The following is a 144,179-nucleotide window of genomic DNA, read 5'->3' on the forward strand; positions in this document are numbered from 1 at the left end:
GCTGCCTGTTTCCTTCATCTCTCTCTATTCTTGTTTGTAGTCCCTTCATCATTAGTTCCCACAGGACTATCAATAGAGTATTTGTCTGACACAGACTGTCTCACTGCTATAAATTCTCCACAGCCCATTGAATAGAGACTTTTTAATTAGGCTTTAGAATCTTTCCATTAGCTGAAAGACATCGAGAATTCAGGTCTCACTTCTGAAAAGCGAGAGATATGATAGAGAGGGGAGCTGCTTGATTTACTGCAGCATTAACAGTATCCTCCCTATATTTATGGGCATGAATCATTTGTTGTTTTGCTGCCGTGGACAGAAATGTGTCCATAGTACTTTATTGTGGACAATGTACTTTATTGTGCTACAAATGAGAGATTTATACAGCAATCCAATGTGAGAGCTCTCCTGGGATACTACATTGTCTGTGTGGCATAGACAGAAAATGTGGACAAAGTCATTTATCATCAACATTTGATTTCTCTCCTATTGGCGCCAAAATGCCCATGTATTGTCACCATTGAAGGGCATTTCTGGTATTAGCTCTCACTTTACCACACAGATCTGAGATAGGGCCTTATATAAAAGAGGAAAAGGTTGAGCTAGCACCACCTGCTAGGCAAGTGTGAGAGAGCAAAGCTGTGCTGCCTTCAGCCCTAGACACCAGCCTTCATGGTCACAACAAGAAAGCAAGCAGAATAGAATAGAATAGAATAGGATAGGATAGGATAGGATAGGATAGGATAGGATAGGATAGGATAGGATAGGATAGGATAGGATAGGATAGGATAGGATGGAATAGACCAGGTTGGAAGAGACCTTCAAGATCATCATGTCCAACCCTATCATCCAACACCACCTAATCAACTAAACCATGGCACCAAGACCTTATCAAGTCTCCTCTTGAACACCTCCAGTGATGGTGACTCCACCACCTCCCCGGGCAGCCCATTCCAATGGGCAATCTCTCTCTCTGTGTAAAACTTCCTCCTAACCTCCAGCCTAAACCTCCCCTGGTGCAGCCTGAGACTGTGTGCTCTTGTTCTGGTACTGGCTGCCTAGGAGAAGAGACCAACCTCTGCCTGTCTACAATCTCCCTTCAGGTAGTTGTAGAAGGTCACCCCTGAGTCTCCTCTTCTCCAGGCTAAGCAACCCCAGCTCCCTCAGCCTCTCCTCATAGGGCTTGTGTTCCAAACCCCTCACCAACTTTGTTTCCCTTCTCTGGACTCATTCCAGCAAGTCAACCTCCTTCCTAAACTGAGGAGCCCAGAGCTGTTTTCTGTTAACATTCTGTAAGTATTTTCTGCTAGTATTCTCCCAGCTGCTGGGTATTCCAGACTCAGAGAATCCATGAACCAGGTGTGATAGTTCTGGATTTTTTAAAGCCCAGATGGATTTTCCCTTCCAGGAATGGTTGCAAATGGCTTTTTCATTGAGCTGAGAGAGAGAGAGATCTCTTTCTTGTCATCTGTCCTGTCCCAAAACACCTTGTGGTAGTTTCAGGCTGCGCCTAGAAAAATTTCCACAGAAAGTAGTGGAATGCAAATAAACTGCTATTGGAGGTAAAAAGGAAAATAATGATAAGTTCTAAATAATCCCATTGGAGAGATAGCAAACATGATGTTAGATCTGGAAATGAACTTCCTCTCTTTTTGGCTTCCTCGCTCTGGCGGATACCTACTCATGCTTCTGCTGGCTTTGCTGACCTTGGATGTGTTCTTGTTGTGGTTAAGTAACTGATAGCAAGTCTCTGCTCTTTCTCTTGTCGGGTGTACGGGAGGAGGGAAGGGAGCAGGGAGCGGGAAACTATTTGTAGCTCTCTGGTTTGTCCAGGGCGGTTCTTGTGTGTTATAAATTGTCAATACATGTAAATATTGTATATTTTGTACATATTCATTGCATTTCCTTCCTAGATTGTAGTTTTGCTTGTAAATACGGCTTAATTTGCTTTCCAACAGAGCTGATCTGCCAGTTTCGTGCTGGGGGGGGTAATTTCAACCCACCACACACCTTCAGATCAAGAGCTGTCATGGTGGTGTTTTACCAATGCTGATTTTGCAGGCATTAAGTTTCTATTTCAATCTACTCATCCTGAACAAATCTTCATCTTGAAAAAAAGCCCAGGCAACTCAAACAAGCAATGTTTTAATCCTGCTGTGTACATCTGATCTAATTCTTGCACCTCAGCTCTAGTCTGGTGTGTTGCTTCATCGTTTGGCAGGTTACACTGGGTAAGCAGGCTGCAGCAAGGGCATCCTCAGCTGCCATTTCATCTGCATTGGCATCCTTCATCCCACCTGCCCCTGTACACTGCACTGGTTAGGCCACACCTCGAGTCCTGTGTCCAGTTCTGGGCCCCTCAGTTTAGGAAGGAGGTTGACTTGCTGGAACGAGTCCAGAGAAGGGCAACAAAGTTGGTGAGGGGCTTGGAACACAAGCCTATGAGGAGAGGCTGAGGGAGCTGGGGTTGCTTAGCCTGGAGAAGAGGAGACTCAGGGGTGACCTTATTGCTCTCTACAACTATCGTAAGGTAGGTTGTAGACAGGCGGATGTTGGTCTCTTCTCCCAGGCAGCCAGTACCAGAACAAGAGGACACAGTCTCAGGCTGCACCAGGGGAGGTTTAGGTTGGATGTTAGGAAGAGGTTCTATACAGAGAGAGTGATTGCCCATTGGAATGGGCTGCCCAGGGAGGTGGTGGAATCACCATCACTGGAGGTGTTCAGGAGGAGACTTGACAGGGTGCTTGGTGCCACGGTTTAGTTGTTTAGGTGGGTTGGATTGGTTGATAGGTTGGACACGATGATCTTGAAGGTCTCTTCCAACCTATTCTATTCTATTCTATTCTATTCTATTCTATTCTATTCTATTCTATTCTATTCTATTCTATTCTATTCTATTCTCTTCCAGGATGCCTGCCTAGGCCTGAGCTAAGGACCTTTGTTGATTCCACAATGCTCTCATCTGTGGTAGCACATAAAAAACACAGTAAAGCAAAGTGTTCTTATCTGGAATTTGCAGTTTCGACAGGAGGATATTTCTTCCCCCCTTTTTTTTTCTTTTCTGATTCTTGCCAAAACTTTACAGTTAACTTTATGCACTCACTCTCTTTAAAATCCTTAAAAGGAAGATGTCACAGGAATTTTGTAACTGACCTTATTTCTTTAGAAATTTCTACTCTTTTTTTTTTTCTTTTTGCTTTCTTATCTTCTTCTTTCTTTCTTTTCTTTTTCATTGTTTTGTTAACTCCTTTGAAGCCTTTAACAGTTTTCACCTGAAATAGCTCTCCCATTAATCCTCATATACTCTTGCTAACATTAGAGCTTAACATTTCTTCCTCTATTTTTAACTACATTTAATTGGTACAGAAGAAACGCTTCCTGACCACTACTTCCTCCTCTCACTGTCATCAATAAGAAGAGCAATAACTGACATTTGCTAGCAGCAGCAATTGTCTGGACTCCACTCTGCAACCACTCTAGGCAATTTTTGCTAGCAGCTCAGCATAATCAGTCCAGGTCACTTCCTGCCCTCTCACTTATTTTACAGACCTTGCCACACTGTACCTCCCTCTGAGCCTTCCCCAGTCCTCACCCTTGGTTGGAGACAGCAGCTTAGGCAGTAGCTTTTTGCTACTTGCCTTTGAAATGGCTAGGGACAAAACTGTGAAATGCCCTTTTCCTCCCACATGGTGCCTTAAGCTCACTTATTTCCTAGGTTACCTGCTTCTCCTATTTCAGGATTTTCTCATTTGTATTTGTCTCTGTAGCAGTACCAGAGGCAACCTTACAGCCCTTTGTCTGCATTACCTGGCTTTCAAAGTTTTGATCACCTCACCGTGCCTATAGCAGCAAATGTGAACGATGGAATTTTTTTGCCAGTCATCATGGGAAGGAATTGACCCCCAACCCCCTTCATCTTTCACAAGCACAGCTAAGTCTGAGTCTTCTGGTAATCACAACCAATCCATGGGTCTGAGTGTGCTTTGGGATTTGGTGAGTTTCAGAAGTATCTGTGAAACTCCCCCTGTCTCAGTGTCTGCCATCCTCCAAACAGACATTTTTACCAGGTTCAGTATTAAAACCAAACTAGATTATCTTGGGTTTGAGCTCAGATTTTTCACTTGTGATTATTATTCACTTGTGATTATTAAACTTTATTGTGGCTGTCAATGGCTCCATGTCCCAGTGGAGGCCGGTGACAAGCAGAGTCCCTCAGGGATCAGTCCTGGGACCAGTCTTGTGGGTGCCATGGACAGTGGCATTGAGTGCACCCTCAGCAAGTTTGCTGATGACACCAAGCTGTGTGGTGCAGCAGACATGCTGGAGGGAAGGGATCCATCCAGAGGGACCTTGACAGGCTGGAGAGGTGGGCACAAGCCAACCTCATGAAGTTCAATAAGAGCAAGTGCAGGGTCCTGCATCTGGGTGGAGGCAATCCCAGGCACAAATCCAGGCTGGGCAGTGACTGGCTGGAAAGCAGCCCTGAGGAGAGAGACTTGGGGGTGCTGGTGGACAAAAAGCTCAACAGGAGCTCTCAGTGTGCACTTGCAGCCCGCAAAGCCAATCAGATCCTGGGCTGCATCAGGAGAAGTGTGGCCAGCAGGTCGAGGGAGGTGATTCTCCCCCTCTGCTCAGCCCTGGTGAGACCCCACCTGGAGTACTGTGTCCAGTTCTGGAGCCCCTATTACAAGAGGGATGTGGAGGTGCTGGAACATGTCCAGAGAAGGGCCACGAGGATGATCAGAGGGCTGGAGCACCTCTCCTGTGAGGACAGACTGAAGGAGTTGGGGCTGTTCAGTCTGGAGAAGAGAAGGCTCTGAGGTGACCTCATTGTGGCCTTCCAGTATCTGAAGGGGGCTACAGGAAGGCTGGGGAGGGACTTCTCAGGATCTCAGGTAGTGATAGGACTAGGGGGGATGGAATGAAGCTGGAGGTGGGGAGATTCAGGCTGGATGTGAGGAGGAGGTTCTTCAGCATGACAGTGGTGAAACCCTGGAATGTGTTGTCCAGGGAGGTGGTCAAGGCCCCGTTCCTGGAGGTGTTTAAGCCCAGGCTGGATGAGGCTCTGTCCAGCCTGATGTAGTGTGGGGTGTCCCTGCCCATGGCAGGGGGGTTGGAACTAGATGATCCTTGTGGTCCCTTCCAACCCTGAATGAAACTATGAAACTATGAAACTACTAAATTCAGGAGAGTTTGAAATGATAGTCCTAAAAGAAAAGAGGATGCAAATCAAAAGATGCAATGATTAAACCATAGGATTGGCCAGAATAAGCTTAATTTAGTTCCCCATGTCATGCATAGCCAGTTACAGGTACCTACAGAAAAACTTGAAGGAGTAGAGAGAATACAGTCATATGTCATCTTCTAATTGACACCCCTCAGCTCACCGTGTCCATAGAATCACAGAATCCTCAGGGTTGGAATGGATCTTTAAAGATTATCTAGTCCCACCCCACCCTGCAGTGAGCAGGGACATCTTTAACTAAATCAGGTTTCTCAGAGCCCCTTCCAGCTTGGCCTTCAATATTTCCAGAGGTGGGATACCCACCACCCCTCTGGATAACCTGTGATGGTGTTTCACTACTCTTATTGTAAACAAATTCTTCCTTGTATCACTGTAGATCTTCCCTCCTTTGGATTAGAACCGTTACCACTACTCAGATGTTTGTCCCCACCTTTCTTACTGGCCTCCATTAAGTACTGGAAGGCTATTATAAGGCCTTCCTGGAGCCTTCTCTTCTCCATGCTGAATGACACCAACCCTCTTAGTCTATCCTCCTAGGAGGGGTGTTCCAACTCTGAACATTTCTATGGCCCTGCTTTGGAGCTGGCAATGTGCACTTGCAGCCCAGGAGGTCAAACACATCCTGGGCAACATCAAGAGAAGTGTGACCAGTAGGACAATGGAAGTGATTCTCCCTCTCTACTCCACTCTCTTGAGACCCCACCTGGAGTATTGCATTCAGTTCTGGTGCCCTCAGTACAAGAAAGATATTGAACTGTTGAAACAGGTCCAGAGAAGGGCCATAGAGATGATCAGAGGGCTGGAGCACCTCTCTTATGGGGACAGGATGTGAGAGTTGGAGCTGTTCAGCCTGGAGAAGAGAAGGCTCAGGGGAGACCTTGCGGCAGCACTGCAGTATCTGAAAATGGGACTACAAGAAAGTTAGGGAGGGACTTTTTACAAGAGCTTGTAGTGATAGGATGAGAGGGAATGGATTTAAGTCTTTACAGTTAGGGTGGTAAGATGTTGTAACAGGTTGCCCAGGGAGGTTGTAGATGTCCTCTCCCTGGATGTGTTCAAGGCCTGGTTGGGTAAGGCTTTGAGCAACCTGATCTAGTGGCAGGTGTCCCTGCCTAGAGAGAGGGGGTTGGAACTAGATGATCTTTAAGATCCCTTCCAGCCCAAACCATTCTATGATTCTGTGATCTCCATCTGGACATCAAGCCATTGACCACTACCCTCTGCAGGTGACCATCCATCCAAATCATTATCCACCAATGTTCACCCATGAAATCCACGTGCCTCCAACTTAGAAGGATGTTGTAGGCAATTGTGGTTTATTGAAAGTGTTGTGTTGGATGTATTCTGAGAAATTATGAGTCCAGTCAGCCACATGCAGTGATGCTTCCTCAGATGACTCTTTCAACCCCCAGTGGAGATCTTAGACATTGCCTTAGATGAACAGTTCAGGGATTTAGTAGCCCCAACGATTTTTCTTCAGTTAATTAATCCCATTGCTTTAAAGACCTCTGTGAAGTTTCAGCATCTACAACCAGGTCCTGCAGGAGGAAGATCCACATCTGATCTGCGTCTTACCCAAATGTTTGGTGAAGAACTTCCTTCACATATTTCCAACCTGTGACTCAGACTTTTATAGTAGATGAGAAAATGAGCCCTGCTTCTGGCGATTTGTATGGAGCTCAAAGCCTGGGCCTAGTGTATGTGGTCAGTTCTGATGTGGATGCTGCCCCACACTGCTGTCCCCACCATGGGACCTTTGGCAGACTGGAGGTTGAGCACACATGATGAAAAAGTGCAGGCAGTGTGGTTTTACAAGATGCCATAACAATGTGAATCTGTGTGATTCTCTGTCCCTTGCATAACTGTTAACCTGCTATTTGCTTTTCTGCTGGTTGCTAAGCACTGAACTGATGTTTTCATAAAACTGTCTGTTATCCTCCATATGCTTGTGCCACACTTCCATCGTGCTCATGCATACCCAAGTGATCCTAATCAGCTCAGGACCCATCACTTTATCTGAGAAAGGGAGGATTGCTTCACTTCAGGTGTGCATCACTTCGTATTTATGGACATTAAGCATCAGCTGCCATTTCACTCTGCAGTCACTCCTTCTTGAAGCCATCTGAGCAACTGGCTCCTGTCTTTACTACCACAGAATTATTGTGTCATAAACAAATTGTACTCTCTCGCTTCCTCTTCCAAGGGACTTTTGAGCCTGTAAAGCTGCAAAGGGCCCAGCAGAACACTGTGCAGAAGCCTCCTGCTGACCTCTCCCACAAGGAAAACCATCCACTGGCTCCTGCCCTCTGCTTGTTACGCTGTTTTATGTCCAGGAGAAAATTTCCCCATCTGCTCTGTGACAACTTTATTTCTAAGATCTTCACACTTCTCAAAATCTCTTTCTGTGGCTCAATGTGCCCCTGAGCCAGAGGGCTTTTCTCAGCACCTCTTCACCTCTTTTTAACTTGGGGCAACCACAAAGTGAAGCAGATATGGAAGCAGCAGGGATGGCAGTCATATCAAAGTTGTTTGCCACTTTGTGCTCAGCCCTTTTCCTAATAACTACTGAAACTCAGTGTTCCTTTTTGACACTTTGTTCAGCTGGCATAGCCACAGTGATGCAAAACTCTGTGAGTGACAATAGGTAATTTGCAGCCCATCTTTGTGTTTGTATAATTATGTTCCTTTTCCTCTGTGCCCTTTACTTTGTGCTTACCCACTCTTCCTTTCACTTGCCGTTTATCACCCAGTCGGTCTTGTAATATATTTCTGCAGCTGTTCAGTTACCTCCACTTTTGGAAAATATGAAAAATAATTCTGAATCATCAGCATATTAATTGCCTCATTATTCACCAAGCTTTCCTGGTTGTTTATGAGTACATCGAACAACAGCGATCCTCTCCTCTGCCTTGTCATTGCTGACCTTTGTCCCTTACCTTAAAAGAAATTATTTGTTCACCTCGCCATGATTTTACTTTCCTGCAATCAGGTTACTGGGGTTTGATTTTTTTCCCCCCATTTTCTTTATTTGGTTTTGAAAAAAATCATAGTATCATAGTATCAGTCAGGGTTGGAAGGGACCACAAGGATCATCTAGTTCCAACCCCCCTGCCATGGCAGGGACACCCCACACTCCATCAGCCTGGCCAGAGCCTCATCCAGCCTGGTCTTAAACACCTCCAGGAACGGGGGCCCCAACCACCTCCCTGGACAACCCATTCCAGGGCTTCACCACTCTCATGGGGAAGAACTTCCTCCTCACATCCAGCCTGAATCTCCCCACCTCCAACTTCATTCCATTCCCCCTAGTCCTATCACTACCTGAGATCCTGAGAAGTCCCTCCCCAGCCTTCCTGTAGCCCCCTTCAGATATTGGAAGGCCACAATTAGGTCACCTCAGAGCCTTCTCTTCTCCAGACTGAACAGCCCCAACTCCTTCAGTCTGTCCTCATAGGAGAGATGCTCCAGCCCTCAGATCATCCTCGTGGCCCTTCTCTGGACATGTTCCAGCACCTCCACATCCCTCTTGTAATAGGGGCTCCAGAACTGGAGGCAGTACTCCAGGTGGGGTCTCACCAGAGCTGAGCAGAGGGGGAGGATCACCTCCCTCGACCTGCTGGCCACACTTCTCCTGATGCAGCCCAGGATCTGATTGGCTTTGCGGGCTGCAAATGCACACTGAGAGCTCCTGTTGAGCTTCTTGTCCACCAGCACCCCCAAGTCTCTCTCCTCAGGGCTGCTTTCCAGCTAGTCCCTGCCCAAAAATGCCTTTTTTCTTTTTTCTTCTAGTAACTTCTAGTAGCTTCCTTTACTCTGTCATTTAATCATTCTGGGTCTATATGTGTGCCTCAGCACATCCTTTTCAATTTTCTCTTTGATGGTAAATATTTACTCTGAGTCTTTCATATTATGTCTTTAAATAGCAGCCTGCTGTTTGAGAACATTTCACCCATTTTACTCTTCCTTCAAGTTCCATTTAGTAAGTTCCCTTGGTTTGTCTGTTTCCCTTTTTAGAAGATCAGGACTTTTTATTCCTTGGAGCATGGTAAACTGGAACGCTTCGCAATCACTCTCATAAAGAGACTTTTTAGTGGCCATCTCTTGAACCAGATCTGTGTTTCTCAGGCCCATTAAAAAAATTCTTCCCTCTCCAGAGCATGGAAAAACTGATGTGATCTAGAAAAGAAAGAAAATTAATCTTCCCCTGCCTTGCTGGTTACAACCAGTGTGTCTTTTTCTCCACAGGCTTGTCCCCATGAGTGATAAGCTTTTTGTGGTGTTGCTTTGGTATTCACAAGAAGGAAAAGGGGAAAAAAAGGAAAAGGAAAAGGAAAAGGAAAAGGAAAAGGAAAAGGAAAAGGAAAAGGAAAAGGAAAAGGAAAAGGAAAAGGAAAAGGAAAAGGAAAAGGAAAAGGAAAAGGAAAAGGAAAAGGAAAAGGAAAAGGAAAAGGAAAAGGAAAAGGGAGGAGAGGAGAGGTTTGGAGAGGAGAGGTTCGGAGAGGAGAGGAGAGGAGAGGTTCGGAGAGGAGAGGAGAGGTTCGGAGAGGAGAGGAGAGGAGAGGTTCGGAGAGGAGAGGTTCGGAGAGGAGAGGAGAGGTTCGGAGAGGAGAGGTTCGGAGAGGAGAGGAGAGGAGAGGAGAGGAGAGGAGAGGAGAGGAGAGGAGAGGAGAGGAGAGGAGAGGTTCGGAGAGGAGAGGAGAGGTTCGGAGAGGAGAGGAGAGGTTCGGAGAGGAGAGGAGAGGAGAGGAGAGGAGAGGAAAGGAGAGGAGAGGAGAGGAGAGGAGAGGAGAGGAGAGAAAAGAGGAGAGAAGAGAAGAGCCAAATGCTGGCAGTGCAGCTACCATGGACTGCTTGGAGAAGCCAGAAGAATTAGGAAAAGTAATAGGATGCACTTCTAAATTGGCACTGAGCTTTCCAGTCACAACTGAATGTTTTTTTCAGTGTATTGGGTGTTGACACTCAAGCTTTTAGATCACTCAGCTCTGATATATATATATTTGATAACTCCAGGTACCTTTTTTATTTCACTTTCTGCAAGGGTGTTTCCACAGACGTGACAAAAGCCTCCCTCCTAGCCATGGTTTCTAGAATAGACAATTCCCCTGAAAGAGTTTGTACTCGCTGGTTACAGCTGGTTTTTAACACCTACATTTGTAGATCTCAGGTAGGTTGTTTGTTGAAGCAGTTGATCTCAATAGTTACTTTGAACTTCTGTTTCCAGAATGAAGATGTAGGGTTTCCTCTGTTTATTTTTTGAAACCACAGTGTTCTTTAGTGGTTAGGCAGATAACATTCAGATCTGAGGGGGGGGGGGTGGGGGTGGGGTGTGTGTGCTAACTCATCTAGTTAAAATATGTGGGAGGCTAACAGCTCTTTCCCTCATTTACACCAGAAATGACAGAGCTGGCTCACTGCTCACAAGCATGGATCCACACATCTCATACAACAGGTTGTCAGAGACCTGGCAGGGTTGTGGGTTTGACTTTTGGGGTGTTGTTTGGTTGGTTTGGGGTTTTTGTTAGTTTGTTTCATTTGTCCTGTTTTGCTTGTTTGTTGTTGGGGTTTTGTTTTGTTTTATTCATTTATGGTTCAGAGCTTCTTTCTGTAGTTACTTCTCAAGAGCTGTTCAGTTTTTGGTCCCAACAAAGATGAGTTTAACGTATTGGGGAGACAAGAAATTCCTGCTGCACTACCCTAAATCCAAGCTTGTGCCTACATGAGGCTCACAGAGTGCTTGTCTATATTCTGTTTCTCCTGCCTCAGTGCCCTCCCCTGTTTTCCCAAGTGACACATACCTGTCCCTGTTCTGATTGCTGAGGCTTCTATGTAACAGGTTTGTCTGTAGCATGGCTTGCAAAAGTAATGCAACTGGAGCACTGCAAAACATGCACAGTTTCAGGATTGAGAGCCTCATGTACTATAGTTAGTTCCAGCTGGGTTTTCCCAGATGTGACACTTTGAAACTTCCTTGTGGAGCACTGCTTAGCTGATTCCTTCAGAAATGAGGGCCATGCTGAAAGAAAACCAGAAAGCCAGACCCAGTCCATGCTCAACAAGGGTGACCCAAGTGAGTGGCACAGGTCATACTGCTCTGCACAGACACCTCCAAGCTGCAGCACAGCTTCTGCCTGCTCGGTGGTAAACAAAGTTTATGAGCATGTTTTACAACAGACCTATATCTAAAAATAAGATGGTTAGACATCTCCCACACACACTCAAATTATTGACCTTTAATCCCCTGTAAGCTTAAAACACAGTGGATTGCCTATGTGGGTTAGAGAATAGCTCCTGCTAGGGAAGCCCAATACGAACCTGAGACCATGATGCTGGTTATGGGTGCTGAGCTGCAAATCTTACTGGGAACATCTTCCTGGTATTTTTTGCTTTGGTTCAAATGCACACACCTGCACAATCCCATAACTCTTCCTGGCCTCTTGAAATTGCCATTCCCAGATGTGTTTGGCACAGAAATAAGGGAGTGCAGGTTTGGAACAGCAGGAAACATTAGGAACTGACTGCAGCATTGTTTAGAGATTCTGTCACAAGTTTTTCAGCCTCCAGGTAACTTTAATTCACACCAGAGATTGGAGAGGATTGGAATATTTTGCCCAGGGAGGTAGCTGAGACCCCACCCCTGGAGATATTCAAGGTGAGACTCGACAAGGCTCCAGGCAATCTGATCTAGTTGAGGATGCCCCTGCTGACTGCAGAGGGAGTTGGATTAGATGACCATTGGAAGTCCCTTCCAACCCAAACCAATCTATGAGTCTATGATTTCTGCCACCAGCCCAGTATCCCTGATGCATGAAGAAATCCTCAGCTCCAAACCCAGCCCCCCAATTTATTTATCTTTACTTCATTTTCTCTGGGTTTTAACAGGAGCAGCAAGGAAGCTCATTGCTGTACCATGCCTTACAAGGATGAGTGGCACATGGCACATGGAAAACACAAGGAACTGTAGGAGAGCAGCTGGAAGAGACCAACATCCCTAATTCCAGCCACATCATCTCATCCAGAGGATTATGCTGTGATGAACATCCCCATGTCAGAAGCCCAGACCCGGCCCACAGTTGCAGCAGCTGCTCACTGTACAGGTGTCCTGCATATGCACATGCACAGACAACTTGTGTTGGTGCCACACACAAACTGCCCATATAATTTGTCATGGTATAACAGCTCAACAACATGGTCCTATGGGCCCCATGGGAAGTACAGCCTGAAAAATATGCCCTTTGAATGTTGTAGTACTGCAGACCATAACCTGAGGGAGAGCAGGCACCTGAGCATCTGGTTCCCAACACCAACCCTTGTGTAACTCCAAAAGTGATGGAGGAGGAGAGATAAAGCAGGGCACCAGCAGCTGTCATGAAGCAAGGCAAACAGTAAGCCTAATAAGGAATGAGACTACCACTTGCTGACATGGTTTCCAGAAACACTCTTGTGAAAAACAATGCTACAGTGAATGACCAGCATGGAGTGAGGTTCACCTAAGTGGTGTTGCCAGACTGTGCCTGCCACCAAGTCTCTCCTTCCTTTTGTGGACCACTCACACAGGTGGAAGGAGCAAAACTGCTGAAGACTCCTCCTTCCTCCACCTCTGATTATTCCTTATTTTTGTTATGGTTTATGATTATGCTATGGAGCACTCAAAACTCAGGGTTGATTTTCTGGCCTCACAGGCAACAATGTTGGCCCAATGACAGATTTTTCAGGACAACACTCATACTAACAGCTATCACGAAAGGAAATTACCTTTAGGACACAAGAAAAATTCCTTTAGGATCAAAAACTAAGCTGTGCTGTTGGTTGGTAGTTCTTTGGTTTTAAGTCCAAAGAAAAAAATGCCCACGTCCTTTGCACGCTCTGCAGTATCAGAATAAAAAGTTGTAGGCTGTTGGAGATCTGTACCAGCCAGCTGTGGTGATTTCTTGATTTCCTTGCTGGGAAGCATATGAGAGCCCCATGGTTCAGCTAAAAGCTCCATGAGACTAGAGGAGAGTGGTGAGGGAGGACACGGAGACTAGAGAGGAGGAAGGAGCCCCCTGAGCCCCTTCTGGCCACGGGCATTCACAGAGCCTGTGCACCCTCCAACAAGTTACCAAAAGGTCTACGTAGGAGCTGGCCTCAGGGAAGGAAACACATGTACAGGGAAGCCCCAGATAATGTTCAAGGCTTTGCTATATAAACATACTAAAGACCTTAAAGTAATCCGCTGGCAGAAAACAAGAAGCTTATTACTTTCAGTGTTTGTTTTAAAGATGCCAATCAAACGTTCTTTCCGCAGCAAAAGCTCAGTGGTAGATTTGCCTTTGTGCATACTGTTGGGATCAGGCCCAAGAGGTGACAGCCAACAGATAAGGACTTAATTAATGTCCAGCAAGAAGCAGGAGGGACAAAAGTTATCAGCGGTTTCACTTGACTCATGCGATGGGCTGATAATCTACCAAGAACTCCATGGAGGTCAGGAAGCAACACAGTTCTCTTGCTGGGATGACTGCTTTGCTCTTCTGTATGGGCAATATTTCAGTCAGTCTCAGCCTCTGCACCATGAGAAGAAAGCTGCTGGAAAAATGATGAATGACTTCACTGAAACAGGCATCACAATGAACCTTTGGGAGCACTGTTGATGTTGCTCCTATAGGAGAAAAATTGGGTGTTCCAGTTTGAAGCCTGATGTTTTCTCCTGGTGTTGGAGGTACAAGGCATGATACAAACTGCTGAGTGATGGAACACAATCCTCTTCTTCCTGCAGCTTGGTTTCTTCTGATATGAAGGATACACAAAGTGTCTGCCTTACAAGTCATGACTTTCAATGAGGTGTGCCATCAATGTATTAAACAGGGCTGGACATAAAGTCCACAAAGTATTAGACAATCTAAACAGTGGGGAAATGAGCTCTAGTATTTTTTCCCTTGTAGACCAAAATCCTTCCCACAGGGCTAAAAATACTTTTCAACAAATAAAATTAGCTTCAAAACACAACTATGGAAGTTAAAAGTTTTTTGCTTTGAACATTGTCAAGGAAAGAGACACAAACCAAACAAATATGTGATCATCAAAGGCATGAAGACACAATTCTTTCAAAGATCACAAAAATGCATTGAATCTCAATTTGGTGATGAACAGGAAGAATTCCTTGTGGTTTTCCAGTGGAAAAAGGGATGCTGCAGAGAATCACAGGGGCTGTGTCCCACCCTGCCCACTCTGCAGGTACCTGCTTTGGAGAGGGTGCAGATGGCCTCCCCATCCTGATGCCTGTCCCCCTCCCTTAACCACTGCTCTGCTTCTGCCCAAGTGTTGGGAGGTAGCTAGAAGAAATGTTACAGCAAATGGTAGAAAAGCATCTAAAAGGGAGAATGAAGCCTGACAAGGCAGCCCAAGTCCCATCATCCTGAAACATCACAGAGGCTGCCTTAGAGGCCACCTTTGAAACTAGGACATGAGCAATTAAGAAATTAACAAGTCAAACATGGTGCTTGGGAAGATTTTCTTTGTCAGATCATGCGCCCATGGTGTTGGATGGGTTGCAAAGCAATATGCCATGCCTGGGACCACACAGAAGGGATGGGGCATCCCCTGCATGGCACAGGACCCACAGGCACAGGACCAGTTGAGAGGAAGTCTGCTCCAGCTGTCTGACCTTCCTCCTTGTGAAGGACAGTAACTCCAAAATATCATCTGGGGTACTTGGGTCTGGTGAGCATAGCGGCTGTGGGTCAGGCTGAGATCATATATAAACTCTCCTTTCCTGTCTTGAGTCTCTTGCTGCTGTTGTCTTTATTGATTTATAAATTTTGGGGTTATTTGGTTTTGTTTTGTTTTTCCCTGATCTTACTTTCTTCTCCTATTCCAAAAAAAGTGCAAATTGTCTTCTGTGTGCAAGCAAACAGCACCCCAGCCAGGCTCAGTATTTTGCAGTCACACCTTCCACTTCTCTGCTTACGTATTTCTTAGGTGCACAGTTTGCCCTGTGGTCGCCTGAAGCGTGGAGGTATCACACCTCCAGCCCTTCTGCCTTCTCTGTTTCAGAGTAAGCATAAGATTTCTGGCTTAAGGCCAAGGAAAAATTGAGGTAAAAAAAAATATACACTTGGCTAAGAAATGTAGGTACATATTTGTCACTGGTGGCAACCATTTAAAGCTGTCCAGGAGGCTGAAATATTCTAATGGCAAAGAAATCAGCTGGAGCTGCCAGAGGCACCCAGTGGCATTCATTTACTGGATTGTTGGATCACGTAATAGAGAGGCACCTATAGGTATGTAACAGATACGTGATCAATACCTCTCGTGAGCCCAGAAATTATCTCATGGATATTGAAATATGTGTGGTGACATTTTCTAATTAAACAAAAGAAAACCCAACCTCTGGGTGAAGCCTGGGATGGAACAATGTTATCAGAGCTCACCAGGCAAACACAAGGAGCATATAAAGCAACCTGCTCCAAGAGAAAGCGGCACCTCTCCTCTACCTGCCTTCCAAGAGCAATGGATCCCAAAGTGATCTGTGTGCTCTCTGTCATCCTCGTCGTAGCTCTCAGTACCCTGGCAGAGGGGGTAGCTGCACCATGTAAGTACATTCATCTACAATTGCCTTCACAGATATGCATGTGGGCCTGATCCTGCTGACTGCAACCGCAGCAAGGTGACATATCAGACCACCAGTGTCTTGCTCCGGTATTATTAACAACGCTGGATTCTGCTGATTAATTTTTCAGCAAAATCTATGGCAAATTAAAAAAGACTGCAGGTGAAGTCTTGTGTTAGTGGAGTAATCTGGAACTTGCTGCAAAGGCAGAGGAACAGCCACGTACAGGAGGTTGCTAGAACAGGACTAGGACTGGAAGAGGAGTTAGCTTTGTCTAAATAATCTTCTAACATTTATTTTGTGCTATTTTGCCTCATGAATACAAAGGAATCCATCTACCTCCTCAATACAAGACAGGTCATTTAGACAATTTAACAAGTTGCCCAGGGAGATGGTAGAAGCCTCATCTCTGGGGGATTTTAAGGCCAGGCTGGATGGGGCTCCGAGCAACCTGATCTAGCGTGAGGTGTCCCTGCCCATGGCAGAGATGATCCTTGAAGTCCCTTCCAACCCTAATGAGTCTATGATTCTAGCAGCTAACTCAATGAACATATGCGAACATATATGATATGAACATCTCCAGAACTTCCTGGCTGTGGATGACTGTGCAGTAGACTTAAAATGTTAAAAGTATAGCTGCAACTATTTGCACATACTCCTTTGTTTTTATAGTCACCTAGTGAGAATGAAAACATTTTGTGTCTTTACACCTGTCCAAATATTCACTGGACCCTTAACTCTTTGCACTCGAAGTGGGCAAAACAACCAATTAGTATTTGCATGACATTTGAAGTTCTGGGGGTTTTGCCATTTGATATGGTCTATTTGAAGTCCACAGACCCCACCCTGCTGGGCTATCTTGGCCATGGGAGAGGGCACAGATTCCCAAGGGGTGGAATACAACCCTTACTGAAATCTATGGACATTTAAAAGTAGCTTTTAAACCATCCAAGTCTTAGCAAGCAACAAAAAGTACACTTGTAAAGATGGGCAAAGCCTAGGAAAAGATTGTGGTTCCCAGTGGACATCTGATAAATGCATTAGTGCACAAACTGACACCCAGTAACTTGCTACTTCTTCCCTGAACAGCAAGATGCCAGTGTAAGGTAGCTGCCCTGGAGCGGAACAACTGCGGCTACCCAGGAATCACAGCAGCAGAGTGCAAGACAATTGGGTGCTGCTTCAACGACTCAGTCCCTAACATGCCCTGGTGCTTTAAGCCTAAAGCAAAGAAAGGTAACATCTCTGCTGATTTACCTACTACTTGATTATAAAAAATGTGTGTAACAGAGAGCAGCTCTGCTTTTCCTTTTATGCCAACAAAGCAAGCACAAATCTCTATTAGGGGACCACTGGCAGTTAAATGCAACGCCAAACTTTGCTTACCCCTCAGTCTTCTATCTCATCCTGGTCACACAAGATATTTCCTCTTCCTTCAGTCTTCTAGCTATCAAATAACCCATTCTGATCACTTAGGAAACGTTTCACTGCCAGTGCTCATCAGCAGAGCAAGGGATCCTCAGCAACTTAAATGGGTTTTCCATGCAGCACAAGGTGACTTTTCACACTGCCTGTCAAAGAAACCAGAAAATCCTGAGTGGGTGAGCTCATCTGCAGTTGTGTGACATCTGTACAAAAGGCAACAGACGTGCTGTACTTTCTAGGATTTTTGTTCTTTTCTCCAGCCTGTTTTAATACTTGCTGCTTCCTCCCCCAGCGTAACTCCACTTGGTGACTCTTATTTTCCCTCCCATTTTTGTTAACAGTTTTCGTTCGATGAGGTATTCAAAATACCCCAGGGGAAATTCTGTTCTCCATTAGAATCTTCCTTCTAAAGCTCCTAAACTTCTGCTTCCAGTTTTTGCCTTTGTTTTGTCAGGGAGGGCAAGAGCTCTTCTCCCAGTCCTTCATGGACTGGCTGTGCAGTGTATGCAACTCTGAACATAAGCTATATTTGCTGGGCTGCCTGCATGGCTCATTCTGAAGAGAACTTCAGAGCAACCTCAGCAGTTACACAGGTGAAATGGAAGGAAGTGAGGGTGAAAAGGCAGTGTTTCCCAATAAGTAAACTTGATGTGAATCAAGATTGGTCAACAGGACACAAAATTGTTGGAGGGAAAAAAAATATTTTCCTTTTGAACATTTCATGAGCATCTTGAAAATTAAGTGGCAGCACCTTACAGTGTCATTTTCATAGCATGACTTTTCTGAGCAGAACTATTTCAGGAAAGGATTCAAGCCAGGTGGTATAACCTCTTTGCATGTGTTTGTAGTTTAAATTGCCAGGATGAGCTGCAATTTCCTCCTCAGTGACCTACCTCCTTTCTATAACTCTGCATAGGAGGCTGGGTTTCCTCTCCCTGCATTAGCCAGGCTGCTGTGGGGCTAATATTGAGCCATAGCCTGGTTTGAGCCCAGTGTCTGTGCTAATATAAAAGGAGACAGAGAATCACAGAATGGTAGGAGTTGGTAGGACCCTCTGGAGATCATGTAGTCCAACCCCTGCTGCCAGAACAAGTTCACCTAGGACAGGTCACACAGGAACCTGTCCATGCCTCAGGTCACTGCCTACCAGACACTTCTGGGAGCAAATTTTTCCCCCCTCTGGCCTCTGAGGCACAGCAGCAGTTCCTCATCTCTTAGTTTTGCCTAACAAGGCATGGCAAAGATTTGGCTGAACTTGCCTCTTGAAATGGGTACGAAGAGGGTCATCTTGAAGGTCTCTTCCAACCTGGTCTGGTCTATTCTATTCTATTTAGGTCTGCTCAGTGTCCTCACCTTCATGGTCTGTGTTTTGTTTGTGTATTATGCTAGCAGGCAACTGGAGCATAAAGTAACACAGCCTACTCCTTTCTCTCGGTTTGCTTTCTGCAGTTAGGAAATTCTGTCCCACTGATGTTCGCGGCAGGAGGAACTGCGGCTTCCCCGGCATCACGGCTAAGCAGTGTGAGAAGAAGGGTTGCTGCTTCAACTCTCATCCCGCCGGGGTCCCCTGGTGCTTCTACCACCGTGTGGTGGAGGAAGGTAACATCCTGCACAAGACATCGTTCCTGCCCTCCCCCTCCCCCTGAACGAGCCACGGCTCCTGAAGGAGTCCTTGCTACACCTGGGTGTGCTGTGCCAGTGAGGTGGGAGATCACACTCGAGAAATTGGGTGGAATGAGGTCTTCCTGGTGCGGGTACAGAGCTTCCTCATCCAGGCTGTGAGCTGGGAAAAGGTGGCTAAACCCTAAAAAGCCCAACTTCTTGCCCAGAGGGGTGGGTGTTGTCAGGGATCTGTGAGCAATGTGGCTGCAAAGATGGTTGGAGTCCAGGTATGAGCTCAAGCCCTCAGCTACTGCAATGGCAAGGAGCACTGTCCACTTACCACAGGAGACAAAAGGTTTTGCTTCAGAAAAGTGGAATGAAACAGAAATTTCTGATCTCTTACTTTTGGGGTTTTTTGTCAGTTATGATTGACCTTTCAGCATATCTAATGTAGATAACCAATAGTCTTAGGCAACTCCAACCCACTCCACTGTCACTTTTCACACTAGTAACAATTTGCCACTATTTGGTTTTACTGATCTTACTTCTAGTTAGGAAACACACATACAGATTGGGGTGGGGTGAAAGCAATTGCCAAGAAATTGCCTTTTTAATGCCCTGTACCTAGGCAAAATTCTTTCTAGCATGTTGTGTAATTCATGGAGAAAACATGTTCCTTAATCTGCTTCTCCTCTCTACCTTCCCAGCTTGTTAAAGGAGAAACTTCCATCAAGGGCCTTGCAATCTTTGGACCCTCTCCAACATGAAATCACAGCTGAAGGTCTCAACTCAGACTTTATAGTTTGCAACATTTGTATGACCTGATTTTGAGGTCACTTTTACCTCGAATTGACTCATTTCTGATGAAAGGTTACCTGCTGCTTTTGTTCTTTCAGTAGGCTAGTACCGTGCAGGGTTTCAGTGTAATAAAAGAACTAAGATACAATTAATGAGTTCTCTGCTCTCTTTACTTTAAAGCTGTGGATTTCTCTGTTTCCCAGGAAATTCTGCATCTTAGCAACCCACTGATGAGAGATCAGTTGCTAACACTCCTGAAGGAAGACAGCACTCTGCTTTTTGTGTTATTTACGCTTCACACTCGCAAGTGACTGCTTGCAGTTGTTAACTGATGTCTGGCTTCACATTACCCACTTGTCCCTCTGGATACTGACAATATTCAGTTTTCTGTAGCTCTATATATAGGGCTTGGGATTCTGTTTTGGTTTGGTTTGGGTTTTTCTGTTGAGACGCAGAGAAAGGCATTTTTGTTAGCTGACCATCAAGTCTCACTCAGACAGCTCCTGCTCTCTGCATCCCCATGTCTCTGGTGCTGCCAATACCTTCTGCTTGCTACCAACAGGACATGAAGCAGCTCAGGAAGGCAGGTGCCCCCTTGGTACCATACCCAACCCAGCACAGGCCCCAGCTGCTGAAGCAACATGCAGCTGAATCACTGTGCACTCTCATTGTAAACCAGCATCCCCACAAGCAAATCTCACAGGTCGTGCTCAGGAAACAACTCTGCAACGCTGAAAGCAAGAAACAGGTCCCCCTGGCCCTGACCTGTGCTTAAAGTAGAGCCTGCTGTGTTTTTCCAGACATGGGAGAAGCACCTGGTTGCCAGTGAGTGTAGCTGCTTTCTCCTGGATACCTTTAATGCCTGGCACAGTAGCTGGAATGGTTCCCTGCTTCAGCTGAGTGACAGCACAGTAAAAAGCTTCTAACAGCGCTGTTGGGAACAAAATGGGAAACACGAGTCTGCCACAGCAGCAAACTGAGGACTTAACAGCAAAAAGCAGTTGTGCAGGGTTGTGCTGCAGGGGGAGAGATTATGGTGGAGACACATGGCTCCTTAGAGATTTATCCAAGTACACTTTTGTTGTAAGTTTACCCAAGGCAGTAAAAATTAGTCATTCACATAACCTCATTATCTTATGCTTACAATAGATTTAATAATATGATTTGTATACAGTAGGATACTGGCTGTAACATGAGCAATAACCTGACAAGTCTACTGAAAGTCTTTGAAGGTCTTTGCTGAGGAATGTTCGGCGCTGTGGTCCACCTGACTTTGGAAGGCCTAAGCACAGCATGCTCACAATAACACTGCACTGCAAAATCTGCTGCAACAGCTATGTGCACTCACTAATAACAGAGCCTTCACAGGAGTCTCACTGGGGGAAAGAATGAAAATGCAGACAAACTGAAAAGGGCCACCCTCATCAGTGCTGTGGGAAATCTCCTTCAGGGACTGGAATTAGGCTGGCAGACAGTGCTCTTCCAGTGCAGAGCTCTCACTGAGACACACATACTCACCTTGCCTTCTGCAGAGGCATGTGCTGACCTGAGCAACACAAGAGTGTAAGGGGGCATGCAGGCATTTCAGAGGAATTGGTTCAAATGTGTAAGTGTGGGTACTACTCTCATCTCATCCTAGCACAGCTCTGCTTGGGTTCTGCCAGTGAGGCAGCTGCAGGTGAGTGAATGCCTTATTTTTACTGCCTTGGATAAACTCACTCATCACAAAAGTGTACTTGGAGAAATCTTTAAGGAGCCATGGGTCTCCACCATTGCCTCTCTCCCTGCAGCACAACCCTGCACAAACACTTTTTGCTGCTAAGTCCTGCTGAGCATTCCCTGCCACAGCATACCAGGGCTGTTTTTCACTTTACAAGGAAAGTAATGGACAGAAATTTTAGCTAAACAGGGTGTGTGTGTGGGGGGGGGGGGAATGTTCTGGGTACTGTAGTGTCCTCTTCTGCAAAAACCAACTGAGAAACATCCTGGCAAGGCACAGCAGAGGAAACTGGAAACTTTTTGAGACCCTCTGATGAAATGGTCTGTATGTTGGATGTTGGTGTGGAGAAAAACACAGGTTCAGGAAAGTCACACTGACAGCAGCCTAGCTGCAAAGGGATGAAGTGTGAAGAGTTAAACTTGCTCACTTGCAGTGTCTGGGGATAATGTTCCCTGCAAAACCAATTAGCTGCTGTATAATGACCAGCAAACCATTCCTATGTTATGTTGTCAAGGTACTGGGTCATGCAGTTGCTCCAGACATTTGCAGTTTTAAATCAGAGTTAGTTGCTCATAGCACAAAGAATTATGACCTAAGGATCTGTCATTATGACTAAGTCCTAAGGGATGACCTCTCCTACAAGGGCAGGTGGGTCTGTTCAGCCTGGAGAAGAGAAGGCTCCAGGGACACCTTATATCAGTCTTCCAGTACCTGAAGGAAGTCTACAGAAAAGCTGGAGAGGGCCTATTTATAAAGGCCTGTGGTGACAGGACAAGGGCAATGGTTTTAAACTAGAGCAGGGTTAATTTAGGTTGGACTTTAGGAAGAAGTTCTTTACTACAAGGGTTGTGAGACACTGAAGAGGTTGCCCAGAGAAGCTGAGGGCACTGTATCCCTGGAACTGTTTAAGACAAAGCTGATTGAGGCTTTGAGCAATGTGGTCTAGCAGGAGATGACCCTGCCCATGGCAGGGATGTTGGAACTAGATGATCTATAAGGTCCCTTCTAACTCAAGCCATTCTATGATGGCTCTTCTGTGAATTTACATTAAGTAAATGCTTGAGGTCTTTCTATCTAAACTATCATTCACACTCAATCAAATGAAAGCCACAGCCACTGAGGGTTTGAAAATGGCAGACAGACTCAAGGTAGAGGAAAGTGAAGTCTCTAAACAGGAGTGTGCAGGCCTGCAGAGAGGATGGCTATCTTCTCCTCCTCACCTTCCAAATCTCATTGCAGCCTTCCCTCACCCAAACCAGTCACCATGGGCCTCATTCACAGCCCTCAGAGAGAAAAAGACATGTCTTGGCTCACAATCGTTTGGCTAGTTGGAATGTCCCCAGCAGCACAAATGAATTGCCCAGAAAGGTCTTCTTTCTACCTAGATCCAAAACAGTTTCTAGACAAGAAGCTCTCTGTATCTGCTCTCCTTGTTGAGTTTTACCATCTGCGCTTTTTGATGCTAGAGAGAGCAACTCAAGGGACAGGAGTGAGAGAGATAGGGAACACCACAGCACTAGAACAGACTTCTGACTGAAAGGCAACAGAGGCATGCTGGCTACTGGCAACTGATTGCATTTTGAAGCTCACAGGATGGCCAGAAGATAGGTACAGGTAGATATGTGAAGTTCCTTCATTAATTTTGCACCAACAGATTGCAGATCTTACTAGTTAACATGATTCAAATAGCTTCACATTACTAGGCGATGTAAAGTCGGTCCTTTTCTGTCCTTTCTTATTTGTTTGGGGTTTGTTTTGTGTTGTTTTGTTTGTATGTAGCTCTATCCAGCACTATGAAGAGAAATTACAACAGAAACTTTGAAACTGTTTTTAGTGTTTCAAGCTGTCTAATTTATTAATCTGAATAATGGAAAGAAATCCAAGTACGCTCACAACACCTTGAGACTGATGGGTGGCCACACTGGGTCGTTTCAGATGTTCAGCCATCCCTCTGCCTGTCAGTGACCCAAAGGGTTGTCTATATGCAGGATAAGCATAGAATGAGGCTTCTCTTCTAATGTGAATCAGTTGTAACAAGCAAATGTGAGAAGCCAAAATGAGGACTTAAATCTTTGCATCTCTGCGGCTGTGTTTGTCCACCCACATTGCTGTAAAGAGAGCACTGAACAAGTAAACAGAGTTCTGAGTATTTCTAGGGGGGAACAAAATGTAGGTCAGCTACATGATTTTCATCAGCAAAGCTGCTACTGTAATGGGAATCAATTCTCTGTGACACAAAGCAATTGTGCTGATGAGGCTGTTACACTATTATAGTGAATGACATTTTAAATCACTAATGCCTAGTAGTCCCTCAACTGTAATCATGACAGCTGTGTGCAACCAATGCTTCAACTTCTAATAAAGGCTGAACAGAAAACGTTTGACATCAAGGATTGATTGCCTGTATGGTTCTTCTGTGAGTGAGGATATTCTACCATTTTTTAAAGCAATTGTAGCCAAAGAAAAGGTCTCAGAAATCATTCATTTTGAAGTAATACAGGACAGCTGTATAGGGCTGATGTGGATAATTAACAGGGGAGAAAACTAGGACAGACAGGTAGCTCAGAGCATATGGATGCTCTGATAGCAACAAAGAATAAACCTGTAGCAAAGTGGAAAAGGGATTAGAGTGAAAGCACCTCCAAAAAGGTGCATTTTAATGTGCTCTCTTCAGATCCTATTCCCAAATGTCTCTGGCAAGGGTATGTTTCCTGCTACAGCAAGTTTCACACACCTCCTCTGGCAACGCTCCTGTTCAAAAGGAAGGTTGCAGACAATGTGCCAGACCAAAGTGAAACACAATACAGAAACCAAAATATTTCTCTGTTGAGAGCAGCTAAATTGCATGACTCTGTCACAAGTTTCTAACAAGCTACTGGTTTTACTGAACCTTGAAAACTTGACCATAGTGGCACTAAACAGCTTGAAAAGCAGAAGGTAAAACACAAGAATCAGATCTGATACCCAGTGTAAAAACCAGGTAGAACAATGATCTCAAGACCCAGGTTCAGTTTCCAGGAGGTTGCTGTCACTGTCAGACTGAGTCCGAAAAGAGGAACTCTTTTGGTGCAGGTTGCAGAGCCTTCTTTATGAGCAAGGTTCAGGGGACAGTTTCAGAAGCTCTCAGGCTAGAGTTTCACACATAACTCTCTCCAAGAAACAGAAGTCTTCTTTGGACAGAAAAGCCATTATTACTGTGTAGGTGTTTTTTCCTCAGTCTGAACCTTCTAAAGCATATGAAGTCTCCCAGTATACAAAGCAGTGAGCTGCCTGACTACCTGAGACAGCACTCATGGTCTCTGTCTCAGTACACTCCACCCACCAGGTACACAATAGGAGAATGAGACCACAAATGTGTCCCCAGTACTACAATCAGAATCACAAGGATCACCTAGTTCCAGCATCCCTGCCATGGGCAGGGACACCTCACACCAGATCAGGTTGCTCCCAGCCTGGCCTTACAAACATCCAGGGATGGAGGCTTCTACCACCTTCATGTTAGGGTATTTTCCATCTGTGGGACAGATCACACACAGAATCGCACAGAATCAACCAGGTTGGAAGAGATTCCAGATCAAGTCCAATTGATTACCCAACCCTATCTAATCAACTAGACCATGGCAATATGTGCCTCATCCATTCTCTTCTTAAAAACACCTCCAGGGATGTGGACCACCTCCCTGGGCAGCCCATTCCAATGGGCAATCACTCTCTCTGTGAAGAACTTCTTTCTAAGATCAAGCCTAAACTTCCCCTGCACAGCTTGAGACTGTGTCCTCCTGTTATGTCACTGGTTGACTGGGAGAAGAGACCAGCCCCCACCTGGCTTCAGGTAGTTGTAGACAGCAGTAAGGTCACCCCTGAGCCTCCTCTTCTCCAGGCTAAGCAACCCCAGCTCCCTCAGCCTCTCCTCACAGGGCTGTGCTCCAGAGCTCTCCCCAGCTTTGTTGCCCTTCTCTGGACACGTTCCAGCAACTCAACATCTTTCTTAAACTGAGGGGCCCAGACCTGGACACAGGACTCAGGTACTGATTTCCTCCTCTGCCTTCCTATGCGTGTGTGGGCACAGCCACAAAATTGAACTGTCATTGATGTGGTATCACTTTGTGCAAATGAAGTTCCATTGCACAGAATTACCATTGTATTAAAAATTCACAGATCTTGAAACACTCTTTAAGGCACAGGAAAAAAAATAACAAAAAGAACACTGTGACCGTTTGAGGTTGTGCCTTTAAGAAAAGGGACACCATGGCCAAATGTTTTATAGACAAAGGACAGGTCTAAACTAATTTCATTGGTGGATTGGTAGAAAGCAACTTTGAACTCTGAGTTCAGTAGAGACTAGTCCCAGTCTTGTCTTGCACTTCCTCCTTTCAGAGCATGCGGCTTCTGGGCTTTCGGCCAGTCTGACCTTGAGCAGATAAGGCCTCTACTAACATATAACTGCTTTTAATTAACAGTTATTCCTTTTCTCTCTTTCTAACCCTCTTTGGGGAAAAAGGGGAGAGAAGGGGGGTACAGGGGGAAACCCTTCCTCCTGGTGGGGGAGGGGAATCTCATTCCTGTGTTACTTTGTTGTGTATTTCTGCATATATATTGCAAATATTGTAAATTGTGTATATACACCTGCATTCCCTAACCCGCTTGTAAATACAGCACAAATCCTTTGCTAATCCGGCTGTGGGCTTTTTTTCTTTCAGTTTTCTTCCCTTTACTTACAGGGGGGGAAGAACGCTTCAGGCCTTCCCCTCAACCCTCGACAAACACAAATGAGGCTATGATTTTTTTTTTCTAATGAATTGAGGCAATTAGTGCCAATTTGATAAATGCAGCCCTTGGCAGCGTTTCTACACTAAACAGAGCTTGCAATACACACTTCTCCACTGAGCCCTTTATTAAGGCTCTCCCAAGAGAAGATATCAGTGCTAGCAACATTTGCAAACTGCTCACCTGGCACTGCACAGATCCTTCCATCCTCCCGTGCTGGAAGAGACACTCATTCTTAATGCAGCAGCTCTTCTGGCTTCCAATGCCTTTTAACCTGCATTACTAAGCAGGTTTTAAATGGATAGCTATTAAAGAATACAACATAAAGTGTCCTTTATTTTCAAAGGCTCTTTATTTTATGAATCCATTTCAAGTAAACAGTGGATGGTAATAGCATGTGGAGTATATTAACTTTTGCAGCATTGTTAACGAGAAGTTTATGGTTGGCTTATTTCATAGCATTAACTGTAATATAAGACACTTTAAAGTCATTTGCATTGCCACTCAGGCTCCAAAGGACTCCTCTTCTTCCTTTTCCCTTCCTGATCTATGCACAATTGGCATAGGGAGGCATCTAGTGTTTGGGCCCATAATTCCTTCAGTCTAGTATTACTTGTAGGTCTATAAAGTTTAACATCAAGTATGATCTCTGTTATCATTTAGAAAATTGCCTTGCCATTATCTTTGAAAATGCAATCCTGTTGCACCCTTAGGGTAATTTATTCTCCAAGCATCACTGGTCATGTTAGCTAGGACTGGACACCTAACTAACTTGTAAACATTATGGCTGTTATCCTTGAACGGTGGTGACAGATGAAGTTAATTTTGTTGCTGTGGTGGTCAGGCAGGGTGGCCCAGGACAGCAATGTTGTTTAGGCTTGATCTTAACTCCAGTATATACACAGCTTAATAGCACCTAGCCAAAGTGTATGATAAAATAAGGGATATGTGCACTGAAACCTTCTTAGGGCCCTGATGGTTTTGAGGCCTTACACAGATGGGCGTTCTCTGCCCAAGCGTTTCCTTGCCAGTGCAATAGGAAACAGCAGTCCCAATGCCTCCTGTTCCACATTTTGTGGGACTGTTCAGAATGTCAGAAAAAGTTAACCATGATGTTTCTTAGACAATGTAGAGCTATAGGAGAAACATGAGTGGAAAAAAACACTCTTTTTTGAACTAGCTGAAGAGACCTTTCACGATGACAGAAACGCACAGAAAGCTCTATGAAGACTGCAGGATGGATCCTGTGGCTGAACAAGGGAGAATGGTGTTTTGTAAAAATGGGGAATAAACAGTTATGACTGGCAGACTAAAACATATTTTTTCTTCAGCTGAGAACATGGAAGGATGAAATCTACACATTCCAGAGTGCTGACTTAGAAGGTATGGGATGAGATGTGGATAATGTCATGGGGTAAGTTGAATCTGCTGTTGATACTCAATACCATGCTGTTCTCATGCCAGCTTCAAAATGAAAAGTGCTGGCTGGAGTAAAGCATCATGGGGCTTGAAGCTCAAATTCTAACACGAAAGGCTTCCCGTTCTGGTTTCCAGGCATTGGTCTTTTCTGCTGTGCTGGCTGCTGTGTGCTTGGTAGTGCACTGCTTCTGCTTTTGCTAAGGTGATTGTGTAGCTTATGACCTCATCAAACTCATCTCAACCCAGCATTTTATTGGTGATACTTTCCTCCCTGTCTATATGTGGGGAAGGAGGTGCTTGCTTGTCAGAGTGGGCTGTGTTAACCCAGGACAATATTTCTGTAACCTACCTGAATTGGGAGTTACCTGAGACCACCACAGTGTACATCCAAAACAAGAAATTTGATGTCCCCGCTGGCTGCCAGAACCTAGGAGTAGGCAGTGAAAACATATCACTGCCAACTTCCCTTTTAGAGAGAAGAGGAACAAAGGCATCTGTCTGAAAATAATAACACTTTATTTGATTTTATGTTGTTTGTTGTTTGGTGTTTTTTTTAGTTACATTATCATAAATGTTCTCTAGTCTCAGGAAATAAAGCCCTAGTTTGGAAAATAATGCACATACAAATCTCTTCTTGCAGGTACTTAGTATACAGAAATATACAAAGACTCCTCTGTGACTGTAATACATCATCAGAATGCCCCACACTCCACATTCTTACTCAGGTTCACTGCACCAGTAAGCATAAACTACAAAGGTAACAAGCAACCTGAAAAAGACATGGTTTATACAATATAACTATATATATAAGTGTGTGTATATATATATATATATATATATATCTACAACAGTGCAAATATATCACAGCGTGCAGGCAGCAATAGTCTCTAGAGAAGCATAATCAAATTGATTCCTAGTAATGCCAATGCATTACAGAAACAGGAGACAACAATGACTTACTGGATATAGGGAATATGCACACTTTAGCACGCTGCTTTAAAATGATACCTTGCATTGACTCTTGCTTTTTAAAAAAAAACCCCAGAAGAACATATGTTAAATAATTCACTAACAGATCCAAGGGCAGTATCTCACAATAAGGTCAACTGACTCAGGTAGGGTATTTCACAAATCATTACTGACACGGGTACCGATGCACTGCAGGACTTGGTATTCTTTTATCAAGTGTAATCTCTTTCTTACATTTCATTTACTTTCACCATAATTTAAGAGCATTTTTTCCTTTTTTTCTGTTTTTTTGGTTGTTTTTTGTTTGCTTTTTTATTTATCAACAAGTAATTCAGATTTGAAAAGGTTGGTGCATTAATCATTGAGGCCAGGAAAGCTGGGTTTGGGGTTTTTTTGGGGGGGTTGTTTGGGGTTTTTTGGGTTTGGTTTTGTTTTATCTTTTGGTAATAGAAAGGAGCTTGCAAAATTATTACCCTCAATGGGCTACTAAAATAAACCACAATGGGGTCAGAGAAAAGAAGATGTCACAGATACCACTGAAGTAAAATAAGTCAACCTTAAAAGCAAAGGCTTCCACAATGCCTTAAAATCTGCTTAAAAAGACGTTAGGTTTTTCTCTTCTTGAAAGAATAAAGCACACCTATAGATCCAGCACATTAAGTATTTGGTAGCTCAAAGAAGTCTGAAAGTTGTCCCTCTCCCTTCAAGTACCTCACACTGTTCCCAAGCATCTCGTTTTTACGCCCCACGTGAACAGCAACCACAAATAAGTAGCTGTAAGGACCCAAGCAAGTGGTAAGCGGGAACTGAGCTGTTTGGAGGCCCCCAGAAAGCAAATGGGCCAACAAAATCTTGATTTATCTCAAAGCAATGCAGAGATAAACACTGCAGAGAATGCAGGCTGGCAGGCTGAGGTTTGGGGATTTCTTGTGCCAAAGATGAGTATTTTGATTGGTCGTCCTTTGTTTTACTGTGCTGGCAACAGGTCTCCACAGAAACCTAAATCTCCTAAAGAAAGGTTCTGTAGATGGCAACTGCATGAGTTATGGTTCATTACAAGATTTTAAAGTAATAAAATCACCAAAGCTACATTTTTTGGCCTACAGTGCCATTATCCCTTCACAAATTCTATGTGAAATGTGAACAGAAACAGAAATGCACTAACACATGAGCAGAATTAACAGGAAACTTATTATGCTTGCAGGCTCAACCTGCAACTTTTGGACATGGAATATGCAGAATGTATCTGGAGTTATAAAAGTCACTCAGTGGGATACATTACAACAATTTCTTTATACATTATGAAAACAGTATTTAAGAACAGGCCAGTAGGAGTTGATCCCTGAAAATGCTACTGCCCCTGTTCACAAATAGCAGAGCTTATGATTAACCTCAGTGACACAGAGCACTTAATTTATGCACTCACTAGTGCTGTGTGGCAGTGTCACAGGCACAGCAACGATCAGCCTGTGACAAACTGATACAGAGGGCATGACACGGTGTCATTTTCTGCCTACTTCTAGTGCCCAAAAGCTTCTCAAATTATCACACTTTATAAATAGCTTCCATACAGAACTAAAGGAAAGAAATTCCTGAGCAATTGCACCCTATTGGGCTATTCTGGTAGAGAAATGGATACAGAGAAGAAGATTTTCTTGAAGGGAAAAAAAGACCAACGCATGGGACAGTACCTCTGCAGCTGCCACTGAGAAGCACTCTGCAGAAGTACAGGCCCATTACCTACCACAGTCAACCTGCTCTGGAGGAGCTTTAGACTAGCTGCTGCCAAAACCAACCTCAGTGCTTTCTAACACTTCTGCTTGTGGTAGGGATTTTTGCTGCTCTGTGTGAACGTTAAAGGGAACAACCATGCTAACACTCAGAGCTCAGGGTGAAGTTCAGACCTTTTCTAACTTACAGGAACGCTACAGAAACGAGGTGACTTCAAACATCACATCTACTTGTTAAGTGGGCTATGGCACCCACAACACATGACCAGTACTAAGATGTTTCCATTGTAGTAAGGCATTGCTTGAACTTCCAGCACCCTCCTCACACACATTTTCTGAGGAGCTCTGTTTGGAAACACCACGATTGCACCTTAAGCCTCTCCCCCTGTGCTTTATCATTTCTGAATATGATCCACACAGAGCAGAAGACAAAACAATAAAATAATATTCCAATAAAAGTTAACACTGAAAAAAACCAATTAATTAAAATCAATTAATTAATGTTAATAAATATGAGCAAGTCTTAATTAATGAAGATGCCTTCCTGCTTAGTTTGGAAGCCAAAATAAAAAGGTGTCATTCAAAAACAAAGCAGTCCTGGTCTGGCATTTCTGGCACAGAAAGAAAAAAAAATCTCCAAGTTCAATTTTCCTTACCAAAACCATGCAGAAAACAAAAGCAATTATGCAAAGCAACAGTACAGAGAAAAATAGACACTTAGCCTCATGTTTCCTTTTCATTCTCCTCTTCCCCTCAAAAGAAGTATTTTGCGTTTCAAGAAGATTAATTCAGGATCACTGCGAAGGTGTAATCTCCCAGGGGCTAATCCAAAGCACATGGGCTTTTCAGCAGAGTCTCCAAGTCTGTTTAGACAGCAGACATCTTAGACTTCCTGTGCAACACAGCCCTCATCCAGCAAAGTGCTTAAGCCTGGGCTTTATTTTGAAGACATTTGTTGTTCTTTGATTCACAAAAGGCAATGCAGATGTGAGAAGTTATTAAGATACTTACTCACTCTGTTGGAACAGGGCTTCAAAGGATGGCACTGGATTCAAAGCCATCCATCTAGTGTTGAGAAACTAGAAGAGGCAGGACCTCCTGTGTGAAGATGACTGGGGTGGTAGGGGTCAGTATGTACCACACTTCTTTCCAGAATTAAGTGTTTAATGAAACATTCCTTTCTGTTGACAATATTGCCTTTGACACAGAGGAGCAGATCAAAATGCCAGTCACCTGATATATCCTGCACTCAGACTCAAGTGTTCATTGTCTCCCACTTACATAACCAGCTCTCCCTGGTATGTGCACATATATTCCTCTCCTTTAATTAAAATAAAATATACATCTTGGGCTCCAAGTACTAAGAAGTGGTCAGAATTTCGGCACCAGATATTCTTCTGTTGCTCTCTTTGATCTATGAAAATGAAATGGTCTCAGTTCCTCATGCGAGTAGAATCTGCTTTCCAAGTCTTTTATTGAATTGTAAATAATAATGTTTTAAACTTTCAGCAACTTTCCAATTGTAAGCAAGTTTCCTCCAAGAAAACAAAAAACCCCAAAACAACAACAACAACAAAACAATCAAAGCACAAGTCTTAACTGATGCACAGAGTAACCAAAGCAACATTTCAAAACAAGTTGAAATAAAACAAGGAGGCCGACAGAACACTGGAGTCTTCCAGCAATCCCAACAGAAATCACACATTCAGTCTTCAACAGACCTTTAACAACCTTTAGCCTCCCATGCAACTGTTAGTCTAACTGTGACTGGTTTGAATGGTATTAATGGCATTGATTTCAACCAGTTTATGGCTATTTAAATATGGCTAAGTAAGTCGAGGACTTGAAGTCTTTAGAATCATGCTGGCCTCTATTCTTCTGCGTGAAACCTCCAGAGCTTCACATCGTGCTTCGCTTAACACTACAGCACACATGCTCAGTCCATTAACCCAGGAGAGCATTCTAGACCAGCCTGTTAGAATTTATTTTCACAAATATGGAGAAAAAGCCAAGCTGAGACTATGTTAAAAATCTTTGCAGTAAATGAAAACATAACTAGGATGGACTTTAAATGCTTCTCCCACAGCAGTGAGAGAAGAGGTATCGTTAGTTAATTTTAGAGCTAAGGAGGGAAAGAATGATTATCTCAGATATATGTAGCACTGAGCTTCAAGATAATTAATTTCTTTCTTTACTGGGATAGTACAGTCTGAAAGTGTTCCTTAGAATAGTAACTTTCAGCTAAGTGCTGCCAGCAGACAGATGGAAAAAAGCATATTATAAGAAAAAAAAAAAGACGAAAAGAAAGACAGAGTCACAAAAATGATTCCAGAGCATGGAAGACCAGACTTTTGGCTACCACAATACAACACAAAGTTACAATACAGGAAGACATGTTGCAGACTAAAGAGGTAAAATAAGAAAGTCTACAATACAAACAGAGGAACAAGCACAAATAACAAGACAGGATCCAAGGAACCCATACTGCTAAATTGGTCTGGATAGGAGAAGACAGCATTGTCATTGCGTAAGTTAAGAGTGTTGAAATGTCAGAAAAGTTACTTTCTTTTGTTCACTGCAATGGATGTTCAATGTAGTATTTGGTAAATGGTGTGAGAAAACACAAAACATGAACCCTGAAGGTATTTAATGACATAGATGTCACGCTCTTTCATGTCCACCCAGCCCAGTAGTGTGCAGCAAGTGTAACTTAACAGGCATAATTTGTCAGGCGTAGTCTTTTGCTTGCTTGCAAACAGCATTTGAACTTCCTGATAGATTCACAAATATTTTGAGTCTTGACACAGCCAAGGCACGTTGTGCCAAGGGATTTCAGATTGCAGTTTGTTTAAACACTGGTCACAGTTATGAGTAATATTTAGAGTAGCCAAAATTCTTAATTTCTGACATCTGACAGCCTTCTAGGTCCACACCCGCTTGTGATTATGCCTGGGAAAGCTGCAGAGCTGCATGAAAGCTTTTTTGTGTGGAAAAATTAGTAACAAAAGTATGCAAAGAGATTGTGTAAGGGTTTGTTGGGTTTTTTCCCCTTCTACAGTAAAGACTGACCTTGCTCTCATAGGTCAATCGTATTCTCAGGGAACATTCAGCTAACCTTTCTAAAACATGTGACTTAAGGTCTTCCAGAGCTTGGGCTTAATTCAAGTGTCCTGAGTTTAACAGAGACACATAGTCTAAGTCTGTGTTGGTAAATCAAGAGAGCCTGGGCATGAGCCTGGGAAACTGGGAAACAATTAATTGTCTTTGATGCTAAATTGCAGAGCTGTAGCTCAGCATAGCCAGAACTTTTCCAGACAATGCTTGAGCTATGTCTACATGTCAGTACAGCACAGGGACCTTTCCCATTTGCCTTAGTTGCCTGAGGACTGACAGAGCTGGCCCTAGCACTATTTAGCTCATTTGTATAGACAGAGCCATGGAGTCTTTGAAAAAGTGTGTGAATTGTGACTGCTGGTGGCTAGCAGCTGAGCAAGGTCTCTTCATGGGCTCTACAGCCATGAGCTGCTGAGCTCCTGAATGTTTTGCTGACATTTTGCTGCTTCCAATCTACGAGACATCACCATACTGAGAGGAATGGTGCATCTGTAGAATTTGCAGGTCTGACTCAGAGGTCTGTGGCATGAAGGTAAACACACAATAATGGCAGACAGTAGTGGAATTTGCAGAGAAGTTCACCAAGGTATCCAACATGTGTAAGGGGCTCCACAATTTCATTTTGAGTTGAAAAACAAAACACATGAAAATCAGTGACAAAATCCACATCAGCTTGGCTCAAGAATTTCCCATCAAGTTTACAAAGATGAGCTAGGCAGAACAAATGCATGCTTCCCTTAGATGGGTGTTTGGATTGATTATCTCTTAGTTTCCATGTCAACCAAATAGGCATTGGGATGAGAACAAAACTGCTTGGCATAACTAGACCTACAGTATCACAAGGTCATTTGTATATTTTGAGGACAGTTCTACACGTAGCATCTTGCACGTACCATGAAACCAATACTGCCACATCAGGCAGCTGCAAGTGCGCTGACACAATGTCCCAAGCTTGGAGCTACAGATAGCTCCTGAATTCCCATCAGCCTTTATGAACCACTCAGGTGCTAGGGATAGATTCTGCTTTCACAATTTAAGAAAAAAATGAGCCTTGGAGTGCTTTGATTTTTAAATTCACAGGAGGTAGATCAAAGAGATAATGAACAGAGTCAGTATTTTAAATACCACAAATATTGAGGATTTAAAAGACACTGCAGAATGTTTTTTTTCAATCATTCAGCAACAGCTTGAACTTGTCTAAGTGCCTGTGCTATCTATTGATGCATTCAAATACGGCCCAAAGGTTCAGTGCGGACTCAGGACCCGACTTTTCCTTGTACCATTACAGTTTTGAGATATGAGACCAGCTCAACAAGTACAGCACCAGAATTCCAAATTTAGACAGAAACAAAAATAATGACTTGAATCACTTTGCTTTAAAAAAGTATCCATATTAAAAAGATCTCTTTACCTTATTAAGTAATACATTTACAGGCTTTTGGCCAGAGAGGGTCATTCTGTGGAAAAGAATTGCAAAATAATACATAGAAAACTGCAAAGATGGAACTCTGAATTTAAAAAGATGAGAGAATCCTATTTTCTTTGCATTCCCACTTTCAATCTCATTGTCTTGCCAACTTTATGACATTATACTAGTCTGGCTACAAGGACTTGTATCCTGGCGAACTTATCATGAAAGTAGTTTTCATTAAGGAAAGTTCCTGCAGCCAGATGTTTTACTACAGTTATACTGCCTCAGTACTGATATTCTGTGGTGTAAAATTCCCTTCCATTTCTTCTTCCTAGTTAAAGCTAGAAAGTGTAATGAAAACATGACCCAACCCAACTGGACTGATTGGCTTAACACTATATGCCCACTACCCCACTGTGGTTCTCTATGGGCTAGGTCATAACAGCATCTAGCTGGGCACTGGAGACTGGCCTGCCACAGTGAGACAATGTCAAGTGCCCTCTATTGCATGTCTAAAGATCTTCCTACTGCATTGTTTTAGCTGTTTTTCCTTTACCTCTCTGCTCGGATTTTGTATCTGAGAACAAAATAGGCAATTAGGCGCAGAGAGAAGAAGAAAATTCCAAGAACAATGAAGTCCAGGTAAAGTTTGGCATTTTCTACATCCAGTTCTCTCAGGATGGCCTCTGATTTTTGAAAATGGCAAGTCTCATCTTTGTCACAATGCAGATCTTCTCGATCCAGTCCATAGATGGAGAGAATTACACCTTCAAACCCGTACCTGGAAAGGAGGAGGATAGAAAAGTCCCAATGATCTGTTTAGAAGTACTCCACCAACAACAGAATTCCTATGAGACCTTAGCTAAAACACCAAGGGGGTCACTATTATTCTGACAGGTTTCCTGGGGCAAGTTCTATCCCTGTTACGATCAAGCAAGTGTTCTGTCACTGGTATTTTAAATAAGATTGAACAAGGACTGAAGTTTTGCCTGTAACTGCTTCCAGAGAGTGACCAGTGCAATTCCTTCAAAGAAACAACGTTAAAAAGAAAAAGCTCACATTCCTGAATCCCTCTTTTAAAAGAGATAGTAGTTCAATGTTTTAAAAATGAGCAAGGGGGACACAGCTATGGTTTGAAGTAGAAATCAATCCTGTCAGTGCATCAGTTGAGAATGTCTCTTGTCTCTCCTTCCATGCACTACGGTTCCACTGACACTGCACAGTTCCCACATCTCCCCTGGCACTGGGCACACTCCAGCATTTGCCTTTGTCAGCAGACGGAGATGCACCGTCACAGATCCCATCCATATGACAGCTCTCTCCAGCTCCAGGAGTTCCCACACAGGCTAGATAATGGCATAAGCGCTTATCAAGAATTCTAGCTACTAATTCAAGGAGTTTGTCTCTTCATCTTTGAGAGGTCTCTCTGTAAGACCTCATTTGCCAAATCAGAGCATATTTTAGCTTGGGTTTTTTTTCAGTAATAGTACAGCTTGGCCAGAGTGGAGAAAAGGAGAATGGGAAAATTTACCTCATCTAATTTCAGCTATGTGCCGCGTTCTGCACATTGGCCACAGCAACCCCATGCAGTGCTACAGGCTGGGGTCAGAGTGGCTGGAGAGCAGCCAGGCAGAGAGGGACCTGGGAGTGCTGGTTGATGGTAGGCTGAACATGAGCCTGCATTGTGGCCAGGCAGCCAGGAGGGCCAATGGCATCCTGGCCTGCATCAGGAACAGTATGGCCAGCAGGAGCAGGGAGGGCATTCTGCCCCTGTACACTGCAGTGATTAGGCCACACCTCGAGTACTGTGTCCAGTTCTGGGCCCCTCAGTTTAGGAAGGAGGTTGACTTGCTGGAACGAGTCCAGAGAAGGGCAACAAACTTGGTGAGGGGTTTGGAACACAAGCCCTATGAGGAGAGACTGAGGGAGCTGGGGTTGCTTAGCCTGGAGAAGAGGAGACTCAGGGGTGACCTTATTGCTCTCTACAACTACATGAAGGGAGGTTGTAGACAGGCAGAGGTTGGTCTCTTCTCCCAGGCAGCCAGTACCAGAACAAGAGGACACAGTCTCAGGCTGTGCCAGGGGAGGTTTAGGCTGGACGTTAGGAAGAAGTTCTATACAGAGAGAGTGATTGCCCATTGGAATGGGCTGCCGGAGGAGGTGGTGGAGTCACCATCACTGGAGGTGTTCAGGAGGAGACTTGACAGGGTGCTTGGTTGCATGGATTAGTTGATTAGGTGGTGTTGGATGATAGGTTGGACATGATGATCTTGAAGGTCTCTTCCAACCTGGTCTGGTCTGGTCTGGTCTGGTCTGGTCTATTCTATCCTATCCTATCCTATCCTATCCTATCCTATCCTATCCTATCCTATCCTATCCTATCCTATCCTATCCTATCCTATTCTACTGTATCCCTCCATGCTACCCTCCAGAGGTTTCCTGATGGCAACCATCCCATCTCAGGATAGCTATCTCAGACAGTGAGAAAGACAAGCATAGCTAAGAAGGTTCTTTAAAACCTGTTTTAGATTAGAGATGACACAAACCCCACACTTCTTGTGGCAGTGCTACCCCAAGGCTTAAAATCAGGTTTTTATCCAACAAGTCTACCCAGGATACAGAAGTGATTTATAAACCCTTTTCTTCCATAAGGAGGCACACTGTCTCTATTATTTCAGAACTCCACTAATGCAAAGCTCAGGAAAATTTGCATGCTGTGCAATCCCACTGAATTCAAGGGGACTGACATAAATTTGTGGGCAATAATCTGTACTGCAAGTTCCTGTTTATTTCACACCATACACAACACAAAATGCAGTGAGCTAATGTGGTACCCATCCCAGGTGTGTTTATACTCTAAACAATGTGCTGTCAACATGGCCTCTTTGGCACCCAAGATAACCAACTGAATATGCAAAGGCAAACAAAACAGCATTTCCAGCAGTACCTGACATAGGAAATGTAGGACATCCACTGGAGGTATGTTGGGATGGTATCAAAGCTGACAAAAAACCCAGAGAAGAGAAGCACTGGGATGGCAGTAACTGGGCCCACAAAAGTGGCCACCTGGAAAGAGAAGGAACAAACAGCCTCTTGTCAGATGGCCAGAGCAAAATGAAAATTAACTTGCACTTTCATCTGATGTCCTCACTTCAGTGAGGAACCCAGCCTTTAGAAGGGTAGAGCTTTCTTATGGCAAATCCTCTGTTCCATGCCAAACCCAAATAAGCAATTCAGACTTACTCTTTAGGCACTGGGAAGTGATGTCATTTAAATCCTACTCACTAACATTGCCACAGTTCCAAACACTAGGAACCCCCTGATTTTTTTCCTCCATGGTTTCTTGTAAGGGGGAGGTTAGATGCTGATAGTGGAAGAAAAGGGGTTCCTCCGCTCTTCCTAAACCCTGCTACTGCTCGACACTATTGCTGTGCTGGGATTTGTCCTCTGAAGGACTTGAACCCATCAAGAATTTTATAGAGCCAAGATGGGGATTGTGATTCCCTTGCGTCAGTAGGCATGAGATTCCTCTTTCTAAATACTATCTTTCCTCACTCCCCACTGAGAACACATAGAGCTCCTTCCTCACTAACTCCACATGAACAGCAGCTGCAATCAGTCCTAAAACATGGTGTGGAGGATAAGGAACATCTCTAGCTATGAGATTTTGATGGGGAAGACAAATCTTACCCAGCTCTAGCCTGTCCTCTCTACATACTGCCAAGGGCAATACAGCTGTCTCTGAAGAGAGCAGAAGCACAGAGATTATACAATAGCACTATGCTACTCTCCACAGGGTGGTACAGAGAGGGAATCAAGTCTTCTACTGCAGGAATCTTGATAGCATAAATGCATATTAACATTAATATTACCTGTTATTAAAAATACCACAAAACAGTTCTGCTGTGGAATGTTCACCTCAGCACACCTCCTGTCAGGAAGTAGCATGAAGTTACACAGCCTCCAGTCTGACAGTCTGAACAGCTGCTTCTCTACCTCCCTCTGCAGAAGCTCAGTTTCTGAGCAAACCTTTTCCTACCTTCCCTGCTGCAATCTTTTTTTATGTGCATGGAAGATCCCTTTCCTAAGCTACTGATCCTCATGGTCTACCTCCACTTTGTACAGAAATGCATCAGTCCTGCGATTTCTAGGATCTGCTGCTCAGCCTGGGATGAATACCAAGCGACAATCCACTCAAGCAGGGGCAGAAGGAGCCCCATTCAGATGGGGAAGGAACTTCAGAGCCTCAGATTCAGTATATGCTGCTTAACTTTATGCTACTGGGAAGAATCAAGCAGCTGTATCAGACCAAGAAAATTCTTTGCCTGTCTTTGCCTCAAGAAGTGGCATGGGGACACAGCAGCAGTCACAGTAAACAGTCAGTTTTAGGAGACAGCAGGGTTCCTGTGAGACCACACACCACTATCAATACCTGGAGGGATGTAGAGGCTGCACCTATGAGAAGACCCAGTGACTGAGCCACCAGGGATGTCATGGTTCCCAAGGCTGCAAATAGGACAAACCGGAGTGCATCAGACGGCTGAGAAGTCATCCAGTACACAATGCTGCAGTAAGCCACAGGAAACATGATCTGAAAGGAGACACACATGGAGTTAGTCCATTAGAGCCATTGACTGTTGCTCTGAATAAAATCAAAGCATGGGGGGTTCCAGTTAATCCACAGCTTTCAGCCTTTCACAGAGATGAAGAGAATAAATGCATCTGCCATAGGCTGTGCTATCTGTCTTACTACTTCAGCAATAGAAAACAGATCCCACTCACTTACAGCCCTTTGCAATTCCCCTGCTGCAAAAAAAACTCAAAGATGGCTATCTGTTTTTTTAAAACACTAACTGGGTCAGGTTTCAGCTTTTGTGAAGTCCTGCTCTTTACTTTTAAGGTGCTTCTGATTTTGACCAGAAGCTTCAGCACACACATAGGAACAGATATTCCACTATTTGAACAGATAAAATACCAGTACTTGGCAAGTGGACTCCCCACAAACTTCAGTAGTTCTTATTTTATTGAAGAGTAGAGCACATACCTGAAAAGGAACATCAGCCATGGTTTTGGCGAGATAGTAGGCTTTCAGGCTGTACCAGTAGTTCAGATGCTCTCTAAGAAACACTCCCATCTCAAGAGGAACTACAGAGAACACAAATTAGCAAGTTATCAGTGCACAATAGTGTTGCACATACTGACTTTGTTTATCCATGTCTAATGCTCCACTGCTGCAGTCCTATATCTGGGCTGTGACTCTGAGGCCTCTGTCAGACCAGCAACGGTTTCAGCGAGTTGCAAAGAAATGTAAGAGCTCAACTCTAAGAGTTGCTCAGCGTTTAGGCTAGGTACCTCCCTTACAGAGGCTTTTCATTCAGAAAGTTCAGTCAAAACATAAAGAACCTGGTTATTCCTTTTGGTCCAACGGGGAATACAAAGTAACAGCACTCAGAAGAAGCATGGAACAGTCCATACTGCAGATGTTTGCTTCTGACAGCACATATCTGATCACCACTGATCTTATGCAGAAGTCATGACTTCAAAGTGCTAGAGAAGTTATTACATCACCACTAAGACCTACCACAAGCTCATGACACTGGCTCAATGGGAAATTCCAGTCCAGGATGGAAACAGTGAACTATCTGGGTTAAGAAACACTGGCAAAACTGCCACTGGACAAGTCTATCTCTGCCTCTACATGGCAGCTTAGTGAGTGCAAGATTCATCCCCACACCTGTCTCAGAAGTCTCCCCAGAGCACCTTTCTAGTGCTGTGTTTTGCAGTGCTGTAGCTGGTGTTTATAACACAGCAGTGTCTTGGCTGCTGCTAGGCCAAGCACCCAGGCTGTGCTTTTCCAACACTCCCCTAACCCAAGAGTACACTGAAGGGTGGGCAAGATCCTTGGAGGGGACACAGCCAGGCCAGCTGACCCATATAATGTCAGCTCAGATATACAAGTGAAGTGAAAGAAGGAAGTGTGGGGACATTCATTGATGACATCTGTCCTCCAGCGCAACCACTACACGTATTGAAGCCCTGCTTCCTGGGCACTGGCCAAACATCATCTGCTGATGGGAAGTAGGGAATAACATCTTTGTTTGCTCTTGCTTCCACACACAGCCTTTGCTTTGGCTTTTCATTTTATTCAATTGTTTCTGTCTTGACTCACAGGCCTTTGGTTGTATTTTCCCTCAATGGGAGTGATAGAGTGGCTTTGGTGGGCATCTGGCTGCCAGCCAGGGCCAAGCCACCACACAACACCCTCCCAGTTTACTGCAATCTCCTTATCCATTGATGCAACATTATGACTGGTACTCACATGTAAGGACAGTTGGCATGAGAGCAGCAAACATAAGGAACAACATGGAAAAAAAGAGGAACCCAGAGTTGCTGAGGACTTTCTTAGCTTCATTGCCAATGCCTAAGTAGAGCAAGCCGATGAGCAGCCCAACGCCGATGTGTGAGGTGATGCGCAAGTGCGTCAGGACCTACAAGCAAAGAAAGAGTTGTCCTTCTGATTCAAAAACAACGGCAATGTGACTGAAGTTAGATATTCAGATTGCAGAGAAGCAGCATTTTTGTCCAGAAGAACTTAGAAATGTTCATGTCCTACTGGCAAACGGGGCTTCAGCTAAGGAAAACTGCTTGTAATGAGCTTCCCAGTGTCAGTCAGCAGTTGTTACAGTACAGAACATTTCTTCCTGCAAACACAGGCAGAAACTGCAAATGCTGCAACCTCAAATCTTACTGACAGTGTCACGGAGCCACTGGCCCTCATTTACCAGGAGGAGACTTTCCTTCTCACTAGAAGATAAAATTCCCAGAGAAGAGAGGCAGAAAAGTTATTTCAGGCTTGTAAAGACCAAACTAATTTAATCAGGCATAAATTACCCTTCTGTGCCTTCTCTGCAACACAGCATTACTGCAAAAGGTATGGAAGAACAAAAGAAATAGTAACATTAGAACAACTGCAAGCCTTTACAGCTGAGCAGGAAGAAACAGCTTATGTTCTTCAGCCTATGCATCACAAAATAAGTTAGTTTCCCCTAGGCAAATATGGTAAGACCATCTGATCCATGGCTAGCACTCACACACCTCTGGGAAAGGCTCTCTAACTGTACTAGAGACATTCGGACTGCCCAGCTGTGCAACATGGAGAATGTGAAGCTGTATGTACATTTTAGATTACAAAAGCCCTCCCACATGAACATGTCAATTTATTTTTGACCAAATACTTGGTACTAGACCAGATGTGAAAACTATTCCAGATTCCAAGAAGGCAAAATTCAACAACTTAATTCACCCTTGAGTGACAAATGCTCTACAATGTGTAAGAGCAAGGGAGAAGAAGTCATGGCAAAGAAATGTTCTGGCAAAACAACAAATGGAAATGAGTTGAAGTTTCATAACCACTACAATTGCACGGTTCTGCCATATCTTCCCAACCACAGAAGTGGGGAAAAGAGCTGATTGCTTTTAATATGGCACTCAGCATAGTTTGTTCCCCTTTCAGAAGGAACTCTGTGATTATCTGGCAGCAGAGGCCTGGACACAATGGTCCAGTAGGTTTTCTCCAGGCATGTAGCTCTGTGTAGACATGTCTACATTGGAAATCCTAAAGAGATAACTGCCTGAGTTCAGGGAAAAGCAGCATAGCTGCAGCATCTGAGGCTCAGCTTACTCTGTCACAAGGATAACTCATGCTGAGCTCCACATAGAAACACAGAATGCACTAGGTTGGAAGTGACCTCTAAAGGTCATTTACTCCAACACCTCTGCAATAAACAAGGCATCCCCAACTAGATCAGGTTGTTCAGAGCCCCATCAAGCTTGACCTTGGATGGTCACATCTCCAGGGACCTCTATCACAACCCTGGGCAATGTGTTTCAGGGTTCCACCACCCTCACAGTAAAGAGATTCTTTCTAATGTCCAATCTACACCTACTCTTCTCTCATTTAAAACCATTGCCCCTCGCCCTATCACTACAGGCCTTTGTAAATAGTCTCTCCTCAGCTTTCTTGAGGTACTGGAAGGCTGCTATAGGGTCTCCCCAAAGCCTTCTGTTCTCCATGGTGAACAGCCCCAGCTCTCTCAGCCTGTGGTTTAACTGCTTTTGGTTTCCAAACTACCTCATTTGAGTCCACCATGAGCTCACTAGTATAGATATATTGCCTGTCTTTCCCCTTTTCTAAGGACAGTTGTATCATGAATATATATTTATGTAAAACACAGACAATATTCCAACATGCAGAAAAAGCAGCAAACAAACTCTCCTTGGATTTTTGCAATTGCAGATTTACCACAGAGAAAAGCACTTGGCCAACCACTACCAATTATTTTGCAGGTGGGTGGGATCCTTGGACAGATGTGCATGCAAAGTCTGGCTCAGGAAGCTCATCTCCTTAACTCGTGCTTGTTAATGAAGGGTAAATCCTATCTAGAGGACATTTCAAAACATCAGAGAATTCAAGTAGTCTTCTCTCTTAAATTCACAAACAACTAGAGATAAGAACTTTCCTGAGTATAAAAAAAACCCCCAGTGTCATTGCATTTTGTTAATGCAAACTATGCACCCAAGAAATGTAATGGGATTTTGAAGGGGTTGTCTATTTTTTAAGCAAAAAGGTCAAAGATAGAGTTTTCCCCTTGGGAGTGGAGAAGTTTAATTTGATACTTAATTCATCTTGAGATTAAATGCATGAAAACAGGAATGTTCCCTTTTCAGAGAAGCAAAAAATTTTAGTTACCTGTATTCTGTTTCAAAAATAAAGACTTTAAATGTTAACCTTGCATCACAGAGAAATTATTCTCTCTGCAACCCTCGATTATCTGGCAAAATGAATTCTGTGGCATATCAGTACAACTTCTCTCTTTTTAGTAGCATATATAACCGTAGAAGGGGCCTTCCAGCACAGAGGGGATTAAAGCTTTAGATTTTTAGGCCAGCTCCTTCTGAGTGCCTCTGAAGAAAACTGTTGTTCACCATGAAGACAAATACATTTAACTGCAACACTGAAAGATCAGTCTCCTTTGAAATTCTGTCATGACCTCCATGCACGGGCTGCTGGAGAGGACTTTGAAGGGGTATTACACTACCTCATAACCAACTGAATAGATCTTTTGCCTACAGAAGTTATTATACGGGCAGTCTTACCGAATCTCTCATGATGGTGAGAAAAGTTCTTTTGAAGAGGATACAGAACTGGGTTAGGCAGCTGGCAGAGAAGCTGTGGCAGCCTTCTGTGGAGGAAGAATCCTGCGAAAACACATAAAAGAATAAACTTCTTTCTTTGCTGTATCTTGCTTAGTTTTCATTTACAAAACCCCATTCTCATCAGCTGAATGTGCCCAGAAACCTCCTCCATTGACTGAGGATTTAAATTCCCTTCCTCCCTCTCCTCAAGCCATGCATACTAGTTGTGATGTACAAAATACCTCTTCAGAAGGCCGGTGCCAGAGGAAGGGATTCAACTCATTCTCACCACCAACATCTCTCTTGTAGTCAGTGTCACATATCCTCTCCCGTACTGCCCTTACCAGACGGCCATTCTGGTCTCCATATTCGCCAGATGCTACTTCCATTACTACAAAAACCAGAAGGTAAGTTAGTGGTCTACACTACTGACTAGTCACAAGCCTTATTATTAGACTCTCTGGATTCTGTAGCATTGACAGACACAAGAATTTTGTCTAGAGCAGGCTCTGAAATGCCACATGGAAATGCATGTGTATACACACATAATTGAATGCATCGTCCTCTAAATCTTCAGAGAGTTCTCTTAATCCTGGAAGTTAAACAGACCATCTTAATGAAATGGCAGGGAGTATGGACAGCCATGGTAATAAAAAAAATTACAAGAGTCTACTTCTATGGTCTCACTTCTTTGGAGTTAGCAACCAACAATGAAAAGATTTTATTAGAATAAACCTTTATTAGAATAAACCAAACCAGGTTGGAAGAGACCTTCAAGATCATCGTGTCCAACCCATCAACCAATCCAACCCACCCAAACAGCTAACCCATGGCACCAAGCACCCCATCAAGTCTCCTCCTGAACACCTTCAATGACGGCGACTCCACCACCTCCCCAGGCAACCCATTCCATAGCGCAATCACTCTTTCTGCGTAGAACTTCTTCCTAACATCCAACCTGAACCTCCCCTGGCGCAGCCTCAGACTGTGTCCTCTTGTTCTGGTACTGGCTGCCTGGGAGAAGAGACCATCATCCGCCTGTCTACAACCTCCCTTCAGGTAGTTGTAGAGAGTGATAAGGTCACCCCTGAGTCTCCTCTTCTCCAGGCTAAGCAACCCCAGCTCCCTCAGCCTCTCCTCATAGGGCTTGTGTTCCAAACCCCTCACCAACTTTGTTGCTCTTCTCTGGACTCGTTCCAGCAAGTCAACCTCCTTCCTAAACTGAGGGGCCCAGAACTGGACACAGGACTCGAGGTGTGGCCTAACCAGTGCAGTGTACAGGGGCAGAATGACCTCCCTGCTCCTGCTGGCCACACTGTTCCTGATGCAGGCCAGGATGCCATTGGCCCTCTTGGCTGCCTGGGCACACTGCAGGCTCATGTTCAGCCTACCATCGACCAGTACCCCCAGGTCCCTCTCTGCCTGGCTGCTCTCCAGCCACTCTGACCCCAGCCTGTAGCACTGCATGGGGTTGTTGTGGCCAATGTGCAGAACCCGGCACTTGGATGTGTTTTCAATGCTGTTAGCAGATGATACCTTAGTGGTATTGCTCAAGACCAAAAAAAATGAATACTGAAGCTCTTCAAAGAGCCACTAAGATTCCTTACTATGAAACACTGAAGAATACCTTGAATTTCTTGGACCTGAACTTCCACTGGAGAGAAATAGTCACTAAACTTTACCACTAGATGGCATTCAAATTACTCAGAAGAAGAATTTTTATTTTGAGTTCTGGTACATGCATGTAGACATGCACATATTATGTATGCATGAACAGAAGTGTGAAACACTACATGGCCACCATTAACCTGAAGGTGCGAATCAAATACACAATAAATAAACTATGCAAGTTGTCCTTACCAAAATCTGCTGGATTGTGATAGGTTGGGCAATTCAAACCCAAGTCTCTCAAGTAAGGGACTAAGTTTAGTACCTTCCCACGGTAAATGCATTGACCTTGACTTAAAACATAGAGCTGGAAAACAAGGCAAGGGAAAGAAAAATCAATATAATAATAATAGTAATAATAATAATAATAGCCACATTAAAAAATGGTTAAATAGCATCAAAATATTTGAAGCTGCTATCTGTATGGCAGCCATACATGAACCTAATGATCTCTTCTTATCCCTTTGGGACAAACATTTTGGAAAGATTTGTAACAACTGGGAAAGACCTTTGCATGGAATTACAACTAATGGAAAACTAAATGCATGAAGTTTGAATTCTGCAAACATTCCCTCCAGGACTCAAAGTACATTAAAAGAGAAACAGACTAACTCCATTTTCCTTGCTGAAAATAGGCAAGAAAGTGTAGAGCCAAGCCATCCAGTGTCCACATGTTATGTATATTTTGGGCTGGGAGATGCCACTGGTGAATGCAGAAATGGAAGGAGAGGTGTAACAGCACAGTAATGATTAGCAGTTTGGTTAGTCTTACTTATAGCTACACTACTGACTTCAAATACATCTCCTTGCCTGGCAGTCTGCAAGAGCTTGTTCACCTATGGTGTAGCAGTAGGTTTTCTCTTAGCTCTCACAGGTTTAATTCAAACCTCCTAATGAGATTAAAGTAAATTTAAATCTAACCTGAACATGCATTCTGCTGTTAGGTTGGTGAAAAGATCTTCAACTGACAATTCCTTTCAATTATTATTTTATTTCACATGAATATAATCTGAATTTAAACCCATAGAGCCAGGATAAGAACGTGTACTAGCAACACTGCCGACACTGGGGGGAAAGTGCATTTTGCTCTTATTTATTTATTTATTTGGTTGGTTTGGAACCATAAACTAGAATTATTCCTGGTTTTACTTAAAAGAACGTAGTCTTGAAAATATAACCTACCTATATCACAGATGAAAAGAAAGAGCTTGAGAATAATACCTGATCAAACAACTCGAACAGTTTAGCGCTGGGCTGGTGAATCGTGCAGATGATGGACCTGCCACCCTGGGCTAAAGCCTTCATCAGGGAGACAACCTGAAAACACGATGCACTATCCAAGCCACTAAATAAAAAGGAAACAGTCTGTTATCTACAGGCTCATAGGCATCCCTCAAAACTAGCACAAGTATTTGCTACTTTTGTCATTCACTATGATCCTTTTATAAAGCTGAGGAGTTTCATTTCATCACATGTCAACCTTATACTTGCATTTCTCCATCAGTCTTTTAATTAAGTTGGAAGCATGCCTGAGAATGAAAAACAGAGTATTCTCAAAGCTCCCTTAAGGGACTTCTACATTTTAGGACTGCAGACTTAAATCCTCCCAACTTTAATAAACAGATCCATATTCATAGCTCTCTCAGCCTCCCCTCCTAGACTGATCACAGAATTTGATTCTAAATATGCTCCATTCATTATTAAAAGTCACATTTTAAAATGCTAATATTGAAGCTAACTTTGCTTGGAAAAAAAAACAAAAGCAAAACAAACCTCACACCACAATGTGGAAATATATTCCTCTTCCTTCCTGATCACTTTGCTTCTCCCTTAAAAATCATTTACAATCCCATGGTCTGGCAGTTACATCAGTGACCCAAGTACCCAAATAAATTATCTCTTTTGGCCTTATTCAGTACTTGGAGGCAACACAAAATGAGCCTATCCCAAGGATTTAATGGTGAATAACCCATCTGCAGCACTCTTCTACTATCTAAAGCAATATGTGTCTATCTTTCTTTTTTGACCTTGAAGTACCTGGTTGGCTCATCAAAAAACATCACAGGGGGATTGTTCACCAGCTCCAAAGCAATGGCAAGACGCTTTCTCTGGCCTCCAGAAAGACTCCCAGTCCTTGTATTGGCACAGGTCAGCAAACCTAGGGCTGTCAATATTTCCTTTACCTAGAAGGAAACACAGTAATGCATCATTTAATTTTTTAGCACAAAAGAAAAACCTCTTTACTGATTGTCAGAGAATGTAAAATAGCTCATGACTGTTTCACCATCCACACATCAATGTCTTTCTATATAGTGAAAAGAATAGAATAGAATAGAATAGAATAGAATAGAATAGAATAGAATAGAATAGAATAGAATAGAATAGACCAGGTTGGAAGAGACCTTCAAGATCACCGTGTCCAACCCATCAACCAATCCAACACCACCTAAACAACTAACCCATGGCACCAAGTACCCCATCAAGTCTCCTCCTGAACACCTCCAATGATGGTGATTCCACCACCTCCCCAGGCAGCCCATTCCAATGGGCAATCACTCTCTCTGTATAGAACTTCTTCCCAACATCCAACCTAAACCTCCCCTGGCGCAGCCTGAGACTGTGTCCTCTTGTTCTGGTACTGGCTGCCTGGGAGAAGAGACCTGACACACTGAATTTAGGAAGTAGAACCTCAAGCAATGCTCAGCTGATAGAAGGAAATGTTTTAGCCCTTGTAGGCCACAGACCTTGGGAACAAACTGCAGCTATGTAGAGAGAAAAAAGCCTTTAGCTGATTACCAACGGCCACTGTGACTCAGGAAGCCACCTGGAAATAAGAGCTGGTAAACATTGCAAGAGAGTCTTTTGTCTCCTCTCTGAACTTAGATAAGAGATGCTTGATCGTTTCCCTTTTGTCTAACAACTGCCCGGGCAATGTGTGCTCCCTGGCATTTTCTCAGCAGCCAGTCATGAGTCTGTAACTGTCAGACAGACACATCTAATTACCAATCACTAGTTGTTATTGATTATGTTAGCCTATATAAAGGAAAGACTTTGTACAATAAAGTAGACACTTTGCTTGCACCAAGCTTTGTCTCCATCTCTCAATCACGGTAGAGACCAACATCCACCTGCCTACAACCTCCCTTAAGGTAGTTGTAGAGAGCAATAAGGTCACCCCTGAGTCTCCTCTTCTCCAGGCTAAGCAGCCCCAGCTCCCTCAGTCTCTCCTCATAGGGCTTGTGTTCCAAGCCCCTCACCAACTTTGTTGCCCTTCTCTGGGCAAGTCAACCTCCTTCCTAAACTGAGGGGCCCAGAACTGGACACAGAACTAAAGGTGTGGCCTAACCAGTGCAGTGTACAGGGGCAGAATGACCTCCCTGCTCCTGCTGGCCACACTGCTCTTGATGCAGGCCAGGATGCCATTGGCCCTCCTGGCTGCCTGGGCACACTGCAGGCTCATGTTCAGCCTACCATCAACCAGTACCCCCAGGTCCCTCTCTGCCTGGCCACTCTCCAGCCAGACTGACCCCAGCCTGTAGCACTGCATGGGGTTGTTGTGGCCAATGTGCAGAACCCGGTACTTGGATGTGTTCAATCTCATGCCCTTGGACTCTGTCCATCTCTCCAGCCTGTCGAGGTCCCTCTGCAGAGCCTCTCTACCCTCCAGCAGATCAACTCCTGCCCCCAGCTTGGTGTCGTCAGCAAATTTATTGATGATGGACTCAATGTCCTCATCCAGATCATCAATGAAGATCATCAATAAAGCACTGATCCTTGGGGCACACCACTAGTGACTGGCTGCCAGCTGGATGTGGCACCATTCACCACCACTCTCTGGGCTCAGCCTCCAGCCAGTTCCTAACCCATCGCAGTGTGCTCCCATCCAAGCCAGGGGCTGACAGCTTGGCCAGCAGTTTGCTGTGGGGGACAGTGTCAAAGGCCTTGCTGAGGTCCAGGTAGATTAGATCCACAGACATCCCCACATCCACCAGGCAGTCACCTGATCATAGAAGGAGATCAGGTTGGTCAGGCAGGACCTGCCCTTCCTAAATCCATGCTGGCTGGGCCTGATCCCTTGGCCATCCTCTAAGTGCTGTGTGATTGCACTCAGGATGACCTGTTCCATGATCTTGCCTGGCATTGAGGTCAGGCTGACAGGCCTGTAATTCCCTGGCTCATCCAACCAGCCCTGCTTGTGGATGGGCACCACGTTGGCCAGCTTCCAGTCCTCTGGGACCTCTCCAGTGAGCCAGGACTGCTGAAAAATGATGGAGAGTGGCTTGGCCAGCTCATCTGCCAGCTCTCTCAGCACCCTAGGATGGATCCCATCTGCTCCCATGGACTTGTGGGGATCCAAGCAGCTCAGAAGATCTCCAACTACCCCCTCCTCCTGGAACAGAGGGAAACTATGCAGCTCCCTGGCTCCTTCTGCCAGCTCTGGAGGCCAGCTGTCTGGAAGACATTCTGTCCTGCTAGTAAAAATTGAGGCAAAGAAGGTGTTAAGTATCTCTGCCTTTTCCTCATCCCTTGTCACAACGTCCCCCTCAGTGTCCACCAAGGAGTGGAGGTTGTCCTTGCCCTTCCTCTTGCTATTAATGTATTTATAGAAGGACTTTTTGTTGTCCTTCACAGCAGAGGCCAGGCTAAGCTCCAAATGTGCTTTTGCCTCCCTAATTTTCTTCCTACATGACCTAGCAACATCCTTAAATATTCCATGGGTTGCCTCACCTTTCTTCCAAAGATGATACACCCTCTTTTTTTCCCTTAGTTCCATTAAAAGTTCATTACCCATCCAGGCTGGCCGTCTGCCCCAGCGGCTCATCTTCCGGCACATTGGCACAGCCTGTCCCTGCGCCTTCAACAGTTCTTCCTTGAAGCAGGTCCAGCTCTCCTGGACCCCTTTGTTTTTAAGGGCTTTATCCCAAGGAACCCTCTGAGTTAGTTCCTTGAGTCGCCTGAAGTCCGCCCTCCGGCAGTCCAGAGTGGAGGTCTTCTTGCTGCCCCTCTTAGCTTGACCAAATAATGAGAATTCAATTATCTCGTGGTCACTGGACCCCAAACACCCTCCAACCACCACATCACCCACCAGCCCTTCTCTAGTGGTGAAGAGGAGGTCATGGCCCCCAAACACCCTCCGACCACCACATCCCCACCAGCCCTTCCCTGTTGGTGAAGAGGAGGTCATGGCCCCTAAACACCCTCCGACCACCACATCCCCACCAGCCCTTCCCTGTTGGTGAAGAGGAGGTCAAGCATAGCCTTACCCCTGGTAGGCTCTCACAGCACCTGGGATAAGAAGCTGTCCTCCATGCACTCTAAGAACCTCCTGGACTGCCTCCTCTGTGCTGTGTTGAGATCCCAGCAGATGTCAGGCAGGTTGAAGTCGCCCATGAGAACAAGGTCAGGCGATGTTGAGACAGCCCTAAGCTGCCTATAGAATGCTTCATCAACATCTTCCTCCTGGTTGGGTGGTCTATAACAGACTCCAAACAGGATGTCTGCCCTGCTGGTCTTCCCTCTAATTCTCACCCACAAGCACTCAACCTGATGGTCCCTGATCTCCAGCTCAATGGCATCTAGTGCCTCCCTGATGTACAGGGCCACCCCTCCACCCCTTCTTCTTTGCCTGTCTCTCCTGAAGAGCCTGTAGCCATCAATTGCAGTGCTCCAGTCATGTGAGTCGTCCCACCACGTCTCTGTGATGGCAACTACATCATATCTTTCCTGCTGCAGCAAGGCTTCCAGCTCCTCTTGTTTGTTACCCATGCTTTGTGCATTAGTGTACATGCACTTCAGCTGAGCTGCTGGTTTCACCTCTGGCTCTACCTTATCACCCCCAGGCTCCTGCCTGAGGGGACTGGTTTCAGCCCCTTCCCCCTTTGAAACTAGTTTAAAGCCTTGTCAATGAGACCTGCCAATTCCCTTCCTAGAATCTTTTTCCCTTTGGGGGACAGGCCATTCTCGTATACTGTGACCTTTCCCCTCCTCTGGGACAGATGTGCTCCATCTGTTGCCAACTGAGCTGCTGCAGTAGAAAGTTTTTCAAGATCGAAAAACCCAAAATTCTTTTGGCTGCACCAAGCCTCTAAGCCACGCGTTGACTCTAGCTGCTGACCTGTTCCTTATGGTATTCCCTCCTGCAACTAAGGGTATTGATGAAAAAAATATTTATTACATTCAGTGGGGCTTAACAGTCCATGATTTACTATTTTGACCCAAAGTTGACTTATTTGTCTTACACGATCTGTCTCAGTAAGGAAGCCTTGACTGTGAGCGTGGAGTGAAAATCAGCTCTTCTATAACACTCCCTGGATATGGCACCAATATTTAAGAGTTTTACAGTTACTACACTGTGAAACCAAAAAGCTTCTTTCAACAGAATGTCTAGGCCGTCTTGACAAGGAACTGGTGAATTGTAACAAAAATCAGTGCTTTTTACAGAGCAATGACCTGCTCTTATCTCATCTGTTCCTCACAGTCCACTCTTCAAAGAGTGGACACTGATTTCAGATGTTTTTATTCTCCTCAGAGTCAGTTCAGTTGTCACACCTACTCTGAAATGTTCAGGATTTCCTCAAGGCACAGCCTCAGGAGGGCACAGCTTGTCCCAGGGTCTTCACAACAGAAGGAGAACAATCCCAAACTGAATTTTCTGTTTCAGTGATTATAGATCTGGCCTGGTAGCCATGAGGAAAAAAGCTCTTTGGCATCAGTACAAACAGGGACATAAAAATGGGTGAATCCAAGCTATGTTGCTCCTACCATAAAAAAGATCCACCTCTTAAAAGGCAGAAATGAAGTCCAGACACAGTAAAAATTGGTTAACACAACCTGCTCTCACAAGACCCCCAACCAAGACAGGAGGAAAAAGGGACCCACGAGGTAGAGATGTTAGTTAAGGACAATTCACTACTCCATTGCAGCAATATCAGATTGCACAAAACAAAGCAGGAAATTCTGGTGTACACAGCAGCAGGGGAACCAACAAAACATGAACTGCTGCAACTAAAACCCAAACCAAACCAAACCCAAATCTAACCAAAAACAAAAAAAAAGCAGAAGAAAGAGGCACACCCCTGCCCAGAATCCAGGGAGTGGGGGAGGAGAAACCACAACAAATCTGGAACAGGAAGCTTTACAAGCTCTAGAATATACTTCAAGTCCCATAAGCCCCAGACAACACCCTTCTTGCCATGCAGAGAGTATGATGTTAGCATGGTGTAGAATATAGTACCCAGCTTGCACTGTGCCACTGCATGGGGTGGGTATCCCTATCCTCCATCTCTCATCATTTGTAGTGGGGCCAGTCAACTTAAACCAGTACAATTGGTTAGACCAATCAGTGACTGAATCTTCACTTACCTTGATTTTGGTTTCCCTATCTCAGTGAAAGGGAATAAAAAAGGAACAAAACCCACTAACCCTCCTCCTCAGAGCGAAGAGCACAACTACCTGGACAGACGGGCAGAGTCCAAGGGCAGGAGATTGAACACATCCAAGTACCGGGTTTTACACATTGGCCACAGCAACCCCATGCAGTGCTACAGGCTGGGGTCAGAGTGGCTGGAGAGCAGCCAGCCAGAGAGGGACCTGAGGGTACTGGTTGATGGTAGGCTGAACATGAGCCTGCAGTGTGCCCAGGCAGCCAAGAGGGCCAATGGCATCCTGGCCTGCACCAGGAACAGTGTGGCCAGCAGGAGCAGGGAGGTCATTCTGCCCCTGTACACTGCACTGGTTAGGTCGCACCTCGAGCACTGTGTCCAGTTCTGGGCCCCTCAGTTTAGGAAGGATGTTGACTTGCTGGAATGAGTCCAGAGAAGGGCCACAAAGTTGGTGAGGGTTTGGAACACAAGCCCTATGAGGAGAGGCTGAGGGAGCTGGGGTTGCTTAGCCTGGAGAAGAGGAGACTCAGGGGTGACCTTATTGCTCTCTACAACTACCTGAAGGGAGCTTGTAGTCAGGCGGATGATGGTCTCTTCTCCCAGGCAGCCAGCACCAGAACAAGAGGACACAGTCTCAGGCTGCACCTGAGGCTGGAGGTCAGGAGGAAGTTTTACACAGAGAGAGTGATTGTCCATTGGGATGGGCTGCCCGAGGACATGGTGGAGTCACCATCACTGGAGGTGTTCAGGAGACTTGATAGGGTGCTTGGTTGCATGGTTTAGTTGATTAGGTGGTGTTGGATGATAGGTTGGACATGATGATCTTGAAGGTCTCTTCCAACCTGGTCTGGTCTGGTCTGGTCTGGTCTGGTCTATTCTATTCTATTCTATTCTATTCTATTCTATTCTATTCTATTCTATTCCATTCCATTCCCTTTCCATTTACTTGTCGGAGCAATACTAAGGACATGGGCAACACAAGCTAGGCCAGCTAGAATGATAAATTGTGTTTCACTGGGGGATTTTTCACCTGTGCCTGTTTTAAACAAGCACCTGTATTCTTGCTAACACAAGTGCATAAGTTAGTAAGATGTATGTATGATAAACAATTGACAATTCACAACAATAACATTAATAATCTAGTCCAGCACAGGCCGTTAACACTAACCAGAAAACTCCTTTCCTTCTAGCATGTGCTGAATAAATGCAGACAGCACAGGTTTTTCCTCAAAGAGCTGTTTGTAATTACAGTGGAAGTGTGAACAAGTGAATTGACTTGATTGGCCTAACTTCCTAAAGTGTAAATGAATTAAGACTTTCTAAGTACCAACAAAATTTAACAGCTGTTTCTAAAAAAATATGTAATTTTCAATTAAAAAAACCTCCTAAAACTGTTGAGCTTATTTAAAAACAGTACTTGAGAATCAAAGCAATCTTAAGTTATATTGAATGTATGTTGATTTCTCTAAGTTTCCCTCTCTGGAGTTCTCTGATTTTCAAGGATTATCTGAGATTGCAGAAATGCCAAATGTTCCAATTTGGAAACAAAGACAGATAAAAGACAGCCACAAAAATGGTTGCCCTACCTTTGAAGCTGCCATAGTTTTCACATTTCAGGCAAAGGGCATATTTCCTACCAGGTGAGTCAGGAGCAGTTTCACCTTCTCCATTACAAACCTCTACTCGAGAATCATGTCAACTACTGTCAGAGGTATCTTTTACCAGAATAAGAGACGCCTCTTAAATGATTAAGTCCAATGAGTTAAGTTTGGGTTACCATCAGACAAAAAAGAGGAATGCCACAAAGATGATCCAAGGTCTGGACCATCTCTGTTATGAACACAGGCTGAGGGAGCTGGGGGTGTTCAGCCTAGAGAAGACTCCAGAGGGAGCTTATAGCTGCCTTCCAAAACCTGGAGGGATCCTACAGGAAGCCTGGCAGGGGACTTTTCATAAGGGTGTCTAGCCAATAGGACATGAGGGAATGGTTTTAAGCTGAGGGAGAGTAGGTCTTAAGAAGAAGGGGATCTTAGGAAGAGGTTCTTCTGTATGAGGGTGGTGGGACTCTGGAATAGGCTGCCCAGGGATGTTGTGGATGCCTCCTCCTTGGTGGTGTTTATGGCCAAGTTGGATGAGGCCTTGACAAGATAAGTCTAGTTGAGAGGGGTCCCTGTTCATGGTGGCCAAGTTGGATGAGGCCTTGACAAGATAAGTCTAGTTGAGAGGGGTCCCTGTTCATGGTGGGGAGGTTGGAGTAGATGATCTCTAAGGTCCCTTGCAACCTATGCCATTCTATGAAAATATTAATTCAATTGGCATCTGTGGAAGAGGACAAAGTCTCTCATATTCCTGAAACAGCAGATCACAACTTTCTCATGTCCATGTTCCACTCTCACTCCTCTGTTCCCTCATCTCCTCCTTCTTCCTGCACAACTTGGTTTCAGCTGAGTCCTGCAAGGTGGCTTCTTCCAGTCAGCTACACAATTTTCTAATTTGCCCACAGAGGGTCTACTCAGTGCACCAAAATAGAAGAATTGCTGAATTTCTCAATAGTCCTTGGAAAAATTAAGGCCTAGACTGACCATTGCCAGACAGGACTGATTTATCTCACCACACACAAGATGTCTGAGCCCTCAAACATGCATGTAAGAGAAACTAGGGTGCCAAGGTACATTAAAAAGAATCCTGTCAAACCTCAGAATTTATTTCAGATCTTTTCCAGTTATCTACTCAGTCTCAAACTGAAGGCAAACTTCACAGATACTGTAGTAAACATACCTTCATAATGATACCAGTCCAATGAAATTAAATGATAGATAAAAAGGTCTGCTTTACAGAGCTCACTTCATCAACCTCTCTGGCACCCCCAAAACCTCTCAGTTCAACGGGAAGCATACATACCATTTCTCTCCTTCCTTCATCTTTCTCTTGAAGTTTCAGATGTGCAGATACCTGGAATGCAATACAATGGAATTTGATTTTGAGCTTGTCTGAAGCACAGCAACCAGTTACAGTGGATGGCTCAGGCCCAACATCCTAATGTACCATTTCATCCTTTTTTCAACCCACTCAGGAAAGATTCAGCTGAACTGTAATGTTCAAATTACAGGCATCACATATGCCTGGGTAGTAGGTGACAGAATATCTGACTGAAGTGATCACCCGAGCATCTGGCAAAAAGCATATTAGAAAGGCCGTTCTGCAAGTCTAAAACCTTGAGAGGGAGATGGGAGAGCCATGACACTAACTTCTCAGGAAATGCTAGCATTAGCTTATTTGTGCTTCGTGCACAGCACAAGGATAACCAAACTCTCCTGTTCGCCAGGACATGAACAAATGAGTACTGAAATAAACAGTCTTGTGAAAGATGTCATCTGCTGTCCTAAAAAACAGATTCACACAACATGATGATTAACCCTTATTAGAAGCAATTAAACCATTAAGTAATTATTTTTGCCAGAGCCATGATTGATTAATTTAGGCAGTAAGTATCATCTGGGCCCAATTCTACAGAAGTACTCCTATGGGATTCTACTGTGATGTTCAAGTAAGAGCCTCTGCAGGAAATTAGCCACATAAAAACTACAGTGATTTCTTCTGGCCTTAAAACTTGTCCATAAATAATGACATATAGCATGAGCAACCTTAACCTTGTTTTGGCAACATCCTCTGAGAAAAACGTGTTTGTTTCTCAAAGGGAGCAACAGGCACTGCTAGACTGACTAGTTAAACTGGCAAGTAGTAAAATTCTTGAAGCTATGAAAAACAGTAAGGAAGTGTTTACATTGCTGGTAAGACTTGGGATTATTCTGTTCTGTTCTTGTTGTTTTCCTGTGAAGAACTGGAAGAGATTTTATATGGTACCTTTATTAAAGACAAGGCACGAAAGAGTATAAGTAACAGAGAGAGATTCTCAAATCAAAATAACACTTTGCAGTCAGAACATGGAAGATGGGGAGAAAGAGAGGCAAGGTTACTCATCCATTACCCAAGAAAAAAAGATGGCCACTACAAAGGTTCATTCTGTGCAGAATTTCAGGTTCCATTTTCTAGGAGGTCTAAGGAAAAGAGCCTTAGATTTTCTTCCAAGTCATAATGCTAGTCACAAATTGAAAGTGGTAAGCTAAGGAAGCTCAGACAACCCCTTGAAGGATCAGCCTGAAATGGAATTCAAGGCATTATCAAAGGCCAAGCACTATTATTGAAGGGAATCTAGTCGAGATAATAGCTTATGGCATTACCAGGAGTAAGAACATGGGCACAACACACAGAGGTTTTTCCATTTTGTCCCAGCCAGATAAATTAGGGTAAGAAACAAAGCTCACCATCATAGCTTCCTGGACAGTTAGATGAGGAAGGAGCATGTCATCTTGCATGATGTAGCAGGAGACTTTGCGAAAGGAGCGCAGGTCACGAGGCTGTCCATTGATGAGAATTTCTCCTTTCATTCCTGTCTCTCTGAAATAAAGCAAGAAAACAACCAGAAGTGAATCCTGCCTTCTCTTGTGCTGCCACAGGCCTGAGTGTGTGGAAATCTCAGGTAGTTAGCACTTGCTGTGGGAAAACACTGACACACCGGATAGAAATTAATTTCACGATTACGCTGTCTTTCCTAAGAGGCTTCATGCAAGGCTTCGTGCAAGGCTGCTGAAAATATGACCCAAAGTTAATACAAAATGTGTGCAGTCTGATGTGAAGGTCTGAAAAAAAATCAAGCCATTCAAGTGACTGTTTTGTATTTCTCTACCCTCTTCCTTGTGCCCTAATGACAGTATCACAGAGATAGTTTATACAGCAGGGGATTCAGGGAGATGAACCACAGTCATCTCAAACATTGATGTTGGGTCAAGAAGATATAGACATTATTGAAGTGATGACTAAAAAAGGTCATTTTTCCCTCAGGTGTTTACAAAATGTGATTTAAAAACTATCACAAACACAAGACACTGAGTCAGATTTGTTACACAATTATAAGGGAGATTTTTTTTGGTGTGTGTTTTGGACTTTAAATTGCTTCCTATTTTTGGATGAGACTTGTTAGCAGATAAATCACAGAATGGTAGGGGTTGGAAGGACCTCTGAAGATCATCTAGTCCAACCCCCATGCTAAAGTAGAATTCAAACAGGAACACATCCAGGCAGGTTTTTAACATCTCTAGGCAGGTTTTCAATGCCTCCAGAGATGAAGACTCCACAACCTCTCTGGGCAGCCTGTTCCAGTGCACTCTGCCACCCTCAAAGTGAAGCCTTTTAGATGTTTTTTCCTTATGTTTATGTGGAATCTCCCATGTTTCAGTTTGTGTCCACTGTCCCTTGTCCTGTCACTGGACACCACTATGAAGAGTCTGGCTCCATCCTTCTGACATTCACCCTTTAGGTATTTATAAATACTAATGAGATCCTCCCTCTTCTCCAGGCTGAACAACCCCAGCTTCTCAGCCTTTCTTCATGAGGCAGGTGTTCCCTACCTCTAATCATCTTAGTGGCTCTGCACTGAATTCTCTCCATCTTGAACTTGAGAGCCCACAACTGAACACAGCACTCCAGAGAAGACCTCACCAGAGAGAGGACAGGGGGAGGAGAACCTCCCTTAACTGCTTGCCACACTCTTCTTGATGCACCACAGAATGCCACTGGCCTTCTTGGCCATGAGGGCACATTGCTGGCTTGTGGTCAGCCTGCTGTCCCCTAGGACTTCCAGGTCTTTCTCTCCAGCAGGTCAGTCCCCAACCTGAACTGGTACATGGTGTTATTCCTCTGTGTAGGACACTTTACTTGTCCTTGTTGAATTTCATAAGGTTACTCTCTATGCCTGTTCAGGTCTTCCTGGATGTCAGCAAAGCATTCTGGCACATGAGCCACTCTTCCCAGTATCATCAGCAAATCTGGTGAGTGCACACTCTCCTCCTTCATCCAGATCATTACTGAGCATGTTGAATACGACTGGACCCAGTACTGACCTCTGGGGAACACTACTAGCCACAGCACTCCAACTAGACTCTGCCCTGCTGACCACAACCCTCTGAGCTCTATCCTTCAGCCGGTTCTTAAGCTTGGCTGTGAGGAGAATCCCAAGTGAAAAGGACAGACAGAAAAAATATAAGCAGTGAGAATCTAAATCAAAACTTGTGAAATATTTGGTTTCTACAGACACTGGGGTAAGATTTATGCTGCTGCTGTCTCCAAGGAGCCACGAGGCTAAGCAATCTTGTCCTAGTTGGGATTTTTATTTTTACTGACCTGTAACCTGCCAGAATGTTCATGAGCGTCGACTTCCCAGCTCCTGAAGGACCCATAATGGCAACAAGTTCTCCACTGCTGAACTTCCCTGAAATTCCTTTCAAAAGGGTCTTATAACCTGAAAGAAGAATGGAAAGTTCACTTCACTGCACCCTTCATAATCATATACTGGGAGGCAATGAAAATAGATCTCCATTAAACAATGATGACAAATTAGCAGGTACCTACTGAGAGGATAATACTAAGATGAGTACACTGCAGAACTATCAAAAGCCAAATTCTGAGTGGGGGCAGCAGCCTCCTCCAGCAAAACAAGTAGTTTGGTAGGATTACTGGATCACACACTCTTGGATTCACCCCAATAGGGTTAAGAAGCCTTGCTGCCATTCTCTAAGTGTTTTCTCAGAGTGTTTTATCAGGATCCTGGCATCTCCATTAAAATATCTAATACTCCACAGCTAACATAACTCTGTTGACTGTCCTCCAATCACAGCAGCTTCCATGCCAAAATCCTGCCCTCTCACCAAAACAACTTCTTGGAGAGTAACAGCCATGACCTCAAGGGTGAAGACCTGTGCATTTGTTCATTCCCTGCTGAAAGAGGTATGACAAAGAAATACAGACATACAGGAAAAGACAAATGTGCTTAATTCTCTTACCATAAAGACCCTTTTATCATAAGAAATCTAAAGGCTTGTCCAGGCAGGCTGACTGACCACAATACTCTGTGAACAGAAATTCCTAGAGAAATACTTTTTCCTGATTAGGAACACATAGGGTGGGTTTTTTCCTCATTTAGATTAATCCACTTCAGATAACAATGCCCTCAGTCAAAGCTGCTCTAGAATAACCACAGAAACAAGCTCAATGATCTCATTCTTAAGTAACATTGTTAATAAATCTTAATTTAAACCTCAAATTCCATGTTGCACCAGGTGTAAGCAAACTGAACCCCAACAAGAATTCCAGGTTCAGACTTAGTTGCATGCATCCTGTTCTGTGTGATTCCCATTTTAAGGCACAAGGACTGGGTGGGGAGGGTGGAGAGAGCACTGACTGGATTTTCAGCATGAACTTCCCTTTTATTTTTTCCTTACACCTGCAAATCCAAAGGACCATCAAAAGGGAGGCACCTCTGCATGGAAGCCAGGGCAAAACCCACAAAAAACCTGGAACATCCCAGTATCACAGTGTCACTAAGGGTGGAAGAGACCTCGAGGATCATCGAGTCCAACCTGTCACCACAGACCTCATGACTAGACCATGGCACCAAGTGCCACATCCAGTCCCCTCTTGAACACCTCCAGGGATGGGGACTCCACCACCTCCCTGGGCAGCACATTCCAATGACCAATGGGCTCTATTGGAGTCTCCTCCCACCCCAAGTGTGGCCACTTGGCCCTCCCCACCCACTCCCCTTTTCCCCTTTTTAATCCCCCCCCCCCCCCCCCCCCCCCCCCCCCCCGGAAGGGCAGAAACCCCAAGCTGAGCCCATCTGGGCTGAGGGATTCTCCTCTCATCACTGGTGAGCGCCCATGGTGCACACTGAGTGATGGTGGTGGTAACAACAAAGGCTGGGGGGGCCTGGTGGCCCCCTGGTTAGGTAGGGCAATGATTGATGACTCCTCCAGTATCATCCACAGGTGTTGGCTGGGCCTCCTTACTGGGGCTGAGCTTCTCTGTGTGGTATCTTGGCTGCTGAGGGTCTTGCTCCTGGCTCTGGGATGGGTGCAGGAATGGTGGTGGTGGAGCAGGAGCTGTTTAGTCAGATGATATTATGCTCATTACACTCTTTTTACCTGGAGGCCCCTTGAGTCTGCTTTCATCATTCAACAAGTCTCTGCTTTTGTGCCCCAGTTACAGACCATTTCTTGCCCCTCACTGAAGAATGTGTGCAGCTGTGAATACAGCCTAAAACACACTTACTACATGAAAACATCTTACTGTTACCTAAAACTGAAGCCTTTCCTCACACTATGTATAGTTGTAAGATTTACATCACCTCCATTAAACTCACTTCTCCAAGCTATAATGAGTTTACCTCTAATTGCAGTGTCTTCTCCCTCACCTGCACTTATTTCTGCCCCTCTGATGGAGATTTCCATGGAAAGTGCCCAGCACACAATGTTAAATTGGAGCAAGCCACATTGCTGTAACTCATTTGCAAAACAGTTAGAACATGATTTAAGAAGAAATAGAGAGGAAAAAAAATTAGATAAGGATCTCAATCACTGGCAGTTAAAGTTTCTCCAGACTCAAAACTCTCTCTTGACTGCAAGCACTTTAGAAGCCTTTCTATTACAAAGGTTAATTTAGCAAACTCACACAAAAGATTTGACACTGTAGCAGTAGTGTGGTGCCCAGTATAATCCTTTAGAAGGAATTAAAAGTCCATAAGTAACTACAGTCTCCCCTTTCAGAATATTGAGGCTAATCTTTAACTGAATCAGTTGACCTGAAACTTCTATATTGGGCCACATGTCTTTCACGAGAAACAGATTATGCATTTGGAGGGGACTGCGTTCTTACAGTACAGGGACAGTTTCAGATCCCTCTGCCATGTATCAGGGATTTTTGATGACCTTCAATCCCCATTTACCTGTCTTACCTTGTTTTCCTTAGGCCACTGGCTCATTAGATACAGCAAGAAGTTTTGGTACCCCAGAGTTTAATGAAAGGGTTCACCTCAGAAGTGAACTGGCCCCAAGATGCATACTATGGGCCATTTTGTTTGAGCACCATGCCTGTGACCTTTTGGACTGGACTTACATTGCCCGTTGGAGTGGGTTGCCTGGGGAGGTGGTGCAGTTGCCATCATTGGGGGTATTTAGGAGAAGACTTGACGGGGTGCTTGGTGCCATGGTTTAGTTGATTAGGTGGTGTTGGATGATGGGTTGGATGCAATGATCTTGAAGGTTCTGTTCTATTCTATTCTATTCTATTCTATTCTATTCTATTCTAGACCAAGACCAAGTGTAGCATCATGACCTTCAGTTATTTGTCTTAAAACTTGATTTTCAATTGAAAACAGCTTGGATTCTTTCAGTTTTCCATGTGCTCTCCTGGAGTTACTTCAATCTCACCCTTAAAAATATACTCAGGGGCTGATGTCTATGGGAACCCAAACACCAGTTTTCAAGAACTAGTTAAAACAGAGTTGTCAACAAAATATGAATACACCATCACCAACCAGAAAAAGCACTTGGAAGCTTTTTCAATCCAACCCACTGAAAAAAAAAAAAAAATGAATGAAAGAAGTAAGAAAACAAAACTGAAACAGAAAATGCAAGTGATGCAAATTTTTTGGGTCTTAATTTGACCTCACATGACATTCCAGAGTTCAGCTGATTCTCTGAAGAAGCAAAACATGCTTCATTTTCCCATGTTAGGATTTACCACAGAAAGCGAACTCTAGGCACTGAGATACTAAACCAGATTCACAGCCAGAAACGCATGACTGGCCTGAACAGACCCCCATTCAAGAGGTGGATTTCCCTCACTGCCAGGCTGCAGCACAAAGACCAAAGCAGTTCCTTGTTTAATGAACTGATAGAGTGAACTCCAGTCACTCTCCAGATGACAGGGGAGCTCTCATTGCTCAAGCCACCAAAACTTTGACTGTAGGACTCATCAAGGGAGAAACAGGTTGATGGGTTTGTCTGCTTCCTTGTGGATTTTACATGATTTCTGAGGATAGTTGGCTTTACCACTCTAACAAAATGTATGACTCATCTGGAAAGAAGCAACCTACCCTCTCCTCATATGTAGAGTAGGAGCACATGCTTCAAAGCACATGCCTTTAGTGCCTGAATTGGTACCAAAAAAAAAAGGAAACCAAGCTGCACTCCTACCCTTACAGCAAATTCCCTCAAGTAAATACCACCTCTAAGTTTTGGACTAAAATGCTTTGTTCATTTCCAGCTCATAGCCAGTAACACATTTGTTTGTTGCTCAGAGAAATGTCTGCCACACAAGTTTCTATGTGTTGTAGCCTAATTCTGCATCCACCAGTAGGCATCACGAGCCTGTCTTGGGTCCTGGGTGAACACAGAAGCCTTTCCCTACTCACTGCAACTAGAGCAGGATTTACTCTTCCCAACATATCTGAACTGTTTCTCTTTCATTACAGGCTCTTCTGAAGGTAGGAAATAGCTGCTGGTATCAGCAAGTACTGCTGGCCTGGAATTCCTAAGTGGTTTCTCAGAAAATTCACTACAGCAAAGAGGTAACAGAGGAAATTTCAACTCAAGCAGCTCAAGTTTGGCAAAACTATAAATTACTGAAAACCAAGCCACAAAATAAGCAGTGTTTGACACTGAAATGCTAAAACCAAAGACATCATAACCTGCTCGTTCCACAGTCCCTATCTGCAACCAGGTGTAAGTGTACCATTTATTTATTAAAAAAAAAAAAACCCAAACAAAAACCACACAAACAAAACACCAAAAACAACCAACCAAAAAAACCCAAACAACCCACAATGCAAGGACAATATTTCTATGTCTTTTTGTAGTGTGTTTTTAGATGTGATGTGCTATATTTCTTCTCAGAAACATCCATCTGAAAGTACAGAAGACACCACAGGCAAGTACCATATCACAGTCTCACAGTATCACTAAGGTTGGAAGAGACCTCAAGGATCATTGAGTCCAACCTGTCACCACAGACCTCATGACTAGACCATGGCACCAAGTGCCACATCCAATCTCCTCTTGAACACCTCCATGGATGGTGACTCCACCACCTCCCTGGGCAGCACATTCCAATGACCAATGACTCTCTCAGTGAAGAACTTTCTCCTCACCTCCAGCCTAAACTTCCCCTGGCACAGCTTGAGACTGTCCCCCCTTGTTCTGGTGCTGGTTGCCTGGGAGAAGAGGCCAACCCCTTCCTGGCTACAACCACCTTTCAGGTAGTTGTAGAGGGCAATGAGGTCACCCCTGAGCCTCCTCTTCTCCAGGCTAAACAATCCCAGCTCCCTCAGCCTCTCCTCACAGGGCTGTGCTCAAGGCCTCTCCCCAGCCTTGTTGCCCTTCTCTGGACACCTTCAAGTGTCTCAATGTCCTTCTTAAACTGAGGGGCCCAGAACTGGACACAGTACTCAAGGTGTGGCCTAACCAATGCAGTGTACAGGGGCACAATGACTTCCCTGCTCCTGGTGGCCACACTATTCCTAATGCAGGCCAGGATGCCATTGGCCTTCTTGGCCCCCTGGGCACACTGCTGGCTCATGTTTAGGCAGCTGTCAATCAGCACCCCCAGGTCCCTCTCTGTTTGGGAGCTCTCCAGCCACTCTGGAGACCATACCTGCCTTACAGTAATACCTCCAACAATCAGTGTGCTTTTTAAAAAGCAATATGTTTCAATACACAAATTTGTTCTCTTACAGAACCATAAGCCAAATTGTTTGTTAAATCACAAAAAGAAACCACAGCAGTTTCTTGGCACTGTATTGTGACCCTGTTCCATTAAAGAAACTCCTTCACATTTTCCTATTCTTAAAATTTATGGGCTTAGCCCTCATTTCCTCTTGTTTCAATAAAAAGAGTTATGCCAAAGCCAAGGGACTTTTCCAACACAATACCTGAATAAGGGAAAGTGGAATCAAGACATCACATTCATCCTTCTCCCTTTGAGGCAGGAGCACGGAGTCCGTATGCTACGGAAAAATGCTCCTAGCAAACCCTGAGATCCATCACACCCTGATGGTCAAAGACTCTTCTCCCTGGATTACCTACTGTGCATCAACACAGATAAGGGAAAACCAGACTAACCTGGTCATATAGCACATTAAAGGGAAAGCTGGTGATTTATGGATTAGAGGACAAGCTTGCAGAAGAAAGTAAACATCCTCATGATACCTGGCAGTCATTTTATTTGTAGACTGTAGATTTGTATCAGAACACTGAACAGCTGGGACATGCTAGCAGAAACTCCACACAGAAGAACAAGTTAAGAAACACACACACGCACAGAGGTAACAGCCCAAGGCCGGATTTACACTAGAAACATTTGTAGATGTACTCAGCTGGTAGTGCATAAGACCCTTAATGGGAAGGTCGTGAGTTCAAGCCTGCAGTGGGCAGTAGCGTCCTCCCTACTCTAGTCATGAGGTCTGTGGTGACAGGTTGGACTCGATGATCTTTGAGGTCTCTTCCAACCTTAAGTGATACTGAATACTGAATATTTTGCTCTCCTTTTCACAACAGTAAAAAGTCCCTACATCTAGATGTAAATATGCCCACAACACGAGGCACTTTCTGCACCTCAGCCCTTGTTCTCACTCCCAGGAAGAAGCCACTGCCATAGCACAACATCTACGTTTACAAGGACTACATCAATCTGCTTCATCTAACAGTTTTAAAGCCCATCAGGCAGGGCTAAGTAAGAAATGACAGCACAGAGATTATGTGAGGTTCCTGAAGAAAGCTACCCCACATAGCTGTCCCATGGAGTCTGCCTCAGTATCCTCATACTCTACTTCTTCTGTTCCCCCCTGCACTGAGTCAGCACCTTTCTAAACCCCAGAAGCAGATAGGCACTGACAGAAGACCAACAGGCTGGTGGTGCAGAGCTTTGAAGGCAATGACAGTAAATATCTTGTATTTACTTTGATAATTTCAGAGCACCCAGTCACAACCACACATTCTATCTGCACACGAATAGAGGTGCAGGTTCCTCTTCTATGTGCATCATTAACATAATTGTGCATGTAGATAAGTTCTTGATGATCTGCAGTTCCATTTTACAACTCAACAGTCAGACAGCATGCAAATACGACAGCCCTACATGTGCTAGATGTGCAGAGTGGCTAACAGACATTGCAAGACCATGGCCCAGTTTGTGGGTCTGGGCTATTCAAAGCATAGTTTCAGAAGCGGCTTACAGCCATGGAAGATGATGTTGTTACTGAAGCAGGCAGTGTCATTCTGCCCTCTCTCCCTGAGCTGGCTTTTAAGTGCACCTACAAAAGCAGTGAGGACAGCAAGCCTGACCACCTGGAAACCGCCCCTGGAAACCTACGAACAAAGAGGGTTTGTTTGCAGCTGCATGGGCTGCTGGATCATCGAGGCCAGGAGAAGACAACGTGTTTCACAAACTGGGGGGGGGGGGGGGAGACACAACAGCCCTTCCAGTGGTTTGTGCCACCCAGGAATGCATCTCTTGAGATACTTTTCCTTTCCCTTTCTGAAACACAAATAGGGCTTACAGTTAAATGAAATAATTCATTATGCACAACTCATGCTGGGCCATTCAAACTGGACTGCTTGGTTGGCTTTATTTTTGCATAAAACAAAAATTCAAATCACTTCCCAATGATAAGATGAAGATACTTGGAGCTTTTCACCTAAATCCAAGTTAGTTTAAAGCCAAGGTGTTTTTCTAATTCGCCATATTGTTAGAGAGATGTTTTCCATATGTGTCAAATTCTGCTATCACCCAGACAGGTTACCGTGTTCCCCACTCACTGCATGAGTGCAGTTCCTTTTCCTCGCAGTGTCACAGTTAGGGTTTGCTAAGTAAGAGCTGGAGTATTTTCTGATGAGAGGGATTATCTCTATCAATGGACAATTATTTAAATGATTTGAATTTTTACAAAAACTTCTTGATGGGGATTACTTCAATGGACATTTCTTCCCCAGCAGCATGAGCTCAAATAGGCTTCAACTTAAGCCAATTACAGGGAAGAAATTGAATGAAATACAACAAGGGTGAGTGCAGAGTTTTGCATCCAGGAAAGAACAATCCCATCAACCAGGACTGTCCTGAGAGGGACCTGGGGGTCCTGGTGGATAGAGGGTCGACCATGAGCCAGCAATATACCCTTGTGGCCAAGAAGGCCAATGGCATCCTGGGGTGTATTAGAAGGGGTGTGGCTAGTAGGTCAAGAGAGGTTCTCTTGCCCCTCTACTCTGCCCTGGTGAGGCCACATGTGGAGTATTGTGTCCCTTAATTCAGGAAGGACAAGGAACTGCTTGGAAGAGTCCAGTGCAGAGCCACAAAGATGATTAAGGGAGTGGAACATCTCCTTTATGAGGAAAGGCTGAGGGACCTGGGTCACTTTAGCTTGGAGGAGACTGAGGGATGACCTCATTAATGTTATAAATATGTGAAGAGCAAGTGTCAGGAGAACACAACCAGGCTCTTAGTGATGTCCAACGATAGGACAAGGGGCAATGGGTGCAAGCTCGAGCACAGGAGGTTCCATATGAACATAGGGATAGGCTTTTTCACTGAGAGTGTGAAAACATTGGGACAGGCTGCCCAGAGAGGTTGTGGAGTCTCCTTCTTTAGAGACATTCAAAACCTGCCTGGATGCGTTCCTGTGTGACTTGCTCAAGGTGATCCTGCTCTGGCAGGGGGGGTGGACTAGATGCAAAAAAGGCATCTTTAACTTCCAGAAAACCCACGGGACAGAAACAACTTTCCTGACAAACACAGTGAGAAATTATATTGCTTTAATAATAGGAACTTGACTAATTGTATATTGGCCTGAACTGTACCTCTATAAAGCCTGGGAGGGCAAAGTCACACAAAAAATAATGAACAAGCTTAAGCTAAGTGTCTACCAAATAAAACCTCTATGCAAACTCACAGGTCGTGGTTTCATGGCTTCCACCAGCAATTGTGTAACACAAGTTGAAACCTTTTTTTGAATCATTTTTCACTTCAGAGTTAGAATTCACACATACAACTATTCCTATGCTACTCACAGGCCCCAATAGGATTTTCCATTGTCTAAACTCTGAGCCCTGCTTTAGGACAATTAAGGGAATTTACAATTGTAATGTATTCTTGTACCCTGCCTCAGAGAAATGACCTTCCTTATGTAAATGTCTCTAAAACAGCAGGCCAGGCACTAAAACTTAAGGACAGAGAGTGCAGAAAAGCTAAGTGAGTACTTGAAGTAACAAATTCAAATTCCTTGCCTCAAAGTGCTTTTCAATTCAGAAATGAGAAATCCATTCCTTTCAACCTAAAAAAGTGGGGAGGGGAGGGGAGAGGGGGGAGGGGAGGGAGGGGAGGGGAGGAGAGGTTCGGAGAGGAGAGGTTCAGTTCGGAGAGGAGAGGTTCGGAGAGAAGAGGAGAGGTTCGGAGAGGAGAGGTTCGGTTCGGTTCGGAGAGGAGAGGTTCGGAGAGGAGAGGTTCGGAGAGGAGAGGAGAGGTTCAGAGAGGAGAGGAGAGGTTCGGAGAGGAGAGGTTCGGAGAGGAGAGGTTCGGAGAGGTTCGGAGAGGAGAGGTTCGGAGAGGAGAGGAGAGGTTCGGAGAGGAGAGGTTCGGTTCGGTTCGGAGAGGAGAGGTTCGGAGAGGAGAGGTTCGGAGAGGAGAGGAGAGGTTCAGAGAGGAGAGGAGAGGTTCGGAGAGGAGAGGTTCGGAGAGGAGAGGAGAGGTTCGGAGAGGAGAGGAGAGGTTCGGAGAGGAGAGGAGAGGAGAGGTTCGGAGAGGAGAGGAGAGGTTCGGAGAGGAGAGGAGAGGAGAGGAGAGGAGAGGAGAGGAGAGGAGAGGAGAGGAGAGGAGAGGAGAGGAGAGGAGAGGAGAGGAGAGGAGAGGAGAGGTGCGGAGAGGAGAGTAGAGGAGAGGAGAGGTGCGGAGAGGAGAGGAGAGGTGCGGAGAGGAGAGGTTCGGAGAGGAGAGGAGAGGTTCGGAGAGGAGAGGAGAGGTTCGGAGAGGAGAGGAGAGGTTCGGAGAGGAGAGGAGAGGTTCGGAGAGGAGAGGTTCGGAGAGGAGAGGAGAGGTTCGGAGAGGAGAGGTTCGGAGAGGTTCGGAGAGGAGAGGAGAGGTTCGGAGAGGTTCGGAGAGGTTCGGAGAGGAGAGGAGAGGTTCGGAGAGGAGAGGAGAGGTTCGGAGAGGAGAGGTTCGGAGAGGAGAGGTTCGGAGAGGAGAGGAGAGGTTCGGAGAGGAGAGGAGAGGTTCGGAGAGGAGAGGTTCGGAGAGGAGAGGAGAGGTTCGGAGAGGAGAGGTTCGGAGAGGAGAGGTTCGGAGAGGAGAGGTTCGGAGAGGAGAGGTTCGGAGAGGAGAGGTTCGGAGAGGAGAGGAGAGGTTCGGAGAGGAGAGGTTCGGAGAGGAGAGGAGAGGAGAGGAGAGGAGAGGAGAGGAGAGGAGAGGAGAGGAGAGGAGAGGAGAGGAGAGGAGAGGAGAGGAGAGGAGAGGAGAGGAGAGGAGAGGAGAGGAGAGGAGAGGAGAGGAGAGGAGAGGAGAGGAGAGGAGAGGAGAGGAGAGGAGAGGAGAGGAGAGGAGAGGAGAGGAGAGAAATCCTCCTTGGCAGCAAAGCTCTTCCTTTGTGGTGGACTAAACTGCATTTCTTAATATAGACCACATCCATGTCTTCTTAAACATATTGCTCTTGATCCATGGGAGATTTCCCACTTAGTGATCATGGGATGGATTACTCGTAACTCCGATGGAGAGCTTAGCCCATGCTCACAGTGAGCCATGTAGCTTGCAATCTGCTAATTTTGTATGTCTAAAACTCTGATACTTAACCTAAATTCATTGTTTAGGAGCCATAAATTACCAACAGAAAGAGAAACAGTCACACCCAAGAGGTAATTAATTCTGTTTTACATTCCTATTCTGGGAAGCAATAAATAATCCTCTGGAAGTACACCTTCCCTAACCTATAGTGGGAGTTTGGGACAATTAACTTGGACTGGAAACCAAACCTTTAGACATTGTGACAAACCTCATTTTTAGCCAGCAAAATCAGGTCTGATTTCAGTATCAGTCACAAATAAAATGAGTATCAGCACAGTCAGTTTGATCCTGGTCCCTCATTTGCTTGCATGATTGCAAGAATTAAGCATACAAACGGAACTCTCAAAATCTCCAGCTGGATTGGCATTCCAGATGTACAAGATCACAGGATCACAGGATGTTAAGGGTTGTAAGAGACCTCTGACAATCATTAAGTCCAACCCCCCGCCAGAGCAGGACCATAGAATCTAGCACAGGTCACACAGGAAAGCATCCAGATGGGTCTTGAAAGTCTTCATAGGAGACTCCACAACCTATGAACACATCAAAACCAGCACCCTGGCCACGGCCAGGATGTACAAACGTAGCAGGCACTGGTTCTTTTACTTTCATTAGTATATAGCACTAGCTTCACACTCTGCTAACTGAGAACCCTTCAAAGCTCCCTGAGTTTTTGCTTCAAGCTATCTACTAGCTCATGAACACAGCATCATACTGGTAGCACTTGGTTCAAACTCAACCAGAATGAACAGCTCAAAGTCTCCAAAGTCCAAATATGTTTTGGAAGACTAGATGTTAGTCAAAAACTAAATGCTTAAGAGCAAACAGTAAAGCAGTTTTGGAATTTTGCTTTTGTGGGTGCCCAAGATTTGACTTCTGTCAGCATACCTCCTTTGTGCTAAACTTATCAGCTAACTTCCTTCTGTGGCAAACCAGTAAAATACACAATCAGTTGGAGCCTAGAGAGATCATGAGCCTCCATAGCACGATTTATGCTAGTCAGTGTACGCCATGTTGCATAATGAAGGAATGCATTGATGAGAAGATGACAGTTCTGTTGGGTTTGTATCTGGGGGAGTGTGTTGGTATTGGAGGAGGGGGCTGTGGCATGGCTTCTGTAAGATGCTTCAAGAAACTCCACTGACCCCAAGTCAGACCTACTTCTGGCCAAGGCTGAGCCAGCCAGTGCCTCGGCAATCACATATTTAAGAAGAGAAAACCTTCCTGAGTGCCTCGCTCTTGAGTACTGAAAATCTTCAGTGTTGGAAAGGAATGCTACATCACAGAAACCCTATGTGAGCACCAAGTTCAGTAAGGAAGGTGCAAGGGAGGCATGCCAGAGCAGTCATTCCCCTTTGGCCTGTGGTGAGATGGCGGTCAGACTGAGTCCTTGAAGCTCTCAGAGATCAGTGGTGGAGAAGAATCCCACCTGCAGCCCAAGGAGGATCCCACTCCACAGAGGGGTACTGTTCATAAGGAAGGCCATGACTCTGAGAGGCTTACACTGCAGCAATCTGTTGCTGGGAGGAATACAGCCAGTAGAAGAGACCCATGCTAGCTGGATAAGCCCATGGAGGACTGTCCTGGGGGAGAGATAGTATGTTGCTGCAGGGGAGGACTGTGAGACCTTTTCCCCTTGAGGAAGAAGCAGCAGCAGAAACAACATGGAATGGACTAGGACTGACCACAGTTCCCATTCCCTGTCCCTCTGCGCTGCTGTGGGGTAGAAGGTAGCAGAGCTGGGCCAGGGAGAAGGGAGAGGTGGGGGGAAGGTATATTTATTAAAGATATATTCATCACTGTCCTACTCTGACTCACTTGGTGTTGGTTTTGTTTAAATCAAATTGATTTTGTTTCCCCAAGGCGAGTCTGTCTTTTGCCCATGACCATAACTGCTGAGTGAGCTCTCCATGGCCTTTTTCTTGACCTTCAAGTCTTCTGTTGTTATTTTCTCCTCCTCATCCCACTGGATAGGGGTAGAAGTGAGCAAAAGGCTGGTGCTTCGCTGCGACCTGGGTGGGCTCGAACTCTTGCAGCAATCCAGAAGAGAAACTCAGTTCTAGCAGAGGGAGAATCTGAAACTGAACTGTAGATATTGAAGAACTTGAAAAGTCCCTTCAATTTCTCTGGTGTCTCAGATCCTTGGACTAGCTATTTAACTTATGCAAAAATTGGAACTGACAGTCCACGTTGTGCAGTCAAACAAAAAAAAAAGCCCTGACTATGACTTTATGTCTTTGAAACTTCAAACTGTGTGCACCATGCTCCTTCTGTATTATGCAGGCTGCTCATCAGATTATTTTAGTATCTGAATACTGTTTTTCTTCAGAATAACTAATTAGACATGAACGCCTGTTAGACTGCGAGCTCTGCAACCCTGCAATTTGAGTTTGAAAGTTTCATAGACTGTATGACCTCACTCACCTTCTCTGTCTATATTACCTCATTGCCCTCTACAACTACCTGAAAGGTGGCTGTAGCCAGGAAGGGGTTGGTCTCTTCTCCCAGGCAACCAGCACCAGAACAAGAGGACAGAGGACACAGTCTCAAGCTGTACCAGGGGCTCAAGGTGAGGAGAAAGTTCTTCACTGAGAGAGTCGTTCGTCATTGGAATGTGCTGCCCAGGGAGGTGGTGGAGTCACCATCGCTGGAGGTGTTCAAGAGGGGACTGGACGTGGCACTTGGTGCCATGGTCTAGTCATGAGGTCTGTGGTGACAGGTTGGACTCGATGATCTTCAAGGTCTCTTCCAACCTTAGGGATACTGTGATACTGTGATATTACATCTGCTGGCCAGGCAACGTTTCTCTATGAACAAGACAAGAGTTTATACACACAGAATCCACACCACCAAGCAACTGGACACTAAAGTGCTTGAGGGTAGACACAGAATTTACAAACTTTCTTGAACTATGCATTCCTCCACTAGCACAGAAGAACAGGAGTCAACAGCACGCTGGCACACCTCCTTGCTCCTGCAATTACTGATTGCAGCTCCCCACCACGCTGCAAGGTGAATGGGTTCTGCGCAAGCCCCCTTTAAGTCTACATTCTTTACAGCCATGATCAGGCAGAGCTGAAGTGTGTAAGTAACTCATTAATGCAGCCTAAGCCAGTAACAGGTCCAGATAACTGCTAGACAACTTGCGTGTTAAAGACATACATTGGTCGATATGAGTCCCACTGGACAGCTGCTCTGAGCCTTTCCTTGTACTCACTTCTTCTGTAGAGTTCCCTTTATATGTTCCCAGAGCAAGGTAACAGACTTCTATGCAGGTTTACAGAATTATCCTGATTATATGTATAGGTCCTGCCTATTTACTTCAATTAGATGTGTCCACAGCAAGATTCATTTCTATTGGTTTCTCTGTTGAATGTTTTTGCCTGAGAGTTAAAGCTATTCATCTTCCACAAACATGCACATGAAGCCATATGCCTGCAAGTGAGGATAGAGAACGACAATTAAATGGGTCAATGAACCAAAGTAACCTTCCAACGTGAATGCAAATAAATCTGTACTTGCAGCAAGACCTGATGGCTTCAGAAGCAGTATTTACATGTTGAAGCATTTGGAGATCTGGGGCATAGCTTGTACTTTGCCTGCACAGAAAATAGCTACCCTATTTTATCTTCAACCCCTAGGAAACATGAAAGGGGACACACACCAAAAAAAAAGTATGAATGACACACTGCTTCATCTTTCTTCTGAATCCAGTGGAAATGTCTTTTCAAAGTGATATGCATAGCCTAATCCTTGTTTGATAATTGCTTTTTGCTGCCTTTTTTTTTCTTTAATTGCCTTTGTTTCTGTTACTTAAGCACACAAGAAAGGTCTTTCCTGACAAAAGAAGAGCCAACACAATTTGAAGTGAAAGGCTGATGCATCGCCGTGAATGACAAACTGAAGTCACAAGCCTGGTACATACATTTAGAGCTGAAAGCTGTTTACGTATGCCAGGCAGGCATACAGCAATTTCTCATAATTTCTCACAACCTTTATACCTCAAAGTACAAACAGTATTATTCACAGTCTTACAAACATAAACCCAGAACCATTCCCAATATCCCTTCCCTTTGGAAAAAAAACAAATCTTCAAGTAGGAGATACACCAAAATAGCCCAGCAGCTGTCACAAACTGAACTGCCCCCCCTGCTGTTATTTCCAAGTGCAGACTCAGTTGGGTCACTCTGCAATTAGGGAAAAAGAAACACTTTCTCCTTTACAGAATGCTACTTTGGATCTCTTCTTTGATGTTCAGTCACCACATTTTATTACTGCTAGTGTCTCCTTTCTTCCTTCAAGCCTTCCCCACTTACATCAACAAACTGGTTGGTCTCTTCTCCCAGGCAACCAGCACCAGAACAAGAGGACAGAGTCTCAAGCTGTGCCAGGGGAGGTTTAGGCTGGAGGTTAGGAAGAAATTCTACACAGAGAGAGTGATTGCCCATTGGAATGGGCTGCCTGGGGAGGTGGTGGAGTCACAATCACTGGAGGTGTTCAGGAGGAGACTTGATAGGGTGCTTGGTTGCACGGCTTAGTTGATTAGGTGGTGTTGGTTGATAGGTTGGACACCATGATCTTGAAGGTCTCTTCCAACCTGGTCTATTCTATTCTATTCTATTCTATTCTATTCTATTCTATTCTATTCTATTCTATTCTATTCTATTCTATTCTATTCTATTCTATTCTATACAGAGCAAGAAAGCAGGAAGAGAAAAGAAGCAAAACTAAAACTCTGGCTCTTCTCTCCTACCTACCTGTTTGAGGTCTAGAGAGGAAGGCTCTGGGGCTTTCTAGAGTTACAGCAAAAGGAGATCAAGTTATGAGGCACCTCTTTCCTCCAAGCTGGGCTAACAGCAATATCTAATTTGAAGAACTTCAAGTGTAAAGAAAAGCTTTCCCTGATATCTCTGCATACATCTTTATCACAATCGCTAGGACAAACCAGAATATGATGAACTGGCTCCTGCAAACTGCATAGGAAAACCCCACAGCTATTCCCAGACAATTAGAAACAAGCACCATTGTTTAAAACACACACTTCTGCCATGATTTACACGCTCCCAAGACAACCTTTTGCCCACAGCCCTCACAGACACGAGGAGCCACACATTTAGATTTTGAAAAATGTTTTCAACCTGGTCACTGCAATTTAAGAGCTGCCACAGTGTTTGACCTTTACAGAAATAACACTTCAGAAATTAGCTTTAATAACTCCAAATATTATATCCAACATCAAACAAATAGAAGTTTTATGTTGGTCTTAGCAGTCTTAGTCAAATTTCTCTGAAGAGCAGGCAACTCATGAGTACCCTGGACATCCAACCTTCCAAACAGCTCCTGCAAACCTTCTCCCACCTCTTTCCACCCTCTCAAAACAATTCCGCACTGCAAATCTCAAGAAGCACATCCACCACTTCACACTGCCACTGCTCCCATCCCATTCTCTTCCACAAGCAGGCTGAGGAATGCTTGGAGCCAGGAAGGCCCTTTGAAAAAGACTCAGAGGCAAATATCAGAGGCATTAAAAAAAAAAACACCCAAATTTTAATGGAATGGAATGGAATGGAATGGAATGGAATGGAATGGAATGGAATGGAATGGAATAGAATAGAATAGAATAGAATAGAATAGAATAGAATAGAATAGAATAGAATAGAATAGAATAGGCCAGGTTGGAAGAGACCTTCAAGATCATCATGTCCAACCCATCAACCAATTCAACCCACCTAAACAACTAAACCATGGCACCAAGCACCCCATCAAGTCTCCTCCTGAACACCTCCAGTGATGGTGACTCCACCACCTCCCCAGGCAGCCCATTCCAATGGGCAACCACTCTCTCTGTGTAGAACTTCTTCCTAACATCCAACCTGAACCTCCTCTGGCGCAGCCTGAGACTGTGTCCTCTTGTTCTGGTACTGGCTGCCTGGGAGAAGAGACCAACCTCTGCCTGTCTACAACCTCCCTTCAGGTAGTTGTAGAGAGCAATAAGGTCACCCCTGAGTCTCCTCTTCTCCAGGCTAAGCAACCCCAGCTCCCTCAGCCTCTCCTCATAGGGCTTGTGTTCCAAACCCCTCACCAACTTTGTTGCCCTTCTCTGGACTTGTTCCAGCAAGTCAACCTCCTTCCTAAACTGAGGAGCCCAGAACTGGACACAGTGCTCGAGGTGCAGCCTAACCAGTGCAGTGTACAGGGGCAGAAAAAACTCATGCATTGAGTCTTTAATTCAACTTTCCACTCCCAGAAGCAGAGACATGGACAGAAACTTCAGCAGCAGGACTCCATAATGGGAAGAATTCAGTAAATGAGGAGTCACACTTAAAAGAACTGCTGAGGCTGAAGAAGTTCCTACAGCAGCAGGATATGCCTGTGGGCAGCTATATGGACAGCTGGAGCATGTGTCTTGGGAAACTTTTCTTTTCAGAAATGGCCATACTAATTCTGCCCATTTCTCCCTAACTCCCAAGGCTTTCATGAAAATAGAAACACAGGAGAATACATTAAATTTTATTTTAGCACTTACCTAGCAGTAGACATAACACCTATGTTCCTGAATGCAAAACGTAAAGGAAAACCTGAAGTGTGTGTAATGAAACCCTGGATTACAGAATCACCTCCACTTAACACGTTTCACTTAGAACAACTCTGTTTTTATCTCTCTTCTTGAATATTTACACTAATGAAGTTGCCCAAATTAAAACACTTTTCGTTGTCAGCAAACTAAATATAAAATCCTCTAAACACCACTGAACTAATTACCATCTTCTGTTTCATGTCATTGCTGAATATACTGCAAACAAAACCCACTGCACAGGGCATTGCTGCTTCTGGAATGAAAATGAGTTAGAATAAGTGTCTTTCAGCAGTCTGATTTCTACTTTCCTTAATAATTAGGAACTGGAGAAGTTGGCAGCCTTGTAGGGACATACATCTATTGAACTACCATGAACTACACAAATTCCATCTGTTTTCAAAAGCTCCAGCTGACCTATATTTAGTATTCTGGATTAGCTGAAGCTTAGAGGAGCATGAACAAAGCTTGACTCTTGCTGCTAAGCATACACCCTAAGCAATTAACTGTTCTGTCAATAATATGTCCCATGTAAAGATGAGAGTTTTCAAGAGGGAAACTCTTTGACGGTTCACACATGAAATAGAAACAATCATTTGCCAGATGCACTTAGACTGCGGCATAAGTACCATTAAATATATTAAGTTTTATTTCACATACTAAAAAAACCTTCAAATGTACATAGTAAAATTATTTGCATTAAAAAAAGCAGCTAATGAACTGTAATTCTCAATTTCAGGACATTAAAATAAGGCATCAGAATCATTCAGCGTTTTGGAAATCCTCACTCTTCTAAATTGCCTACAAAATGATTAGTAAAGCAAGTAGGGAAGCAATCATTCATTTTACAGAAGTGTGGTTTCCACCTCAAGCTTCCATTTTGTTCTTATTCTGGAGCAAAGAGAAAATTCAGCTTTGACTTTCAGTGGTGAGTTTTTTGTTTGGTTGTGTTTCTTGCAAACCAGTCATTTCAGAGGTCAGTGGAATATGCTCAGATGAGGGTGAACCACGTCTCAGTCATTATGTCAGATCAAGTTCTCCAACTTGGGTCTCATATTTTTGAGTGCCCTGGCCATCAGCTGTCTAATTATAAAGTCCTTGACCTAACAGATCCCCGTGAAAATACACTCATAAAAATGTAGTGTTTAAACAAGATGTTTCTGCTCTGATGTGCTACTGTTTTCCTGCAAAAGGAGGATACTGAAAACTTCCACAGGAATTTTCTTTATAGGATCACCAGGAGACCCTCTGTGTTAACAGCCCTTTCACTTACACCTTCATCTCTGGATTGGTTCACTTCCCAGTAACACTTGCAATTTCTTTTGACACTTTTTGTCCTTTTTTACAATCAGGTTATCCAACTGTGCAATGAAAAGGCAAGGAGTAAGCTAGGACTTAAGCAAGGAGTAAGGCAAGAACTTAAGCTTGCTGTTGGCTGATCCAACTGGTCTGTTGAGAAAAAAATTGGTAGTGAATGCAGCCACCTCCTCTACAAACTGTAAGTCCATAAGAAGAAATACGCTGTGCTAATGACCTGAAGACTCATGTAGATCAGTACCAAGAGAGACTCACAGAAAGAATAATTACATGTCCCTGTAAACTATATTGGAAAACACATTGGTGTTCCAAAGCCAAGACAACATGTTCCCCTTTTTTACTGACCACAGCTAAACTGACAATGACATTTAAATAAGTATTAATAAATGCTGGTTGGATACATTATCAGGAAATTGCATTTGACTTGGCTCTTGACATTTGTTTCTTCTCTTAGCCTATGACTTCTATGTGATTGGTCTACCAATCCTATGAATGATGTATGCTTACCATACTTCTATAAGTCCATCCATGCTACCTATTAACACACCAGTACACACAGGAAAGAAAAAGAGATGTAAGAGCCCAGGCTGTTTACAGTTTTCCTCACAAATAGTGTCACTTTAAAGGAAATAATGAAGAGAGGCAGAACAATACTCGAGTCAATTCAAAGCACATGCTTTGATTCAGACTCATGTTTGGATCCAGACTCATGTTTGCTCTCCAGACTCATGTCCTGTAAAACACAGCACCACTAAAATCAATACAGCAGCTTAGGCTTATGCTAGTTTGTGTCTGACACAGGCTAAGGGATCAAAAACAAAGATTCATGACAAACACTGCATGGCAATACTGAAAGATTCAAACACTGAAAGGTGGAAACCTTCCACAGCGGAATACTGGTATGTCAGGAATTCAAAATCTCAAGATGGGATTTCTTTTAACCAGCTGCAAACAACAATGTAAACATTTGCATGGCAGCTATTCTATAGGGTCTGGCTGAAATGGACTTAAATCTTCTTCAGAGCAGCTCCTGTGGTGCTGCTTTGGATTTGTGACTACAGCAGTATCAGAAACACTATGTTTTGGCTATTGCTGGGCAGTGCTTGCAGGAAGTCAAGGCTTTCTCTTTTCAGAGGGCGCTGCAGTGCAGGAGAAACTGAGAGGGGACACAGCTGGGACAGCTCACCAAAGGGTATCCCATAACATACATCACTGTGCTCAAAAACGAAAGTGGGGAGGAAAGCGGAAAGGGGGACAATTTGAAGTTACAGCACCTCTCTTCCCAAGTGACCCTTCCACGTGCTGAAGCCCTGCACTTCAGAAAGTGGCTGCACGTCTGCCTGATGATGGGTAGCAGCAGTGAATGAAATAATTATTTCACTTTGCTTGTGCAAACAGCTTTGCTTCACTGCCCTGATCTTGATCTGCAAGTTTGCAGCTTTTGCTCTTCTGCCTCCCTCTCAAATTCTGGTGGGGTCTACTGAGGGAGTGTGGGCGCTGAGCTGCTGCCTGGGGACACCCCATCACAGCTGTTTCTCCTAGTAATTGTGAGGAGTCACTTGTTTGGCTCATTTTGGATGAAATTATTAGCAAGCTACACTCCACTGACTGTGAGTGAAACCTTTTGTCTACAAAGTGAGCCTAGGTTGTTGTCTAACTTGGACACAACCTCTCTTAAGAGTAGAAACCTCCAATCCAAACCATTCTATGATATATGATGTGTGATATGATATATATATACAGTCTACAAATATGATATGTGATCTAGTATCTATCAGGTATAACTGCTCGTGCAATTCCTGTTTTCACAAATATCTGACAGACCTAAGTATAATTTCAAATCTCACTGTGAGATGAGCAGCTTCATTACACCCAGTGCTAAAACACTTGCAGTCTGCCAGGCTACAGACAGCTCTACAGGCAGTGGAGCATGGAAGATGCACAAGTTCAAAAGTTTTCACGCCACTTTTTCTAAATGTCTGTGACAGAGCACGAGAAAGTTATGACAGCTGCAGCCTGTGTGCAAATGGGAAAATAAGCACCTCCCTAATGATGTTAGTTTTCATTCCAGCAGTAAAGAAACACTTTGGATAATTATGTGCAAGTGCTGAATGCACCACCACCTGTGTCTTTATTGGTTTTGTGCCAACAGGTGAGCTTACATTATGCTGGCAGAGGCTATAACAAACCAGGTAATGGCCCAGGTACAGAACGTTGCTCTGTCATCAGACCACACCACTTTCCAAACACTGTTTTTTAGAATGTCTGTATGTACACCGTCATTGGAGGTGTTCAGGAGGAGACTTGATGGGGTGCTTGGTGCCATGGGTTAGTTGTTTAGGTGGGTTGGATTGGTTGATGGGTTGGATGCGATGATCTTGAAGGTCTCTTCCAACCTGGTTTATTATTCTATTACATGCTAAAACTGAGTCACCACCACTCCACTTCCAATGCAGCCCCCAGTGAAACCCAACCAACTGCTTTTAAACTCTGATGAGCTTCCTATTCCGTATTGCAATATTTTAAGAGCTATGTATTTCACAGTTGGTATTACTGTTAGCACAGTAGCCTCCACATGCCCTCATAAGGCTCGTGGTCCCATGTTCTTAGTCAACTGACACCAAATACCAAGATCAAGATATTAGAATCGGGACAGAATCTTCCTACTCTCTTCTTCTCTCCCATACTCTCCATTTCTTTGCACATGATAAATTGTCCCAATACATTTATAGGTTTGCTGTACTGTGTTTTCCTACAGATACACAAAGCACTGCTTTAAGACCCTTAGATTTCAGTTAAGCAAAGGTCACATTGGGATTAATGTCACACAAAACTTAATCAAAGCCAGAGTTTGGCTTTGCCCACAAAAATCCCACCATCTGGTGCATTAGAAAAATGCTTGGAGAAACTGTGCAAGACATTCTTTTCTAGAGAGATGCTTGTTGAACCCAAACTGGAAAGTCATTTCAGAACTGATGTAGAACCAAAATCAAAGAATCGGGCATGACTCCCAATGTATATAAACTCCAAGAATGGGACTTATGAATTGCAGGAACAGACCCAGCTGCAGTATCTCCACATATTTTAGCCATTTTCTACAGTAAGGCAGAGCAACTACTGGGTGACAACAGTCCTTGTTCAGGTAAAAGACCTCTTCTGGCAACTGGGAAGAACTCCCTCCCATTCCCTCCATACCCAGGTTATCTGAATCACAGAATGGTCCAGGCCAGAAGAGACCTCCAAAGGTCATCCAACCTCCCGGCATTCAGCAGGGACATCTCCAACTAGATCAGGCTGCCCTAGGCCTCATTGAGCCTCACCTTGAATATCTCCAAGGAAGGGGCCTCAGTAACCTCCCTGGGCAACCTGTTCCAGTGTTCCACTACCCTCATAGTAAAGAACATGTTCCCCATAGCCAATCTAAATCTGCTCTTCTCCAGCTTAAAGCCATTGCCCCTTGTCCTGTCACTGCAGGCCTTTGTAAACAGACTTTCCCCATCCTTCTTGCAGGTCCCTTTCAGGTACTGAAAGGCTGTTATTAGGTCTCCCTGGAGCCTCTTCTCCAGGCTTAACAACCCCAGTGCCCTATGATTCAAATTCCCTGAGGCTACTTATGGCTGTAATAAAATAGCATGGGTAGTTCAAAACCAGCACTCTTTCCCCAGGGTCCAACTCACTGAATTTCAGTGGAGCTGTTCTCTCTCTGTTCTGGCAACACTGGGACAGCCAAGCTAAGGGTTACCTGTGAGGATCATCCCAAGTTTAGGGAGTTTAGGGGGACAGAATTCTCTTCAAAGATAATGTATGTAAGAAGATGCAACTGCCTTTGGGGAGGTTTACATCTGTCATTTTTTCATCTTGCAAAGCCACAAAGAAAATGGTGTAGGTGGACGGCTGAAGATTGCTCTTCTCAAAGGCTTCCTCCTGAAATGGGTGCCTACGCTCTAATACTGACTAAGCTGCAGGGCTTTGCTTCTGATCTAATTAGATAATGATACTGCAATACAAAAGGAGAGGTTAATCTTGACTCTGTCTTCAATCTTCTTTCCTTGTGTGCAGTTGTAAACACCTTGGGAGCACTTGGAGCTACTTCTTTCTGCATGTTTTAGTGTCAGCGCTTGCACAGAATGGCTGCAAGTGTGGATAATTAGGGGAGCTGGAGAAGATAGGGGAGACAACCTCTCAAAATGCCTTGGGCAATTCACACAAATCATGAGCTGTATTAGTGCCAGCCTGCCTAGCAAAAAAGACAGCGACAACAATGCAGCTCTTGCTACCCTTATTCCGCTCTCCTCACTCTTGTGGAAAAGACACCATGGAGCACACTTGCTCACACCTCTGAGATGTGTCAGGTGTAAATGGTACACAACATAGATCCTCTCAAGGCTGACCACAAGACAAAATCCTCACCAGCCCTTTCCCTTCCCTACATCAGAGGTGCTCAGGGAAGGCAAATGAAGCCACAGGGGAATGTAAACACCCACAAAGTATTCAGAGCTGTTTCTGAGCAGTGCCCTCCAATTGTGGATCTGAGGTGCTGATATCTGCCTTCTCTTCCAGACCCTAAGAAAATCAGTCAGAAGATTCTCTCTACCACATTCCTGGGCTTTGCACCACTCTCAGTGGCTTTTGCAAATCAAGGCACAGGTTCCCACTAACTTACATAAAACCTCAGTATTCTTGTTGTGCACTCAAGACACACACTCTTTCCATTTTTCTGTCGCAAGCAAAGCACTATTCAAACAAACAGAAGCAGCACACGTTTATCTGGCATGTAAGCATACTCTCCTCTACACCCAGCAGGGAAGTGAGTTGCAGTAACGCTCAGCTAAACTGCAGAAGGAAATGCAGACAATGAGGTTGGCAGGGAAAATTGCCCAAACACATGAATTGGACCCACCGTTGACAAACAAGAGAGCTGCAACCCATTCCTTTTCTTACAAGTTCTAAAGCAAGCAAGAACAAAGTACAAGCAATCTGATTACAATAGAAGTGACCGAAAGCAGACAATTACTCAACTTGCGAAATGCAGTAAGTCCCTATTGAAAAGCATCAGCAAGACGCTGGTAGTTTTTGCATGCCATTCTTTACACCCTGGCATTCAATTCAGGAGGATAAAACAACTTCCATTTTACAGTTGTTTCCCCTGCTATTTTAGCTTGTTATGCTGTTAATCCAGTAGCTACAGACCTGAACCACTACTAAGCAACCAACACTTTCTTGCTTTTCATTTAAAAAAACTCAGGTTGTTACTGCTTTTCTACAGTTTTATCATCTTGTCACTACAAAGGAGGAGGAACACACACCTCTATAAAAATGTTGTCTTCATAATATTTGTTATAGTGATACACAGCCAGTTTTTGTACATAAACATAACCAAGTGCATGGGCATATGTGCATGCACACACACAGATACATATGAAAATAGAGCTAATAAGGATGCATAAGTGAGTATCTGCATGTATATATATTCTCACACTTACATGTATCTCTGTATTAGATGCATCTCTGTTTATACATTATACTGGACATATCTATCACAGAATCACAGAAAATATCCTGTTCAAAGAGACCTCAGAGATCATCCAGTCCAACCCTCAACCCACTGAAGGGTCAACACTAAACCATGTTCCTAAGCACTAGGTCCACACACGGCTTAAACACCTCCAGGGATGGTGACTCCACCACTGCCCTGGGCAGACCATTCCAATGTTTGAGAACCCTCCTTGTGAAGAAATATTTCCTAATATTCAGCCTGAATCTCCCCTGGTGCAGCTTGTAACCATTTCCTCTAGTCCCATCACTTGAAACCAAGGAGAAGAGGCTGCCCCCTCCTCACTCCAACCGCCCTTCAGGTAGTTGTAAAGAGCAATACGGTCCCCCCTCAGCCTCCTCTGGACTGAACAACCCCAGCTCCCTCAGACACTACTCATAGGCCATGTACTCCAGGCTCTTCACCAGCCTTACTGGCCTTCTCTGAACATAGTCCCACACCTCAATGCCCCTCTTGTAGGGAGTGGCCCAGAACAGAACACAGTACTTGAGGCGTGCCCTCACCAGTGCTGAGTACAAGGAGATCACAGTATCACCTGCTGGCCACTGTGTTTCTAACACAAGCTCTAAAGACAAGGCACATAGAATATGCTTACAAATTACTAGAAAGAACATTTATAAATCATGCTAAAGGGCAATATAATAATTTTTAGCACCCTGAAAGGAGGGTCTCTGACTCTTTCAGACATGCCTATATTGAGTGATGTCTGTTGATGCATTACCACTACCATTTAAACATGCCTTTCATTCTCTCATTTGTAACACTGAGTAACTGGACAGGAGTTAGAATCCAAAGCAGGAGAAATTTTCTGATGTTAAAACTGTGGGTGACAGAAGTGAGTGAGATGGCCTTTGCTTTATTACCCTGGTAGTTGGAAGTCTGCTTCGGCCCAACCAGTGTGTTGGCTGACATTTAACACTGACATTTCACAGGAAATGCATTAACTTACATGCTTTTAACAGTACAGTTTTAGCAGTAAACCATACTAATGAGAGAGAATGCATCTTTTAGGTATGACCCCATACCCTTCCTTCATCAAGCTTCATTCATTTAATTTACACCAGAGATAATTTGGTCCAAAATGTTCTACGGTACAACAATACTCCTTTCAGAAAGTCATTACTTGTCCTTTGGGCAAATTCTATCCATTATGTCATTGTGGTGATTTCAAGGTTCATTTGGTTCTGCACTTTTAAAGTGGTGTAGTGTGAACATCTGAGGTGAGTTGTAGGCTGGCTTCTAAGTTTTATTTATTCCAGAATGCGTGCCACTTTTCGCTCCAACTCACTTTGCTTGGGAAGTTTGTTTTTACTGTCTGTCAATAAGAATCAAATGCTGTTAAAATTCCACAGCCAGGCCCTGATTTATTTTTATTTATTTGGTTGGGTTTATAATGTGTACATGGCATATTCAGAGCATATGTGAATCAGGTGCCTGCTGCTGGCACCTGCATTTGGAAGCTAAAGAGTAAATATGTTTAGAATAGAATAGAATTAACTAGATTGGAAAAGACCTTTGAGATCATCGAGTCCAAGCCATCACCCAACACCATCTAATCAACAAACCCATGGCACCAAGCACCCCATCCAGTCTCTTCCTACACACCTCCAGTGATGGTGACTCCACCACCTCCCTAGGCAGCCCATTCCAATGGCAAATCACTGTTTCTATGAAGAGCTTCTTCCTAACATCCAATCTAAACCTCCCCTAGCCCAGCTTGAGACTGTCCCCTTCACAGCAGCGACCAGTCTGAGCTCTAAAGGGGCTTTTGCCTCTCTAATTTTTTTCCTGCATGACCTAGCAACATCCTTAAACATTCTATGGGTTACCTCACCTTTCTTCCAAAGATGATACACCCTCTTTTTTCCCCTTAATTTGCCCAGAAGTTCATTGCCCATCCAGGCTGGCCGTCTGTCCCAGCGGCTCAACTTCTGGCACATTGGCACAGCCTGTTCCTGTGCCTTCAAGAGCTCTTTCTTGAAGCAGGTCCAGCCCTCCTGGTCCCCTTTGTTTTTAAGGGCTGTTTCCCAAGGTACCTTCTGAATTAGTTCCTTGAGTAACCTGAAGTCTGCCCTCCAGAAGTCCAGAGTGGAGGTTTTGTTGCTGCCCCTCTTAGCTTGACTGCAAATTGAAAACTCAATTATTTCATGGTCACTGGACCCCAGGCAGCCTCCAACCACCACATCTCCCACCAGCCCTTCTCTATTGGTAAAAAGAAGGCCAAGCAAAGCCTTACCCCTGGTAGGCTCACACAGCAGCTGGGATAAGATGCTGTCCTCCATACACTCTAAAAACCTCCTAGACTGCCTCCTCACTGCTGTGCTAAGTTCCCAGCAGATATCAGGCAGTTTAAAATCGCCCATAAGAACAAGGTCTGGCGATCTTGAGACAGCCTCTAGCTGCCTGTAGAGTAATTCATCAACTTCTTCATCCTGGTTGGGTGGTCTATAACAGAAACCAACCAGAATGTCTGCCTTGCTGGTCTTCCCTCTAATTTTCACCCACAGGCACTCAACCCAGTCATCCTTAATCTCTAGTTCCATGGCATCTAGTGCCTCCCTGATGTCCAGGGCCACCCCTCCACCCCTTCTCCCTCACCTGTCTCTCCTGAAGACCCTGTGGCCATCAATTACAGTGCTCCAGTCATGTGAGTCATCCCACCACGTTTCTGTGATGGCAACACAGTCATTACACATATTCTGAAGTTTCACCTTTTTTTTTTTGCTGTCCCCAGGCATCACATCATTACTAGAGATGGCACAATAATTCTCTATGAATACCTAGTCTTACAGTGATCCCAGGGTTCACGGACTGTGCCTACTTCAGGAAATGTATCTCTCCTTGAGTTTTACATTGTCCTTCTCCTAGACAAGAAATCAAATTCTTCAGGAAAAGAAATTATTCATGAATGTCTGTCATGTTCCTCTGACTGGTTTGGATATAGTAGCTCATACAAACAGTAATAACTCAGCCTTTAGGACAGCAGAACCTGATTTATTATAATCATAAGTGGCAGCAACTTTATTTCCTGTTTGCAGTTACTCACAACTTTCCTGAAACTTACACATGAGGGCAAAAATGTGCTGGTGTGAGTGCTGGAGGAAAGGTCACCTCCGGTGGTCCTAGAGGAAAGTTCACCTCCACTGGTCCTGGAAGAAAGTTGTCTAAGATGGATCAACAGGGGCAGTCCCTCCCTGGAATGCCATACAAACAGAGCGCAATGGCCTGCTGGGGAAAAGGACTTCACATGTTATGCAAGGGGAAGAGGAATTTGGGATGGTATAAAACCAGTCATAGGATGGCTACAGGAATTATGGAGAGTGAAAAACATTTACCATAGGATGTTTAGGGGAATCCACAAAGGCAATGTAAAGGGATGGATCCAGAACTGACAAGAACACACTTGAGAAAACAGACGGAAAAGGGGATTAAAGGCGTCAATTGCTGGAGTGAGCAGTTGCAAACCTGATGGCTTCTAGGTCCAGGTGCCAAGAACTGGAGGAGACAGGGCCAGTGATCAGATTGCCAGTGTCCAAAAGCCAAGAGCAGAGAGACCTGCCTTGTGTGCATGTGCAACTCAGAAGCAGCTAACCAGGGGGCAGAGCAGTGAACCATCAGTAGTGATGAAGTTTACACAAGTGACATCTGTATTTAGGTGGGTGCTGTGAAGGCACTTGTGCTGTTGTGCCGATCTGTATGGATGACTGAGTGTAATGTATGTATGGACATCTGCATATACCAATAGGGAATACATGCCCTGCCTCATTACAAACTCAACTTGTAAATACAGAACTGAGGCTGCCACAGACCTATTCGGCTGGGGCAGGAGAAATCAATCCCCTCGGGTCCTGAAGCACTGCCAGATTCAGCTATTGACAGAAGTCTTGTTTTACAATTGCCACAATTAGAAACTCTTGCAAACCTCTTGTGAAGAGTTTGCAGTTTTGATTACAAAACAGATCTGACCAAACTGTTTTCAGAAAGGTCTCTGATCCACCATCTGCATGCTCAGTAGTTATTTACTGCCCATTTGCTCCTCTGATGCAAATTCTTGTGTAATTCTCCAAGACTCAGGGTCAAAACCAAAACCCAAGAGTAACTTTCCATGGCTACCTGTGTACAGATGTACCCCCTTCACATTTTTCCTTCTCTTTCTGACTTTCACACCTCTCTGGTGGCAGCATATGACCTTCACTTCTTCAAGTGCAGAAGTAAGTGAAATTTAGTCCCAAACAGCCACCCACAGGCTTCAGCTTTATGAGCCTTCAATGGTTATTTTACACAGTCAGGTCTCAGTAGTCATGTTCAATAGACTGGCTGAAATTCATGGCTTTTTGATCCAGAAAAAAAAAAACCACCCTACTTTTCCTCTAATACCAAACATTTACCCTCAATTCCCTTCACTTTAGTTGTGTATTCATTTACCAGTTCTAGCCCTGTCATGCTGGTGCCATTACAGTGTTTAATTTCTGAAGCACCGGAGGTAATAACTGTATCATGACTATAGTAATTATACTACCCATGCTCTATCAGTGCAGCCACATCCATTTGACTGCTTCCAGAAGTACAAAACAGATGCTACAGGGCAGAATTTAACTTTGTTGCTTAACAAGAGTATTAAAACCTTCAGGTTTGGGGCTTTTCTTATTGCAAATTACCTAATTAACTAGGTGCATCACTTCAAGGACATTGAGTTGCTGGAGAGTGTCCAGAGAAGGTCAATGAAGCTGGTGAAGGGCCTGCAGAACAAGTCTTCTGAGGAGTGACTGAGGGAACTGGGGTTGCTTACTCTGGAGGAGGGTTAGGGGAGACTTCATTGCTCATTACAGCTACCTGATAGGAGGTTGTAGTGAGGTGGGGGTCAGTCTGTTTTCCCTAGCATCAGGTGACAGAATGAGACAATATGGTCTCAAATTGCATCAAGGGAGGTTTAGATTGGATCTTAGGAACAATTTCTTTATGCAAAAAGTGGTCAGGGACTACAATAGGCTGCTGAGGGACATCACCATGCTTGAAGGTGTTAAAAAACTCTTCAGACATGGCACACTGGGACATAGTTCAACATGGTTGTGTCAAATCAACAGTTGCACTCAGTGATCTTAGAGGTATTTTTCAACCAAAGCAGCTCTACAATTCTATGATGTAAAATTCCTTTCCTCCTTGACATTAAAGTCTACTCTCTGAAGATCAGCCAGAGACAGAGCAGAGATCTCATTCTCATTTATCCAGGAACCTGGCCACTGTATGTTTCATTTTCTCCTGTCTCCTACAGCAGATGTACTGCAATTAGAAACAACATTTGCTATTATTCTAAACATGCAAAGCGGGAAGAAGTATGATTCTTACACAAAGGATGTAGGCTGCAGATACTACACGAGAGACAGATGGCAAATTATCTTGTAAAATCAATGTCTCTGCCATTTATTTTTCTCTAGAACAGATACATAATACAAAACCCACCAACAAACCAAACCAAAACGAACGAGCACACAGCTAACGCAGTTTCACTATTACGTAATTCCATGCACTTCTTTCTGGCAAGAATTTGGACGGCTTCTTCTCTATCCTCTCTAAAGGGAATTAAGTCCTCAGAGTGTATCTGCTTCTCCCCTTAAATCAGCAAGGTCTAAATGAACTGTAAATGAGAATACAAGCTGAAGAGCTATGTGAAAGTACAATCAAGTATTGCAGTTACAAAGGATCCCGCAGCACGAATCAAGACATATTGCAGCATGTGTCTCCAGCCACATCATTTCCTAGATGGAATTATTTTATCCTCATTCCAGAGACATTTATACAGCACTAGTCCTTGAATATTTTATACTACCACTTAGGTTCTGTATCATATATTCATTCTAAAAATCTTCTTTTCTAAGAGACAAAGTATCCAAAGGCCAAATTAAACTCAAACGTCTGCACTAAAGCAGATAATTCACCAGGGGCCCTTTTGCAAATACCCAAATCATCACCAGTGGGATACTTCAACAGGTCTCCTGATACTTATTTCAGGAACAAATGAAATACATGAATACTAAGATTCAGATAGTTACTAAAAAAATCACCCAACCCAAACTGCTTGACTTCTGTGTTATATCCTGTGATCCTTTTCCATCACAGTTAACATGTTCTTTTGGGGATGAACACATGTTCAAGGATTGGTTGAAAAGGGCAGTAAACATTTCATACCTATTTTACAAAACCATAACTTTTCTTTATGGATCTGGAAATTGGTGAAAACCAGAAACATTTGGACAGATTTGGGGATCTTCACTCTTTCCATTTCCTAATTAACATAGGCTTTGATATTAAGAAGATGCCTGTTATAGCTTAGTCCTGGGCTTGAGAAGGACTCTCTTGAGTTCTACACATTAAGGCTGCACTTGTTAATCACCTTCATACTAACTTTTCCACATGGTATAGTCTAAGTAAGGGCTGGTGGCTTTGCTGTCCTCTGTACAAATGGTGTTAAATCAAAAATTACTAGGTTCTAGACTCAAAACTGGCACAGTATGCAGGCAATCTGAACCACTAATATCTTAACTTGTCACTGTCCTACTGCTTTTGACAGAGGGCTTTTGACAGAGTCTCTGATAAAAGATTTGGTAATATAAATTACATATGAAGTCTTTTGGAAGGAATTCCTAGAAAATGGAGGGATACTTTTGTTATCTTACGTGGATGTCATGTTTCAATGAGTTTTCTTATTAGAGTTCTTAAATAAATGAATCTGAAAAGAAGGTAGATGGCCTGTTCTCAAATAAACAAGAAAGCAATGAAGAAAGCTTACCTGAGTCTCAGGGAATATTTGTCAGGCTATGTGCTGTTCACCTTACTCCTGAATGGTTTGAAAAAGGAGGCAAATAACGAGGTGACTGCATGAACACCCTTAGATTCAGAGAGCAAGAGAATGGTTTTACAGAAGAAAAATCCATCCAGAGCTAGTAAACACAAAGATACTAACACTTAGTTCAGGAAACCTCTGCGCTGCAAGAACCCAGGTAAACATTGCTGCACACCTGCCTGCACCTGGACCCTAAGCATTCAGCTCTACCTGCTGTCAGAAAAGGGGCACCAGGCCAGGTGGACCTTCTCTGACTTCATATAATGGCAAGCTGACCTAAACTCCCAGCTTATTTTTGTCAAAACCTCAATCTTATGTTAGGCATGTATCTTTACACACCTCAAGGCTGTGCAAGCTGCAGAGGTTCTGGAGACAAGGCACAGCCTTTCCAGGTTTTGTGTCAAGGACATTCATCTTGAGACTGAAAACCTAACCTTCAGTTTGCAATGTTTTCATTTTAAATCGAACTCCAAGTCTTCAGATGTTGTTTTTAATAGTAAAACCAAACACTGTTTTCTCATAGAAGAGAGAGTCATCATCTTAATGGGTACAGCTGTGAATTATAATGCAGCTGAATATTGCTTGTGAGGGTGTGACATATTTTGAGGGGTACCATTTTCCCTGAACCCTTCCCAAAGTCAGTTTACGTACAAGAACAATGCTACAACAATGCTACAGGGAAGTGTGAAGCGATTAAATTCTTAAAGAATACAGAGCTCAACTCTGAGATACTAAATCACCTGAGAAGAAAAGATCTGCTAGGGTAAGCAGGAAAGTTTAGACCACATGATCTTCCCGAAGGCACTTTCCAAATGGCATATTAAGATACAAGTGAAAATGGGCTCTAATGGCATTTTCACCTTTGGGCTAGTTTCTCTTCTTGATTGCTTCCACGATTTCTCCTTCCTCTCACTGAGGTTATGAAGAGTTCTGATCAACCATCTGATGACTGAAGCCTTCAACTGCAAACTGACTCTTACTTCATCGTCCTTCAGACTTATCTTCAGCCCATGAACCAAATTCTACTTTGAAATGTGAAAAAACTACACACGTATGCTGGCACATGCTGTTTCTACCTCCTCAACACCTCAAGGAAGACAAGACTGAGGATAGGCAGAAGACATCAAAGCACTCCATCAAATCCCACTCAGTGTAAAGAAAGTTGTAGTGGAGGGTTGTCAGGGTGAGTTACAGCCAGTCCCTAACACATGCTTACTGTGAGGTGGAAACAGCACAGCTCAAACTCCCAACAACTCATCATCACCACTGCCGTCACCACTTCCCTGGCATAGAAACTCTGAAATAGTTTGACTGGTATCTCTCTAAAACTTCCTTCCTCAGCCACAAGTTTTTGCAACAGCAACTATTAAAAATACATTGTATGAAAACATTAGCTAGACTGAAAAAAGAATCAGGTCATTGTAAAGTTTCAATTTAATAAACACTACAGCATGAGCAAGAAGAAAACCCTGTTCTATTTGCACTCAGCAACCAAAACCCAACTCAGACACACTGCCATAAAGTATCAAGTATCAAAAACCAAAACGACACCTCAACACAAACCCCAAACAGTAACAACGTGTTCTGTATGGAGAAAAGTAAGTAATGCTGAAGTAAGATCATACCAGGAAACAGTAGAAGGATCAAAGGGGCTGACCAAGGCTTGTCCCCAGTAACCTCTATTGTATACAAGCCATGGAAAAGGACACTAGGAAGCGTTATAGAACATCAATAAAATGCTGTGAACTGTTCTTGTAACAGTGACTACTCTGTGTGTTTTTATCATATTGGGAGAGTTTAAGCATTAAGAGAAAAACTGCCTGGATTTTATCAAGGTTGAAATCAGCACTTAGAAATCCTCTGCTAAAAATCACGTTTCATTTTCATTAATTTTGCTAATATTTCAAGTCACTGAAAAAAGAGTCCCCAAAATATTTGCATAAAGAGCCTTTTACTAGTGTGGCAGTTCACTTCAACAAGCTTAACTTGTTTATTCTTTCTAACATATGGATCTTCATTTGCATACACCCTGCTCTCCAAGAAGAAAACACACTCTCAGACAAAGCAGGCAAAAATTGGATGAAAACAATACAACCCATCTGTCAGAAAAAAAAACCAAAACCCCAAACCCTCTCTCGCACAGTGGGTTTTGCTCTTCACTGTTCTGTATCTTTTCCTCCCGTCTTAGCAACAGCGCCTGGAGCAGCCAACCAGGGCCCAGGCGGTGAGTGAGAGCATCTCGCTGCCGGGTTACTGCCGTGCATTGCCCGCTAGTAACCGCGCCGGGCAGACCCAGGCCGTGCATGCGGCACCTCTACCGCAGTGCACCTGCTGGGGATGAGGACTGGCTTTTTCCGACTCCTCCAGCAAGGATTAGCAAATAATTTAGGGCAAATCCTCCCCCCCCCCCCCCCCCCCCCCCCTTACTTTTTCATCTGGGTCTCTGGCTATCTCTGGGGGGAGGGTGAAACCTTTTCAATTAAGTCAGAGAAAGTATGTAGCAAAACAAAACAAAACAATAACCAAAAAAACTAACTAAAGAAGGAAGAAACAGGTCTGTCCAAGCACACGTACCAGAACTAATTCGCTACAGAGCACCAAAGCAAATCAGTAAAACCCAGCCTGTTTAAATCTCTGCTGATGATTTGACAGTGGGTTAAGTTTCCAACTTAAGCAGAGATGGGTATTAACATAATACACAGATGTCCTAGCTGAAACGTAGGTATCTAGCTGTTAGGATGACACTATCTTGGACTGTGACAGCAAGTTTTTGCATTTCATAAATACCAAGCAACCTGCCAAAGACTCTGTGTATCCCCATCAGACACCACGGAGCCATCCAGAATAAGCACAGTCCTTCATTCCTCTCCTTCCACTTAACGTCCCTGAGTCTCAAAGCTGTGAAGCAACAACCTTGTGAGAACAGACAGCACCTCTCCAGCTGATTGTTTCTACAGGGTCTGAGCCATTAGAACAATCTCAAAATAACAGAAATGCCATTATTTTCTGCTGAGCTTGAAATTTCTGTATCGCTACTAATCCTCTCCATAAAAATACCCGTCTGCATCCTGACTGGCTGGAGCACGTTCCCTCAGAGGTTACTGAAGACCAAATCCTACCAGAACTTACGCTGGAACGCAGCACAAATGAGTCATTATGGTTCTAAAAATAACAATGGAGAAATTTCCAATTAAAATGTTGCCTAATTAACCATGAATACTGACAAGTATGAAGAAAGGGGAAAAAAGTAATTCCTGAGCTGTTGTCGAGTTTTGAAAACCAATTCATTACTACTTTCTTCCTGGATTTGCTCAAGTTATGTAGGAACAGTATTTCCACTTCCATCCTACCTTATAACTGAACCACCAAGAAACAACAGAAGAAATGTCCTTTGGTGGATATATAGAACAGAACAGAACAGAACAGAACAGAACAGAACAGAATAGAATAGAATAGAATAGAATAGAATAGAATAGAATAGAATAGAGCAGGTTGGAACAGACCTTCAAGATCATTGCGTCCAACCCATCATTCAACACCATCTAATCAACTAAACCATGGCACCAAGCACCCCATCAAATCTCCTCCTGAACACCTCCAATGATGGTGACTCCACCACCTCCCTGGGCAGTCCATTCCAATGGGCACTCTCTCTATGAAGAATTTCTTCCTAACATCCAGTCTAAATTTCCCCTGGTGCAGCTTGAGACTGTGTCCTCTAAATGTATTGTATTGTATTGTATTGTAAATGCATTGTATTGTATTGTATTGTAAATGCATTGTATCTTTTCAAAGTAAAGCTGAATGAATTTGACCAAGACAGAAAGCTCCAAACTACTTTCATGCCCTCTTTGTATCTGGGAGTATCCACAATTTCATCCCCAAATCACTCATTCTATTGAGATTACTTTATGGTGAGTTTAACACAAAATGGCAGTAACCTAAGGCAGAAACTTTTCTCCAAAATCTTCTTGCAATCAATTTTCAGGCAGTCCTGGTATTAAAACCTACACATGTATAGTTTTTCCATAAACTGATACAAAGTGAATATATGCTTTTGTAATTACGATTTCCAACCGCAGTTCAAACCAGCAGTGCAGAAAACAATGTTAAGATCCACTTTCAGATCCCTTTCTCAACCCACAGATTTATAAATGGCTTGCTGACAAGACAGCGAAAACTTTGGCCCCAGTCTGTTCTAAAGCTCTGCAATTCTTGCTTTTCCACATTTAAGGACATTTTGGTCTCTTCTCCCAGGCAACCAGCACCAGAACAAGGGGACACAGTCTCAAGCTGCGCCGGGGAAGTTTAGGCTGGAGGTGAGGAGAAAGTTCTTCACTGAGAGAGTCATTGGTCATTGGAATGTGCTGCCCAGGGAGGTGGTGGAGTCACCATCCCTGGAGGTGTTCAAGAGGGGATTGGACGTGGCACTTGGTGCCATGGTCTAGTCATGAGGTCTGTGGTGACAGGTTGGACTCGATGATCCTCGAGGTCTCTTCCAACCTTGGCGATACTGTGATACTGTGAAGGACTCCACACTGGACGTAACATCAAGACTCTTCTCTTCCCCTCCAAGCCAGTCAGCTCCCTCATCCTAGAAGAAAGGAGAAGGAAGTCTTGGACTAAACGACCCTATGATTTGTGTGTAGAAGTTTCCTTTTTCCTGTATTTACTGGTTCCTCATAACTTTGCAACAGTGTCTCTGCTCAAGGAGCTCTGCAGCTTTCTTAAGTAAATTCATGAACCTTGCAGATCCACAGGAGGCCTCTGAGCCATGCCTAAAAGTAGGATAGATTCAAAGACTGAGATACATTTTTGGTTCTGGAAGATCCTTAACCTCAGAAGATCTGGAACGAGTCTCTTATGAACCTGTTTCCTTCAAAATGAATAGAATAGAATAGAATAGAATAGAATAGAATAGAATAGAATAGAATAGAATAGAATAGACCAGGTTGGAAGAGATCCTCAAGATCATCCTGTCCAACCCATCATCCAACACCACCCAACCAACTAAGCCATGCAACCAAGCACCCTGTCAAGTCTCCTCCTGAACACCTCCAGTGATGGTGACTCTACTACCTCCCTGGGCAGCCCATTCCAATGGGCAATCACTCCCTCTGTGTAAAACTTCCTCCTGACCTCCAGCCTAAACCTCCCCTGGTGCAGCCTGAGACTGTGTCCTCTTGTTCTGCTACTGGCTGCCCGGGAGAAGAGACCAACCTCTGCTTGTCTACAACCTCCCTTCAGGTAGTTGTAGAGAGCAATAAGGTCACCCCTGAGTCTCTTCCTCTCAGGCTAAGCAACCCCAGCTCCCTCAGCCTCTCCTCATAGGGCTGTGTTCCAAGCCCCTCACCAACTTTGTTGCCCTTCTCTGGACACGCTCCAGCAAGTCAACATCGAAGAAACAGTTGATTCCACCATTCAACTAATTCCCTAAATGCTTCATAGGGAAAAAGCCAAAATCATCTGAGACCTTTTGAAACTTTTACCTCTATAACCTCTTCCAAATTTCCATATTGGTAAGAACTCTACTGAACAGAATGGGTCAGATACAGCTGCTTTCAGCAGGAACTCATCTGCCAGATTCCTTCCATGTTAACACCACTGACTTCAAGAGTATTTACACCATGAATGAATCAGATCCAGAGTCATTGCCAAATTTTGCTATGAATTTGATAAAAGGTAATTAAAATGAGTGGTATTTGTCATAGAAATCTGAGAATGGAAATGTCCTGCCTTATTTTTATAGAGAAAATGAGATTTAATAAATAAGCTAGCATTTTAAGGCAGAAACACACATCAATGAAAATGTCTAATTTTAAGTCTTCTGGGGCTTATTTGGCTTCTTTTCTGCGGACAAGCAACGCAAGTTCACATTTCTTTGTGCTTTCATTCAAAAGTAAATGATGTTACATGAGTTTCATTGTCTGAACAATAGAGCTGAGTGAAGAACACAAGGACATCATTACTAATTCTTCCTCCTTTTGTTAATTTAGAGCCTAACCTTGTATTACTTTGTAATATTGCCTTTACTGAAAGAAGGAACATTTACTTGTTGTTCTTTCGCTGAATTCTTCTCCTTCACGTTGGCACAAACTGTCTTTGCGAAGAAGCTGTACTTCTCCCTTTGTGATCCAACACTCAGGAAAGGATTTCACTAATTCATAAGAGAATGATGCAGACAAGGCAGCATTTTCCCCAAGCTCCATTTCAGGACAGAAACACCATGAATTTCAAAGGCACATTTTCATAGCAGCATCCTTTATTGCGTATTGCCACAACCATCACCCAAGAACAATGTGAACAGAGAGACATTCAGAGACATTTCCTTCTTTGTTTTTCCAGCTTGTACATACAAGTTTGCTCGTTTTTAAAAATCATTTGGACTCTCACACTAAGACTTTGGACTTTCAGGAGTGTATTTTCTGCTTCTCTTCTCATAAAAAGATGAATCAGGGGGTTGGAGCTGCTACTAAGACAGGTTGAGGGAGCTGGGGTTGTTCAGCCTGGAGAAGAGGAGGCTCTGGGCAGACCTAATAGCAGCCTTCCAGTACCTGAAGGGGACCTACAAGGGTTGAGAGAGACTGTTTACAAAGGCCTGTAGTGATAGGATGAGGGCCACCGGTTTCAAACTACAGAAAAGTAGATTTAGATTGGATGTTAGGAACCAGTTCTGCACTATGAGGATAGCAGAACACTGGAACAGGTTGCCCAGGGAGGCAGTTGCAGCCCCGTCCCTGGAGGTATTCAAGAGGAGGCTCGACAGGGCTCTGGGCAACCTGATCTAGTTGAGGACACCCCTGCTGACTGCAGACTAGATGACCTTTAGAGGTCCCTTCCAACCCCAACCATTCTATGATTCTATGATTTTGTATCATAGCAATGAGAGATCCTCTTAGCCCATGGCATCCACAAGGAGCAACAGCCACCAGTGTCTGGAGGCACAATATTGTCCTTCTGTTGAGCAGACGCTGAAATCCACTGCAAAAATCCAAGTTTTCCATTGGAGGACAAACAAGTAAGCACCATTCAGAGTAGTTTTACATGTAATACATCCAACTACAAGCCCATCTGTTTTTAACAGAGATACCCCAAATTACTCACAAAAAATTCTCCTTGCAGCACCACTAAATTAACTCAAGAAATCTGACAGTTGGTTCTCCATTTGTGGCTATTTAGGCAATTCAGTTTTCAACTTACCCAATGGAAAATCTTTTCCATTAAAATAAGTACATTGGGTCAGTCCCTGGAGTAGGGAATGTGGGTGGGAAGAAAGTTTTTGTCTACAAGGTTTCTATAATCTGACGAGCAATTCACAGTAACATATAAGGAAGGGACTTCTGGAGGTTGCCTAGTCCAGCTTTCTACTCAAAGCAAGACAATCACCAACACTAGATCTGGTCAGCTGTGGCTCTGCCCAGCCAGGCCTCCTAAGCCCCCCTGGAATGGAGAAAGCGCATCATCTGTCAGTGACCTGTTCCAGTGCTGCACTGACCTCCTGGTGAATCAACATCTCCCAATGTCAAGCAAAAGCCACCCAAACTGCAATATGCGGTCACTGGCTCTTGTAATAGATCACCTGGCACTACTGACAGATGCTTTCCAGGTAGTTGTGCACCAGAATGAGATCACTCCCCAGTTTCCCCTTCACAAAGCTGAACTAGCTCAGCTTCTCTCAGACTCACCAATATTTTTAGCCCTCTGACAAACCCTTTCCAGCTTCCCAGTATCTCTGCTGATCTGGAGAGACCAAAACTGGTTAGAGTATTTCCGTTGAGAAGGATAACAAACAACTTGGCTTCATCTGGCCATGTCCTCTTAAGAGAGACCAAAACTGGTTAGAGTATTTCAGTTGAGAAGGATAACAAACAACTTGGCTTCATCTGGCCATGTCCTCTTAAGATAGTACATTATGTGGTTTACCTTACTTGCAGTGAGAGTACACCTTGGCTCAGTCAGCTTGGCATGGACCGTACACCTCCCAGGTCTGTTTTAGATCCCTGGCTAGCAGAAGAGTGCGAAGACCTGCTGGCAGACAGCATGCCTCTCAAACATTCAGAGCTTGTCTCCTTAGTGGACCAAGAAAAGACATATGGTGCAAGACCAGATGAAAAGGGGAAAATATGAACTCCTGCTAACAGATGGCCAGAAAAGTTTAATCACCTCTTTCAAATCTAAGTGTAGTGACACAGTCATAGCTATGCTTTAGAGCTAAGTAACTCAACAGATCCTTTTCAGTAGCAGGACATTTTGCCAGCATGTTCCATTTCATTCAAGCCAAGTCACTCAGGCATGTCAGCAAATGTAGATAGAGGGTTTTGGTATAGAACCCCTCCATCATTTCTGAACAATGAAGCAGAGACTGAGCTAGAAACCTCAAGTTTTTAAATCATACGTTGAGACATTTTGGCATAATTCCATTTCTTGGGAGAAAAACAAACCACCACATAACACTATCCTCAACACTTGAGTTTGTTCTGATAAGACAAGTAATTCTGCATGTGCAGAAGTTGCTGCCAAACCAAGTTTTCTCCTATGGACAGTAGAGCTACATGCTATTTTAACAAACTAAAAGAAGGCAGGTGTGTGTACATACAGTTTTAACGCTGAAAACCCCATCAAAGCCTCAAGTCAGCAAACCTTTCAACAAATTAATTAACTGTATGCATAGGCTGTCCACACACAGTAGTACTTCCATAGTCATAGCTCCAGTGTTTTTCATACCACATATTTTTAGACTATTAAAGCCTTTGTGTTGTGATCATGACACAATTTCCAGACAGCAGTAATGTACTACGGGAAACAATTTCAAGTGGAACCTTTAAGCCAGTGGATTTAAAAATTCAGAGCAAGTGCAGGTATCGAGTATGGCTCAGGTGAGCTGTTCATTGGCAAAGGCTTATCTCTTAAAAAGAACTAAAGCACACAACCATACCAATTTACTTTACTAAGAGAGAATTCCTCCAGGAAGAGCAATTATGTCATTTAGTACACAAAATTCTCCTGAAGATTTCAGTATTTTCTCTTGGGTTTACTTCTTCTCACTAGCAAGAATTTACTGCATGACCTGGTTTTCCTAGTTGTCTCATACACAGACAAACAAAAACTCTCTAGGAAACACATGGCTACACAAAGCAAATGAAGGTATAAAAGGAACAAACGCAGATCAGAAAAGGACAGACACACCTATATCCACCTTTCAGACCTCGAATAGACCACAAAGATATAAAGAGAGCTGAATATGCCCTCCTTATTCCCATTAGTAAATCAGCATCAGAAAATTGTCTCAGAGATACCTGTAAGTAAAACTGGATTGTGAGAGAGAAGTGGTAACACTTCACTTCCTTGAGAAGAACCCTATACCTATATACCTGTGTTGTAGGCTGTGAACCCTTTGCTGTGTATTAGCAGCAAAGTAGGTAGCAAAAGGGCATCCTTGACTAAAGCTCAGGATTCAGTCCTAGCAATAGGCTGTGATTTCATCATTTAAAAGAAATGCTAAGCTTAGAAAGACCCACTGTAGAAAGCTAAGAGATGTTCTACATCTGGGCTGGCATGGATGGGCTGAGATGGACGGGCTGACATTCCCATCATTCACAGTATTTCTTTCCAAACACAGCATTATAAGAGAGTAATTTTTATCCTGCTTTCAAATGCCTTCTGAAATTATGAGATGCTTGCTGTTCTGAGAGATTACTGAAAAAATAACCATTTCACAAAACAGCCAATCTCAAAAGTGAAAAAAAGCACCCTCTTTCCCCTCACCCCCATCTTTAAACTACTGCATACTCTACCCACCCTCAACAATAAACTGGTGACATGCAAGATCACGGGACAGCTATTTGGCAGCACAGCAACACTATATTTACTTCAGATGCTTTAGAATTGGGAGGCAGAAATAAGCAGTTTTATGAACTACTGCATCTACAGTTTCTTGAGAGTGCAAGGGGCTGTACACCCCACAGCAGGCTCTGTGAAAGTTTCCTATTGCCAGCTAGGGACAGCAGCCGTATCAAGAAAACCCGTCAAAAAACCAGCTGTGAAAACAGTCCCTTTACTCACTTTGCTTCTCTGTCCACAACAGACTCATTCCAACTATCATGATCACCCACAGGGGCAATAACACCTGCATGTCAGCCAAAACATTAAGTTTTCCTCACCTTTCTTGCGCCACCATGGCCCTTCTTGGATAGAGTATGACAGTTCTTTAAACTCAATATTCACAGCGGGTCTGCGGGGCAGGTACGAGAATCGATGAGCCTCTGTCAGAGCATTGTCCACTTTTCTTAAATGTCCATTCATCAGTCGGATGTCTTGGTTATCTGTCCCGTTTGAGACCACCTCATCCACCGAAACGCACACTGACTTTGGCTCAGCCATGGTGCAAGCAGAATTGCTGCCGTTCTGGAGGAAGGAAGTTGGAGAACAGACAAAGATCACAGACTTCCGTTTAGGAATACATTGCAAAACTTTCTGCTTTACAGGAGTAGTTATTTACGTAACACAACAACGCAGCACAGTAATGCCCTGAAAGGTGAAAGGGGTGAAAAATACAAGTCTTTTGTGTGTTCTGCTAGTGTGTTGACAGAAGAGGCAAAGGAGCTCTTGCACTTGCAGCACACAAAGGGCAATTCCCTCTGCACCAGTTTCACCTCAAAGGGTATATACACGGCACATTAATATCTTCAGGACAGAGTACCTCTTGCACTAGATTAATACATTCATAAGTTCAGTCCCTACTGTATTTGGTTTCTCATGCACTTGAAGAATTTGTTACTTATTACTGATTCCAGGGCTTGTATTGGGCCAAAGGTGAAAGGGCAAGGGAGGTGGCCAATTATTTGTGCAGGCATTTGAAAAGACAGCCACTCAAAAAATCAAAGAGCTCTCGGTCCTTTGGATCAGCATATACTTCCATAAATGTGAAAATGCACAAGCTGTATTTCTGCAGTTTTGTTCCTTATTTGTTCCTACACAGATCATTCTGGAGACTCTGCAACCTGGGACCATGTCACTTCTTTCCTAGAGGTCTGTTAGGAAAGCACAGTGCTTTGCACCCAAAAATCTGTGACACTTTCCTTTGCTTGACAGCAATCCCTAATGGAAAACTAGGCAGGTAGTTAAACATATTAAAACCTGCTCCAGTAGTCACAATGTTGAGATTGTGAGGTCACTGCTTTATGCTTACAGGCATACCTCATGGAATGGAATGGAATGGAATGGAATGGAATGGAATGGAATGGAATGGAATGGAATGGAATGGAATGGAATGGAATGGAATGGACCAGGTTGGAAGAGACCTTTGAGATAATCATGTCCAGCCCATCATCCAACACCATCTAATCAACTAAACCATGGCACAGTACTACCCAGTGCAGTTCCACTTGGCATTTTTTGGACTGTCCTATCCTGACCATGACAATAGCCTCTTCTCCTCTATTATACTACACAAAATCTTTGTCATCCCTTTTACCTGCATGGCCACCTTGCACCAGTATCTACAGGATGTGTATAAGGTCAAAAAAAAAACTACCCTGGATTTTCTTCATCTAAACAGAATTCTGAACAGTTCAGAGACTGTTTGTTGTCATCCATTGTTTTGAGTACATCATAAGCAGGGTCCAACTCGTGCACAGTTGTCTATTAGAAAATTCAGTATGTTTCATGCAGATCTGTACTGGAGATTTCTGTTGATGGCTCATGTGCTAGGCTTTCCATGCTGTCACATCTGCCCAACAATCTGCATGTCTCCAAAGGTATCTCATGGAAAGTGTATGTGCTGCACTACCTTTCAAGGCACCAGCACTGACCACCACCTCATGCCATGGCATCCCCTAGTCATTCCCCAGTGCCACTACGTCATACTGCTGCCTTTTCATGGAGCCATTTTCACCTTCTCTGCCATGGTTACTGGTGTTCCCATTCATGTTGTAAAAGTGCTGCTCAGATCAGTCACTTGTCATGAATACTGATAAAAAGCATTTAAAAAAAACAGTACTATATAACCACTGATTGTTCTTCGTGAACAATGCTACAGTCTTGGGGAAGAGTAGCTGGAGAGTTGCCTGCTGGAAAAGAACCTTTGGGTGGTGGTTGACAGCAGACTGAACATGAGCCAGCAGTGTGCACAGGTGGCCAAAAAGGCCAACAGCATCCTGGCCTGGATCAGAAATAGTGTGGCCAGCAGGAAGCGATCATGCCTCTGTGCTTGGCACTGGTGAGACCACACCTCAAATACTGTGTAATGAAACTGGAGAAGGGTCTTCAGAATAAATCTTATGAGAAGCAGCTAAGAGAACTGGAATTGCTTAGTCTGGGGAGGCTGAAGGGAGACCTCATTGCTTTCTACAACTTTGTGAGGTGAGGGTCTGTCTCTTCTATCTAGTATTAGGAGACATGATGAGAGGAAATAGCATGAAATTGTACCAGGGGAGATTTAGATTGGGTAGCAGGAAAAGCTTCTTTACTGAAATAGGGGTTAAGCATTGGAATAGGGTACCCAGCGTGGTCGTAGTGTGCCTGAAGGTGTTCAGAAATGTGTGGACATGACACTTTGTGATGTGGTTTAATGGTGTTAGGTTGATGGTTGGACTCGATGATCTTAGAGATCCTTCCCAATCAAAACAATTCCATGATTCCATGAACAAGCTGCAGGTTCTGGATATTAAAATCAGCTCTGCTTACCACATTTTCTCAAGAAAGAGATTTCTAATCATGCTCTCAACTTACTCAGAGGTCAAGTATCCAGTAACACTTACTCACAATTTCTTAAGTAGTTGACTGCAATGGTATGCAATTTGAATGTAATAAGAGTAATGTGAAACATCTTAGAACTGAACAACTAAAGTAGGGGAACCTCCCTCTTCCCTGAAAAATAGGAGATGAGTTAACAGTATTCTTTCCTCAATGTTTTCAAGGCTTACTTTGGCACTCATAAGCTGTTTGGTTCAGAGAAGCCACTGAGCACCTTCAGATATCAGAGGGAATATCCAAAAAACTAAGACTGTGAGCAGGTCACCTTGAGTATTCAGTAGCTGAGCACAGCTTCTCCAGTTTACATCAATTCAAAAAGAAACATCCTTTGGACAAGGTCCTTCTGTCTTCCTACTTAATCATCTGGGAGTATGAAGCCAGAGACTTTTGTTCTCGGGACATTAAACAAACCGTTTCAGGAACCCAGTGGACCGCAATGCCTGTTTTCAGCAGTGACAAAATCCACTAGTCACACGCCTGCCTCCTCCAGGACCACCCGCCACGGGCGAGCATCCTCCCCTGAACCCGGGGTGGCTGAAATGGCTCTTCGCTTGCAAAGAGGGGGCCAGCTCCCTTGGTGACGGCAGACAGAGACTTACCCGAGCCCTGCTTAACTACTGCTCCAACACCCCTGCACGCCCTCCGTGTAACCGCTGGCACCGGCGAACCCTTCCTCTCTCCACTGACACACCGCTATGTACGCACAGCCGCGCATTTCAAACCGGTGTCCATTTCAACCCCTCTGCGCACCAGACATGAAAAGCGCATCTCCTCAAAGGTGGCGCCTACATCTTTGTTACTTTCACACAGGTTTTTTTCCCTCACCCAGCTTTACTTCGCCCCTAAGGAGCCGGACTGCTTGCCGGCGCCCAGCGGGCCCGGCAGCAAATGCCCGCCTGTTCAGCGCGGCAGGATAGTCCCACGGGCACTGTCCGCCCCTTCCCCGGCCCCCCTCGCCCCGCTCCCGCCCGTGTGCCGCTGGTCCCGGGTGTTATGCAAAGGTTACGGTCCCTCCGCAAATCTGTTTTGAAAACGACGGGGCGCAGCGGCGCAGGGAGCATGCTCGCAGCAGCCACTAATCCCCCGGCTTCAGCTACACCCCAGAGGTAACTAGCGGTCAAACCTCCCCGTGCGCCGCCGTCCCTCCACGCACCTTGCCGCCGACCCCCGGCCGCCCCGCACACCGTACCTGGCACCCCGCAGCGTACCTGTCCCCCCACCGAGCAGCCCTGATTTTCCCTCAGGGTGACTGGGAAGGTGCCCTGAGGAGCTGTCACTCCGTTCCCCCCTAGCCTCGCACCTCGCCCGCTCTAGCCGCGCATCCCCCTTCACCCCGCGGAAGGAGGCAGGGAGGGCAGGGCAAGCCTTACCAAAGCGGTACCCAGGGAGAAAGCCGCCATCAGACATGCCATGTGCCCCGCTGCCCGCCCGGCTGCTGGCGGCGGCTCCCGCTCCGCCGGCGCCGCGCGGAGCCCTCGAGTGCCGCCTCTCAGCCCAGAGTGGCTGCGGGAGGCAGGCGGGCAGGGAGGGAGCGGCCTCCCGCCGCGCTGGGGCCGCCTCCGCCCCGGCCCGCCGCCACAGGGACAGCCTCTGCCCGCCCCCGCGGCCCCCTGTGCGGGGCTGGGGACAGCCGGCGGGGCGGGATCAGGGCGCCAGGGACCCCAGGCTCGCCCGTCCGCCGGCAGGGGATGTGGGTAGTGAGAGCTTGCTGCAAGTAGCAGCGAGTCCCGCGGGTAGCCATGCCGAAACATGCGGCAGGCACTCTTCCAGGAGACAGGGGGCGAAGACCACTCTCTGGGACATCCCTGAGGAGGGCTGCCAAGCATTGCCTGCATAACTAAACCGGCACAGCTCCCGGCATAGCTTCTTAATGAGCTCCCGGCGGGGATGCGCGATGCCGTTCTCCGAGGAGACGGGGAATCGAAGCAACATCTGATGGCTCCATGTGCCATCCCAGCACCATGAGGAGAAGACGGGCCCTGGGACTCACAATAATCTGAGTAATCCATCTTGCTTTAGAAATGGAGAAAGGAAAGTTGTTACTGCATTTCCATCTTCAGTCATCTTTCCCTCAAATCGAAGATCTTCATTTTATAGACTCATGGAATCCTTAGTGTTGGAAAAGATCTCTCATATCCTCAAGTTCAACCATCAACCCAGCACCACCATGGCCATTAAACCATGTCCCAAAGGGCCACGCCTTCGTGTTTCTTGAACACCTCCAGGAATGGTGACTCCACCCTTTCCCTGGGCAACCAGTTCCAGTGCTCGACCCCTATTTAGTGAAGAAATTTTTCCCAATATCCCATCTAAACCTCCCCCTGGTACAATTTCAGGCTGTTTCCTCTCATTGTGTCATCTGACATTAGAGAGAAGAGACTGCCCCCCACTTTACTAGAAGGTCCTTTCAGGTGGTTGCAGAGAGCAATGTTATCTCCCCTCTGCCTCCTCCAGACTAAACAATCCCAGTTTCCCCAGCCATTCCTCATAAGGTTTATTCTCCAGACCCTTCTCCAGTTTCATTACCCTTCTCTGGACAAGCTCTAGCACCTCAATGTCCTTTTTGTAGTGGGGGGCCCAAAAGTGAACACAGTATTTGAGGTGTGGCCTCACCACTGCCCTGCCAAGTACAGAGGCATGATCACTTCCTGCTGGCCATGCTACTTCTGATCCAGGCCAGGACACTTTTGGCCTTCTTGGCTGCCTGTGCACACTGCAGGCTCACATTCAGCCAGCTGTCAGCCACCACCCCCAGGTCCTTCCCTGCTGGACAGCTTTTTAGCTACTCTTCCCTGAGCCCATAGCATTACATAGGGTTGTTGCAACCCAAGTATGGCATCTGGCTCTTGGCCTTGCTGATCTTCATACAATTGACTTCAATCAAACCCATCAATCAAACCTGTCCAGGTCCCTCTGCAGAGCCTTCCTACCTTTGAGCAGATCAGCACTACTGCCCTGTTTGGTGTCATCTACTAACTTACTGAGAGACAATTCCCTTTTCCAAATCATCAATAAAGATATTAAGCAGAATTGGCCCCAAAACAGCCCTGGAGAACACCACTTGTATCTGGCCTCCTGGTCCTACAAGGACAGGGCCTGAGCCACACACTTGCCCATGAAGTGCAATGGATTGTGTTCATAAGCCATTAGGGTTGTGTTGGCACTGCTGACTTGAGTCTAGGTCTGTGACTAGATGTTGAGTTAGATTCCTTAGTCATTCTACCCAGTGGTAAAAAGCTCTGCCCAAGCAGTTCACTAAGAAGACCCACTGACTTTCTGAAGTGTCTCACAAGTTACATACCCACTGATCCTTGGTTTTGGTGGTAATTCCCAGACTATGCCTCTAGAAGAAACAGGAAGAGGGGATGAATTATAGCAGGTTCTGAGATTCAAAGGGATTCAAAGGATTCAGGGATTCAAAGCTTCTACCAAAAGTTATGATCACACCTTCACAGTCTGTGAGGAAGGGAGCGTACCATAACATTTGGTGCTCATGTGGCATTGTACAGATATGGAGGTAATCTTCACAAAGCCCCTTGAAGGCAGGTAAGTGTTTTATTCTTGATGAGCTGTGGAGGTGTTTACCACAGGTAGCACAGCACTGTGCGGAGAGAACTGGTGCACAAAATACCTATGCCAGGTAAGGCAGGGGCCCATGTCCCTCAGTACCCTTCCCTCCTGGCAGTGGCTGGGAGGTGGCTGCTCAAAGAGGAGCTAATCACAGTGCTGGCTTCTATCAGATGTTTCCCTGATTCTCTCTCAGCCTACAGCGGTTTTTGATCAAGGATTTCCAGATGTAGTTGTTGCTCCTAAATGTGCTAATAACCCTAATAACTCTTACATGAGGGACTTATCCTTGGAAACAGGAACTTTTACTACCCTCTTCATTCTATTGCCAAGGAATAGAATGTGGAGACTCACTGAGCTTGACCTGGATTCAGTCTAGACTGGATTCAATCTATAGATATTGTGGAAAATGGTTTACTTACAACTCAAGTATTGAGGAAGAAATGCCTACCTGCTGGGGAATACCAGGTCAAGCATGGATGGGCCCATCCAGAAGCCTTCACCAAAAGCTTGAACTATGTTTGGGAAGAAATCTGAAATACAATTATCTCCTTTTATTAGAAATAAAGAGAAACTATGATGCAGTCTTCCAGGGAGGGTTTTAATTACCTTGATACGGAACATATGTCTAGAGCACCTGACATTGCTTGCCTCCTTTATTTTCCCTTCAAAACATTGAAAAGACTTCATTATCTCCCTGCAGGACTGAAAGAAGCTTTGAAACACTGCTGTATGTGTTTAAAACCTTTACAGGCTAAAACAAACTGCTTAGGACATTATGTGTTTTGACTGTAAGATGGAACAACATACAGCCCCAGCACAATGTTTACTATCTCCCATTGTAACTTCTTAAAGGCTTAGGAATAATGAGGGTAATGAAGTTTAAATGTGCAGTGCTGAAATATGCTGCACAAACAAGTTTTATCTCCGTCTATAAGCAGCTTATAGTACTAAGGGCTGAACTGCATGAACCAGACCTGTGCAGGAAGTTGTGTGCTGCCTTTTGGCTGCAGGACTGCTCATGCTGCCACCTGGGCTCACCCATGTCACCAGCTAGGTTGTGTTACTGCCCCTCATTCACAGGCCAGCAGCATGCAAGGAGGAGCACTCGCCCAAATTCACGCAACATTAAATGCCCCTGATCAATAAAGTGATAGCTTCTCTCACAGACTCATGGCTGAAGCAGTGCGGGCTCAACTGCACGTTTGCCACACTGCTATTAATGGTGTGCATGAAAACTACCCTTTGCTGTATGCAGTGGCACAAATGTACACACATTAGGCATGACATGAAGGCAAATGATGGCTTGACCCTGCAGCTTCAGGCACCCCTGCCATCAGTTTCCATCAGAGTTTTTCCTGGGCAAAAGTACATCAGATCCCGAGGACTTCTTTTCTTTGGAATTTCTTTTCTCTGTTTTTCCTTTTTCTTTTCTTTCTTTTTTTTTTTTAAATGGTGGCTACAGTATCAGTATCTGAGGGAGCTTCTTGTAAAGCACTGAGACATAAAACAGGTTTCTCAGAAACCAAGTTCTTTCTATTTAGTATCTATTTTGATACCACACATGAAAAAAATGATTACATAAGATGAAGTATGCTAAAAATAGCAGTCTCCTGCATTCCTACTTTCCCTCATTAACTCTTCCATTAACTTTACAGGTGATCCCCTGGTCCCTGCAGACAATAAAAGATCAAGAACACAACTCTGTGGGAAGAAAGAAAAAAAAAAAGGGGGGGGGGGGGGGGCGGGGAACAGAGATAAAACCATGAAAAAATCCAGGACAACAACCCCCAACAACCCAAAGGGAAGCTACAAATGAAGGTGAGGACAAGCAGGCAGGGACAAAACTGACTCCTAAAATAGATGAGGAAATAGTAGTAGCTTCCAGGCTTTACAGCAGGGTAAGCATTGTAGACAGTAGACTGGTGCAACCCAGAGGAAGGAAAAAAGGACATCACACATCAGAAGTGCACTGGGAAGGGCAGGGCAAAGTGGAAATGCACCAGCAGCAGGAGAGAGCAGATTTACAGCACAACCAGGGGAGGCATTTTAATGCAGTGCTGATAGCTCTGGTGTTTCTGTACAAGAACTAGTTCACGTATAGAAGCTGTATAGCCTGGGGAAACGGACTAAACTGCTAAGATAGATTTAGAAAAAGTTCACCCAAGAAGTGTGGAAGAGGCAAGATGAGAAAAACAAAGTCTTAACTATAAAAGGCAAAAGATTTTAGAAGGGGTTTTCATTTTTAAAATGACCCAGCTTTAACTATTTTCAACTGGCTGTTGATTTAAGCTGGTCTGGGCAAAGTTTAAGGCATTCTATAGAAAATATTTAAAGAGCTTTTGAGAAAAAAGTGTCATTAAAAAAATAAATCAAAGAAAAACATTTGGGGTTTTCATTTCAGATTTGTGTTTTTAAATCTACCTAAGAAGTGCAAGGAATGAAGAGCACAAAGAAACATATTCCACTGTGAAATGCTCACTCAATGCTTGACCTAAATAAACACACAACAACAGTTTATCCCAGACAAAGTGTCACTTTGTCATTTGAAAATGCACACTGTTTTGGATGGTTTCTGAAGTATGTTCCTTATTCCCTGCCCCAATTATTTCCATAGGTTTAATGAGCCTGCAGTGTGCCCAGGCAGCCAGGAGGGCCAATGGCATCCTGGCCTGCATCAGGAACAGTGTGGCCAGCAGGAGCAGGGAGGTCATTCTGCCCCTGTACACTGCACTGGTTAGGCCACACCTCGAGTCCTGTGTCCAGTTCTGGGCCCCTCAGTTTAGGAAGGACGTTGACTTGCTGGAACGAGTCCAGAGAAGGGCAACAAAGTTGGTGAGGGGTTTGGAACACAGCCCTGTGAGGAGAGACTGAGGGAGCTGGGGTTGCTTAGCCTGGAGAAGAGGAGACTCAGGGGTGACCTTATTGCTCTCTACAACTACCGGAAGGGAGGTTGTAGACAGGCAGAGGTTGGTCTCTTCTCCCAGGCAACCAATACCAGAACAAGAGGACACAGTCTGAGGCTGCACCAGGGGAGGTTTAGGCTGGAGGTTAGAAGGAATTTTTACACAGAGAGAGTGATTGCCCATTGGAATGGGCTGCCCGGGGAGGTGGTGGAGTCACCATCCCTGGAGGTGTTCAGGAGGAGACTTGATAGGGTGCTTGGTGCCATGGGTTAGTTGATTAGGAGGTGGTGTTGGATGATAGGTTGGACACAATGATCTTGAAAGTCTCTTCCAACCTGGTTTATTCTATTCTATTTCTATTCTGTTCTAATGATGTAAGGGTGGGAAGACTATCAGTAAGTTTGAACAGCATAAAGATGAAGTTTAGCTTACTGCCTGATCATGAGAGCCTGGATTTTTGGCAGCGAGCAGCCATGAGTCTGCATTCTGCTTTAATAAACAAACAAACAAACCCCACACAAACCCACAAACAAAATAAAGCAAGCCAACAACAACAAAGGACAGAGGAAAATAAAGCACAGTGGGGAAAAAAAATCAGTATCTTACTGGAAGATTATTATTTTACCTGAAGAGATGGTGTTCTCTGTTTAATGTTTCGTACATTTGGACTTTGAAGACATCATTGTGCATATTTCCAGGTGATACATCAAACAAGTCACCAGTGACATATCAAACATACCAAACTATTAGGAAGCTCTAAGCATCTTTTGCACCCAGTCTCCAACTAAAAAATTATTCCAGTGATTTTTGGCAGTGGCCTGATGACTTGAAGAAACATCTACTAAAATGCAATAAATTCCTGACTTAGACCACATTTTCCTTCTCCCTTCCTGCTGTTCCCCTTCCCTATTTATTGGAGCACCAGTTAAAACCCCTCTCAATTTTTTCATGTCTTTTTGTATCTGACATTAATACTTCCTTGCCTATGCTGGAAATATTCATATAATGCTATTTGAGAAGAATGTGATCAGTCAGTTTAAACAGATCTGCCTTTAGATCTATTTAACATTGAAGAACATAATCTTTCCTTTCAGGTTGGGTATAATATGTATAATGGGTGGGATTCATCTCTAATTTTAGCTGCCTAGAAAATTGGTATCTCAGCTAGTCATGCAGATTCTCTTTTAGTCAGTGGAGAGAAATGGGCATCCCCAAAAGAAAATTCACTCTTTGCTTCTTAAATATTCAGCTTGCTTTGGGATGGGTTCTGGATCCATCTTGGCTTCCCTATCAGCTGGGGAGGGCTCCAGACACCTAATTTGGAATAACTATGGCCAGGTTTATAGAGGTGGGGATACTACTTAAACTGTGTTCTTACACTGCTTTGTCTTCAGCAATCGTTTCCAGGAATAACAGGAAAGGTTTCATGTGTTTATTTTACATGAGATTTTATCAGTGGTTTTGTGTCTCAGTACTCAAATATCCCTCTTCTGAGATCCAAAGGTAAGAAATTCAAGGGCAGAACATCAACCTATTTCTGACCACTTTTAGCTACAATTCATTTCTATGGCTACTGTCTATTGTACTCGTGGGAATCAGCAGGGTGTAGCCCTGACTTTGATGCAAGGAGATTATTTGTCTGAGTGTTTTGGCTCAAGCAAACAGAGGGGGGTAACACTGAAGAAAAGTAATAGCAGATTCAATGGACTGGCTTAGCTCTGCAAGAGATGGTAGTCCATGTGTCTGTATCTAAGTAGCCCCCTGAAAGCTGTTTCTAGAGGGGATTCTCAGCCATGACACCAGCTCATGTTTTTCTCCCAGAAAGCTGCAAATGGTACCTATCCCATTGCATCCAGTAGCCTACCACTGAGCACTCATCCTGCTGCTGTAAAGCAAATGTCAAATACACTCTCTGTTCAATTTCAAGAAAGGTTTTGAGCAGACCTATTTGAGCAGGACAAGGTCTGAGTCACTGAAATTAAGTGATTATGTGGGTAAAGCATTATGTGCCCTGCCCCTTGCAGTTGTTTTCCTTTGAAAATGCAACTGAGCACCAAGCGAGGAAGGGATATGAATGCCACCCTCCCCTTTGTTTCTGTGTGAAGTGGAACAACTTTGTGAAGTCCAGGGATTTTCTCAGGATATACAGCGCTCCTGTGAATGACAGAATGCTGTGAATAAACCCCACTGCTCCAAGTTAGGCAGAGCTGTTACGCTGCCTGCCAGAGACGCACTCTATCCATCCACATCAGAAGAAAATCCAGTCCTTTTCCCAACCCTCCTCAGGTGGTTTTGGACATGACCTGTAGCAGAAGAGCAGAAGATATGGGATTTTAGACTCTTTCTGAGAGATGTGAGATGCAGCATGGCCATGCTATCTAGCACATCTCAAAGATAATGTTATGAGCTACGTGGTCCTCCCTTGGTGCTTCCTGCAGCTGTATACATTTGTTTCCTGCAGCTCTGAAATTTCTGGGAGATAATGGCCATGATTCCCAGGCAACAAAACTAGTCTGTTGGAGTCTCTGTCTCACAGAGAAGTTAGATTTTCTGATTTTTAGCTCAGGGGAAGAAAGTACAAAACCCCTCAAAACTGTATAGTTATCAACAAGGCACTGGAAAAGTTGCTCCACATGAGACTGACAGGGGAGCAAAGCACCAACACACTCGTATCAGCCAGCTACCAGGGTTACATGAAGAAAGGAACATAGAGGAGCTGCTAAGTTTCATACATGCTTGTTTACTTGGAAATGCTTTTGTCCAATATTACATCTAGAAACAAGAAATTAGCATAATGCACCCTGCAAAAGATTTCTGGTCACCAGGAAGTGCCCCAAGGAAACAGAGCTGTCATTACCTATGAGGAAGCCAAACTGAACCACACTCAAATTCATCACAGTTATCAGAGTGGCAGTCATTTTGCAAAGGTGACCACCCTGGGGTTCCTAGTACAGCTAATAGAGGCATGAGAGTTGTGCACTTGTGCCACTGCAAATCATTTGGCACCATCACAAACCTCACAGCTATAGCATTCAGTAGTGCCTGCCTTCTTCAGTCAGTCCACAGGCCTGATGTGAAAGCCTTTCACCATGAGCCTTTTCTAATTCATACATATTTGGTCTTTAATAGAGTGATGCATGTCAGAGTAAGAGACCATATCTGCTAGTCTGGTCCCTTGTACATCACCAATCCTTCAGTCATGCTCAGATTAGGAGTCAGTAATAGCTCTGTTCTGGACAGATACCCTGGTTTTGTCTGAAGGTACCAAATGAAAGAAGGGCAAGATTAACTTTTACAGTTTATTGCACCAGTTTGTCATTTGCTGTAAAACAATTTGTACAGTATTTATTTATCTGCTCCAGTTTTCAACTGTTTACCTGTATCATTAACCAGGTTTACAGTTTGGCACTTTTCCCTTCTCTGGTCCCAAGGAGGCAGACCCTTAGACACAATAGTCAAGTTGTACCCAATCATCTGTTAGGTAAGCTAAATGCTCTGAACAGTCTGGGGCTCTCTGTAAGGCAGCTCCTCCTGTCATCTAATCATTTGTGGCTCTTTTCAATCTCTCTTTACAGTAGTTGATGCCAAAACTTGATGTTGCATTCCAGTGTTGATCCCACTAATGCCTTGTTCAGAGTTAATGTTATCTTACTCTGCCCTGCTTATGCACTGTTAATCCAGGCATCCCATTAACCTTTTTTGGCCACAGCATAACCATGGGAGCCCATGCTGGTTTGCTTATCCTTCAACTGTGAGATCCTTTTCTGAGTCCATTCCTGATGGGATACAGCATCCTATTCTGTAGTCATGACCTTCATTCCTTGCTCCTGAAAGTGTATCTCTGTAGTCAGTGCTTAAATACATTTTACTTGAGTGGGTCAAGAAGTCAAGATGGTTGCATGCAACAGTTGTAGCCTCTTTGTGTACCATTCTGCATAAGGCACACACCTTAATCAGCAGAGGAGTTATATTTACCTCTGAATCACTCATGCAAATGCTTAATCACTTCAGGCCTAACACTATCTTCAGTGCAATCTTAATCATAATGTGCCCATTAGAAGCTTCCCTGCCGTGATACCTGCCTTGAGGTATGGTAGTTTACCAGTTGCTAAACTGTTTGTTTTATGATGTTGTATGATACTGGGCAGATTGCCATGGGACATGAAGTCAAACCTCACAAGAATGTAACTATATCACATGTGCACTTGCATTTATTTTCTTAAATTGGGCTTGTACCTACCCATAGAAAAGGGCTGACCTGACTAGGGCAGACTCAGGAAAGGACAATCTTCTCAGGGCATGCAATTACTCATCTCTTTGATATGATAATTCATCATTAAAGCCACTCTGTTATTGTGTCTTGGGCTGGTGTCACAGACTCCAGCTTAATCCAATCCAGTCATTGCTGCAGCCTTTCCTGAATTCTGGTGCATCCTTTTGAGGAATATTGACCCTTCCTCAGGACTCCAAGTTTTATTTGATGTGTTCAAGGTAGGGATGTGTTGGAAATCACGACTGTAAACTCTCAAGGACAAAGTTTTGCAAGTTTAGTGCTAGCAAGTGCCGTGTAGCATAAGTTTCCATCCTAACAGCATGAAAAACATTTCTTTGCCTTCAACGTTTTACTCGTGCTATGAAGCTTCTTTTCCTCATTTTATCAAATTAATCTGCTGTTTTCTGCAGTGCTATGAGTCCTGTCAGGTTCATAGTGGGCCTGTCCCATGTACAGAGCACTGGAACTCTGCTCTTGTTGCCTTGCTTACGAACAGACAGACTGACAAAAGCGGTCCCTCAGCAACCGCTGGCTTACAGTCTTGTGTGACAGAAAGCACCTACTTATCCTGTGTTGGACACAGTGCTTTGAAATGCTGCCACACTGGTACTTTCCAAAATTCCAGCATTGCTTCACTACTGACAGCTGCAGAACACAGCACATCTCCCATGTTAAAATCTTTCTAGTTTCATTTCCACCAAGATGGAATCTAGGTAGCATGTGGACAGTAAAGTTTCCCTCTGATCCCTTTTTTCTATTTTGAACCATTCAGATCTACTTTTCATGTCATCTGTGCATATAGTGTGGACATCTGGAAACTCCAGATGTCAGGCACCCTTGGTGAGAAGCTCCTTGCATTTGTGCATGCATATGCTGATAGCATAAGGGATGCAGCAAGCTGTGTTGTTAAGGGCAAGATCACACACCTGGGCATCCAAAACTAACACAGCAATTCCTCAGACTCTGCTCGGATAAATTTTCTGAGAGGACAGACTGGAAGGACATGGCAATGTAACGCCACAGTGGATGGAAATGTCTGTCATTTTATTCAAGACATACTTCCAGTTCTGTAGCAGCCTACTAGCTCTTTGTTGAGAAGGGAAGGGGAGAAGAGGGTTAGAGAAAGGAGGAGTCTTCAGGCAAGTAACGAATGGAAGTTTGCTCAGCTCCCTGGCAGCCTAGTTGGCATGGTGGATTGGAGGCCAGCACCTGCAGCCTCCACAGCCAGAGACCGAGCAAGCTGACAGCAAAACAAGCAGGATCCTGCAAAGCCATTTCACTTTGACAGTTTTCCTGTGTAATGCTTTTGTTCTGAAAAAAAATGACAGCTAGTTGTGTATTCTGAGCCCATGTCAGGTAATTCCAAAACAGAGCAGCCATTTCACTCTCTTTTAAGCCCCTCAACAAACTGAGCTCCTTTAAGAGCTGAGTAGTCAGCTGAAAAATTAAACAAATCACTAAATGTGATGCCTGTAACCTTAATGAAAGAATAATTACATTAATCGTGAAATAATTGCAAACTACATTGCACAATGTAAAGAACGAGAAAGGAGACTGTTCCCAGCTACCCATGGAGAGACCGTTTAATAAAAGAGAACAAGACAGAGACAATTGCAATACAAGCTGTAGGACAAAGCAGGAAACTCCATTTCCTCATATTTAATATATCAATCACTTCTGACATTGCACAAGTAGAATTAAATCAGATCACCTTTTACAGTGACCCAAGAGCTTCCTTTGCTAGAAACTCTTTTTTGGCAGTGACGGCCTAGACCATATTTTCCTGTAAGTGAACTGCAAATATACCTGGCACACATTGCACCACCATGTTGCAAAAGGCATTAGGGACAACCCAGCAAGTTCAGAAATGTTATAGTGAAGCAGGGACCAGGCACTAGCAGGAGAATGAACAGCACAAGGAAGAGGAAATTTTCAAGCATGGCATGAACTCTCATCTAAGTTTTTCAGCACTTTTTGTAGAAATCAGTTGACAGAGCAGTGTGACCACGCTCAATAACAGGCCAACTACAAGGCTCATACACAACATAAGGGAGGAGGGATTTACCTGCTTTCCATCACGCCATCAGATGAGAAATCTGCTGCTGCTAGCTTTCATGTCTGAGGAGTGCAGGTTGCTAGCAGCAAGAATCAGAACAGGTGTCTCCTGCCTGGCTTGCACAGTAACAACACGTCCCTGCTTCCTTGCTGCTCTGAGGGCCCCATGCAGTAGACACAATGAGTTTGCAAGGTTGGGTGGTGCTCTGTCATGAAGGAGTGAAGCAATCACAACTGTCCTTAACTAATTTCCTTAGATCTCCCAGGATGCACCGACAAGTTAGCATTTAAGGAATTTTCAACTTACCCTTGGTTTTGTTTGTTGTGTTTTTTTCTTTCTTTCTCACTCCTCCTACATCAGTCATTGCTGATACACATGATTTGGCTGCAGCTGTGCGTGCAGGCTGCATAGGGTGGAAGGCAGCAGCACTGTGATGGAAACAAGGATACATGCAATAGGGCACTGCTGCTGCAGCATGCTGGGGTCAATATGCATTCTGACAGGCATGGTGAGAGGGACATGGAGTGGAAGGATACCCAGGATGTATGTCCTATCCCACATGTCTTCCTCCAAGGTCAAAGTCCTGTTAGTGAGACCTCCATCTCATTTATACTTGGAGCAAAGAGGAGAGGAAAGACACCAGTCATGAATGGTGCTGTGGTAAATAGACCATATGGGCCATTACTGGCAGAACCCTGGAAAAGAGAGAAAACTTCTTGCACCAGCTGTGTGCTTGCAAAGCCACATGCTTCCAGTTAGTTGCTGGTGCTGCTGAACCCCAACGCTTGCAAAAATTGCTACTCTTCCTCCACAACTCAATATAGTGCTCTGTCTAGGCCCTGTAGTGCTAGAGATCTGGTGACCCCTCACCAAGTGTTGGCATGATGGACAAAGCTGGTACCTTCTTTCAGGGCATGAAAGGTGGGGAGAGGGGTTTCTTCTGAGCACCTACAGCTGTCTTGTAATGTAGGTGTTTATGAGTTAGTGTTGCTCTAGGTTCCCTTCAGAGTCAATGGAGAGAAATAGACATTTCTGGGTGATTTAATTTCATCTGAAGCACACAACCTAAAACAGGGCAGATGAATCACATTCTGAAGGTGCTCATTTTTCTCTGTTGACAACAACCCAGTGCAAGACAAATGACCTCATCCCTGTCACATAACACAGCAAATGCAGCTGCATCTCTGAGAAAGGATAAAGCCATGGTTCCTGTAGAGAGGGCTCCCTCCTGGGTAGCCTTGCTAGGTGGCAGCCCCACAGTCCCCAACCCTTGCCAAAGGTGAGCTGCTCTTCCCAAATCCACTTTTTCTGGAAAGGCAGAAAGGAGAGCTGAAAGATTATACCATCCATCCCTTTAGCCCTGCAGGGCTGTTCACTAGCACATGGCTACAGGGTTATAGCATAGTGCTTGTTCTATAGGATGAGTGACGCAGAAGCGATAGACCTGAGGCAGGCAGATGGCATCCTGTTGCCAGATATTACTAGTGATGTATTATTATTTCCTTGTTCTGGGGTCGATTTCAATGAGTACCAGTCATGGATTGAGGAACCATTCAACAGAAGTGATAGAAAAGCATCTTTTCCTTAAACACTAATTAGGAGTTAAAAACTAATGGAGCGGTATTCAGGCTCTTGTATGAGAGACCAAGCAAACAAGAGCAAGCAAGTTCACTGATAGCTGGCACTGTACATCTATTTCCTCAGACAGGAGGAGTGATTAGACATCTGAAAGGACCTCAGAGATAGCTAAGGAAAATGGCATTTGGAATATCACATTTTTTAATCAGCTGAGAGCTAATTACATTCTTGATTCCTAGAGTGTTTCTCACAAATAATCTGGCCATGCTTGTTGAATTATGTCTCTCTTTTTAATATTCATTTACTTAAGTTGCTGATTCAGTGAATCCAAGGTAAGAATATTCTTTAATATTAATTTACTCAAGTTATTTTAAGTGTTAATTTACTTATGTTGCTGATTCAGTGAATCCAAGGTGAAAAGTCTTCACAAGGAAGAGCTGAATAGATTAAGAGTCTATACACTGCATAAGCCTTCTAGGTGTGAGAAGAGAAATCAAACTAAGATTTTGCATGTACTTGATGTACAATTAACCTTTTGTTCATAAGAATAGAATCTTTATTGTTGTAAGGAGATGAATAAAATTTAGGAGCTCTGTCCCTACTGGGCCACCATAACGAGAGAGTGATTTGTATTGCCACAGGAGCAGTGACAAAGTCCAACAAACACATCAGTCCCTTGACTCAGTCTGCAAGAGACTGCTTTCTGCTCTTCCTGACCTCTGAGCTGGCTTCATGCATTGCTGATGTGCCACTCTCAGTTCTCCCTTTGTCAACCCAGAACACAATAAAAGTAAGCAAAAGTGGAATGGGATGGGTGGAGGAAACAAATCAAAACATTTTTATTTGGGTGTTTTCACAGAGTTCAGGTCTATACTTCAAGCTAGTAATTAAGTGTCCAAAGTGACAGGTAGGATCACACTGAGATTATTCCTACAGAGACCTTCATCCCTTCCCTTTTTGACTGTAATACTCCCATAAGCTTAATTGCATGTGTTTCTGGAGCTGCAAGGCTTTTTGTGCCTGAGACAGCATGGCCGAAGAATGTGCTGCCAGGGCACAGCCAAGGAGACCTGCAGAGCAACAGGTGCTCCTGTTGCCTGCCCGGCATCTCTTTGCTCCCTGTCACTTCTTTGAATTTGTCCATTTCTCAACTCTTAGGACATCCCATGTGCTGGAAAAGAAGATAATCGGATGGCTTTAAGACAGGACTGAAGTGTACTTAAACATTGCAGAGGCCACTGAAGGTGAAATGAGTTTCCAGGCTGCCCTGTGCCGCAGACCGAGGCAAAAATTCAGGAACTAGTAAAGGTTTTCCTGCAAACAGATCCTCGAGCAGCCGCTGCAGGTACTGGGAGCACCATCTGGTGGCCACTACTGCGCAGTGCAGCAGTTTCTTGCTCTCGTACCTTCGTGAATGGATTTTCTGACCACGTCTAATCAAGACATTAACACAAATTTTGGAAGCTCAGGTGTAGTGTTATAGTCATTCAGTCTCGTAATGATAAAAAAACCAACCCACACCTTTCTTTATGGAGCTGCAAGTGTAGGAGAGGGAATAATTTCCACTAAAGGACGCCTCTTTCTGGCTTCTTCGCTCTAGCAGATGCTGCCTGGTTGCTTCTTGACCTTGGCTGTGTTTCTCTGTTGTGGCTAAGTACTAAAGTCCACCCCCACCCTGCTTTCTAATTAAACTCATGGGTTTGGTTTTGGGGCTTTTTGCTTAACTGAGCACATTTCTGTGGGATCATGCAGCTGCACTGTTTCACTGGAACAACTTGAACCAAAGTGAAGGGGCACACAACTGCAGAACAATAGGATGAACTTGCCTTCAGTGACATGAGTAGTCATGTAGACAGTACCATGAACCCTTAGCAGGTCTGTGTCTTCCTAAAAGCATCCTGAATTTTTTAATACACTGCTTAACCTTCAGTAATGTTAATGCCAGCACCGGATCACAGTGAGCTTAGAATAGGGCTGTGGCAGTTTTAGGCTGTGGCTAGGAAAATTTTCCACAGATTGATTAGAAACGTGGTAGAATGTAAATAAATTACCATTGGATGTAAAAGGGAAAATAATGATAAGGTCTAAATAATCCCCATTGGTCTAATATCTAGCAACAAGTTAGTTGTATAAGCTAACGCTTTCTCTTTTCAGCTTCTTTGCTCTTACAGATGCTACCTGGTTGCTTGCTGGCCTTGGCTGTGTTTCTCTGTTGTGGCTACAAACTAACAAGTTGCTCTTTGCTCTTCTCTTTATATCTTTTACCTTGTGTAGGGTGGGGGAAGAGAGCAGGGAGGGAGAAGCTGTGGGTAACCCTGTGGTTTTGTCCAGGGGCATTCTTCTGTTGTTTATAAATTGTGACTATTTTGTACATATTCCCTGAGTTCCATATTTCCAGACTGTAGTGTGCTTCACAGAATCACAGAATTGCAGAGGCTGGAAGGGACTTCAACAGATCCTCTAGCCCAGTAGTATAGAGCATGCAGGAAGCTAGGCCCTAGAAAACTGGGCTTGTGTAATTCTGCTGTTCAGACACAAGCCCATCCCTATTCCTTGAAACCAGAGCAGCTCAGGTTCTTCTGGCTTATAATGTCAGTCTGCTCCAGGGGAAAAAAATATGAGTCTGAAACAGGCAAAGTGCCTTTCCTTAGTCGTGTAGACCCTGACCCACAAAGGTGTCACGGCCACTGAAATCCCACTGATATCTGCAGGAACCGGCTACCTGGATACTTTGAGTACCTTACCATCAACCATTTATTTTCCTGTCCCATCTGCTGGGCCTGCATCAGTCTGGGTAGGCAACATGCAGCAGCCTGACAGGTGCTGCTTTGGGAAGGAGGGAGTGATCCCCTTTGGAAAGGGGAGATCTGGCTACTCCTGCTCTCATTTTCAGAGTTCTCAGAATCACAGTATGATGGTAGAGGGAATTTTCCTTGGAGGGGAAAACAAATAAGACTAGATCCATCAGATCTAATGTCTCTTGTGCAATCTAGCTCAAAGAGATTGTGCCTCTGTGTAATTGTGTGCTGGACCAAGATCAGCTCTGTTGTTGACAGTACTGGCTACCCTCCCCTCTTGCAGGTAGAAGAGACTCTGAATTGCATGAAAAATAAGAACAGCAGATGCCTCCAGAATGCAAAATTGTAAAAATAGAGATTTTATTTGTAAAGTATTTTTGAGAAAATAATTTAAAATACCACTTTTTGTCAGAGAGTTTAAATAGATTTTGCATGAACAAGTCTCAAGGTGCCATAGTACAAGCCTGCTGTACATGGTCTTTATTTCAACATTATTTGCAAGGACATCAGAAAGGTTTACTAACAATTAAAGTTTTCTATTCATAGCAGGCCCCCCATAAAGGGAAATAAAATAGTATCCACATAAACAAGAGTACTCATTGGTGTTTTCAAATAGCTTCCTGGAGAGCTTGTACTTACTGACAGAACACCTTGTCAAGTGACTAGTCAATGAATGTAGCACCAGAGCTATCTGTGTTTAAAATGCACATAAAATAAGTTTAGCAAACATGAATCACATTGACTTTCTGTCAGTGAGGTGGGCTATGACTCCATGACCCACACCTGAGCAGGACAGCCAAGCTGATGCTGCATGGAAGGAAAAGGACAGCAAGTCATGCAAGACCCCTCTTTCACAGCTGTCTGAAATAAATATTCCAGACAGGAACACAACTTTGTGTGCAGAGATACTCCAGGGCCTCATCATGCAACATTCCCTTCTCACCCAGCACAGCTCATTGGCCTCACACAGTGACACTGCTGCTAAACCAAGGACAAAGGAGCAAGGCAGGATGTGGCTTCTGTTGTTAGGGTAAGGATACAGCCAGAACCAATTCAGCCTTTCTGCAGTAAGGCCGGGGCATAAGATGGCTTCATCCTTCTGCTTAATCAGGGTCCTCAGCAAGGTTCTTCCAGGAGCCATATTGTAGCACAGAAAGGATGGTGTTGAAAACAATAAGTTTCTTGTGCACTGCCACTCTACTGAGTTCCTTTGTCTGCTGATGTCCCACGACTTGTTACAGATCTGGACACCCTTACTGTAACCTGTGCCAGCTGACCATAACATAATTTGCAAGAGAAAGGGCCTGAACCGTTTGAGGGGCATTAGCCAGGATATTCAATATCTCAACATGAATGCTGAGCACAGGCATACAGACAAAATACACAGACACAGGGAGAACAGGTTTGAGATGAAATACATAAATCCTACAGAAAATATGCATAGCAATATATTGCCTTTTATCATTTGTTCAACAACATGCTCCAAGCAGAAAAAATACACCCCAGGAGAAACAGACTGTTACTTCACTGGGACTGCAGCTAACCACAGACAAAACCAATTAAGGACTATTTCTTTTTGTTGCTCTAGAGCACAAGGTCTGTCCTAGGGCCACAGAATCCTTCAGGTTGCTTTTAGCAGACTCTATTTTTGGGATTATGAAGAGCAAGACAGAATGACACTAAATGACATGTTCTTGCTCAACCAACCATTTTTGACAGGCAAAAATAGAGTAAAATACTTTGGCCCAAATTAACTTTTTGTCTCCCTTCCCCCATCTAGTCACATATCAAGGCTATGCAATTAGTGATTTCCTATTAAACCATACCTGAGTGTAACATGCTATACATTTTGGCAGCTGATTCTTAATATCCCAGTAATTAAAGAAACTAACCTTGAATTTAGAAGCCTCCAGATCAAACTCCTGCTCGACCAGAGGCTCCTACGATCAAGCCCGTATAGCAGAGATCTATCCTAACCAACCAGCCTCCTAACCAACCTGCATATGCTAATAACACTTAATTTCTCCAGGCTCATTCTACAGTCACTGGAGTGAAAGAGTCATCTTCATGTGGTGTTAAAAATATCAGGTGAGTTGAATCACCCTTGGCCAAGTGCATGAAGCCCGACAGGATGATTTTTGACTTGCCACAGGTAATAAGAGCAGTCACTCCCGTTGCTGTGTCATCTAAACAGCAACAAATATTGAGCAGTTTGGATCCTGTCTATCTTTATAGTCAGTGGTTAGGAACCATTGCAACAGCTGTTGTGGATGGTTTGAACAGCCTACCACATGTACACTAGGGAAATTTCCCTCACTCTATACTGAGAGCAGCATTAACAGGATGACCCATTAGGGGTTGTGAGGAGCTCAGGAATTTGGTGATGGATATTAGGAAGAGTTATCTTAACATAAAAAATGTAACATAGACTTTTAAGAGAACTGTATCAAATTTTACCCTCACCCAAAGTATGCAAACGAAATGGGTGGCTTGTATTACAAGTGCTTGTAGGCAAAATTCCCCAGGAGCCCTTTGGGTGCAACCACGTATTTACCTGATCTCTTCTTCATATAGATGCAAACAGATGTTACTACAAGAAGCAATACTAATGCAACTCCAAGTAAAACTCCAAGGACAATCACTGCCACTTTCCAGGAGGAACTTGTTTCAGTTGGTGATTCAGTAGAGAGAGCTGGAAATTTAAAACACATTTTAGAAAGATTAGGTAGAAACAGTAAAAAGTAGCTGAAAGAAATATTGGAGCCCTAAGCCACAGCTGCATTTTGCTGTTTGGCAGCACTGGGACTTTTGAAGAATATTAAAAATGTTGCTGTGGTAAAGATTTGGAAATTGTCTAAAGAAGAGCCACGAGGATCATAGTATCAGTCAGGGTTGGAAGGGACCACAAGGATCATCTAGTTCAAACCGCCCTGCCATGGGCAGGGACACCCCACACTACATCAGGCTGGCCAGAGCCTCATCCAGCCTGGGCTTAAACACCTCCAGGGATGGGGCCCCAACCACCTCCTTGGACAACCCATTCCAGGGCTTCACCACTCTCATGGGGAAGAACTTCCTCCTCACCTCCAGCTTCATTCCATTCCCCCTAGTCCTATCACTACCTGATATCCTGAGAAGTCCCTCCCCAGCCTTCTTGTAACCCCCTTCAGATACTGGAAGGCCACAATTAGGTCTCCTCAGAGCCTTCTCTTCTGCAGACTGAACAGCCCCAACTCCCTCAATCTGTCCTCATAGGAGAGGTGCTCCAGCCCTCTGATCATCCTTGTGGACACGTTCCAGCACCTCCAGATCCCTCTTGCAATGGGGGCTCCAGAACTGGAGGCAGTGCTCCAGGTGGGGTCTCACCAGAGCTGAGTAGAGGGGGAGAATCACCTCCCTCAGCCTGCTGAATGATCAGAGGGCTGGAGCACCTCTCCTATGGAGACAGACTGAGAAAGTTGGGGCTGTTCAGTCTGGAGAAGAGAAGGCTCTGAAGGGACCTTCTTGTGGCCTTCCAGTATCTGAAGGGGGCCTACAAGAATGCTGGGGAGAAACATTTTAGGGTGCCAGGTAGTGATAGGTCATGGGGGAATGGAAAAAAATAGAAATGGGTTTATTCAGATTGGATGTTAGGAAGTTCTTCACCCTGAGGGTGGTGAGACACTGGAACAGGTTGCCCAGAGAGGTGCTAGAATCCCCATCCCTGGAGATCTTTTTGTGGCCAGGCTGGATGTGGCTCTGAGCAACCTGATCATCCTCTTCTCCACTGAAGCTCAATCTTTTAGGATCAGTGGGGAAGATACAATGGGGATAAACATCGTAGCAAGAAGCTCATCTAGTCCCCCTTTTATGCAAAGAAAAATCTTCCTTTGAGTATGAAAGTAGGTAGGTGTGCTGGCTCTTTAAACTAGATCCATAATCTATGTGATATGTGGACTATGTGTTCTGTGGACTATGTGTTCTGTGTTTAAATATGTTTTCTGAAATACTTGGATCTCTTAAAAGAAATAAGCTAATTTATCAGGTTTTGTGAAGAGCTGAAGAACCAACCCTTTAATCCCCGCATCACCACAGAGAAGCCATCTCAGCATCACTTACATTGCACAGTTACAACAGCTTGCTCGCCAAACTTGCTCTCTAACACTTGGTTTAATTGTGTTTGGAAAACATTCACATCCACGAGCTCTTGGATTTGCAGCACGGAAATAAAATCAGCAATCACACTCCCAGGTTTGAATCCAAGCACAAAGACATCAAAGTGGTCATCGTGCAGTTTCACGCGCATTTCCTCAACAACCTGTTGTAAATGGAAATTGATGTTTGTTTCATGTGGCAGCCAACAGAGGCAGAGCGGGAATGCTCATATCAGCACACGCACACACACCAGAATATTTATCGTCTGCTTTTACTCCTCCAGGGTAATTGCTTTGGAATAACATATGAATTATTAATGACAGCAATTTTTATCTATACCACTAAAAACTGTACCGAAGGAGGGTTCTGAAACAATTGTATGATCTGTGCTTGAAAAGATGAAATCAAAGTTCGACTTCCAAAGCAATCATCTGTTGAGCTAGCTACCAATGAATAATGCATTGAAACTAGTTGTCCTCCTCCACAGCCTACAAACCCATATGGGTCCAGAATTGTGCAAAATGTAGAATCTACAAAATGCACCTAGCATTTCTAAAGTAATCTTCTGTGTTCCTCAGCTTTTTAACACTTGCATTCTGCCCCTGTACACTGCACAGGTTAGGCTGCACCTCGAGTACTGTGTCCAGTTCTGGGCCCCTCAGTTTAGGAAGGAGGTTGACTTGCTGGAACGAGTCCAGAGAAGGGCAACAAAGTTGGTGAGGGGCTTGGAACACAGCCCTGTGAGGAGAGACTGAGGGAGCTGGGGTTGCTTAGCCTGGAGAGGAGGAGACTCAGGGGTGACCTTATTGATCTCTACAACTACCTGAAGGGAGATTGTAGACAGGCAGAGGTTGGTCTCTTCTCCCAGGCAGCCAGGACCAGAACAAGAGGACACAGTCTCAGGCTGCACCAGGGGAGGTTTAGGTTGGATGTTAGGAAGAGGTTCTATAGAGAGAGAGTGATTGCCCATTGGAATGGGCTGCCTGCGGAGGTGGTGGAGTCACCATCCCTGGAGGTGTTCAGGAGGAGATTTGATGGGGTGCTTGGTGCCATGGGTTAGTTGTTTAGGTGGGTTGGATTGGTTGATGGGTTGGACATGATGATCTTGAAGGTCTCTTCCAACCTGGCTTATTCTATTCTATTCTATTCTATTCTATTCTATTCTATTCTATTCTATTCTATTCTATTCTATTCTATTCTATTCTAACTAAACTTCAGGCATGGGCATGCACACGCAACCAGCACAGAGCTTGACATTGGAGGTTCAGAACAGATTAAATGGGGTTTTGTCATCAGATTATCAAAACCAGATCATTTGCATATCAGATGTTACAGAATAGCTATGCAAACTGGTTTGTCTCTCAATCATTCTGGCATAAACTATATGTAAACCCATTACACTAATGGCAATGATTTCAGTTTTACGCTCATGTCTCCAGAAGTTCAGTCTTGTCCAGTGCTTTTGTGTAGATATAGGGCAAGAATAAGCAGTCCTCCCTTCTAAGTAAGATTGGTTGAAACTTTTCTGTCAGTAATAATACCTGCAGAAAATTAGGTGTTTGATTCAACCCACTAAGAAAAAAACATCTTCTTGCTGTGGATAAATATGAGGTTTTTACCCCAAAAGTCGGAAAGGTTACTGTTTTTCATAGATGATAACAGACCTTGTTCTGAATCACCACTCAGCTGTCTACATCTGTATTCCTCTGTGACATAAGCTCCCACCCCAAACTACACTTTGCAGCAAGTTCTCTGGCCAGAGCTTCCAAAAATGCTTTTGTTTTCCTCACCACAAGGAGTGGTCTTGATAGAAAACCTGGCCTATGCAGGCAAAAGTGTAAAACTTCAAAACACCCAACTCCACTGTGGCAGTACTGTGGCATTTAAAAGAAATAGTTCAATATTCAAATTGCTAAAAAATAAAAGCAAAGAAACAAAAATCCAGCATGGGAAATTGGTTACCTTTTCAGTCATGTTACTACAGCATTGCTTTGACCTTGCTAGTTTTTAAAGACAAGTGTGGTAACACTCATCCTGTCATGTTGTATAAGGCCTGAGTGAAATCTTTATAAAAGACAGTAAAGAGACTCCTGTTGCCTTCAAGTCAGGTTGGAGGAAGCCTTTTAAATTCACTACAGTAAATTTTCTGTCCATGAGATGGAGATGCTAACAGTCATAGAACAAGGTTAACTCTGAGTTGGCGTTGTGAGAACAAATTAATTACTACTTATGAAATCTGTGGAGATTATTAGCTAAAAGATATGACAATTACACTAAAAATAATTTCTTATGTTAGTTAGTTAAAAGTGCTCTACCCAAATCTTAAAGTGGTTTTGCCTTTCCAACAGGCTTGTGTGTATTAGGATTCCTGAAGGGTGTGGAAATTCTTAGTCCTTTAACATTGTGCTGAAGATGGCTGAGCAGCAGAGTGCTCCTCCTGCAACCACTGTCTCTAAACTTCCACTTTCTCTCATCAGCTCCTCCCTAATATGGACCCCTTGATGCTTGCTCCAGTTTAGAATAGAATAGAATAGAATAGAATAGAATAGAATAGAATAGAATAGAATAGAATAGAATAGAATAGAATAGAATAGAATAGAATAGAATAGAATAGAATAGAATAGAATAGAAAGAATAGACCAGGTTGGAAGAGACCTTCAAGATCATTGTGTCCAACCTGTCATCCAACAACACCTAAACAACTAATCCATGCAACCAAGCACCCCATCAAGTCTCCTTCTGAACACCTCCAGTGATGGTGACTCCACCACCTCCCCAGGCAGCCCATTCCAATGGACAATCACTCTCTCTGTGTAGAACTTGTTCCTAACCTCCAGCCTAAACCTCCCCTGGCACAGCCTGAGACTGTGTCCTCTTGTTCTGGTGCTGGCTGCCTGGGAGAAGAGACCAACCTCTGCCTGTCTACAACCTCCCTTCAGGTAGTTGTAGAGAGCAATAAGGTCACCCCTGAGTCTCCTCTTCTCCAGGCTAAACAACCCCAGCTCCCTCTGCCTCTCCTCATAGGGAGAGTTCTGCAACTAACTCCTACTGTGAAGCAAATTGGAAATGATCTGGCCTAGCAGTAAAGGTCAGATATTTACATACTTCTACAGGCCCTATTTTTCTTAGTATGTGTTAAAATTGTGTTAATTTTGCTTATTATGATGATTTTTTTTCTACCTCCACAGGCTTTTGTGTAGTAAGGTGGGAAAAAAATGAACAGAATTTCATTTTTGTGGAATTGTATGTTCATTTGTGCTTATGAAAAGAACATTTTGAGGTGCCTTTCACTAAATATCTTACATTTGAAGATGAATTAGGGAACATCACCCTCTTCTTTGGACAAGATGCTTTCTGTCCTCCAGTCAGGACAGTTCTTGTATTTCATATCCTGTTTTATCCAAGAACGCTCTTTTCTCCTGACACAATCTTGATTTAACAATGAATCTAAACAAAGGAGATTGCAGCAACTTACTTCTTTTTTTATCATGTCAGACATTGCTTTGAAATATTCACTGTCAGAGTTATAAAGTGCATGATTAAATGTCTGGTTTTTAAACAGAACACTGCAGGTAAATGCTTGGTTATCTGGAAAGGAAAAACAAAAGTGAAACAATTAGGTGAATCCCAGGGGGTGATCACACAATTGAGTTTTGAACCCTGTTATGTCCTGTATTTATAATAGTAATTGATAAAAACAGAAACAAATAATAGCAAATAATAAGAAAGTGTCTCATGCACTGGCTTTTTAAACCTTCAGAGCTGAATTTCTTCCTCTTCAAATTTGTCAGCCATCACAATCCTCACAACTTGTTAGTCATTCCTATATTATTCAGAATGCTTCCTACTTCCTAATTCAAAAGCCACTCTCCCGTTAATTTCAGCAGAGGCAAGCTCAGTCTAATAGATTTTGCAAGGCACTCAGTATGTTTAAATCTTCCTGTGTAGGTGGATGAGCCCTGAGCCAAAATAAGTATTCTTTACATAGAAAAGTCCAGACTAAAAATAGAGCTGGAAGCTAACACTGAACTTTGATGAAGGAAGCTTCCTTACCAAAGAAGTGTGAACTTCAGATGCTATGTGAGTTGACATAATAGAGCAGATGGCAAAATACTCCTGAAAGATACTATGTTGTGGAATAATATCCCATAACTATGAATAAACAAGTTGTGAAATTCTACAAAACTTACCTGAGCATACAAGAGATTTGAGCTCAGCACAGCCAGCATTTAGTGGTGAGCAAATCTCATTTCTGCTGGAACAGGAAGCTGAATCTGTAAAATCAATTTTAAAATCAAGATAATTGGCTCTGGGCATGCATGACTGTTGCATTCAAGAAAATGATGGAACAGATGAAAGCATTTAATCGTGGCCAAGGAATCATCTAAGCAGCAGGGAGAACCTTTTGCCCAGGGAGAACTTAGAACTGCAGGTTATAAAAATGGAGCATATCAAAAGCGAGGCAGGCGGTGGGTGGGTAGGTGGCATTTGAGAACTTTACTGAAATAACAGCGAGGACTCTAACTTCTTGTGAGAGTTAAAGATAAAGGTTGTCCTATGCTTGTACAACTCACATAAGATAGATAGTTTTCAGAAGTAAGTCACCTGCCATTTCATTTGGAAACAATATGCCCCATGGAGTCTCAAAACCTCAGGATATTTGCCTGGTCTGCCTGATCTGAATTGTTTCTAATGGGTCAAAACAGCAGAAGCTGCAGTCTTGGTATGGGTACTTCATAGGGTATGGTTCCTAGTTCACTTTACAGAACCAGGCATAATCTTTAACAGAAGAAATTTTGCTTTAGAGGGATATTACATGTGGTGTTCCTTGAGAACCAGTCTAGGTATAGAACTTGCTCAACATTTCCTGTATAGGTCTTGCCATGAAATGAAGGAGTTTGCTAATAAAAGTTTTTGATGAAACAAAGCCCATAGGTGTCATTAACACAGGGAAGAATTAGTGATATCCTCCAGGAAGAACTGGATTAAGAATAGGGATTAAGCAGAATCACTGACATGACAACCTCTGAAAGTTGTGTGTTTGGGGCTTAATACTAAAAATATCTTCTCTAGCCTCGTGGCACAAACACTGAGCCTGAGCTGATCACAGCTGTGATGCAGCTATGAAAAAAACATGTGTTGTCCTATGGTGAATCTTTTAATACATTCCCAGCAGAAGTGGGAATACTAATGACACAGTAAGCACACTGGTACTGCCTTGACTGCAGGACTCTCTGTACTGTCAGTTACCCACGTTCAAGAAGGGTGACTTCTGTTTCAAGGAAATGAAGAGTGTCAGAGATCTCCAAGGCAGAGTATTCATCTTAGGCAAGGAAACTGGGAAAAAAATGGGTTGTGTAATGCAGCAAACAATAGGTGAGAGCACTGTCTGTAGTAAACTTCAGAACTCTGTTACTGAGGGAGAGCACTGTATGAGAAAAGGGAGAACAGAAAGTGTTTAACCTGGAGGGCAGTGGTAGCACAAAAGCAAATGAATATTTATTTGCCATGGATACTTTTAGGCTGGCAAGTTGATAACTGCTTTCAGAACATCCAAGCAGTGCAGTGTTGGAACTACTTTTCATTTGGAATAGTGGAGGGAAAATGGCTAAAACCTCCCATGATGGTTCATAAATGACTTAATGAGAACCCTCTATAGTTTTTGCCTTATATCTACATAGCTACACTTAACAGACCACTTGTTGTAAACCTTGTCAAGAGGCGGGTATGAATCTCAGGCTCATCAATGCTTTAAGAGCTTTACACAGCTTTTGTGTGGGCAAAGGATTTTTTTTTCCAAGAAAATCGAGTTCTGTCTGCATGCAACATACATTGCAGAGGTACACATGCCACGATGATTATCCACCAACAGACATTTCAGCTAAGAAGGTCCTGCTGGATGCTCTGGATGATAAAATATTTGGTCTAAGTTACATGTACAGTCCCCAAATGGCTTGGAAGGAAAAAGAGAAGAGAAGAGAAGAGAAGAGAAGAGAAGAGAAGAGAAGAGAAGAGAAGAGAAGAGAAGAGAAGAGAAGAGAAGAGAAGAGAAGAGAAGAGAAAGAGAAGAGAAGAGAAGAGAAGAGAAGAGAAGAGAAGAGAAGAGAAGAGAAGAGAAGAGAAGAGAAGAGAAGAGAAGAGAAGAGAAGAGAAGAGAAGAGAAGAGAAGAGAATGAGAAGAGAAGAGAAGAGAAGAGAAGAGAAGAGAAGAGAAGAGAAGAGAAGAGAAGAGAAGAGAAGAGAGAGAGAGAAGAGAAGAGAAGAGAAGAGAAGAGAAGAGAAGAGAAGAGAAGAGAAGAGAAGAAGAAAGAGAAGAGAAGAGAAGAGAAGAGAATTAACCAGGTTGGAAAAGACCTTTGAGATCATCAAGTCCCACCTATCACCCAACACTACCTAATCAACTAAACCATGGCACCAAGCACCCCATCCAGTCTCTTCCTAAACACCTCCAGAGATGGTGACTCCACCACCTCCCTGGGCAGTCCATTCCAATGGCCAATCACTCTTTCTATGGAGAAGAAAGGGGAAAGAGGAAGGAGGCCTTGTACATGGTATTAAAAATTTTAGTTAAAAGCATTTGTGTGAGAGAAAGGAAGGAGGCACCCAGGATTATCAGCTTCCCCAAAGATACTTTCCAGATGTATCTGAAATTCTGAGAAAAAAAAATTAAAACAGCGTATGTTCTGCTTTTTATGCTTACAATGATACAATTAAACAGTCTGTTTTAATGTCTGTACCCCAGGATGAAATCTAAAAGGTAACAATGACAACTGAGGACTGTCTGCGTTCGCAAAAATCATGTGTAGCCTAAACTTCGCATTACCAGAATAGTTCCTGTTAGATTTACAACCAAAATATGCTGACTTTTGTACAGAATTACCTTGTTCAACAGTACAGCATGATCAGAAATTGTACAGAGTAAGCAAGCTGTTCAATCCAAGTACTCCCATCCAAGTAAGGGGATAGGAGTCAAAATAAATAAAGATGACTTACAGGAACAATACTCCATGAAATCAAACCCAAATCATATTGTGAAAAGGTATTCTGAGAGTACATTCATTAGAAAGAAGTTCATTAAAAGACATTACAGGAACAATACTCTATGAAATCAAACCCACATCATTGTGAAAAGGTATTCTGAGAGTACATTCGTTCAAAAGAAAGTACAGGATGGTTGAGGAAATACCTGTGGGGACACTGACTTCACTCTCAGTGCAAAGAGGATACTGCCACTGATATTCTGTATACACAACCGGGAAGTAAGTTTTCAAACATAATTTTTGTCTCCTGTGTTTCTGTTACATTTATATTCTGGTCTTCATACATGAGGGAGATGGTGTAGAGGCTGTCTCTGCCGCCACCAGTCCAGCTCAGTTGTATTGCTTTGCCAGTCACATTCTGGACTTCGATAGACACTGGCACTGCAAAGCGAAAAAAGTTTCGTACAGTTGAAGGCAGTTCCTTTTACTTCTGCAATTCTACACATGTAACATTGGAACAATAAGATGCAAAGGAAACCAATATATATTTTTCTGTGAGTTTTCTTAGGGTGATTTCAGCCTTCTACCTCATTCCCCCACAACAGCAGAACTAAACTGTTTCCTCTGTAGATGTAACTCATAGATTACTGTACTTTTACTTCACGGCTCCAAAATACAAATGACCTTCTGCTGGCTTCTAGTCTTTCTCATAGCAGAAAAGGCAGCTGCTCTGATGAGCACAAATGAATGACCTTCTGCTTGCTTCTAGTCTTTCTCATAGCATAAAAGGCAGCTGCTCTGATGAGCATTCTGAAGTGTACTGCTATTTGACTCACACTGATATCATCAGGAGGATGGATTACTAAAATGCCACCAGGAAACCCTAAGTTCGGAACATTAGGTACATTAGGAACATTTGGGGAAGGACTTCTCAGGATATCAGGTAGTGATAGGACTAGGGGGAATGGAATGAAGCTGGAGGTGGGGAGATTCAGGCTGGATGTGAGGAGGAGGTTCTTCACCATGAGAGTGGTGAAACCCTGGAATGGGTTGTCCAGGGAGGTGGTCGAGGCCCCGTCCCTGGGGGTGTTTAAGAGCAGGCTGGATGAGGCTCTGGCCAGCCTGATCTAGTGTGGGGTGTCCCTGCCCATGGCAGGGGGGTTGGAACTAGATGATCCTTGTGGTCCCTTCCAACCCTGAATGAAACTATGAAACTATGAAACTATGAAACTATGAATTTAATAAATATGCTCCACCATAACATTAAGAAAAATAACCTATCACAGTGGTTTGTCACTGGAGGCAGTTACCCCTTGGAACCTTACTGGGTCCAGAAGGGCTTTACCACAGACACTGCCTTGATTAATATTCATACAATTACATATTTTCAGTATTTTTTTCAAGCTACCCTTTCTGAAATTATACCCAGAGGTATTACTTCACAGCTGATTGCCCTGACCCATGTGCAGGACCTTGTACTTGGACATGTTGAACTTATAGAATAATAGAATAGAATAATAAACCAGGTTGGAAGAGACCTTCAAGATCATCGCATCCAACCCATCAACCCATCCAACCCACCTAAACAACTAACCCATGGCACCAAGCACCCCATCAAGTCTCCTCCTGAACACCTCCAGTGATGGTGACTCCACCACCTCCCTGGGCAGCCCATTCCAATGGGCAATCACTCTCTCTGTATAGAACTTCTTCCTAACATCCAACCTAAACCTCCCCTGGTGCAGCCTGAGACTGTGTCCTCTTGTTCTGGTACTGGCTGCCTGGGAGAAGAGACTTCATGAGGTTTGCATGTCAGCTTCATGAGGTTTGCACAGGCCCACCTCTCCAGCCTGTCAAGGTCATCCTGGATGGCATCCCTTCCCTCCAGCTTGTTGAATACACCACACAGCTTGGCATTCTTGGCAAACTTGCTGAGGGTGCATTGATCTCACCATCCATGTCACTGGCAAGGATGTTAAATAGTGCCAGTCCCACTATTGACTCCTTAGGAATACCACTTGTCACTGGTCTCCATTGGACATTGGGCCATTGTGAAAGACCAAGTTATACCTTCTCATGCATGAGCATATGCCCTACTGAATTCCATGAGAGCACTAGGACTCCAAATCAGGGTAGGATTAACCTCTAAGATTTACGTTCAAACGAGAAGAAAACTATTGTGTTCTAAAAATTGAAATCATATTCCCAGGTTTTGGGGTTGTTTGGGCTTTTTTTTGGGGTGCACAATAGAAAAAGGCTGCACTCTCTTCTGTCTTTACTTTTTTATCCATCAAAAATGATGAAAGATTCATCATTGCATATTCTTTGAAGTCAGCAGATGGCCACTTGGCAAAAAAAATATAAATGCACTAGGAGAGAATTACAACTGAGACAAAGAAGAACAAAGACAGCACAAATAAAATTGATGGAATTCTCCCAAGGGAGGAACTACCTCTAATATTTCATAAAAGAATCACATCACATAAATAATAGCAGCAACTGAAGTTCCCATTCTTCTGGTTTAGCCTGGGATACAGCTAATTTATCTTCTTAGTAGTTGGAATAGTCCTGTGTTTTGGACAAAGTATGGCAATTTGGATGAGAAGAATGTTGATAATATACTGATGTTTTTAGCTGTGGCTTGGAATTCAAGGACATTTTAAATTCCCATGCATTGTGGGTTTAAAAACGATGTCTTAATCATGGAGTTGAAAGTCCTCCAAGGACCAGATAGTCCAGGGAGGTGGACACTGGAAAGTGTAATCTTTTGTTATTTCATCCCATCCTTCAGAATGGGCTGCCTGGGGAGGTGGTGGAGTCACCATCATTGGAGGTGTTCAGGAGGAGACTTGATGGGGTGCTTGGTGCCATGGGTTAGCTGTTTGGGTGGGTTGGATTGGTTGATGGGTTGGACGCGATGATCTTGAAGGTCTCTTCCAACCCGGTTTATTCTATTAAATTCTATACCCTATATAAATGGGCACCAAAAGCTATTCTGCCCTTTTCCCCTTGCTCTTTGCCCAGTGCACTGAGCTGTTATCACTCTGACATCTTTCTTGGGGGAGTTGAGGCTTTTGGCCTTGAGCAGCCTGGCTGATTTTTACTGCATCATTTGGGCCTGAGTTGGGAGGTCTGGGGGGGAGGGAGAAGGGACATTGAGACCTGGGTTTTTGGCCTGGCTGCGGGGGGAGGTGTTAGATGATGATAGCCTAGTGAGGTTTTGGTAAAGCCCAGGTTGGGCCAAGGCTGAATATGAATTTGTGCATTTTGTATGTCTTTGCACTGTTATATATAGTTGTGAATAGTACTTCCATTTAAATTTCCAATTTATTCCAATCCTGTGTGGAGTGTTTTTATGTTACTCCTTTGGGAAGAGGTTAAAATAGCTCCTGTCTGCTCTAAAACCAAGGTGCCATGTGTTGCTAGTGTGTAGGCATGCAAGAAGCTGGGAGGGAATATAATCAGAGCAGAGATGAGGAGGGCCAGGAACCTGGACCCTTCTGGGAGTGTGGTTTTAGGATTTTCTCTGCTCCAGGATTGCTAGCCAGGGAAGGGCTGGGCATTGCTCAGTAGACAGTAAGCAATTGCTCTGTGCATCACTCATTTGTATATTCTGTTGTTATTGCTATTATCATGATTTTAACATTTTCATTTCAATTATTAAACTGGTGTTATTTCAACCTATGAGTCTCCTCCCTCTGCCTCTCTGCTTCACTCCCCTCCACCTGCCCAGGGCAGGGGGAGTGTGAGTGTCTGTGTGGAATTTCACAGTATCACACAGTATCACTTAGGTTGGAAAGGACCTCGAGGATCATCAAGTCCAACCTATCAACACAGACCCCATGACCAGACCATGGCACCAAGTGCCACATCCAATCTCCTCCAGGGACGATGACTCAACCACCTCCCTGGGCAACCCGTTCCAATGGCAAAAGACTCGCTCGGTGAAGAATTTCCTCCTCACCTCGAGTCTAAACCTCCCCTGGCACATCTTGAGACTGTGTCCTCTTGTTCTGGTGCTGGTTGCCTGGGAGAAGAGGCCAACCCCTTCCTGGCTACAACCACCTTTCAGGTAGTTGTAGAGGGCAATGAGGTCACCCCTGAGCCTCCTCTTTTCCAGGCTAAACAATCCCATCTCCCTCAGCCTCTCCTCACAGGGCTGTGCTCAAGGCCTCTCCCCAACCTTGTTGCCCTTCTCTGGACACATTCAAGTGTCTCAATTTCCTTCTTAAACTGAGGGGCCCAGAACTGGACACAGTACTCAAGGTGCAGCCTAACCAATGCAGAGTACAGGGGCACGATGACTTCCCTGCTCCTGCTGGCCACACTATTCCTAATGCAGGCCAGGATGCTATTGGCCCTCCTGGCCACCTGGGCACACTGCTGGCTGATACTCAGGTGGCTGTCGATCAGCACCCCCAGGTCCCTCTCTGTTTGGCAGCTCTCAGCCACTCTGACCCCAGCCTGTAGCTCTGCATGGGGTTGCCGTAGCCAAAGTTCAGCACCCAGCACTTGGACTTGTTGAATGCCATCCTGTTGGACTCTGCCCATCTGTCCAGTCGGTTGAGGTCCCTCTGCAGAGCCCTTCCACCCTCTAACTGACCAACATCTGCTCCTAACTTGGTGTCATCTGCAAACTTGCTGATGAGTGACTCGACCCCCTCATAGAGATCATCGATGAAGATGTTAAAGAGGACAGGGCCCAGCACTGATCCCTGGGGCACACCACTGGTGACTGGCCTCCAGCTGGATGTGGCACCGTTCACTACCACCCTCTGGGCTCGGCCCTCCAGCCAGTTCCTAACCCAGCAGAGTGTTGCTGTCCAAGCCTCGAGCTGACAGCTTAGCCAGCAGTTTGCTGTGGGGGACAGTGTCAAAGGCCTTGCTGAAGTCCAGGCAGACCACATCCACAGGCCTCCCCAGGTCCACCAGACAGAGATCAGGAGATCAGGTTGGAGAGGCAGGACCTGCCCCTCCTAATTCCATGCTGGCTGGACCTGAATTTGGCTGCCAGCAGAGTTCAAACCATGGCACTGACTAATATAAGTTTTCCTGTACAACATAAGTGGAGAGCATTTTCCCTCTCTGTATAACCACACAGTTTGCCATTTCAAATACATTTGCAGTTTTTGAGGAATTTATGTTGTGCACTGATTCACACATGGGGATTAATTTGCCTCCTTAAAATATACACTGTAAAAAGCTAAAATTCCAACTGACAATACCAGGAATAGCAGTAAATTATACTGCATTTTTCCAGCTATAAAAAAAAACAACCAAAACACTTAGTATCATGTATCAAAATACTCACAACAAGTTGAAGAAGGATTAACAGCTGTTGATTCCCTAAAATTTGTCATAAATTCAGTCACCAGTGATGTGGCAGCCAAGGAAAGGGAAGTACTGGCCTTGGGCTGAGCAGTTGTGCTGCTTCCCTGGTCTGTGATGGCACTTTGGCCTTCATCAGGACGAGTTGTCGCATGGCTTGCTGCAGAGGCTGTGGACACAGCAGGCAAGGGGGTCCCTGTGGAAGATGAAATGATCCCTGCCTCCACTGTGACCTGCCCCTGTGTAAAGGGTCTGGAGGTGAGCAGTGCTGTCTGTGTCTCTGCAGTGCTGACTGATGGCGTTATGCTGTGTGAACTGGGAGCTGGGCTGAATATCTCCGCTGTCACAGCACCTGACCCAATGCTTGTAATGCCAGGAGTCAAAGAAGTAGTAGAGGAAGCAACTGCTGTGGATGTGTGGGATGTGGCATCCAAGCCTGCTTCAGTGATGTCACTGGTACTGCCCTGCTGTGAGTTGTGAGTGGCAAATGAGGATCCTGCTGGAGTTGAGGAGGCATGAGTAGTCACTGGCAAGCCAGTACTGAGAGACACAGAGGCAGCACTGCCACTTGCTGTGGCAGTAGTGTTGGACCTTGTCGGTGACAAGGTGAGGCTTGTTGCCTCGCTCCTGGCTGACACCCCAAGTGAGCTGTGTTCCAGAGCTGGTGTTGTGGCCATGGTCTCTGTCCTTCCTTGTCCATCTGCCGTTCTCGTTGTGGGGGCAATCAATGATGTGTCAGGGGTGGAAAGGGATGTCTTTGCATTGGGCTCAGTTGTCATGCCAGTCCCCTGGTTCATGATGGGACTTTCGTCATCAGTTGGAGGAGTTGTGACATGGCTTGCTGAAGAGGCCATGGATGCAGCAGTCAAGGGATTGCCTGTGGAAGATGAAGTGGCTGCCACTTCTCCTGTGGTCTGTCCCTGTGTGAGCAGTCTGGAGGTGAGTAGCAGTGCTGGTGTTGTCACACTCACAGCCATCGTGGGTGCAAGGCTGGTCTGTATGGTATCTGAGTCAGGGGACATGCTAGCAGTAGAATTCCATGGTCTGGGGCTGGTGATGGTGGGAGCTGGGCTGGGTGTGGTATCTGAGTCAGGGGATGTGCTGGCATCAGAATTCCATGGCTTGGGGCTGGTGATGGTGGGAGCTGGGCTGGGTGTGGTCTCTGAATCAGGGGATGTGCTGGCATCAGAATTCCATGGCTTGGGGCTGGTGATGGTGGGAGCTGGGCTGGATGTGGTATCTGAATCAGGGGATGTGCTGGCATCAGAATTCCATGGCTTGGGGCTGGTGATGGTGGGAGCTGGGCTGGATGTGGTATCTGAGTCAGGGGACGTGCTGGCATCAGAATTCCATGGCTTGGAGCTGGTGATGGTGGGAGCTGGGCTGGGTGTGGTATCTGAGTCAGGGGACGTGCTGGCATCAGAATTCCATGGCTTGGGGCTGGATGTGGTATCTGAATCAGGGGACGTGCTGGCATCAGAATTCCATGGCTTGGGGCTGGTGATGGTGGGAGCAAGGCTGGATGTGGTATCTGAGTCAGGGGACGTGCTGGCAGCAAAATTCCATGGCTTGGGGCTGGTGATGGTGGGAGCAAGGCTGGATGTGGTATCTGAGTCAGGGGACGTGCTGGCATCAGAATTCCCTAGCTTGGAGCTGGTGATGGTGGGAGCTGGGCTGGGTGTGGTATCTGAGTCAGGGGACGTGCTGGCATCAGAATTCCATGGCTTGGGGCTGGTGATGGTGGGAGCTGGGCTGGGTGTGGTATCTGAATCAGGGGACGTGCTGGCATCAGAATTCCATGGCTTGGAGCTGGTGATGGTGGGAGCTGGGCTGGGTGTGGTATCTGAGTCAGGGGACGTGCTGGCATCAGAATTCCATGGCTTGGGGCTGGTGATGGTGGGAGCTGGGCTGGGTGTGGTATCTGAATCAGGGGACGTGCTGGCATCAGAATTCCATGGCTTGGGGCTGGTGATGGTGGGAGCTGGGCTGGGTGTGGTATCTGAATCAGGGGACGTGCTGGCATCAGAATTCCATGGCTTGGGGCTGGTGATGGTGGGAGCTGGGCTGGGTGTGGTATCTGAATCAGGGGACGTGCTGGCATCAGAATTCAATGGCTTGGGGCTGGTGATGGTGGGAGCTGGGCTAGATGTGGTATCTGAGTCAGGGGACGTGCTGGCAGCAAAATTCCATGGCTTGGGGCTGGTGATGGTGGGAGCAAGGCTGGATGTGGTATCTGAGTCAGGGGACGTGCTGGCAGCAGAATTCCATGGCTTGGGGCTGGCCGTGGTGGGAGCAGGGCTGGATATCGTGGTCTGTGCTTCCATGGCACCCAACCCAACGCTCGTAGTGCCAGGAGTCCACGAATGTGACGCAAATGAGTGGGATGTGGCATCTGAGCTTGCCTCCATGGCGCTGCTGCTGTCTGGCGCTGTGCTGTTAGGGCCTTTTGTGATGTTTCCAGCGGTGGTAGGTGTTTCGCTTGTTCCTTCCCCTAGTGTTGTTGTAGCCTCTGCACCTGTTAGCATTTTAGAAATGTGGGTTGTGAGTATTTGCCCCATAATTATGTGAAGTTCTTTGATGCTCTACTAAGTATAATTCATGTATGAAGTTTTCAATTACCTTTCTCATCGTCATTTTTTCCCCCTTTTCTTCCTCATTTTCAGTTACATACTTTCTTCACTATATTACCTCAATATTTCTGTGCTGTTTCCTTTTGCAGTTGTATAGAATTAAGGAGCTCTCAACTGTACTCTTTTCTTGATAATAATTTTCTTCTGTGTTATTTTAGAGATTATATTACCTTATTGTATGCTTTGCTGTTACTCATTCACATAGTCTTCATTTTTTATTATATTTTTCTCCCTCTAAATATGGTTCCTTTTACACTTAGGGACATGGATTGTCGGTGCAATTAGCAGTGTTATGTTTACGGTTGAACTCAATGATCTCCAAGGTCTTTTCCAATCTAAATGATTCTATTGTATCTCTAAACCCTCAGTTTAAGAAGGACATCGAGACACTTGAACGTGCCCAGAGAAGGGCAACGAGGCTGGGGAGAGGCCTTGAGCACAGCCCTATGAGGAGAGGCTGAGGGAGCTGGGATTGTTTAGCCTGGAGAAGAGGAGGCTCAGGGGTGACCTCATTGCCCTCTACAACTACCTGAAAGGTGGTTGTAGCCAGGAAGGGGTTGGTCTCTTCTCCCAGGCAACCAGCACCAGAACAAGGGGACACAGTCTCAAGCTGTGCCAGGGGAAGTTTAGGCTGGAGGTGAGGAGAAAGCTCTTCACTGAGAGAGTCATTAGCCATTGGAATGTGCTGCCCAGGGAGGTGGTGGAGTCACCATCCCTGGAAGTGTTCAAGAGGGGATTGGACGTGGCACTTGGTCTAATCATGAGGTCTGTGGTGACAGGTTGGACTCGATGATCTTTGAGGTCTCTTCCAACCTTGGTGATTCTGTGATTCTGTGTAAACTAAAATGGCTGATGAATTAATGATTAATTTTTTTCAGCATAATCTTCTCTTCAGCTGTTTGTGTATATTTTAATACCTCCATTTCTTTATTTTGCAGGGCAATTATGTCTGTCTTATTTATTGGCTTTCAGCAGAAAAGAAAGTTTTTCTTTAAGGTATCATCTTAAATCATAATAAACATGGAATGGTAGAATAATTTAGGTTTGAAAAGACCATTCTGTCCAACCATTATCCTAGCCCAGCGAAGTCACCACTAAACCATGTCACTAAGCACTGCATCTACACATCTTTTAAATGCTTCCAGAGATGGTCACTCAGCCACTTCCCTGACAGCCTGATCCAACACTTGACAACCCTTTTAGTGAAGAAATATTTCCTAACAGCTAATCTAAACCTTCCCTGAAATGATTAGAAGTAACTTCTTCCTGTCCTATCCCTTTTTACATAGAACAGACCAACCTTCACCTTTCTACAGCCTCCTTTCAGGTTGTTGTAGAGCAATAAGATCTCTCCTCAGCCTCATGTTCTCCAGGTTACACAACTTCAGTACCCCCAGCTGCTTCTCAGAACCCTGTTCTCTAGACCCTTCACCAGCTTTGTTGGTTTCTGGACACACTGCATCACCTCAAGGCCTTTCTTGTAGTGAGAAGGCTAAAACTGAACACAGTATTTGAGATGTGACCTTACCAGTGCTGAGTACAGGGGCACAACCACTTTCCTGGTCCTTCCACTAGACCAGGCTGCTCAAAGCCCCATCCAACCTGGCTTTAAACACAACCAGGGAAGAGCATTTACACCCTCTCTGTGCAACCTGTTCCAGTGTCTCATCACTCTCACAGTAAATAATTTCATCCTTACATCTAATCTAAATCTAAATCATTGTCCCTCACTCTATCACTATACTCCATGACAAAGAATCCTTCCTCAGCTTTCCTGCAGGCCCTCTTTAAGTACTCAAAGTCCACTATAAGGTCTTTCCAAAGCCTTCTCTTCTCCAGCGTGAACAACCCCAACTCTCTCAGCCTGTCCTCAGAAGGCATATGCTCCATCCCCTGATCATCCATGGCCCTCCTCAGGACCCACTTGAGCAGGTCCATGCATTTCTTAAGTTAGGGGCTCCAGAACTAAACACAGTGTTCCAGCTGGGGTCTCATGAGAGTGGAGTAGAGGGACAGAATCACCTCCCACACTTCTTTTGATGCAGCCCAGGATGTTAATACTAGTCCTTAGCAATGCTTCATTATTATTCTGTGCCTTTGATTTTAGCTCAGAGAGGATATACTGGAATAGTTCTATCAGATTCTTAAGAACCACACTAATTCACTTCTTTTGACTCTACTCACCTGTAAAACTAAAGTAGTATTTTCATATCTTTCAGTGCATACATAAACATTTGCAATGTAAACATACTTTTACCTTGCAGAATTCCTCCAACAGACTGATATATTTCCTTCATCCCAACACAGCCTGAGTGTAAGACCCCTGTGCTTGTATCCCTTGGATTATTAACAGCAACTCAAGAAACTTCCACTCATCTGCATTGAATTACATAAAACTTGGCAATAAGAATGAAATAATGCAGCCCTCTGACTTTCTAGATCTTATTTCAAAACACTCATGCAGTACAATGAGAATACAGCAAAACACAATCTAGTCCGTGCTTTCCTATCAGTCTTTTCCTGGAAGATCAATCATGGGAGAGAAGCTGGCAAAACAGACCACTCATTGGTCTCATAACTAAGCTTGAGGCTAAAAACCCAACAAAACCCCATCAGACACTGGGTATTTCATCTTTTAGGTGAGATTTTTCCCAATGCCTTGCTCACATTCTTTTATCTACTCACAGCTTTACATCCCTACTGAAGTATTTGCTGAAATGCTATGCTTTCAAGAGAAATAAAAATTAAATAATCAACTCTGAAAATTGCATGCTATTGAATTTTACACTGATTTGTAGCCTCTCAGCCCCTCCAGCCCCCCAGTTAGTCTTTCAAACTTAACTCAAGGACATCCTCTAAATATATGCCGATGGTAAATAACCAAATAGATTTTAACTTACAGAGATAAAGCAAGAAAATGCAATGCCAAAGATAATTCCAAGTCCCCATGCTGAGTTTTCACCTCCTTGCAGTACTCTTTCCATTTGTGAAACTGGCATTTTGAAGTGAAGTCTTCAGTCATTTAAACAGGGGTGGGACTGTGTCATTACGTCTTTGCCTCAGCCAATCCCTCACACAAGTGGGATCACAGCCAAAGTAATGAAATTCTCACACCTGACCAGTACTGTAATAAAATCCAACGTTTTTGTTGAAGTATGTTTGCTTTTCTTTAATGGAGAAAAGTCTGAATGTGGCCCAAAGGCTAGTGAGTCAAAAGATAGGCAGAATTCAGTGAGCAGTGTATCACACCTGAATATCTATTCCTCCCTCCCACCCTGAATATTATTCTCAGATATATTCTCTTACTTTGTTATTAACAATGTTAAGAATATTATTCTCTTATTTTGTTCAGAATATTTTGACATCAGGGCCAGAGCAATGAGACTGAGGTACAGAGCTGAGGACCCCTGAGTCCAATAGTACTGTTCTGAATAAGAGGTACAAGTTTTTTCCCTCACGTTTTCCTGTATTTTTAATTATTTAGGAGTAAATGTTTAACTATTCAATTCTATCTTCTGTTTTCATTGTGTTAGAATGGCAAACTGCTAGCAATGCCCCAAACAGACGTCAGCTTTTGGTTCCCCACCACAATAAAAGGCTGGAGGGGTTGTAAATCTCTGCTACTTCACCTCTTGGAACTAGGTGGAAACTACTGGATTACCAGGCCCCTCATTCTCAGCTGAGTTTACCCACTTTTTATTTTTTAACAAGTAAGATCCCCCTGACTGTAGGCAGTTGATACTAAGAGTCACTGCGGGTTGCCTGCTTTGAGTCACAACTTTGCCCTAAAGACACCATACCTGCCTGCCTTCTCTTCAGTGACAAAGCACCGCAGAAGCCCCAGGCCTCCAACTGCCCTGTGGGCCCATCAACGAACCAAACATTCACATTATATCACATCTTTCTACCATTTCCTGTGTCAAGTTTATGCTGATCAAAGCCTTCATTATATCATTTTCAATGAGATTTGTTTTTTTTCAGCCACTCTGTGTGTAGAGGTATGCTGCCAAACAGAGCACTTGCAGTTGTTTGCAAAGGAAAGGGGCTCCCTCTTATGCTGCAGCACACCAGGAGTTGATACTTGCCCCTCTGAGGGAAGTTATCAGTGCTGGCACAGCAAAAACAGTGAATGTGCCTAATTTCTTGCAATCCTGGAGTGGAGTGAGGTGGAGTTGGGTGAAGCAGATCAAAATGAGGCCTGAAGAAGGAGGAACATTATTTTATCAGACGTTTTTTCAGGTTTTTAATGGATACACCATGGCCTGGCATACCTCTAACTACCTGCATTCTAGATTTTGTCTCCAACAGCTATGTTCTCTAAAACAGGTTTCATTTCAGTTTTACTTTGACAGAGAATAAAGATGAAGGTACACAGCCCTTGAAATTAACCTAGGAAAATGTATTGTTGTTCTCTGCTGGGATGTGCCTTTTTTGATGTAGCTACTCCTGACGCAGTCAGATGTTTTCTGAGCAATCATTTGCTTACAGCTATAACTGAAATGTTTAAAGAATGCATATGAGCTATTTCCTTATACTTAGGAGGCCAATGTCTTTACGTTCCTCTCTCTCTCCATTGGACTCCCATTAATCTAATGTCAGTCTGTAATACATGCTCAACTTGGGCACTTTTGGTGGTACCATTCTACACAGGAGGGTAGTATTTGGTTATAATCCAGTCCCATGATGTCAGCAGTTCTTACTCATCTGTGAACAATGCAAAAGCATTGACACTCTTACAAACTACAGCTTCTGTTCCTATCAAGATAAGAGCAGGATATGCCTCCCTCTACCTTTCATAACCGGATCTTCTTCTATGAAATGACAGAAATAGAAAAGTAGCTGCAAATCTGGCAAAGTCCAGTTTGCAACTACCTTAGGAAAAGCATCGTTGTTTTTGGTGTATAATGACACTTGTACAAAAGGGGAAATTCTTTATGAACCAAAAGAACAACCCAAGCTCCGATTTAGTAGTATAAAGCCCATTTTTATTAACATACAACAGATGACTTCTCTCTTTTTCAAGGGAAAAGATACAGCACTGTGACTGGTTGTGTCTTTACAGCCAGTTGTCAGAGATGAAGCCCAGGTGAGCTTCTCAAGCACTCTCAATTCCAGTTTCTCTTTTTATACCTGTGGCAATTTATGCC

At 44.2% G+C, this 144,179-nt stretch overlaps 3 protein-coding genes across 4 annotated transcripts; 1 reads left to right on the forward strand and 2 right to left on the reverse strand.

Moving 5' to 3' along the window:
- Positions 1–15,631: 15,631 nt before the first annotated feature.
- Positions 15,632–19,791, forward strand: LOC137449610 (trefoil factor 2-like). Its single transcript, XM_068155300.1, has 4 exons — positions 15,632–15,809; positions 16,917–17,063; positions 18,702–18,851; positions 19,562–19,791. The coding sequence occupies exons 1-4, from the start codon at positions 15,632–15,634 to the stop codon at positions 19,567–19,569; spliced, it is 483 nt and encodes a 160-aa protein (XP_068011401.1). The 3' UTR covers positions 19,570–19,791.
- An 8,271-nt stretch (positions 19,792–28,062) lies between these two features.
- ABCG1 (ATP binding cassette subfamily G member 1) lies at positions 28,063–104,260 on the reverse strand. The gene is made up of 15 exons (XM_068155215.1): positions 104,153–104,260; positions 100,190–100,433; positions 59,268–59,385; positions 57,353–57,485; positions 55,929–55,979; positions 47,683–47,828; positions 46,867–46,990; positions 45,838–45,952; positions 44,220–44,368; positions 43,939–44,040; positions 41,102–41,270; positions 39,827–39,927; positions 39,215–39,373; positions 37,730–37,848; positions 28,063–35,563 (listed from the first exon to the last, which is right to left on the reverse strand). The coding sequence occupies exons 1-15, from the start codon at positions 104,192–104,194 to the stop codon at positions 35,335–35,337; spliced, it is 2,001 nt and encodes a 666-aa protein (XP_068011316.1). The 5' UTR covers positions 104,195–104,260; the 3' UTR covers positions 28,063–35,334.
- A 16,043-nt stretch (positions 104,261–120,303) lies between these two features.
- LOC137449571 (mucin-2-like) lies at positions 120,304–142,015 on the reverse strand. Of its 2 annotated transcripts, XM_068155217.1 has the most exons (8): positions 141,933–142,015; positions 136,386–138,917; positions 131,281–131,515; positions 128,285–128,368; positions 127,570–127,682; positions 124,059–124,257; positions 122,515–122,652; positions 120,304–121,087 (listed from the first exon to the last, which is right to left on the reverse strand). In XM_068155217.1, the coding sequence occupies exons 1-3, from the start codon at positions 141,979–141,981 to the stop codon at positions 131,304–131,306; spliced, it is 2,793 nt and encodes a 930-aa protein (XP_068011318.1). In that variant the 5' UTR covers positions 141,982–142,015; the 3' UTR covers positions 120,304–121,087; positions 122,515–122,652; positions 124,059–124,257; positions 127,570–127,682; positions 128,285–128,368; positions 131,281–131,303. The 2 variants fall into 2 exon arrangements, with proteins under 2 accessions (XP_068011318.1, XP_068011317.1); XM_068155216.1 differs by having other exon boundaries at positions 120,304–122,652.
- Between the last annotated feature and the right edge of the window lie 2,164 nt (positions 142,016–144,179).

This window comes from Melanerpes formicivorus, unplaced genomic scaffold (genome assembly GCF_026170545.1).
Source record: "Melanerpes formicivorus ecotype bairdi unplaced genomic scaffold, bMelFor1.0.p_v2 SCAF_30, whole genome shotgun sequence".
In the NCBI taxonomy this organism is placed as follows: domain Eukaryota; kingdom Metazoa; phylum Chordata; class Aves; order Piciformes; family Picidae; genus Melanerpes; species Melanerpes formicivorus.

Coding starts and splice junctions, on each gene's coding strand:
- LOC137449610 (XM_068155300.1), top strand. CDS start 15,632: ATGTTATCAGAGCTCACCAGGCAAACACAAGGAGCATATAAAGCAACC. Junction 15,810..16,916: donor AGAGGGGGTAGCTGCACCAT/GTAAGTACATTC, acceptor TTCCCTGAACAG/CAAGATGCCAGTGTAAGGTA. Junction 17,064..18,701: donor TAAGCCTAAAGCAAAGAAAG/GTAACATCTCTG, acceptor TGCTTTCTGCAG/TTAGGAAATTCTGTCCCACT.
- ABCG1 (XM_068155215.1), bottom strand. CDS start 104,194: ATGGCATGTCTGATGGCGGCTTTCTCCCTGGGTACCGCTTTG. Junction 100,434..104,152: donor TCTCCCTGGGTACCGCTTTG/GTAAGGCTTGCC, acceptor TCCTTCCTCCAG/AACGGCAGCAATTCTGCTTG. Junction 45,953..46,866: donor TGTTCGAGTTGTTTGATCAG/GTATTATTCTCA, acceptor CTTGTTTTCCAG/CTCTATGTTTTAAGTCAAGG.
- LOC137449571 (XM_068155217.1), bottom strand. CDS start 141,981: ATGGGGACTTGGAATTATCTTTGGCATTGCATTTTCTTGCTTTATCTC. Junction 138,918..141,932: donor CATTTTCTTGCTTTATCTCT/GTAAGTTAAAAT, acceptor AAATGCTAACAG/GTGCAGAGGCTACAACAACA. Junction 131,516..136,385: donor TAATCCTTCTTCAACTTGTT/GTGAGTATTTTG, acceptor TTCGCTTTGCAG/TGCCAGTGTCTATCGAAGTC.